This window comes from Mixophyes fleayi, chromosome 12 (assembly GCF_038048845.1).
Source record: "Mixophyes fleayi isolate aMixFle1 chromosome 12, aMixFle1.hap1, whole genome shotgun sequence".
Classification (NCBI taxonomy): Eukaryota; Metazoa; Chordata; class Amphibia; order Anura; family Limnodynastidae; genus Mixophyes; species Mixophyes fleayi.
In genome coordinates this window covers 71,539,735-71,641,644 of record NC_134413.1, presented here as the reverse complement: position 1 = coordinate 71,641,644, position 101,910 = coordinate 71,539,735, and the positions used below count along the sequence as shown (strand labels likewise).

The following is a 101,910-nucleotide window of genomic DNA, read 5'->3' as shown; positions in this document are numbered from 1 at the left end:
GCGTTGCGCGCAAATATATAGTAGTGTCTTTCTCTAATACCATGTATTATGTCTTGAAATTTGTTTTATGTGCATTTTACTCCATGTTGCAGGTTCACGGCAGGATGGGAAGCATTTTTGGCTGGTCGGCCATTCATTTGTTTTTTGGGCCGGTAAGAGTGGTCCTGCTCATGATTTGAGCAAATTTCCCCGGGCAGATTCAGTTAGATGGTTAGGTTTTAGGGGTTTACTTTGGGCGACGCTATTAAAGATTCTAAGGTATAGCGAGATAAAGTTTGGGTGCCCTTCAGTGCTTATAATCAACACTCTAGGCACCCAACCACCATGGCATTACTAGTGTTCTGTATTTAATAAATAGGCCTTCTTACCCCAACCAGAACTAAAATTAAATTAATAGCATTCTCAGCATTAACAGTTAAACAAACCCAACCCCCCCCCCCCACCCAACCAGTCCAAAACAATAAATTAGTACACATTTAATAATTAGGATATTTTACCCCAACCAGCCCGGCATTAAATTAATATACTTAAATACTTAAATAAATACTTAAATTTAATAAATAAGCCTCCTACCCCCCAAACAGCCCCAACCTTAAATTAATAGCTCCCATGTTTAATAATTAGGCCTCCTCCCCCCTAAAAACCCCAACAGTATATTCTTAGTGTTTATGTTTAATAAATAAACTTCCTTCCTCCCAACCTTCCCCAACATTAGATTAATAACATTCCGATTTGATTTTTAAATCAATTTCACCTCCACCAGCCCAAAAATTAAATTAATAGCATTTCCATTTAATAAAAGGTCTATTTCACCCAACCAGCCTCAATATCAAGTTCATAACGTAATATTTTCCACCATATTTAATTGCAGATGTGCTGGAAACAACATACTTTGCATTGCTGGGGAATGGGGTATTTTCTGTGGTAAAGAGCTGGCTAAGTCCTGATGATCTAGCAGCTTCAACCTTTTCTTTTGGGCTGGAAAATGTTGTTGCAGCTCTTGTTGTCTAGTAGCTTGGGTCTTTTCCTCTAGACTGCCACTCCTGTAGCATGTAGTCTGACAGCTTGACTCTGGGTAATGGGGATGACAAAAACCTGTCCACATCCCATGACCAAGATCGTTTCCCAGGAGCACATCTCACATTTATTTGCCAGCTCCCGAATCGAGACGTACCCTCACCGTGGGCACTTCGAGTCCATCTGGAACTGTGACTTTGGCAGTCTAGCCTGGCAATGCTGCAGCTGGTTCAGCAAGGATGGGGGGCTCACCACAGTGATTGAGGTCGCTGAGACTCTCAGGCCTTCTCCCTGCAATGGTCCAACTTGGGTGCTTCCACCTCTTTTTGGGTGTCTTTTTGGCCTCTTCACTGAGTCACTTTTCTCTGTGACATACGCCACTGGACTTTCTGGGGCAAGAACAATCTTTTTAGGCCCACCTCCCTTAGTCGGGTATGCAAGTCAGCCTGTGGGACAGTCTGGCCTTAGGTGACCGGTTTTCCCACAGCCATAACACTTCCTATCCAGTCTAGTCTGATGACTTCCAGGAACAGGGTGGAATTGCAGCTAGCTACAAGCACCTGGGTTAGTGGCTACTGTTAGGATCTGCCTCATGATGCTGCTTTAGCTCCTGCCTCTGGGACTATATTTATTATTATATTGACCCTGCAGTACCTGTGAACCACCAGAGGTGCTGTTATTCTGCCTTCTCTTCTCACTATCAGGGACTACTAGCTGCACTATGTTAATCATTCGCACCTGATTGTCTCCTATATATGCCTGCCTCTCCCAGTTTCCTTTGATGGTCATTAATGTTTCTGTGCCTGTAATGTTTATTTACCCTTGGACTAACTGCCTTGCTTTTTCTCTTTTCCTGTGGAAATCCTTGCTTAGCCAGTTTCTGCTTTTCTGTAAGCATTTAGCATTCATCTCTATCTTGTCACTTGGAGGTAAACCTGATATTTGCCTTATACCTGGAAGTCTGTTTATTCACTGATCTGGCCTGTGATTAACTTGCATCACATGGACTGTGTTTTTCACTACATTAAACAGTTTAATACTTTCAATATATTTCTGGCTCCGTGGCTTTAATTACAAGGACCTAGTTTGTGGAACAGGATTGTAACTACTTGCTTGGCGGAGTGATCAACAGCAGAGGGATGTTCTTCAATTCATAAAATTCTTTGGTGTTGGCTGCTGGACTGGCGCTTCTGCCAGGATGGCCAAACCACTACATTTTGATTTGCCAACTGGTCCGCTACTTCAAATATTATTGTGTTGTGGTCCAGTACCAATGTTTTCACCCTCTGTGTGCACCGGCGAGACAACTGCTCCCTGCAAATTAAACCATTTAAATCCACCCAGGTCTTGACACCAGATCCATTCACACATCTCATCACGAACTGCCACAGCTGGTTAGTAAATTCCTCATGGTTGATGAGAAGGCTTCTGCCAGATCCTCACATTTCTGCCAGTAGGTTCCTGGGGTAATAATGTAGCACTTAAAGAGAACTTTCTTTACCACTTCAGAGTCTGCACAGTCATCTGGGGTCAATACACAATAGGCCTCTAATGCACGCCCTTGCATTGTAAGGACCAAATAATTGACCCACTCCTTTTTGGACAAAGCATGGAGTTTAGAAATCATTCCAAACACCTGCAAGTGTAGATCACTGTCTCCAACACCGTCCTCAAATTCGGTAAAGTGACAGGACCCAAATCATGGTGCAGCAGATAATGACTTTTTACTGTACAATTTTTCTTGCTTTGCACAGGATTTCGAGATCTACCTTGGACATTGCAGTGTAGTTAACCATCTTTTGCATTCCCTTGTGTGGAAGGAGCTCTTCACTTGACTAACTCGGCTCTCCAAAAAAAAAACCCTAGCATTATCAAATTGCTTGCCACCAGTTATAAACTGTGACTGGATAAGCTTACTCTGCTACCCAGTGTTTGGAGAGGGAGATCTTAAACAGTTTAGTTGGGTTTCCTTCTTACTGTCTGTATCTGGCTGTTACTGACCACTTCTACTGGTGTCACCTGTCAGCAGATATTCACCGACTGTGAATGCCAACTGCACATGAGTTGTAGGAGAATAGTGTTGCCACCAGCTGTCCCCAGGCTCTTTGAGCTCCAGTATGGTGCCCTGCAGACTGGGACTCCTGGATTCATGTGTGAATCTAGGAGGCGCCTCTGCAAGTCTCTTCCAGAAGCCACTGAACTACAGCTGCCAGCGGAGTTTACACACAGAGAGCTCCAGGCTCCTACTTTATCCAGGGGCTGCTCCTGCAGCCCCCACTGTACCATCAGAGATTGGAGACCCCTCCGACACTCCAGTCATCCTGTACTTACAAATGGGAACCGGAGTGGAGGAATTAAAGCTCTGGCTGAGCTCCGATCCTCACTGGACCAGCAGTGGGGTGAGAAGCAATTTCTTTTGTTTTATACCCATTTGAAATAACATTTTGTAAACACACATATCACTTTATACATTTCTACTCCTGGGCTAACCCTTTCAGCGCCAATATCTACATTTATATATTTATTAAAATACACTTTAAAATACATTGCACCTCCAGCACATAGCACTGGGGGGTTAACCCAATTGGCACCGCAGCATTGGAAGGGTTAATCTTTACACGGATGGGAAACCAGCCACAGGGTATGGTAAAATCTACTAACTACATCTTATTAAGATCAGAATTATGCAATCACTCTGCCAGTGTGTTAAAATTTAATATAATCCTACTTTGTTGTACAGTATCTGACATTTTCCCAAGAGTCATATATATAAAACTTCCAAGTTCAAATATAATATATATTTTCTATACTTTCCGATGCCTTGTGTTTTATATGATATTATACTTTCTTCACATTCCCTACATTGTACTACCACATAATTAATTATACTTGTATTAAAATAACCAATTGTTTAGTAATTCCCATGATGTTCATTATTCATTTTGTATCTCAGAGACAACAAAATTTAATCTGTAGGAATGAAACATGTTAAATGTTATCTAGATGTAAAATAAATTCCCTGATTAAGTAGATACAGTGTTTCTAGAGTCTTATTCTTTGTCTTAAACTGATTTGGATATTCCAGTCCTCATGTTCTCTCCAATCTATTAACTGCTACAGCTGCTGTACACGTGTATGATGTCAGCCATGCATTATGCACTGTAAATGGTCCCTAAAACAAAGCCCAGAATATTCAGCCTGATTCATCATTTGTCAATTCCAAAGAAAGATTCGGTGACTAATGGGATCAGTAAGGAGACATGTTCTGCATCATACACCTCACTTGATGCGGCCATTCTGTAAGAGGCATCTTCCTGAAGCTTTCACCTCCTTAAAAGAGTGGGTGCTAAGGGCGGAAATGGGAATCAAGTCAGTTATCCACTATTTGGACATTTTTCTTTTCATGTGACGAGACCAGCGTCTTATGAAAACCTATAATGAATGGGGATAGTATTGGGACAGTCATGCTCCTCAGATTTTGATGATCAGTGTCAGGACACCAGGGCATTAGAGTCAAGGCCCACAGAGTAGCCCTGGTACCTTGGTGTTCTTTGGATCACGCAGACAAAGAGGAGTGGTAGCTATAATAGTACCTTTATTAAAGAAGGTGCAAACACAACTGTAACACAATAACTATATTAAATCGCCAGCATCTAAAAACCTCCCCAACACATCCCCAGATAAAGATGTGAGGAACCGTTACATATGTTTAAACAGTATTTCTTTGGCCGGGCTAAGTTGTAAAAAAGTCTCTGGTCCTGATGCTTTTGTCACAATAGCTCAGTACTCAGGTCTTCCAGATTCCTCCGATTTCTACACTTCTAGGCTTGCTGGTCCTGGCCTCTCGGCCTTATGCTCACTACCGAGATGTTAGTAGCCTGGACCCCTGTCACCCTACTCCTGTAGGCACACCAGGGGGTAAATGTATCAAGCTGAGAGTTTTCCGGCGGGTTTGAAAAACCAATCAGATTCTAGCTATCATTTATTTAGTGCATTTTTTGCAAAATGAAAGCTAGAATCTGATTGGTTGCAAAAGGCAACATCTCAACTTTTCAAATGCGCCGGAAAACTCTCAGCTTGATACATTTACCCCCAGATGTGCAGACTCACAAGCAGCTCCCATTGGGGCAGAGTTATACTGTTGCACCATGTTCAGCCAGAGATGTGCCTAGATGTGAAATTGTAATCAGGACACACGTTGGAGCTGGTAGGAGACAGATCTTCAATACCAAGCTCAGGATATCCAATAAACAACCCTTGGTCTCCTTGCAGGCTCTTTTTAAACAGTTCAGAATTCCCACTGGTCAAATCCCGTCCTGTAAGGTTATCCCAAGTCCGTACAGAATGCCATTGGCTCCCAAATCAGGGGTTGGATATGGGAGTGGAGAGAAGTCATCCCCACATGGGTTTCCCCCCAGCTGGTCTAGTGCATAGTAGTCTGACACAGTCCTAGAGAGAACAATAGAGTAGCAAACTGGTTACTGCAGGGCTTAATCCCAGATGATGAATAGCAACTTCCTGTTTCAATCCCTTCTATACATTCATATGAATTGTTAACGAGTAACTACAAGAGAAATTAGCTCTTAAAAGTTTGTCCTCGTATGTACATTTTCTCAAAATAAAAAATAAATGGCTAAACTAATGTTATTATTTTGTTAGGGTGACTTGGAACCAAATTCAAGACACGCTGCCCACATTATACTATCATGTTACTTTGTACTGATACTACCTCAGTGATATAAGACAGTAGTAGTAGACTTACAAGATTTCAATCTTGGATCAATATAAGCCAATATGTATACATGGATATCCTCCTGGAATCTTGTCCTCTTACTGGATCTCCTTATGATAGGTGTTTAAAAGACAAGTGACAACTGATCACGTAGCCAAAGTTTTATTGCACCAAAGAAGCATAAAAGCAATGTATAATACAAATATTGGCTTATATTGATTCAAGATTGAAATCTTGTAAGTGTATATCCGATAGGGGATTGAGAACACCCATCATGTGGTGTTTTTGTCGTAATTATCAACCCCCACTGGATCCTTGGGATATTTAGTGGTTTTCGGTGTAACCACATATTATATGTTACGCTATGATATGATTTTTTTCTTTTCACTTTTTTTATGTGACCACAATCGTGGTGAATGCCAGAAATCTGAAAGTTACTTTGATCACTGCAAATTTCTGGAATTTGTGGAAGACATACATCAAGATGGAAAGAATATATATATATATATATATATATATATATATATATATTATTTCACAGTTGACTCTTTAAAACTGTTAGCGCCAGCTCTGTCACCATTGGTTATTTTTACAGTTTTTTATTTTTGCACATTGTATGTGGATTGTGTGTGTGTGTGTGTGTGAACAGAGGCTGCTTTCAGTTGGCCTGCGCAGATATACCAATCTTTTTATTGTATTATAATTAGAGATGGGCGGGTCCGGTTCTCCGAGAACCGAACCCACCCGAACTTTGGGTATCCGAGTACCGAGCTGAGCAGCTCGGTACTCTCCCGCCCATTCCGAATCCAAATCGAGGCCGAACGTCATTGTGACGTTGTCGGATCTCGGGACTCGGTTCTCGCGATACTTCAACTTTATAAATACACGCCTCCACAGCAATCCATCGCCATTTGACAGAGGGAGAGAGCAGGGTGTAGTCATAGGCTAATTAGAGCAGGGACAGAGAATACAATATTGTTCTTGCAATTGCTCTAACCAAAATCGCTAGTGCAGAGAGGAGGATAGAGGTTTATTATTTTTTCTTCATATTTGGCACTCCCCAGCGCTTTTGGGGTGTCCCCCATAATTGTGCATTAATATTTCTGGCTGTCAAAAGTCATATCTGTCAGCAGTATCTACTAAATAATTTGTAGCACACCTCAGTGCTTTTGGGGTGTCCTCCCTAATTGTGCATTAATATTTCTGGCTGTCAAAAGTCATATCTGTCAGCAGTATCTACTAAATAATTTTTAGCACTCCTCAGTGCTTTTGGGGTGTCCTCCCTAATTGTGCATTAATATTTCTGGCTGTCAAAAGTCATATCTGTCAGCAGTATCTACTAAATAATTTGTAGCACACCTCAGTGCTTTTGGGGTGTCCTCCCTAATTGTGCATTAATATTTCTGGCTGTCAAAAGTCATATCTGTCAGCAGTATCTACTAAATAATTTTTAGCACTCCTCAGTGTTTTTGGGGTGTCCTCCCTAATTGTGCATTAATATTTCTGGCTGTCAAAAGTCATATCTGTCAGCAGAATCTACTAAATAATTTTTAGCACTCCCCAGTGGTTTGCGCTCAGAATGGATTCAAAGCAGTCCACATATGATCTAAATGAGCAACCAGGTTCTGTCACCAGTCCTGATGTTAGTGTTCCCAGTACGTCATCTGGCCAAGGCGATGTCAAACAACAGAGTGTTTTCAAATTAGTGCAAAAAACAAAAACCAAAAAAAAATTTACTGTATTGAAGCGAAAAAGAAGTGTAACTGAGCAAAAGTTAAGTGACGATAAAAAAAAAATTGCAAGCATGCCATTCTACACACGCAGTGGCAAAGAGAGAATGAGGCCTTCACCTTTGGCTATTAGTGGCAGATCCCAAAAAGTTACCCAGCCTACAATTGGTGCACAACTACTGTTACGCGTCAAAGCCGAGCTGCAAGATAACAGTGAGGCATTACAGGAGAATATTTGCTCTGATTCACAAATGACAACAATCCCTGTGGAGAGTCCATCCAACAGTGGGATGTCTAATAGTGAGCATTCTGCTGATGTGTGCCTTAATAGCCCGAGTGTAGCCGGTGATACCCAAATTGAGGATGCCACTTTGGAATTAGAAGAGGATGAGGGGGAGATTTGTGTAGGCGACGAGGGCGCTAATGAGGATGTTGATGAGGATGAGGTTGTTTGTGTAAGTCCTGCACCAGTGGCAGCAGTTCTGGCACGTGACAAGAAAAAGGCCATTGTCATGCCTGGGCATAAAACAAAAAAATCCACTTCTTATGTGTGGAATTATTTCTACCCAAATCCAGACAACAATTGTATAGCCATTTGTAGTGTATGTCAAGCCACAGTCAGTCGAGGGAGGGACCTTAACCATCTTGGAACCTCGTCTATGTTACGCCATTTAACGAGAGTTCATGGCAAAGTGTTGGGAAAAGCTGAAAGTTCTTCCCAAAAGAATACAAGCACTCCCTCATCAGCTAAGACCCTCCGCTCACCGACATACCGACGGCTACAAAATACACCCACCACACCATCCTCATCAATATCCTCAGTAGCGCTCGGAGTTAGCCCGGCATCCCACTTAAGGCTGGATGACTCCGGCACTATTATTGATTCCTCTGAAGAAAGCGTTAGTCCTGCTGCTGCTGCTGTTGCTGCTGCTGGGGGTGAATCGTCATCCCAGAGGCAGGTGAATAAAATGAGCAGTCCTACATTTCAGCAATTAACTGTGAAACAATCATTTGCGAGGGGAAGCAAATATGACAGCAGTCACCCAGTCGCCAAGCGAATCACAGACGCCATGGCTGCAATGTTAGTGTTAGATCTGCGTCCAATCTCCACAATAAACGCAGCTGGTTTTTCACAGTTAATTGAGGTTTTGTGTCTGCGTTACAGAATTCCATCGCGACACCATTTCTCCCGTAAAGCTATTCCACAACTATACCAAAAAGTGTGTAAAAATGTAGAGATTGCGCTGAAAAATGCCATTCTGCCCTCTGTTCACTTAACCACAGATATGTGGACAAGTGGAAGTGGCCAAACCAAAGACTATATGACTGTGACAGCCCACTGGGTTGGTCATTCACCTTCACCAGCAGGAACAGCAGCAGCATGTACACCACTACGTAACATTTGTCACAGGCAGGCCATTCTTTGTATCACCGGCTTCACTAACAGGCATACGGCTGACAATTTGTTACGCAAACTGAGAGATGTGATTGATGCATGGCTTATACCACTCGGACTCTCCCCAGGGTATGTCATTTCAGATAACGCCAACAATATAGTGCGAGCATTACAGCTGGGTGATTTCCAACATATTCCCTGTTTTGCTCACACCATCAACTTGGTGGTGCAGAGCTTCCTACGAAATAACCGTGAGGTGCAGGAGATGCTTTCGGTGGCCCGTAAAATTTCAGGCCATTTCAGGCATTCAGCCACAGCATGTAGGAGATTACAGCAGCTCCAAGAGCAGTTTAACTTGCCCTGCCACCAACTTAAGCAAGAGGTGGTAACTCGGTGGAATTCCACCCTGTACATGCTTCAGAGGATGGAGGAACAGCGCAAAGCCATCCAAGCATATTGCACAAGTCATGACATTGGGAAAGGAGGGGGGATGTATTTCACTCTTGCACAGTGGGGAATCCTTTCAGTGCTGTGCAAGGTGCTGAAACCATTTGAAGTTGTGACATGTGAGGTCAGTGCTGACTCTGCTAGTTTGAGCCAAGTCATTCCTTTAATTAGACTATTGGAAAAGCAGCTTGAGAAAATGAAGGAGGAGCTGAAAGCAAGCAATTCAGCAAAGTATGTTGGCCTTGTCGATCAAGTACTTAATTCGCTTCACAATGATCCTCGAGTTATTAAGATCTTGAACTCGGATCAGTACGTTTTGGCCACTGTGCTTGATCCAAGGTTTAAAACCTACATTGAGTCTTTACTTGTAAATGAGCGAGATGTGAACTTTTGCAAGGAGCTATTGCTCAGCAAGTTGGCCGCTGAACTGGGCCTCGGCTTGACGACGTGTCCTCCTTCACTTTCTCAAGCTGTTGCTCGTAAAAAATTAAATTTCCAAAAAAGAAGCAGGGAAGACACAGGGGGCAGACCAGAACAATTTAACATCTGGGCTGGTTTGAAGGATTTTTCAAAAAAATTTGTCACTTTGCCCATAACTCCATCCAATATGAGTATAAACATGCAAAGGATGGTGGAGGATTACTTTCAAGAGGTAGTTGATATGGAAATGTCAGACAGTCCCTTTCCTTACTGGGAAGAAAAGCAGGCCATTTGGAAACCCATGTACAAACTTGCTTTGCAATACCTAAGCTGCCCACCCTCCAGTGTGTACTCTGAACGAGTGTTCAGCACAGCAGGGAACTTAGTCAGTGATCGCCGTAGAAGGTTACTTCCCAAAAATGTGGAGAAAATGATGTTTATAAAAATGAACTACATCTTCCACGAGAAAGGCCTTCACCATCCAAGACATCCAAGCACTGACTGTTCTCTAATGGCGGATTCAAGCGGCGATGAATTGATAGTCTGTGATGATGACGTACACACTGATGAGGGTGAGGATTAAGCTGAAGATGATGCCGATAACATCTTTTTAAAACTTTCTATGTAAGTGTAGGGTGCAATCTACCCCCAAAGAGGAAAGGGACTTGTGGCATTTCCATATCACATACCATCTTGAAAGGCTGCTGTTAGGGCAATTTATCCTTAAGGGTAGGGTGTCATAGACAGAGTGACCCTAAACTGGCTTTGTCCATTTTTCATAATATTGTACAGTCTATAATGGCTGAATTTTTTGGTATTTTATACAAGTGGAGGGGGGCCTAGAGAGACAGAAACCAAACTGTCTTTCTCCATGTCAATTAATATTGTACAGTCTATAATGGCTGAATTTTTTGGTATTTTATACAAGTGGAGGGGGGCCTTGAGAGACAGAAACCAAACTGGCTTTTTCCATTTCTTTACATATTTAACTATAAGTGTAGGGTGTAATATACATTCAAAGACGATGGCTGCATTGCCAATATGCATAGATGGAGAGGAAGACAATCTGTTTTGTGTGTAGAATAGGCCTACCAACGAAGAATTAAACTGTTTTTTTGGATGATTTATTACCTCAACAATTAGATTACTTGTCTCTAAAACAGTTGGAGCACTAAATTGGGTTAATTTAGGCCCAAAAACATGGATTTTCCAAAAAAATAGCAAAACAAAACCAAAACCAAAACCAAAACACGCAATGGCGGTTTTGCAAAACCAAAACCAAAACACGACGGTAATCCAGATCCAAAACCAAAACATGGGGGTCAGTGACCATCTCTATATTAAACACAGGGAGAGTGTACAAACTCCACACAGATAAGGCCATGGTTGGGAATTGAACTCGCAACCCCAGTGTTGTAAGGCAGGAGTGCTAACCACTAGGCCACCATACTGTCCTTGATGCAAGAGCCATGTATGTATCATTTATTGATCTAAAATAAATTTTAGCCTAACCCTAACCCTAATTCTCATGTGCCTGGGAATTAAAGGTAGATCCTACCCCTACCAGACTTGCAGGAATAAGTTTGTGATTTCATTTGGGCTGGGAGGACAGACAAAAGAGAACACACAGAGAATTTTACTAAGTGGAAAATACATAAAATACATAAAATCCTCCGGATTCACTGGAATTTATTTTAGATCAATAAATGATACATACATGGCTCTTGCATCAAGGACAGTATGGTGGCCTAGTGGTTAGCACTCCTGCCTTACAAAACTGGGCTTGTGAGTTCAATTCCTGACCATGGCATTATATGTTTGGAGTTAGTATGCTCTCCCTGTGTTTGATGTATAAATAGCCAATGACAGTTACTGTAATTTAGAAACTTTTTTTCCCCCATTAACAATTAACTGGGCACATCTTTTTCTCTTACGCCGGCCAATGGCCCGATGTCGCAGCGTGTAGCTACGGCTCAAAGTCTCCGCAGTGCGCTGTGTTGTAGCGTTGCCTCGGGTCCAAAGACTGCCCACAGCGAGTGCCCCAGTTTGGATGAATTGCTAAAATTCTTGATTATTTGTGGACAATGAATATCAGAGAGGAGACACAAAGAAGCAGTGGGTATTTTATTGCTCTCGGTTCCCACCAGAAAGAAGCCTGGCTTGGAAAAGCAACACAGAAAACCCCAGTCCTGTTTTTTTCTGGCTATTTTCAAGAATTCACTGAAATCCAGTGAAATCATCCAGATCCAGTGGGACTGTTTTGAAATCAAGGGGTGATTGCAGTGATTTGAAATCAATCTCACTGACTCTGGGTGATTTCAGTTGATTTTCCCTGATTTCAGTGAATTGAAGAAATTTGAAGAAAAAAACCAGGACGGGGTTTTGGCTCATACTTCCAGTCTTATTTGATTGAATGCAAAAACCCAATTATTTGTGAACAATGGATATCAGACATAAGGAAAGGAAGGTGTGCAGAGGTACATTTGTGTAATTCCATCAAAGGAGGACTTTTTAAAGCCAGTCCTGTTTTTATCTGTAATTTTCCTTAATTCACTGAAATCAGGAGAAATCTAGTAAAATCACCCGGGTTCAGTGGCACTGATTTGAAATCAGTGGGTGACAGTAATGATTTTACTTCAGTTTGTCAGAAATCTATAGGACATAACGTTCCTAAGGCTTCTGGGGAGGATTAGTTTGATCAAGATGAACACCCTACTAAAAGTCTTATTCCTCTTCCTACCCCTCCCAGACTTGCAGAAATAAGTTTGTGATTTCATTTGGGCTGGGAGGACACACAAAATAGAACATACAAGCTCCACACAGATAAGGCCATGGTTGGGAATCAAACTCATGACCCCAGTGCTGTAAGGCAGAAGTGCTAACCACTAAGCCACTGTGCTGCCTGTAATTTGTTCTGAGTTTCTTGTCATTTGTCAGGTATAGCCTTGGAACTGCTCTTCCTTCTTCCTCGACATCTGGCAACGGCAGAAACCCACATGCAACTTTTACTTATTGAAATCCGAAGCTTCAGAAATCATTGCTCCATCGATGACTTCCCTGCTATGTCCAAATAAGTTAAAGGGGTTGCATGGCTCCGCCCAGTCAGAGGGTTGGGCCAATGATTCAGCCAATAAGCTCTCAACAGCGCCTATAAGACACCCATCTGCCCCTCCCACAGCAGGTATTTGTCCTAAAAGCTGTTAGGAATTAGTATCTAGCTTCTATTAGTAGGGTTGTTTCTCTAAGAGGCCAAGATCTACCTTTAATTCCCAGGCACATGAGAATTTTACTAAGTGGAAAATACAGAAAATCCTCCGGATTCACTGGAATTTATTTTAGATCAATAAATGATACATACATGGCTCTTGCATTGAGGACAGCACGGTGGCCTAGTGGTTAGCACTCCTGCCTAACAACACTGGGGTTGTGAGTTCAATTCCCGACCATGGCCTTATCTGTGTGGAGTTTGTACGCTCTCCCTGTGTATGCTATATAAATAGCCGATGACAGTTACTGTACTTTAGAAACTTTTTCCTCACAATTAACTGGGCACATCTTTTTCTCTTACGCCTGCCAATGGCCCGATGTCACAGCGTGTAGCCACGGCTCAAAGTCTCCGCAGTGCGCTGTGTTGTAGCGTTGCCTCGGGTCTAAAGACCGCCCACAGCGAGTGCCCGCGTTTGGATGAATTGCTAAAATTCTTGATTATTTGTGGACAATGAATATCAGAGAAGAGACACAAAGAAGCAGTGGGTATTTTATTGTTATTTGTGGACAATGAATATCAGAGAGGAGACACAAAGAAGCAGTGGGTATTTTATTGCTCTCGGTTCCCACCAGAATGAAGCCTGGCTTGGAAAAGCTACACATAAAACCCCAGTCCTGTTTTTTTCTGGCTATTTTCCACAATTCACTGAAATCCAGTGAAATTACCCAGATCCAGTGGGACTGATTTGAAATCAAGGGATGATTGCAGTGATTTGAAATCAATCTCACTGAATCTGGGTGATTTTAGTTGATTTTCCCTGATTTCAGTGAATTGAAGAAATTTGAAGAAAAATACCAGGACGGGGTTTTGGCTCATACTTCCAGTCTTATTTGATTGAATGCAAAAACCCAATTATTTGTGAACAATGGATATCAGACATAAGGAAAGGAAGGTGTGCAGAGGTACATTTGTATAATTCCATCAAAGGAGGACTTTTTAAAGCCAGTCCTGTTTTTATCTGTAATTTTCCTTAATTCACTGAAATCAGGAGAAATCTAGTAAAATCACCCAGGTTCAGTGGCACTGATTTGAAATCAGTGGGTGACAGTAATGATTTTACTTCAGTTTGTCAGAAATCTGGGTGAATTCAGTGGATTGAAGAAGATTCAAGATAAGAAAAACAGGACAGGCTCAAATTTGTTTACGGGGAATTATATTCCACTAATCTTCAAGTTACGCTCTTAATATAGGACATGGTGTTCCTAAGGCTTCTGTGGAGGATTAATATTATCAAGATAAACACCCTACTAAAAGTCTTATTCCTCTTCCTCCTAGACTTGCAGAAATAAGTTTGTGATTTCGTTTGAGCTGGGAGAACAAACACAGAGAAAACACACAAACTCCACACATATAAGGTCATGGTAGGGAATCAAACTCATGACCCCAGTGCTGTGAGGCAGAAGTGCTAACCACTGAGCCACCATTCTGCTATACTCTAAATGTCCCTCTCTATCTCCTCCTTGGCTCATCAGGCTGCCCCACATCCCACAGCTGGCCCTACCCTCCAACGCTGGGCATGTTTGAGGAAACTAAAACACATTTCTTACATATTGTCTCCTCTCACCACACTGACCCACAATCCAAACTTCCCACCAGGACTACAGCCGGGGGTTTTTCAGTGGTTAGCACCTCTGCTTTGCAGTATTGGGGTCTTGAGTACAATTCCCACCCATGACCTTATCTGGGTAGAGGTTGTATGTTGCCCACATTTGCATGGGTTTCATCACACAATCCAAAAACATACTAGTAGGTTGCTTTGCTGCTATTAAATTGACTTTAGTCTGTGTATGTGAGGGAATTTAGACTGTAAGCGCCAATGGTCAAGGACTGATGTGAGTTCTCTGTACAGCGCTGCGGAATTAGTGGCGCTATATAAATAGCTGATGATGATAGTTGCTATAATTTAGAAACCTTTTTTTTTCCTTTCAAAATTAACTGGACGCATACTCTTATGCCGGCCTATGGCCACATGTTGCACCAAGTAGCCACGACTCAAAGTCTCCGCAGTGCGCTGTGTTGTAGACTGACCGCGCCCTGCCCCCTTCCACCACGACCTTCTCAGGATCTCCCGGAATTCACTTTTCAAAGGTTGGTAAGTATGTAAGATATCGAGAACATGGACCAGTTGCCAATGAGAAATTTTGGTCCCTTATTACTAGAGATGGGCGGGTCCGGTTCCCCGAGAACCGAACCCACCCGAACTTTGGCTATCCGAGTACCGAGCTGAGGAGAAGCTCGGTACTCTCCCGTCCGTTCCGAATCCAAATCGAGGCCGAACGTCATCGTGACGTCGTCGGATCTCGGGGCTCGGTTCTCGCGATACTTCAACATTATAAATACACGCCTCTACAGCAATCCATCGCCATTTGACAGAGGGAGAGAGCAGGGTGTAGTCACAGGCTGATTAGAGCAGGGACAGAGAATCAAATATTCTTCTTGCAATTGCTCTAACAAAAATCGCTAGAGAAGAGAGGAGGATAGAGGTTTATTATTTTTTGTTAATATTTGGCACTCCCCAGTGCTTTTAGGGTGTCCCCCATAATTGTGCATAAATATTTCTGGCTGTCAAAAGTCATATCTGTCAGCAGTATCTACCAAATAATTTTTAGCACTCCCCAGTGCTTTTGGGGTGTCCTCCCTAATTGTGCATAAATATTTCTGTCTGTCAAAAGTCATATCTGTCAACAGTCCTGATGTTAGTGTTCCCAGTACGTCATCTGGCCAAGGCGATGTCAAACAACAGAGTGTTTCCAAATCAGTGCAAAAAACAAAAAAAAAAAAAAATTTTACTGTATTGAAGCGAAAAAGAAGTGTTACTGAGCAAAAGTTAAGTGACGATCAAAAAAAAATTGCAAGCATGCCATTCTACACACGCAGTGGCAAAGAGAGAATGAGGCCTTCACCTTTGGCTATTAGTGGCAGATCCCAAAAAGTTACCCAGCCTACAATTGGTGCACAACTACTGTTACGCGTCAAAGCCGAGCTGCAAGATAACAGTGAGGCATTACAGGAGAATGTTTGCTCTGATTCACAAATGACAACAATCCCTGTGGAGAGTCCATCCAACAGTGGGATGTCTAATCGTGAGCATTCTGCTGATGTGTGCCTTAATAGCCCGAGTGTAGCCGGTGATACACAAACTGAGGATGCCACTTTGGAATTAGAAGAGGATGAGGGGGAGATTTGTGTAGGCGATGAGGGCGCTAATGAGGATGTTGATGAGGATGAGGTTGTTTGTGTAAGTCCTGCACCAGTGGCAGCAGTTCTGGCACGTGACAAGAAAAAGGCCATTGTCATGCCTCGGCATAAAACAAAAAAATCCACTTCTTATGTGTGGAATTATTTCTACCCAAATCCAGACAACAATTGTATAGCCATTTGTAGTGTATGTCAAGCCACAGTCAGTCGAGGGAGGGACCTTAACCATCTTGGAACATCGTCTATGTTACGCCATTTAACGAGAGTTCATGGCAAAGTGTTGGGAAAAACTGAAAGTTCTTCCCAAAAAATTACAAGCACTCCATCATCAGCTAAGACCCTCCGCTCACCGACATACCGACGGCTACAAAATACACCCACCACACCATCCTCATCAATATCATCAGTAGCGCTCGGAGTTAGCCTGGCATCCCACTTAAGGCTGGATGACTCCTGCACTATTATTGATTCCTCTGAAGAAAGTGTTAGTCCCACTGCTGCTGCTGTTGCTGCTGCTGGAGGTGAATCGTCATCCCAGAGGCAGGTCAAGAAAATGAGCAGTCCTACATTTCAGCAATTAACTGTGAAACAATCATTTGCGAGGGGAAGCAAATATGACAGCAGTCACCCAGTCGCCAAGCGAATCACAGACGCCATGGCTGCAATGTTAGTGTTAGATCTGCGTCCAATCTCCACAATAAACGCAGCTGGTTTTACACAGTTAATTGAGGTTTTGTGTCCGTGTTACAGAATTCCATCGCGACACCATTTCTCCCGTAAAGCAATTCCACAACTATACCAAAAAGTGTGTAAAAATGTAGAGATTGCGCTGAAAAATGCCATTCTGCCCACTTTCCACTTAACCACAGATATGTGCACAAGTGGAAGTGGCCAAACCAAAGACTATATGACTGTGACAGCCCACTGGGTTGGTCATTCACCTTCACCAGCAGGAACAGCAGCAGCATGTACACCACTACGTAACATTTGTCACAGGCAGGCCACTCTTTGTATCACCGGCTTCACTAACAGGCATACGACTGACAATTTGTTATGCAAACCGAGAGATGTGATTGATGCATGGCTTATACCACTCGTACTCTCCCCAGGGTATGTCATTTCTGATAACGCCAACAATATAGTGCGAGCATTACAGCTGGGTGATTTCCAACATATTTCCTGTTGCGCTCACACCATCAACTTGGTGGTGCAGAGCTTCCTACGAAATAACCGTGAGGTGCAGGAGATGCTTTCGGTGGCCCGTAAAATTTCAGGCCATTTCAGGCATTCAGCCACAGCATGTAGGAGATAACAGCAGCTCCAAGAGCAGTTTAACTTGCCCTGCCACCAACTTAAGCAAGAGGTGGTAACTAGGTGGAATTCCACCCTGTACATGCTTCAGAGGATGGAGGAACAGCGCAAAGCCATCCAAGCATATTGCACAAGCCATGACATTGGGAAAGGAGGGGGGATGTATTTCACTCTTGCACAGTGGGGAATCCTTTCAGTCCTGTGCAAGGTGCTGAAACCATTTGAAGTTGTGACGTGTGAGGTGAGTGCAGACTCTGCTAGTTTGAGCCAAGTCATTCCTTTAATTAGACTATTGGAAAAGCAGCTTGAGAAAATGAAGGAGGAGCTGAAAGCAAGCAATTCAGCAAAGTATGTTGGCCTTGTCGATCAAGTACTTAATTCGCTTCACAATGATCCTCGAGTTATTAAGATCTTGAAATCGGATCAGTACGTTTTGGCCACTGTGCTTGATCCAAGGTTTAAAACCTACATTGAGTCTTTACTTGTAAATGAGCGAGATGTGAACTTTTGCAAGGAGCTATTGCTCAGCAAGTTGGCCGATGAACTGGGCTTTGGATTGACAACGTGTCCTCCTTCACTTTCTCAAGCAGCTGCTGCTCGTAAAAAATTAAATTTCCAAAAAAGAAGCAGTGAAGACGCAGGGGGCAGAGCAGAACAATTTAACATCTGGGTTGGTTTGAAGGATTTTTCAAAAAAATGTGTCACTTTGCCATAACTCCATCCAATAAGAGTATAAACATGCAAAGGATGGTGGAGGATTACTTTCAAGAGGTAGTTGATATGGAAATGTCAGACAGTCCCTTTCCTTACTGGGAAGAAAAGCAGGCCATTTGGAAACCCATGTACAAACTTGCTTTACAATACCTAAGCTGCCCACCCTCCAGTGTGTACTCTGAACGAGTATTTAGTACAGCCGGGAACTTAGTCAGTGATCGCTGTAGAAGGTTACTTCCCAAAAATGTGGAGAAAAAGATGTTTATAAAAATAAACTACATCTTCCACGAGGAAGGTCTTCACCATCAAAGACATCCAAGCACTGACTGTTCTCTAATGGCTGATTCAAGCGGCGATGAATTGATAGTCTGTGATTATGACGTACACACTGATGAGGGTGAGGATGAAGCTAAGGATGATGACGATAACATCTTTTTAAAACTTTCTATGTAAGTGTAGGGTGCAATCTACCTCCAAAGAGGAAAGGGACTTGTGGCATTTCCATATCACGTACCGTCTTGAAAGGCTGCCGTTTGGGCAATTTATCCTTAAGGGTAGGGTGTCATAGACAGAGTGACCCCAAACTGGCTTTCTCCATGTCAATTAATATTGTACAGTCTATAACGGCTGAATTTTTTGGTATTTTATACAAGTGGAGGGGGGCCTAGAGAGCCAGAAACCAAACTGCCTTTTTCCATTTCTTTACATATTTAACTGTAAGTGTAGGGTGTAATATACATCCAAAGACGATGGCTGCATTGCCAATATGCATAGATGGAGAGGAAGACAATCTGTTTTGTGTGTAGAATAGACCTACCAACGAAGAATTAAACTGTTTTTTGGATGATTTATTACCTCTACAATTAGATTACTTATCTCTAAAACAGTTGGAGCACTAAATTGGGTTATTTTAGGCCCAAAAACATTGATTTTTCCAACAAAATAGCAAAACAAAACCAAACAAAACCAAAACTAAAACCAAAACACGCAATGGCTGTTTTGCAAAACCAAAACCAAAACACGACGGTAATCCAGATCCAAAACGAATCCAAAACCAAAACACGGGCGTCAGTGACCATCTCTAATTCTAACCCAAACTCTCTCTCAAATTACTACCCCATCTCCCAGCTCCCATGCCCCTTCAAACTTCACGAGAGAATTGCCTATACTCGCCTCACACGCTTCCTTTCTGCAAACAACCTACTGGATCCCCTTGAGTCAAGCTTTCGTTCCCAACACTCCACAGAGACTGCGCTGACCAAGGTTGTTGTCAATGATCTGATCACAGCTAAAACTAAACATGATTACTCTCTTCTAATTCTCCTGGATCTCTCTGCTGCATTTGACACTGTTGACCACTCTCTCCTCAAACAAATGCTACAATCCCTAGGTCTTGAAGGCACTGTCCTATCCTGGTTCTCATCCTACCTATCTAATCGCTCTTTCAGTGTTAATTTCTCTGGATCCACCTCTGCTCCACTTCCTTTATCAGTTGGAGTACCGCAAGGCTTAGTCCTAGGTCCTCTGCTATTCTCTATCTACACCACTTCTCTTGGAAAACTAATAAGTTCCTTTCAGTATCATCTCTATGCGGATGATACACAAATCTATCTATCCTCTCCTGATCTTTCACCATCTGTGTTGTCTCGCGTTACTGACTGTCTTTCTGCCATTTCATCTTGGATGTCTTCTCGCCAACTCAAACTCGATCTTTCAAAAACAGAATTAATAATATTCCCACCCAACAATAGAAGCTTCCTGCCTGATATTTCTATTTCTGTTGATAACATGACCATAAATCCCACCCTGCAAGCTCGTTGCCTAGGTGTAATCCTTGACTCACAACTATCCTTTGTTCCCCTCATCATGTTACATACATCTAAAAAGCATTTTCAGAATACGTACATATCTCCCACAAGACACTGCAAAAACATTAATTCATGCCCTCATCATCTCCCACATCGACTATTGCAATTCCCTCCTTACTGGTCTTCCCAAAGTCAGACTCAAACCCCTACAATCTATTTTGCACGCAGCGGCTAGATTGATTTTCCTAGAATCGTTCTTCCTCTGCTGAGCCACTCTGTCAGTCTCTACATTGGCTGCCTGTTTTTCACCGAATCCAATATAAATTACTTCTACTAACATACAAGGCCATCATCATTGCACCGACATACATCTCCTCACTTGTCTCAAAGTATCTCCCAACTCGACACCTCCGTTCTGCACAAGATCTGCGTCTCTCTTCCACTCTCATCTCTTCCTCCCATTCCCATTAACAGGACTTTTTTCGGGCTGCACCCACTTTATGGAATTCCCTCCCTGGCACAATAAGACTTTCCTATAGTCTTCAAACTTTCAAGCGTTCTCTGAAAACCCACCTCTTCAGGGAAGCTTATAATATTCCTCAACCCCCATCTTAATCTCCCTAGGTTACCCTAAAACCATAATCTACACAGCTAACACAAGACAGCAACCGTCTGACCAACACTGCTGTGTGACTGATCACACAGCCCACTGAATACTTTTTACCTTCGCAATCTGGCTGGATCAATATGCAATATGTAGCACTTACCCTCATGAATCAAAACTAGCATTGTCCTATAGATTGTAAGCTTGCGAGCAGGGCCCTCTTACTTCTCTGTCTGTATTACCCAGTATTGTTTTATTACTGTGCTTGTTCCCAATTGTACAACGCTACGGATATTGCTGGCGCTATATACAGTGGGTGGATTCAGACAGTTCTCACCGGTTCGCCAGAACCGAAACCTAATTTTAGGGTCAGTTCAGTGAACTGGTGGCTACAGACTGAGTCCACCCTCTTCGTTGGTGGGGGGAGCAGGGTCCTTTAAACAAAATTAAAATACTCACCTGTTCGCTGTGTCGGCACTCCTCCTCCCTGCTCCACCTGCAATGAATGTCGGGCATGATGTCATCACGTCACGCCCGACATTCAGTGAGGAGCGGCACAGAGAGGAGTCAGCAAGAAGACAGAAGAGAAGAAAAGAGAAGAAAGAAGCCGATAGAAAAGGTAAGTGAAGGAACGGAAGCAAAGGGGAGAGAAGGCAGCATGGCAGAGTGTGAAGGGGAGAAAAAGCAGCATGGCAGAGTGTGAAGGGGGAGAAAAAGCAGCATGGCAGAGTGTGAAGGGGGAGAAAAGCAGCATGGCAGAGTGTGAAGGGGGGGGGGGGAAAGCAGCATGGCAGAGTGTGAAGGGGGGGGGAAAAGCAGCATGGCAGAGTGTGAAGGGGGAGAAAAAGCAGCATGGCAGAGAGTGAAGGGGGAGCACAGGCAGCATGGCAGAGTGTGAAGGGGGAGCAAAGGCAGCATGGCAGAGTGTGAAGGGGGAGCACTGGCAGCATGGCAGAGTGTGAAGAGGGAGCACAGGCAGCATGGCAGAGTGTGAAGGGGGAGCACAGACAGCATGGCAGAGTGTGAAGGGGGAGCACAGACAGCATGGCACAGTGTGAAGGGGGAGAAAAAGCAGCATGGCAGAGTGTGAAGGGGGAGAAAAAGCAGCATGGCAGAGAGTGAAGGGGGAGCAAAGGCAGCATGGCAGAGTGTGAAGGGGGAGAAAAAGCAGCATGGCAGAGAGTGAAGGGGGAGCACAGGCAGCATGGCAGAGTGTGAAGAGGGAGCACAGGCAGCATGTGAAGGGGGAGCACAGGCAGCATGGCAGAGTGTGAAGAGGGAGCACAGGCAGCATGGCAGAGTGTGAAGGGGGAGCACAGGCAGCATGGCACAGTGTGAAGAGGGAGCACAGGCAGCATGGCACAGTGTGAAGAGGGAGCACAGGCAGCATGGCAGAGTGTGAAGGGGGAGCACAGGCAGCATGGCAGAGTGTGAAGGGGGAGCACAGGCAGCATGGCAGAGTGTGAAGGGGGAGCACAGGCAGCATGGCAGAGTGTGAAGGGGGAGCACAGGCAGCATGGCACAGTGTGAAGAGGGAGCACAGACAGCATGGCAGAGTGTGAAGGGGGAGCACAGACAGCATGGCAGAGTGTGAAGGGGGAGCACAGGCAGCATGGCAGAGTGTGAAGGGGGAGCACAGGCAGCATGGCAGAGTGTGAAGGGGGAGCACAGGCAGCATGGCACAGTGTGAAGAGGGAGCACAGGCAGCATGGCAGAGTGTGAAGAGGGAGCACAGGCAGCATGGCAGAGTGTGAAGGGGGAGCACAGGCAGCATGGCAGAGTGTGAAGAGGGAGCACAGGCAGCATGGCAGAGTGTAAAGGGGGAGCACAGGCAGTATGGCAGAGTGTGAAGGGGGAGAAAAAGCAGCATGGCAGAGTGTGAAGGGGGAGCACAGGCAGCATGGCAGAGTGTGAAGGGGGAGCACAGGCAGCATGGTAGAGTGTGAAGGGGGAGCACAGGCAGCATGGCAGAGTGTGAAGGGGGAGAAAAGCAGCATGGCAGAGTGTGAAGAGGGAGCACAGACAGCATGGCAGAGTGTGAAGGGGGAGCACAGACAGCATGGCAGAGTGTGAAGAGGGAGCACAGACAGCATGGCAGAGAGTGAAGAGGGAGCACAGACAGCATGGCAGAGTGTGAAGAGGGAGCACAGGCAGCATGGCAGAGTGTAAAGGGGGAGCAGAGGCAGCATAGCAGAGTGTTAAGGGGGAGCAAAGGCAGCATGGCAGAGTGTGAAGAGGGAGCACAGGCAGCATGGCAGAGTGTGAAGAGGGAGCACAGGCAGCATGGCAGAGTGTGAAGGGGGAGCACAGGCAGCATGGCAGAGTGTGAAGGGGGAGCAAAGGCAGCATGGCAGAGTGTGAAGAGGGAGCACAGGCAGCATGGCAGAGTGTGAAGAGGGAGCACAGGCAGCATGGCAGAGTGTGAAGGGGGAGCACAGGCAGCATGGCAGAGTGTGAAGGGGGAGCACAGGCTGCATGGCAGAGTGTGAAGGGGGAGCACAGGCAGCATGGCAGAGTGTGAAGGGGGAGCACAGGCAGCATGGCAGAGTGTGAAGGGGGAGCACAGACAGCATGGCAGAGTGTGAAGGGGGAGCACAGACAGCATGGCAGAGTGTGAAGAGGGAGCACAGACAGCATGGCAGAGAGTGAAGGGGGAGCACAGGCAGCATGGCAGAGTGTGAAGGGGGAGCACAGGCAGCATGGCAGAGTGTGAAGGGGGAGCACAGGCAGCATGGCAGAGAGTGAAGGGGGAGCACAGGCAGCATGGCAGAGTGTGAAGGGGGAGCACAGACAGCATGGCAGAGTGTGAAGGGGGAGCACAGGCAGCATGGCAGAGTGTGAAGGGGGAGCACAGGCAGCATGGCAGAGTGTGAAGGGGGAGCACAGGCAGCATGGCAGAGTGTGAAGGGGGAGCACAGGCAGCATGGCAGAGTGTGAAGGGGGAGCACAGGCAGCATGGCAGAGTGTGAAGGGGGAGCAAAGGCAGCATGGCAGAGTGTGAAGGGGGAAAAAAGCAACATGGCAGAGTGTGAAGGGGGAGCACAGACAGCATGGCAGAGTGTGAAGGGGGAGCACAGGCAGCATGGCAGAGTGTGAAGGGGGAGCACAGGCAGCATGGCAGAGAGTGAAGGGGGAGCACAGGCAGCATGGCAGAGTGTGAAGGGGGAGCACAGACAGCATGGCAGAGTGTGAAGAGGGAGCACAGGCAGCATGGCAGAGTGTGAAGAGGGAGCACAGGCAGCATGGCACAGTGTGAAGGGGGTGCACAGGCAGCATGGCAGAGTGTGAAGGGGAGCAAAGGCAGCATGGCAGAGTGTGAAGGGGGAGCACAGGCAGCATGGCAGAGTGTGAAGGGGGAGCACAGGCAGCATGGCAGAGTGTGAAGGGGGAGCACAGGCAGCATGGCAGAGTGTGAAGGGGGAGCACAGGCAGCATGGTAGAGTGTGAAGGGGGAGCACAGGCAGCATAGCAGAGTGTGAAGGGGGAGCACAGGCAGCATGGCACAGTGTGAAGAGTGAGCACAGGCAGCATGGCAGAGTGTGAAGGGGGAGAAAAGCAGCATGGCACAGTGTGAAGGGGGAGCACAGGCAGCATGGCAGAGTGTGAAGGGGAGCACAGACAACATGGCAGAGTGTGAAGGGGGAGCACAGACAACATGGCAGAGTGTGAAGGGGGAGCACAGACAACATGGCAGAGTGTGAAGGGGGAGCACAGGCAGCATGGCACAGTATGATGAAGAGGGGCATTACTGTGACATAATATGAACTGGGGCATTACTGTGGCATAATTTTAATTGGGGGCACTACTGTGTGGCATAACATGACTCATTACCATTATTATCTTGAGTGACATTAGCAGCATAAAATAAGAAATATTTTATACACGCACACACACCTGGGTTTGACTAGATAACTGTCTCTTGATATTGATATAAATAATTTATCATTATGCAGCTTTTATAACATTTGTTGTTTATTACTTTGCTATTGTCTGTGTAATGTCTAAATAATTTATACTCTCTTATTGCTTATATTTAAAGTTAATTCCTATTGTGATTCAATGTTAAATATTAAACTACCTTTCGGTATATCATCTTTTTGTATACTTAAAACGGTCATTCGGGCAGAGAACCGGTTGTTAATTTATTTGAATCCCACCACTGGCTGTATAAATAAATGTTGATGTACATGGAGCAAACAGTTTTTCAACTCAAATGGACTTGGCGTGTGCAGATTGAGTCTATGTTTGATATTGAATATTTTTTTGTAAACTAACACATACTTGCCTACTTTTCCTCGTTGGCTTCAGGGAGATTCCGGGGGAGGTGGGCGTGCGGGGATGGGGCTTGATGAATTGCATCATTTTGACTCTGCCCCCTAAATGATTGCCACAATTTGGCCAATTACACCAGGGGGGCGTGGCTAAGATGATGCGATATTTGCGTCATTAAGCCCCGCCCCCTGCCACTTATCTATTGCGGGGAGGAGAGCCAGGAGGTTGCCCTGCTCTCCTGGGAGGTCTCCCAGAAATGCGGGAGTCGCCTGGACATTCCGGGAGAGTAGGCAACTATGCGTTAAAGAAAAGCAGCTAATGAATCTCTAGAGACTGAAGTGTCTTTTACATTTCTGTCTCCATTACTGAAGTCATGTTGTCTTACCTGTCAGTCTTTGATTAAATCTTGGTCTCCATGAAAATGGCCACCTCCATAGGCATCAATACATAGACATAGGACACAATTTCTGAACTGTGTCATCATGCCACAGATGGCGAAGCCAACCACGTCTTGTACTGGCTCAGCATCAGGGAGAATGCCAGACTCTTCAGGGAGTGAGGGAGATCACCCCTATTTCAGGGAGTCTCCCTGACATTCAGGGAGAGTTGGCAAGTATGAACTAACACAATCTGCCCTACACATTTGCTGTATTCTATGCTGGGGAAATTAGCATTGCTTCACTCAGATCAGATGCAAGACGTAGGATAGTTGACCAAAGACCCCAAAGAGTAAAAGATAAGAGGTTCCAGTCCAAGTGTCAGACCACTTGTCACCTCCATCTGCTTTAAATGATGGTAGTGGTAGGTTGAACCATCTTGGGATAAATGAGGCTGACAATTGACAGAGATCAAATAAAACATGTGTTTCTGATTCCCAACCAATTGCTTCCCAGACTGATTCCAATCTTTGCCTATTCTTTCAGACCAGTCATTAATTATTCCCCATCACAAGTATTTCATGACACCAGGGGCAAATACAGGGCGGAGGGGTATTCCAAATGTAAATTGTTTAGTAGAATGCAAAAGTATCACAGATAGACAGGATTTTATCAGGCACCATTCCACATTTCTTATGAAATACCACATAACGGGCGTGATTCATTAAGGATCTTAACTTGAGAAACTTCTTATTTCAGTCTCCTGGACAAAACCATGTTACAATGCAAAGGGTGCAAATTAGTAAAGGTGTGCACCGGGCACTTTTAGTGTTTTGGGTTTTGGGTTTTGGGTTCTGATTAGCTTGAGGTTTTGGGTTCTGATTTGTTTTGCCAAAACACCTGACGAAAGATTTTGGTTCTGATTTAGGGTTTTGGGTTCTGATTTATTTTTAAAAAAGCATAAAAAGTGCTAAAATCTAGTTTTTTGTTTGTTTTTCACTCCTATGCTATTATTAACCTCAATAACATTCAATAACAATCATTTCCACTAATTTTCAGTCTATTCTGAACACCTCACACCTCACAATATTGTTTTTAGTCCAAAACGTTGCACAGAGGTAGCTTTCTGGACTGCGTAGTGGAGTGGGCCCGGTACCCAATTTGGTACCGGGGCCACAATACCTCCGCCTTCAAATGGTCTCAATTCCACTGCACAGCTGCCTGCTCCTACATCCTCTGCAGCATATACAGGGTGTAGTTCGAGCGTGTCAATACCTCTTGTTTTAGACGATGACAGGTCATTTTGATTAATTTTGGATTTGGCAGCAACAGTCAACGTTTTTTAATATCTGATACGCCTCTATCTGGACTGCGTAGTGGAGTGGCCCCGGTACCCAATTTGGTACCGGGGCCACAATACCTCCTCCAACCATGGTACAGACCATTCATCATTGAGATCATATAAAGTATGTTAAAGACAGACAGGGTCGAAGTGTTATTTGTTGACTTTGGAAACAAAAAAACTTTCCCTCTTGCAAATCTTCGTGCAATGAAGAGTGACTTTTTCATTTAAAGGCTCAAGCTTTCAAGTGTAGTGTTTATAAGTTATATTATACTTTTGGTTTAATTTGTTTCATTTGTTTTAATTTTGTTTTACTTTGTGCTCATGGCAAACGACTGTTGAACGGTCAATTGTTTGGTAAAAGACGTAGCGGTCTTACGACTTCCCCTCTGGGAAGATGACCGACTACCAGCAGCAACAGCAGCAGTGGCAGTAGTAGGCGTACCGCTGCAGGAGTCCTCGGATGAATCCCGCATTGAGGAGGACTCAGTCTGGCTGGTGACATGGCCTGCAGGACTAAATCTGATGGAGATCGTGGAGGAAGTCGACGAGGAGGGTGTTGGTGGTGTGTATCCAACAGGACCAAGGGATTTAGGTGTCCCTGGACTGATGACGGTCCTAGCCCCAGTTCCTGAACTAACCACTGAACTATGAAGGTTATTCAGGTGACGTATAAGGGAGGATGTCCCTAGGTGGCCAAGATCCTTACCCCTGCTTATTTGAGCTTTACATAAGCTACATATGGCCATACATTTGTTGTCAGGATTTGGATAAAAATAACTCCAGACCGAAAAAGGTGCATTTTTTGGTCTTCTGACCAGGCATGACGATTGGGCTTTTTCATCCCATGGACAACAGCTGTTTCCCCCCCTGGTGCCTCATTTACAATAACCACATCAGCATCCTCATCATCAAGTTCCTCCACAGCGCCAGCTACATCAATAGCCTCCTCCCGGTGTACAACATTGACACCTTCATTATCCAAATCTGGATCTACACTGTGGGTGATCCTTCCAGCATATGCAGAGGGTGTGCTGCAAATGGTGGATGGAGTCACCTCTTCCCGTACAGTGATGGGAAGGTCAGGATTATCAACCACCAACACCCTTGGACTCGCCTTGGGGATTTGTGATGTCATCTGTTTAGAAGACAGAGTTGTTTGCTGTTTTGTTGTTGTTGCTGACAGCATAACTCTCTTCAATTTTTTTGAGAGGGGGGGGGGGGGAGGAGGGCTTAGATCCTTGGGTGAAGCTGAACCAATAGTCCTGAACATGGGCCAGGGCCTAAGCCGTTCCTTGCCACTCCGTGTCGTAAATGGCATATTGGCAACTTTACGTTTCTCCTCAGATGTTTTTAATTTTCTTTTTTTGGAAATTTTAGTCAACTTTGGGTTTTTGGATTTTACATGCCCTGTACTAGGAGATTGGGCATCGGCCTTGGCAGACGACGTTGATGGTATTTCATCGTCTATGTCATGACTAGTGGCAGCAGCTTCAGCATTAGGAGGAAGTGGTTCTTGATCTTTCCCTACTTTATCCTCCAAATTTTGGTACTCCATTATATGCAGCACAAGAGAGCGTACCCCTAAACCACACACACTGGGCAAAGCCTTTACAAATTATCTGCGGCACAGGAGAGTACCACTGGACTGGAGTTATACAGCAGTACCTATTTTTAGTGACAGCTGCAAGAGTGAACGTAGTGTGAATTTGAATTGAAATAGTACTACCTAATTTTTGTGACAGCTGGAAGAGTGAACGTAATGTGACTTTGAATTGAAATAGTACTACATATTTTTTTCAACCTAATTTTTTTTTTTTCGTATAATTTTTTAATTTTTTTTATATTTATTTTTTTATAACTTTTTAATAAATTTTTTATAACTTTGGAATAATTTAGAAATAACAATGCCCTTAGCAGAACAGAGCACAGGACACAGCACCACTGGAATCAGCAGGACACAGCACTGCACAAAGCACCACTGGAATCAGCAGGACAGAGCACAGGACACAGCACCACTGGACTCAGCAGGACAGAGCACAGGACACAGCACCACTGGACTCAGCAGGACAGAGCACAGGACACAGCACCACTGGACTCAGCAGGACAGAGCACAGAACACAGCACCACTGGACTGGACTGAGCACAGGACACAGGACACAGCACCACTGAACTCAGCAGGACAGAGCACAGGACACAGCACCACTGGACTGGACTGAGCACAGGACACAGCACCACTGGACTCAGCAGGACAGAGCACAGGACACAGCACCACTGGACTGGACTGAGCACAGGACACAGGACACAGCACCACTGAACTCAGCAGGACAGAGCACAGGACACAGCACCACTGGACTGGACTGAGCACAGGACACAGCACCACTGGACTCAGCAGGACAGAGCACAGGACACAGCACCACTGGACTCAGCAGGACAGAGCACAGGACACAGCACCACTGGAATCAGCAGGACAGAGCACAGGACACAGCACCACTGGACTCAGCAGGACAGAGCACAGGACACAGCACCACTGGACTGGACTGAGCACAGGACACAGCACCACTGGACTCAGCAGGACAGAGCACAGGACACAGCACCACCGGACTCAGCAGGACAGAGCACAGGACACAGCACCACTGGACTCAGCAGGACAGAGCACAGGACACAGCACCACTGGACTCAGCAGGACAGAGCACAGGACACAGCACCACTGGACTCAGCAGGACAGAGCACAGGACACAGCACCACTGGAATCAGCAGGACACAGCACTGCACAAAGCACCACTGGACTCAGCAGGACAGAGCACAGGACACAGCACCACTGGACTGGACTGAGCAGAACACAGCACAGCACAGCACAGCACGAGATCTACCAGGACAGAGAACCACCTAACACACCCTCCCTCTTCCCTGATCAATGCCCGAGTGAAGATGGCGGCGGCAAGCAGGGAATTTAAAGGATCCGGGTACCGTGAGATCCGACAGCGGGATTATGAGTCAGAGCCTCGTTTTAAGTTTCGGAATCGGCTGGAATACCCGGACATCGCTCGGATCTGACTCGGAATCACACTGTTTGGGTGGGCTCGGATTCCAGACATCCGAGCCCGCTCATCCTTACAAATTAGTATTCTGTTTTGCACATAAGTTAAATACTGACTGTTTTTTCATGTAGCACACAAATACTTGATAGCTTATTTGTACACTGACATTTAAAGTTGATATTTGTGTGCTACATGAAAGATGAAGATGATGATGTAAAATAAATACACTTGGGAATGAAGGGCTCTGTGTCCACACCTTGTGGCCAGTGTATGCACTACAGTGTGGAGCTAAAATGTGACAAAAAGTAAATTTAATGTTTAGGAGAATAGATCACAACAAAACAACAATATCATGCTTATCACTTACATACAAAGTATCCAAACAGATGAAAGGACACAATCATACATTATGTAAACTTTTTTCTGTAAACTTATACTAAAATGGGCAGTAACGTATGCTGATTTTGTAATCACCTTAAAGCTTCCACTTCTAATTTGTTTATAATGTGACTGCCACTAGGGAGTCCATATATTGAACAAATTATGAGCAAATATATAATATAAGCAGTTTGTATTGTGCTTCAAGAGAGAAATATACTTTAAAGTCTCATGCCTATGTTCCAAATACTATTATTTCTATTCCAAAAGCTCCTTGCACTAAGAAAACCCACTGACCACAAACCGACCCCATGAAACATGAGCTGATTAAATAGAAATTGAGAAGAGCATGCCACCTGCTGGCCACAGCAAGTAACTGCATCTAAAATTGTTATAAACTACTTAATAGCTGAATCGATTATCATCAACATTAGAATATTTTTTTTTCCTTTGTATCATCATCATCATCACCATTTATTTATATAGTGCCACTAATTACACAGCGCTGTACAGAGAACTCTCCCCATGTTAGCGTGGGTTTCCTCCAGGTGCTCCAGTTTCCTCCCACACTCCAAAAACATACTAGTAGGTTAATTGGCTGCTATCAAAATTGACCCTAGTCTCTGTCTGTGTCTGTCTGTGTGTGTGTGTGTGTGTGTGTGTGTGTGTGTGTGTGTGTGTGTGTGTGTATGTGTTAGGGAATGTAAACTGTAAGCTCCAATGGGGCAGGGACTGATGTAAATGAGTTCTCTGTGCAGCGCTGTGGAATTAGTGGCGCTATATAAATAAATGGTGATGATGATGATAGATGACTGTAAACTTATATTCGTGTGAGGACATAACACACACAGTAAATGTCCCACAGAATGGATAATACACTCTCACTGTTTTCAGGGATGAAAAAAAACAAAGAAAATACATAAACTTGTGTATATTATTGTAATCAGGATTTGCAGCATCTGCATCAAGATACAGAAGGTTCATAGGTAATGCTGTACTTTTAATAAGCAAACATGTCCCAGCATTCCCTGGGGGAGGGGGGCTGTCACTTTTCACCGGACCTTTATCAACAGATAATGGACAGAGATGGAAACACCTGAATACATGAGGGACACCAAGCATATTGAAAGCAAGAGTTCCACACAGGTATAGCTTATGCATTAATTAAGCAAATAATGTCAGCGGCATATATAACAGTCCTGGACTGCCCTGGTCTGGAATTATGGTTGGAAGAGGGGTAGTTTTTGGGGCTCATTGGGCTGTAGGTTTACTGACCAAGACAGCTCAACTTGCTAATATTTCCTAAGCAAAGTCGTCAAATATGATGTCAGCGTGTGACTTCATCAGCAAAGGGCAGCGGTGGGTGGCGGTTGAGTGACAATTCCAGGCAATGGTAGTCACAAAGCAACACTACAACCTCAATGCTACCTGGTGACCCAACATTCTAAACAAAACAATTTTCACCGCACCAAGCTCAACCCCTTGTGTATCACAGAGATCTATTTGTCTCATCAGATGGGGAGGTGCTCCTACACATTACCAATATATATCTTAAGAAAAGGGAAAAGGGAAAGGGGAAAGGGTAAGAAAATGTGTATATAGGGCACTCTTTTGGTACACTATGTACTATATAATTCTGTTAAGAGTAATATCTTTATTAGAGTAAACACATTATTCGTAAGCGAAATAATTAAAAAACCTATAGTGAATGAAAATATTGACCGAATAAACTTGGTAGAACACTGTTAAAAAGTAGTAAAAAAGACTACTATGCTGTCTCACTATGTTCTGTCAAAAATGTTGAGGAATGAGCTGCACCAATATCATATAAAGTATTGATTCAGTATAGAAAGAATTATGTTGGGTTATCCTTATTGTATATCCAATCCTTTTATCATTTCATAGGTTTATTACAGGACACATAGTTTCCCTTTCATAACTGGATACAAAGCTCCTCTCTTACTAACAGTCCCTTATTATTGCTCCTTGGGGTGGAACTAGGTACTGCACTGTTTATTATAGAGTGGATATTAATAAACTAATAGTGCAGAGGTACATATTCTCACCCCTCTACTGCTAGATAGTAATAATGTAATATTGTGTTCCAGTATATAAATTGAGCAATATAGAGGACTGGGGTTGGGTATCACTGAATATCTAGATACCTGTCTAGCCTCCTCTACCGTTAATCTACCTCCAAATCTGCTAATAGGAGAAGTGCTCTATGGTATGTGTGCTCAAGGTCTAACTAATAAGGGATCAGCTGGTTTAATATACTCTTCTAGATAGCGTGTGCTTTCTAACACAGTAGTATAGTGCCTAGCGTAACCCCGCTAATCTGTAGGAGAGGAGTAAGGTAGTGCAGCTTATTACTTATTTAAATAATATTTAGACATTCACATAGTGAGCTCAGCTAAACGCCAACGCGCGTTTCGCTACGAGCTTTATCAAGGCAACCCGATGACAAGCAGAGATAGGCTATTTAAGCGTGTAATCACGCCCCTTTGTGACGTGGTTTAACTTCTAACTGAGAGTGACATCTCCATCTGGGCCAATGGGAACTATGTCTGCTATCACGTGATCCAGCCCGGAGACACAATCACGGGCCAGCTAAACTGTGTATTGGTTGCTATGGCAGCAGAAGGGGGAGGAGAGAGACACATCCATAGTAATAGTACTCGGGGACAGAATCCTGCCAAAAGACTAGGTCTTATATCTGCCTTCCGCTGTATTGACAGTAGTGACGATTATCCAATCATTCATAACCTTGTATCAGGTAAGTATTATATAAGAAATGTTAACTGTAGAATTCCTTAAAAGTGTTTCAGATAAATCCAATTTATATATAAAAAGAAAGATTAGCCTTGAGTGTACCCTAACATGGGGCTGATAGGACACTGCCCTAGCGTGATGTCAGTGATACCATTTGATAAGTGAACATATAAAGTGAGTAGAAATCATTTTCTCTTTAATAAGGCATATGAATATATGCTATATGGAATATTATTACCAAGAAATATCATCATAAGTGAGCAAAAACAATGTGTCAATATGACATATAAACAAATTATACATCGTGATAAAAACTTAGTGTTTATATGATGGTAATAGAATCCATTCTGATGGTGAAAGGTGTAAACAGGTATTGTATTTATATTGATGTGAATTTTGTGCCTAAGTAAAAAGGGGAAACCATAGTCCCCTTATATTTAAATTTACAATATAGATTCCATTAGGACCAGTGGTGAATATCATCCAGTGTGATTGTGTTGGCTATGTTGTCTCATTTATTACATGGGACAACTATTTCTATATATCAAATCAGGTAATCTGAAATTTGATGTATCCTTCTCCAGGTTATAGCTAAATCTTTTACAAAATGGTCAATGTTGGTCATTGGTATTGTGCATTATAGATTATACTGGTGTCACCTCCATTTGTCATATGGGGTAACCTTACAAGTATATTCAATCAAGTAGTTTTAAAATTCAAGACGTCACTCCTTTATCACTACATTATTCTCTTGTATAGTGACCTATACATACATTGAATAGTGTACATTGTTAGGTGTATATAAATACCTATAACATATTGTTACACTATTAAGTTGTATACTAATATGGCAATTAAGTAAAAACCATATAGTTACTGTTATCATTAAGGCCCTGCGGAATTAGACTCCCCATAAGAAAGATTTTCTTTGTTTCATGTTTAAGAAGTTCTATGTGTATGTCTCCTCCTCTAAGACCCAAAATAACTTGCTCCATAGCAAATGCAGTCAAAAATCTTGGATCACTATTGTGATATTTATAGAAATGTCTGGCTACTGTAGAGAGCGGCCTCATATTGGTCTTGTCCTTGCCAGCATTTTTGATATTGCTGACATGTTCAAGAATCCTCCTTTTAAACGGCCTACTGGTCATCCCTATGTATCGCAATTTGCATGGACAGTTTAGACAGTATACCACATTACATGTGTTGCAATTCAAAAATTGGTCGATCCTCCAAATCTTGGAGAATCTATCCTTGTACTCCTTTGTTTGTACAATGTAATTACAGGCCTTGCATGTTCCACATCTAAAGCATCCCTTTGGTCTATCTGATGTTCGTTCCCGTTGTATTTGGGATGAGCTGTGTACTAAATTGTCTCTCAAATTTTTGGAACGCCTCCATGTGATAGATACTCTGTCTTGTAAGGTTTTTTTCTTTTTTTTTTTTTTCAGTAAAAACCAGAGACAGGGAGTCTCTCATCTACATTCCAACAACAAATAGGAAACGAACAACAAACGTACAAACTAGGATGATAGGCACGTTTTGCACCGAGTGGAAAGACATAAACAAGATCTTTCAAAAACACTGGCATATTCTGTTGCTTGATGAGGATCTGAAAAAAATATCGATCAATCCAATCTGTAGGGAACATTTACTTCCATTTATTGTATGATTCTCACTAACACCAGAGGAATAATATATTGCAATAAATTGGAGATATGAGAGAAGAGACAGAGATTGTCCTGTCTATATTTTTCCCATTAACATTGTTCCATTCTCAAATAGCTCTGAAGCAATAACTAGGAGTTAATTGCTGGATGTCACCTCTCTCCTGATGCAGGGCCGGTGCTAGGGTCCTCGGCGCCCTAGGCAAAATGCCAAAATCCCCCCCTCCCCCCTGCATAATGTAAAAAAATCCGCCCCCCCTGTCTTTCCTTACCTTGGCTCCATAAAGCTGGTCCTCTTCGCCGGGTCCCCGTCCCTCACTGACACTGTAGGGCCGTGATGATGATGTCAGTGAGTGGAGGGGAGGAGACAGAGCGCCCCATCAGCTGTTGGAGGGGAGGGCGGCGGTGGTGATCCATAGCACCCCCCCCCTCCCCTTCCCCGTGGATCTATCTGAAGCTGTGCGGCGGCTGTGGAAGGTATGCTCAGCGGTCGCCGCACAGTTTTAAGCTACACTAATAAATGCTTTTTAATTCTGTGGCGCCCACCAGAGCCCGGCGCCCCAGGCAACTGCCTAACCTTGCCTATTGGGAGCGCCGGGCCTGTCCTGATGATAGTTTTCAGTTTTCCGGTCATTGAAAGAGCAGCGCTTATAAGTCTGCCATAAGAAGATATCCCAACAGCGGCCACAGTGTTTGTGTGTACAACCAACAACTCTATAACGTGACGCGTTTCTCCGCCTCCAAGTGAAATATTTTCAGAAGGATGGAGCCAAAATTCTGCTTGGAAATCTAAAAGTATATTGGCCAATCAGTAAGGGCCATCAATGAATCCAATTAGAACTCAGATCTTACATACATTTATGTATATGTCGTATGTAAGATCTCAGTTTTCTATGTTTATCTAAAGAGACTGCAGCAGCTTTACATACACAAGGATTTATATTTATTATATCTTGTGCACATGTATCCTCTATTTATCTATTTCGGGAAAAAGGCTCTTCTGGGAAACTCTATTTTTATGTCTTGCTATTCAGAATCATCACATGCAAAAATGTATATTTTGGGTATTTTTGCCCTGTGATTTCAGAAGCACACTCCAATGCATGCAATGTGTGCCTTGGCCATGCCCATTACTGGTGCTGAACAGAACCAGTTGCAAACAAAATTGCAATCTGGCAAATCATTTCTCAAGCCCAGTAACAACATGACTGTGAGCTGTCATTTGTGCCAAAACACCTTTAAGGTCATCATACAAAATGGCCTCTCTGAAATGTTACACCGCTCTCTAACACGCCTTGGTGAACTATGAATTACTCGGTGTACTCTCTCTTTTCCTGCTGCTTCTCATCCTGCTCCAAAAATCATCCTTCTTCTCCTTCTACAGGACAAATCCACTGACCACTAGCATAAGGTCAACTAGCTCTCTTATCATTTCCTATCATGTCCATCTTGTACACCTACAACAAACTTGACTTAAACACAGATCTAATATTTAATATCTATTTTTAATATTTTATTAATATTTATTTTATTTAATATTTTTAATATTTTAATATTTATTTTTAAGACATCAGACAACTCACACAGGTGATAAATCATTTACATGTTCTGAGTGTGGGAAATGTTTTGCAGAGAAATCAAATCTTGTTTTACATCAGAGAACTCACACAGGTGAGAAACCGTTTACATGTTCTGAGTGTGGGAAATGTTTTACACAGAAATCAAATCTTGTTAAACATCAGAGAAGTCACACAGGTGAGAAACCGTATACATGTTCTGAATGTGGGAAATGTTTTGCAGAGAAATCAAATCTTGTTTTACATCAGAGAACTCACACAGGTGAGAAACCGTTTACATGTTCTGAGTGTGGGAAATGTTTTACACAGAAATCAAATCTTGTTAAACATCAGAGAAGTCACACAGGTGAGAAACCGTATACATGTTCTGAGTGTGGGAAATGTTTTGCAGAGAAATCAAATCTTGTTAAACATCAGAGAAGTCACACAGGTGAGAAACCGTATACATGTTCTGAGTGTGGGAAATGTTTTGCAGAGAAATCAAATCTTGTTAAACATCAGAGAAGTCACACAGGTGAGAAAATGTTGGAAATGTTTTACACAGAAATTTAAACTTGAACATCAAAAATTTCACACAAGATAAAAGCAATTGGAAATGAAACAAGTTTTCCGCAATTCTCCAAATATTGTGAAATCAGTTAACTGTTAATGTAAATTAAACAATTGATCCATGTGTGTGTGTATATATAATACATATATATAGTCCAGTCGTCCACAATATTAATATCGCTGACAAGTGAAGTGAATAACAGTTATTATCTCATTATAATGGCACCTGTTAAGTGGTGGGATATATTAGACAACAAGTCAACACTTAGTTTTTGAAGTTGATGTGTTGGAAGCAGGAAGAATGGGTATGCGTAAGGATCTGAGCGACTTTGACAAGAGTCAAATTGTGATGGCTAGATGACTGGGTCAGAGCATCTCCAAAACGACAGATCTTGTGGGGTGTTTGCGGTATGCAGTGGTTAGTACCTACCAAAAGTAGTCCAAGAAAGGACAACCGGTGAACCAACGACAGGGTCATGGGCACCCAAGCGCATGAGGAGCATAGGCTAGCCTGGCTGGTCCGATCCCATAGAAGAGCTACTATAGCACAAATTTCTGAAAAAGGTAATGCTGGCTATGATAGCAAGGTGTCAGAACACACAGTGGATCGAAGGTTGCTGCCTATGGGGCTGTGCAGCCACAGAACGGTTAGAGAGCTCATGCTGATCCACCACCAAAATGCCTACAATGGGCAAGTGAGTGCCAGAACTGGACCATGGAGCAATAGAAGAGGGTGGCCTTGTCTGATGAATCGCATTTTCTTTTACATCGTGGACGGCCAGGTGCGTGTGCATCGTTTAATATGGGGAAGAGAAGTCACCAGGATGTACAATGGGAAGAAGGCAAGCCGGTGGAGGCATTGTGATACTCTAGATTATAATCTACTGGGAAACATTGGGTCCTGGCATTCATGTGGGTGTTACTTTGACACATACCTCCTACCTAAGCTTTGTTGCAGACCAAGTACACCCCTCCATGGCAGCGGTATTCCCTGAATGTAGTAGACTGTTTCAACAGGATAATGCACCCTGCCACATTGCAAAAAGTGTTCAGGAATGGTTTGAGGGACATGACAAAGAGTTGAAGGTGTTGACTTGGCCTCCAAATTCCCTAGATCTCAGTCCATTCAAGCATCTGTGGAATATGCTGTAAGAATAAGTCCAAGCCTTGGAAGCCCCACCTTACAACTTACAGTACTTAAAGGATCTGCTAACGTCTTGGTGCCACATCCCACAGGACACCTTCACAGGTCTTGTGGAGTCCATGCCTCGCATGGTCAAAACAGTTTTGTTGGCACAAGGGGAGGGGGACCTACATAATATTAGGCAGGTGGTTTTAATGTTGTGGCTGTGTATATGGGTTATGTTGCCCTTATCTAATTTGCGAACGAGACAGGTGTGCACCACAATAAGCTAACTGGTGCCGTGCACGGAATTGTTATGGCTGCCACTTGTAAGAAATTGTTAAGCCACATATATGAGGTCTCTTAGATCCTCTGCCTCTGTTTCTGATATATTTTACAGGTAATGTGAGGCATTCCTAGGTGTTTACTTGGTGCAATCACGAACGATCTGCACTTAATTCTCAAGCCGCGCATGCGCACTGATGAATATGAACTGTGCATGTGCAAAATGGCCACCAGCTATAGTATAAGTAATAAATGCACATATAGGTGAATTTGTTCTCCTGATAAAGTCTCTAGTAGACGAAACGTGTTGAGGTCATTACATGTGATATATTTCTCAAACTTTCTCTGTATCCAATATTGGAATTGAACCACCAGTAATTCAATCTTTTGTTTTCTGACTCCACTGAGTGGTGATCAGGGGTGGGGTGGCAAATTTTAGCCCTGGGGGGAAACCTCGATTCAACAGCCTATTAGGACCATTTTAAAGGGAAAAAAAGGCTAGTGGCTAAGTGATCCAGCCCAAGGTAGCCCATTATGTGACAGGCCCGGTGGGCAGATGGCCCCCAGCCTGCCCCTGGTGGTGACTAATGACAGTGAGTACTGGTATAATTACACCTTGATTACAGATAAGACTTTGATTCTTTTATTTTTTGTGAATGTGCAATTTTTATATTCAATAAATTTGTTTTTATGAAAAGATACTATATGGGATTTCTCATACCTGCTTGGAACAATATATCATCTCTCAGTCCCAGCAGCAGGAACTGAGAGATGATATATTGTTCCAAGCAGGTAACCTATGGGATAGCCAAGGGTGGCTGAAGATTGAATACATCCTCACAGCCTACGTGACATCCTGCAGATAAGCCATTAAACCATTGGCTTCTGGTACGAGTACATCTATATTGGTGTGACCTGTTTTTCTACCTTCTGAATGCCATTTGGCCGTGTGTGACTCTCTAGTCTATGAGTTTTATTTATCCATCTCAGTTATTGGCGATACCCACTTGGTGGGAAGCTTTCACTCATTTCTGGTGGTTTAGTTCTTTTTTCTGGTTTGGTTCACCTGGCTCCATTGACTTGCCATATTACACTATTGTGCGCCTCCTCTCATTTACTTTTAGATATATATATATATATATAATTATTATAGTCATGTATAAAATACATTTTAAGTAACATGCAATAACTTAGTTCTTCAGTTCTGGTATCTTTAAGTCAAACAATATATATAATATAGATATTTAGAAGTCAAATAATATAAATAATTATATATATATATATATATATATATATATATATATATATATATAATTGTTATATATTATATACGTGCTTGGGTGCTCACAAGTATATGTAGGTTAAGAGACCAGTGGAAGTCTTTAAAAAGCAACACTTCCCAGCTGGATAATATATAACACATAGTGTAGTATGTTAACACTTAAATATCCTCTACCCAGAAGAGCATTAAAGTCCAAAGACTAACGATTTTTCTTGTACAATAACTGGTGTTCAGTTCCTAGTGGTGCAGTTGTCTCTGGAAACCAGTGAACCACGTGTAGGTGAATGGGGTAACCCCCTTATATAATGTGCTTCCTTAAAAGCTTCTTGTATTATTGCGTTGTATTCTCTACATTGATCTTCACAGAGTCTTCTTTCAGTATATAGCTCCCAATATGGAAATGTGAAAAAAGACCTAAAAATATCTACTGCAAATTTCTTTATTACACCGATACCAAATATTTAAAAATACACTCACATTCCATATAGATAAAAACTGGTGCACAAATAGGTACCATCTACATAAATATAGGGTGGATGACCCTACCACAAAGCTCACACGAAGACACGGAGGAAGGTAAAGCTGAAATTAGTCCCGGAATTCTCCTTCCAATCACCAACCAAGTGAACGTCCTGGTCAGCGAGGAATCACCACAGTGACCAACGCGTTTTGACTCCTCAGATTTGAGTCTTTCTCAATGTTACTAATTGTCTGACTTTTTAAAGTGTATAGCAGCCAATAAAGTGCCGCCGTGGAGACAAAGATCCTGTACGGAAGTCGTCGCTTAACTCGCAATGAGGCTTGAAGGAAATTCAATGTGAGGCTGCATTCTTTTAGATGGAGTAAAAAATGAGGTTTGGATTTAGAAACAGATTTAATGCATATAAATACCAAAACGAGGCTTGGATTTAAATAAAAGAAAACTAATACACGCAAACACATTCAGCTCCAAACCGAGGCTTGGACTTAGATGGAAACAGGGCTAAAACATAAAGACCTCAAGCACTAAAACGAGACGTGGGCTGGAATATGGCAGAGCTAATACTTACAGCTATGTTGAGCTCCAAAACGAGGCTTGAACTCAATATTAAACGGATTTGTTTATGATACTATAAAAACTAAAATAAGGCATAAATCTAAATAAAACTTTTCTATAATAAAAAAAAAATTTACTTCTGAAATGAAGTTTTGGCTTGAATTTAAACAGAACTATACATGATATGAATTTTGAGAGTTTTGATCCAAATATAAACATAGCTCTCTAAACATTCTTATTTATCCCAAAAACAAGACTTGAGAAGCTAATACAAAAATGATGTATCGGACATGTACAGGAATAAAACACACATTCATCAACACTATTTCCAGCGATACAATAGAGTCACAATATAAATATTTTTACTTTGTCACAAGTCACCCTACCAGTTAAGTTACCAGAACCTGTCGTTGATGAGAGCTTCATCTTTAGCAACCTCCTTTCCTATAGAACCAGATGTGTTTGCCGGTGCTCGGTTGTCCCCAAGGCTTAATCTCGAGTAGTGGTAACTTAATTCAGGTAAGTGGGCACCACAGAGGACTACGCAATGAGATGTTGAGGTGAGATCTCTATGGCAACTGGGATGCAGGATGCACCAGGACCAAATTTAGCAGGTATATGGAGTTTGCAACAGGATGCAGTACCAACCTTCACCAGTATAACAGATTTACAGTGCAGAGTAGAGGATGGTATAATATCAGATGTGGACTGTGTAGAGTTGGAGCTAGAGAGCAACACAGTACAAGGGAAGGTGCTGGAGCAAGATCGAGCTGTAAATCAGGACTGTGAAACACTGCTGACACAGATGAGTTCAATGGAGTGGATAGCAAAAATAAAATGCAATAAAACCCCAAAAATGAAAGTGCATAAGTTGTGTAAAAAATGAGAACACAATGATATGTGGAGTTTATAATTACCTATATGTAATGCCAAATGATGCCATTAGTAAATATCTATTATACATTCTAATCTATTAGTTTGCAAGTAACTACCTTTCTGTATAACAATTGCTTTCCATATCTAGCGATCACCTTTGATAAATGAAACAGTTTTTATTAGTGTATTCATATGAATTATAAGAATGTCAAATGTTTATCGTGATTATATCATAACTGAGTTGCCCTGTATCAGATAAGAGCTAAACAATCCATAAGGAGAATTCTCTTTGATTCCCTCTTGAGCTCCTGATGGAGATCTCCTCCTCTCAAACCCATCTTGATCTGTTCCATGACAAAGGCCTGTAGTGATCTTGGATCACAGTCATGGCACTTCATAAAGTGCCTTTCAACATATGTTAGTTGTTTAAATTATCTTTGTTTCTCTTGACTCTCTTTATGTTGCCTACATGCTCCAAAATTCTATATTTGAGTGACCTGCCTGTCATGCCACCATAGTTTAAGTTACAGGGGCAGGTTAAGCAGTAAATAATATTCGGAGAGCTACAATTTATGAATCCTTTGATTTAACTCTCAAGAACCGATCTTTATACTCCTTTGTTTGTATCATAAATTGGCATGCCCGGCACACGCCATATTTGAAAAAACCCATTGGTCTATTAGAAATTCTCTTTTCAAATGGTGAGACACTGTGGACTAAATGAAACCCCAAATTCTTAGATCTACACCATGTCATAGAGATCCTATCCTCTAACACTTCTTAGAGGTCATCATCAGACTTTAGGATGTTCCAATGTTTCTGGAAGATATTGGCTATTTGCTGTTCACTGACCTTTCTGCTTTTCGTACAAGCCTAGATTTCAGTTCATTTGATCTTTGAGCATAGATGTTATCATCAGAACAATTTTGTCCCTAATTAATTCTCCCTTGGGTATCGCCTGAATTACTGCTGGAAAATTAGAATTTATAAAATGTAAGAAGCTGTTGATGTCTCTGCTATGTGTACTGTCAGTGGCTTCACTAGGCAGGCACAAGATGGCTGATTATCTTCTGCTTAGTTATTTTATGTATAGAGGAAGTGAATCTGCATGATACAGGGGGTTGGGTAGTGTTATGTGGCTGCGGGGGCTCACTGTACCATTATTAACCCTGGCACATCACTCATTTAAAATTTTCACTTGTGCAGTGTCAGAGGCTGGGAGACACTGTGACAAATGGAGCCCATCACTGACCAGGCTTGTAGAACAATCCCTGCACTAGTCTGACTTACTATAACCGGATCACTCTGAACAAGTCTTATTGCAAAGGTGAAATGAAAAGAGTCAATACTACTGAACTTTTATATTTCAGATCCCCATAAGATGGAGCAAAGTTTTGCACCCCTGTAGACACATCTTGACCCACTTAGCCATGGGCATACAATATAAATGAGAGCTTTTGTACAAAAATGACATCACAATATTGCATTTAGACCGTGGGACACATTTTTCAAGATTCATAATCAATCCCCAATGGCAAAGTATTACAGATTACAGGATTATTATATGAACTCACACCTTCAATTAGAGAGTATGAACAAACATACTGTAACAGTGTCTCAGATCCCACATTATATCTCCAACCCATTGCCAGAATTATATATTACTCAGTACCCAATATATCAAGGTAATCTTGTTTTAACTGTGTACAGTGTGGACGATATCTGGTAGATAAAATAGTTCCACACATGAGTGATCAAATTTTGTGTATAAACTATGTAAATATATTATGCTTAGTTTAATTTACATTAATAAAATCAACTGTTTTTACAATATAAAGAGTACTGCAGCTCCTTGTTTCATGTCCAATTGCTTTTCTCCTATGTGATATTCAAGACCTGATTTGTTTGTAAACCATTTTCATTACTCAGAACATGGATATGGTTTGTTATCTGATGCTCAAAAGGATTTGATTTGTATCCGAAACATTTCCCAAACTCAGAACATGGGAATGTTTTCTCATCTGCATGGGTTCTCTGATGTTTGATAAGTTTTGAGTTCCGTGGAAAACATTTTCCACACTCAGAACATGGAAATGGTTTCTCACCTGTGTAAGTTCTGTGATGTTTGACAAGGTTTGACTTCTGTGCAAAACCCTTCCCACACTCAGAACACGGAAACGGTTTTTCCCGTGTGAATTCTCTGATGTTTGACAAGTTTTAATTTCTGTGAAAAACATTTCCCACACTCAGAACATGGAAATGGTTTCTCACCTGTGAGTTCACTGATGTCTAATAAGTTTTGATTTTACGGCAAAACATTTCTCACATTTAGAACATGGAAATGGTTTCTCATCTGTGTGAGTTTTCTGATGTTCAACAAGATTTGATTTGTATACAAAACATTTCCCACACTCAGAACATGGGAATGGTTTCTCGCCTGTGTGAGTTCTCTGATGTTCAACAAGTTTTGATTTCTGTGTAAAACATTTCCCACATTCAGAACATGGAAACGGTTTTTCACCTGTGTAAGTTCTCTGATGTCTAATAAGTTTTGATTTCTGTAGAAAACATTTCTCACACTCAGAACATGGAAATTGTGTCTCATCTGTGTGAGATCTCCGATGTTCAACAAGATTTGATTTATATACAAAACATTTCCCACACTCAGAACATGTAAAAGGGTTCTCAGCTATGTGACTTTTCTGATGTTTATGAAGAGATAATTTAACTGTACAGCTTTTCCCACCCTCAGAACATGGAAATAATGTATCATCTGTATGAGCTGTACGATGTGTAACAATATCTATGTTATCAGGATTACATTCCTCATGATTAGAGAGTTCAGATAATTTATCTCCACTGTAAAGTATTGGATATATATTTAGGGTAATTGGGTTCTCTCCTGTAGAATCTTGAGTAATGTTGTTATCTTCCATTTCAAAATCTGTAGATAAAATCAGTTGCTCCCCCAAGATATTCTTGCGTTTACATCCATCTGCTGAAAGTAAAATAAATGTAAGGAAGGACATTGAGCTGCAGATTACAATACCCAAAATTTTCAAACTATGAGCGAGTTGTTCAGTTGTTTAATTTCAATTTGCAATTGACGAACACTTCATTACAACTATAAAAGCGCATTATCAAGCACATTGCTTAGATGCAGTCATAATTGGAATTCTTGTAATGACTCAATAAACAAAATATATGACTCTTTACTGTAATACATTTTATTACTCACCTGTGCCGATATTTGTAGGGATTTCCTCCTCCTTACACTGCTGATCACCCCTCACATACGTCTCTTCCTCTCCCTCTATAATTTTTATTTTAATATCAGTCAGGATGTCATCCTAAATAGCCCACAAAAGAATGATCATTTTTTAGTCAAGTTTTTTTATTGGTATTTCAAAACAGAACATAAAGAAAATAATTATTTCTGAATAAACGTGATAGATATAAATCACCGGGTGTGACACATTACATCAAAGATTAGTAAATTTCCAACACTTATGCAGGTATACAAAAACATACAGAATAATATCAAGACTGACAATAATACAGTATATATCAGATGACATGGGTCCCCATGGACTCATGGGCACCCCTGATCATCATCATCATCTATTTCTTTATATTACGCCACTAATTCCACAGCGCTGCACAGAGAACTCACTCACATCAGTCCCTGCCCCATTGGAGCTTACAATCTAAATTCCCTAACATACACACACAGACCAAGAGAGACTAAGGGCAATTTAATAGCAGCCAATTAACCTACCAGTATGTTTATGGAGTGTGGGAGGAAACCAGAGCACCCGGCGGAAACCCACGCAAACACGGGGAGAACATACAAACTCCACACAGATAAGGTCATGGTTGGGAATCAAACTCATGACCCCAGTGCTGTGAGGCAGAAGTGCTAACTGTTAGGAACCCCTCCAGCCAGTACAGCAAAACCCGGAGTCTGCTCCGAAAGTCCGGTGTTCACTGTTGGGACAGACTTGGCTGCAGACAGAGGGTTGTGAGATGTCCACTGGCTGGGGAGAACCCAGGAATAGAGTTACATAGGGCGTAGAGTAGGAAGTGCAGGAGCGAGTCCAGTGAGACACCGAGTGGATGGTGTCAAGACTGATATATCACTCATTGCCACTGGAATAAATAAGGAACAGTTGATAGAGAAGTCCCCTGATCCACAATGGTTTCTGTACCGGTACTTGTCCGGAAAGGAACGGAACTTACAGTGATAGGTAAAGATGATGAAACTGAACGTAGGCAGTAGCCAAGGGTAACTACAACCCACAGTACCGGTGAGAGTCTAGAGATTTTAGGGAAATAGTTCTTAGGCGATTGCCAGGGGTAACTGCAACCCTCAGTACCGGTGAGAGTACGGAGATTTAGAGGTACAGTTCTTAGGCAGTTGCCAAAGGCAAGAGGGGGCTGGACTGTTTCTGCATTATCCACAAAGAACTCTTCCCACAAGGCAACCAGATCAGGTCCCTTGCCCATTAAAGGTAACTAAAAGAGTTCAGGTTCCAGAAAGATTGAACCCCTGGTAATGGCAAAGTCTACAGACAATATAAGAGGGGAATGGTCGGAGAGATGTATCAGTCTTTCTAATGTAAGATTTTGGCTATGAAGGCACAGGGAGGTGCCCCGGGTGGAGCCGCCTAAGAAGGGATGCGATGAGCTTGCTCCACTGCGAACTGAGCCGTAAAGGAATCCTTCCCAAAAGCTTGAATTAACCATTTCTCCAAGAAACATTCAGTAGCAGGCCCCTCCACTTATTCAGGTAGCCCCACAAAACAGGTATTATTGCATCAGAGACTCCCCTCACTAAAAGAAAGCGTCTGCTTACATGCCAACATCTGAGCTTCCAAATTATCAATTTGACCCTTCATAGGTGCTGTAGCATCTTCTAGAGTCTCCGCTTCAGCCCCTCACTATTGGATTTGTTGCATATCATGTCTAAAAAGGGAAAGGTCGGCCAGCTGTAGAAGCTGCTGCAATGTGACCTCAGGGTAAGTAGGTGAGGTTGGTGCATTAGGAACAGTGGTAGTTTGGGAGGGCACACATAATGGAATTTCTCCAGAACTGTCAGTGGGTGTAGAGGAATAGGCAAACCGGTCAAGCCATCCGGCCAGAGCAGCATGATCATATAACAAGGAAAATACATCCCAATATAGAGGAATGGGTATAATAATAGTATTGTATTTCATTGATAAACACTTGTATGAAAGTCTTACCATGAAAGTACCCAAGGCAGGATCATAGAACAGAGTCAAGATAGTATAGACACCACTTCTAAAAGGCAAACTGGATAATCCAGATATGGGAATGAGGTTCAATAAAAAAGCTAATGACTGTCCCAGAGGAGTAATATATATTAGATGTCAAGTGCCAGGATGTTATCACAGCACAAACAGGCAAGATAGCATAAGTCAAATTACAGCCACTGTGTGAGGTACCTGCATGCACTCAGAGCCTGAGGCCCAGCTGTTGGGGATCCAATCTGTATCTCAGGATGGAAGGCTGACTTGGAGCAACAGAACTGTGCAGCATGAGGACAAATCGCCGCTCTCTATGGTGGAAAATAGGGCACCACCAAGACGTCAGCCCAGATTACAGGACAGGAACAGAAAATGTCCGTCCCCAGCTCCCAGGGCAGAGGGGTATAGTCTACAGCATTGTCATGTACTCGAGTCGCACACAGTAAAGGGAAGAGCCTGAGCAAGTGTCGGCACCCGACGACCTGACAGTGATGGGTAAGTATGGTGATCTGTCTCACCACAGCAGGGGTCCCTGGGGTGTCCGCACCAACAGTCAGCGCCGGCAGCACGGAGAGGCAGAAGCGCTGTCCACCAAGGAGTCAGGCTGCAGCGGGTCCGCTCAGATAGCAGCCTCCGCACACCAGGCTGGGGTCTCGAAGAGCAGCGCGGCAGCCGCGGATCAGGAGAAGTACCCCAGAGGATGCCAAGAGGGGTAAGTAAGCTCCAGGACTAGACAGAGTCCAAATAAACCAGCAAACTCAAAATGGAGGATAAATGCAGGAATTTTAGGATGGAGAACGTAGCAAGCATACTTGTGCTCCATGTATGTCCAGGACACGAACCCTTTAAGAATATTATAATAAATAATATCTGATTTAATAATGTGAGATGAAACAGAAGAATATGAGAGTATAAGATCCACGCTGTTTTTTTACAGATAATATAATAAAATCACTTTGGCATTTAGGTATTTGGCAAGACCCTAAAATGTCATCTACCTGAAACTCCTGTGAATAAAGAGTACGGAGATATCTCTCTGGGGTATTTCTGTTACTGGATCCATCTGTAGGAAACACACAGTGACTGATTACATTGTTTATACAAGGAGAATATGTGACTCTTGTCTGTAATAAGTGTTTATTACTCACCTATGCTGATTTCCTCCTCCTTACACTGCTGATCACCCCTCACATACGTCTCTTTCCTTCCCTCTATAAATTCTAATTTAATACCAGTCATGACGTCATCCTAAACAGCCCACAAAACAATACAAATATATTTAATAATAACTGATTTAATAATTTATGATGAGACAGAGGAATGTCAGTGTATATGATCCACACAAGTATTTTTTTTACAGATCATATATTGGGAAATTCACTTAGGTATTTGGCGAGACCCTAAAATGTCACCTACCTGTGGAATACTGTGATTTTCCTCTGTACAATCCTGTGAATAAAGAGGACACGGACATCTCTCTGTGGTATTTGTGTTACTGGATCCATCTGTAGGAAACATACACTGAGTGAATACATTGTTTATATGTGATTCTCAGATGATGTGTATCTAGGTGGCCTTCAAAACTGTTCTCTCCCCTACAATAAATGAAAATCTCCTCTTACCCAGTGATTTGAGAATCCAGTGATTCTCCATCATTACGTCTTTGAAAAGACTCTTCTGCAATCTTAAATACGTCCACTCCTGCATGGATAAATAGACAGTGACATCCCAACGCTTTATAGGAACCTAATACACCCAATGATACAGTCATCACGCAGACACATCCCCTGGTGTTACTGTATTATGTCACATTCCCAGCAGTCACCTCTCCAGTCACCAGCGGAATGATCTTGTTGATCAGTTCCAGGATCTTCTAGTCATTGTTTCCCTCATATATCAGTGAGTGAGGTGGAGGAACCGTGATGGGACTCTGGGTCCTGCTCAATACTCCTGACACACTTGAGGGTGGCCCACCAAATCTCTTTATTACTACGGTGTAATCCTGTGAAATGAATTGGATAAAAAGATAAATGAAGCTCCATGTATTTGGAATTTTTAGGAGTTAACTACAATACAATAATAGTATATTTTACAAATACAACCAATATCCTATATGTAACTGTTTCATATATACATGAAAGTAGAGTGTATATAGCATTTACATATACTGCAGCTCAGTGGGCTCACCTATCACCCAAACCTTCAGTGGGTTCACCTTTAAAGACAAGTTTAAAGTGGGTTCTTGTAGTAGACAGAGGACTCAGAATGGCCAACCTACGGAAGATAATAGGAGAAGTAAGTGCTAGATACATTCTACTAGACAGTCCATATAGGAAACACTTACATGTAGGACAGGGGTTGGATTTGTAAAACTAGCCCTTCTTGTCCATTTTGCACATTTAAAAAGTCCAGGAAAGTGGAAACATTCTATAATCGTAAAACTTACAACTAAAAATATAGCAAAATCTGTAACTCATTTTAATCAGAGTTGGTATTTCAGCAGTTTGAACAGTGTAGTAAATCGTACAACTCCAGTGAGTAAAACATAACCTAGCACAGACCCGTTGGGGTTGCACTAATTTAAAAATCAAAATCCATTCCTAATTTTAATAAAGCATTCACTACGCTAATATTGAAACTGAGGAAAAGACGCACAATCCATGGCCTCCTATGGCCCTATCACACTACTTAATTTGGATATTAAGCTGCTGGCTAAAATCATGGCCACTCGTTTACAGTCCATTTTCCCATCACTCGGTGATTGAAATATGTATAAGCCATCGCGGCGGTGGCCTCCTCGTCCTTACAATATCCTTCCAAGAATATACTACTTAGCCTGGACGCCAATAAGGCGTTTGATGCAGTATCCTGGCCCTATATGTATGAGGTACACAAACGTGGGGCATTCAGAGAGGATTTCACTACTCTGATAGGGCCTGAGTCATTAAGGAACGTATCTCTGTTATTTGTGTGTATCATACGCATTTCCCTTCTGCGCATGCCCAGAACGAGGACACTCGGCCGTCAACGAAAGCAAGTCCGCTGCGTATGCCAACGCAAATGACAGTTACGACGGTCTACGGTTCTTTTGAGATTTCATATTCCACATATATATTGTACGCATCCTGCAGTGTCTGGTCTAGTACAGCAGAGTGACCCTACGCCCATAGTCATCACCACACGTATCCTGAGATCCGCTCCTTGCCGACTCCAGGAGTACGCAGAGATGATTTACGTAACGTTGAGAACAACTGCACGATGCGCTCTGTATGCTGCCTTAATGACTCAGGCCCATAAGCTTTTTCTATTCTTGCCCAACCACCTCTCTACTAATCAATGGCCTGATTGGAGAGGCGGCACCCATGACGAGGGGTACACGTTAGGGCTGCCCCATGTCACCCTTACTCTTCAACCTAGTACTTGATCCTATGCTTGAGACCTACATACTGTATTTCGGGGCGTCCGTGTTGTATTTATCAAGCTGTCCGTTTGATAAATCCCTGGCATTATACCTGATCCTTGCTTTACCTGACGCTACTTGGCTAGAAACATAGCAATTAAATTGGCGTAAAGCACTATCCCATATCTAGGTATAGAACTTTCTAAGAACCTTGGTCTCTTCTATCAACATCATATCTCGAAAGTTGTTGGGAACCTAGTAACGAGGTTGAGGGCTGGGGTCATCTTTGTCTTTACTTAATGGGTAGAGCAAATTTACTTAAGATGAAATCCTCCCCTAGACTTGTAGAGTATTTCAAAACTTCATTTGGGGGGAAAAAAAATCAAGAATTGGCCTATTGAAACTTTAACAACCCAGGACTAATGCTGGATTTCATTTGGCCAATATAGAACTCTATAATCAGGCTGCTCAACTTCAGTACCGGAGGGATTTGATACAAGGGTCTGACACCTATGCGGATACCTCACCAGAACAAAATTTCCTCCCTGGCCTAAAATTGACTGCTTTCCTACATCTACATGACCACAAGGTATCAGCGACAGTTCTTGACAACCACCATTTTATGTCCACTAGAAAATTGTGGCACATCATACATACATTGAAACTAAAACCTTACTTATCTATCCATCTTCCTCTATTTGGGAACCCTAGTTTTTAGAATGGAGAGGCTGCCTAGCTATTCACTATCTAGAATGACGCGGGGGTTAGAACGGTGGGGCAGTTCCTTACTCAATCTAAGAAACCCTTGACTTTCCAACAAACAGGGAACCTGCACGACGTGATTAGACCGTGCAACCTAGACTTTTACAGACTCACATTATGCAAGTATAGTGACCAGACCATTTTCTCAACAGGATTGGGACCCACCCGCTCTACTATGATACATTGAAAACGGGATTGGATGGGACGCTTTGTACCTACTAATTTTTTACTTCTTTACAGCTCACAGTGTGTGTGATGGGACCTGTTTTATTCCTTGTTATATATCACTATATAGATTATTATCCTTTCTATAATATTCATCCATTATAAACAGTGCGTGTGCTGGGAACTGTCTTATTACTCTTTATATATCACTATATAGATTATTATCCTTTATATAATAATAATAATAATAATAATAATAATAATAATAATAATAATAATAATAATAATCACCCATTATAAACAGTGTGTGTGCTGGGAGCTGTCACATCCCTCTGCATATATAGTAATTACAACATCCCTCTCCTCTATATAATAATAATAATCTCCCATTATAAACAGCATTTTATATGAGCTGTAATGTCTCCCTATACAGACTCCTCTGTATAATAATCCTTCATATCTCTGCTCTCAGCATAATAATAATATATTGTTAGAAGATATTACCTCAGCCTTGTACAGGTCCTGGATGTTGTTGTTATATATGAATGAGTTAAAGCTGCTCTCCAGGTTGTAAAATGGCTCCTGCAAGAGTATGTGACCACGCCCCCTCTGGAACGTCACTGGTACATAACTGTATCAGCTGTATTATGTCTGGGAGACTAAGGGAAAATGGCCGCCGCTGTTCTACATTAAGGACAAAGCAGTAATACAGTATTTTACTCTAGTGATAACATTGCTGCTAATCAGCTATATGCTACGTTCATTACTAGCCGTTAGAAGCTAAATCCCTTTCAGATAATTCTGTGACATCACGAGGTCATGTGACTGCTGTAGTCACATGGTACACAGTGCAGGAGCTGCTGCTGGATAACTTCCTGTTCCTGTGTAGTGGAGGAAAGGTAAGAAGTAGTGATGTGATGGGGAGGGGACATGTGTGACTAAAGGTGCTGGGCAGAGAGGGAACATGTGTGACTAAAGGTGCTGGGCAGAGAGGGGGCATGTGTGACTAAAGGTGCTGGGCAGAGGGGACATGTGTGACTAAAGGTGCTGGGCAGAGAGGGGACATGTGTGACTAGAGGTGCTGGGCAGAGAGGGGACATGTGTGACTAAAGGTGCTGGGCAGAGAGGGGGCATGTGTGACTAAAGGTGCTGGGCAGAGAGGGGACATGTGTGACTAAAGGTGATGTGGAGGGGACATGTGTGACTAAAGGTGCTGGGCAGAGAGGGGACATGTGTGACTAAAGGTGCTGGGCAGAGAGGGGACATGTGTGACTAAAGGTGCTGGGCAGAGAGGGGACATGTGTGACTAAAGGTGCTGGGCAGAGAGGGGACATGTGTGACTAAAGGTGCTGGGCAGAGAGGGGACATGTGTGACTAAAGGTGCTGGGCAGAGGGGACATGTGTGACTAAAGGTGCTGGGCAGAGAGGGGACATGTGTGACTAAAGGTGCTGGGCAGAGAGGGGACATGTGTGACTAAAGGTGCTGGGCAGAGAGGGGACATGTGTGACTAAAGGTGCTGGGCAGAGAGGGGACATGTGTGACTAAAGGTGCTGGGCAGAGAGGGGACATGTGTGACTAAAGGTGCTGGGCAGAGAGGGGACATGTGTGACTAAAGGTGCTGGGCAGAGAGGGGACATGTGTGACTAAAGGTGCTGGGCAGAGAGGGGACATGTGTGACTAAAGGTGCTGGGCAGAGAGGGGACATGTGTGACTAAAGGTGCTGGGCAGAGAGGGGACATGTGTGACTAAAGCATGTGGGCAGAGGGGGCATGTGAAGGAGAAGTCTCTTCCCCACACGGCCCCTCCTCAAACAACAATAACCTGACAACACTTGCTAACTTTTCTCAGATATTCCCCATGACACGTATTACATGATCTTTTCCCTGACAGGCCTCCTGCCCACAATCGTGTCTCACTGCTGCCCACCAGCTTTTACCTCACAGGCCCCGCTGCCTCAATCCTGACACCTCTCTTACTTCAAAATGAAAGAGGCGCCTTTTATTTGAAAGAGGAGTAGATCCTTAGCAGTGAATGAGATAATAATACAGAGATCATTGTTGCCATAGATGTTGGGGTTTTCTTTTTTTAACTGTATCTAGTCAGAGTTTAGTTAGATGATATTATCATTACAGGCCATTAATATAATTGCTTTTGTCACAAACTGTACATAAGACACCTCAATTATCTCACAAAAATAACAATACATCCAGATTTCAATGCACTGTTTTTAGGTGGCGTACTTCAGCCTTCTCACTTATCCATAACTTTAAGTTTTGGTATACTTCAGGCATTAATTGGGGATACCAGGAACCACTGTAGTATATTGTAGGGAACAGGTGAAAGGGCCATTTAAGACATCCTAGAAGTTCACCGACACTCCTCCTGCTCTATACTCTTCTCTCCTGTTAGGCCTTCAGTTTAGATTAAGTGCCCCCCCCCCCCTTCACAATGCTGGGTAACTCTGCGGGACCTAGGTATAGACGCTACAGATGTTCCCAGGTAGTGATTGCAGGAATGGCCGTCACTGCTTCACAGTGCTCTGTAGTGCACAGTGCTGGAAGATAGGTTTAGCAAGTTGGAATGGCTACTTGTTAGTGTTGGGGCAGCTTCATGTTTCCTTAAGGGGCCTGGGTCAGGTGGGGGTTACTGGGTATATATAAGCCCCCACTGGGCACTGGATGTGTGGACGGTGAGTCCTTTTGTACAGCTACAAATGCATTTTTTCTTGTACTACAAAGCAATTTTTGTTACATACCATCCAGACTGCTGCAACCTCCATCTTGCTGTAATGATATCTTGGTACCCTACAGTCCATTCAAATAGTCGCTGCAGGAATAACCTCCCTACTCTCCATCATTAATTACTGTTCTGCTACTGAAATCATCTTGTTTTCCATTTTAATTATCTTTTCATTGCAAAAGTATTTAGAGCTGGCCAATCCATTTCCACCTGTTATATCTATTATCACAATCTGTACGTACCCACCCTCTGCTCACGTTGACGCTTTATTTTTCCTAGGTTACCTCTGCTCTCAGGACTGCGACCCTTCTTGAATGCTGCCCCTGGAAATCTTCACAGAATGTCTGTCTGTCATGTATGGTCTCTAACTGCAGGACCCTGCTGAAAGCTCATCTGTTTACCGGACAGTTCACATAGTGCTTGTGACTTACTTCTCCCAGAGCTGCGCTCCAGAGGGTAAAAGGACACGTTCTGGTGCGGACTGTTATGTGTTTTCTTCTTTAAAGTATCCGTTCATCAAGCGATATTAACGAAGGAGTACACAAGAAACATAATAAAAACAGTTTAATTATTTTATTTCTACTCCTGAACTTCATGTTATTATCCCACCTGATGAATTTAACGCGAAGAGTGATAGTTGTGTTGTCACTTGTTATGATGAGGACCAGCAAGTGGAATATATAACCTGATATTGTAAATGGACGTTATCAGACATTTGTGTGCGCTGTTACATACTACAGACAGCTGAGCTTTGTAATATATATTTGAATATTTTATAACCAATACATAATGTGATGTAAACAACATACTGAAAGCAGATTTTTTTTTTTGTATATTTGAGAGTGAAGGGTTGTTATAAAGAAGTTATTTCTTTCACCATTAATATTACAGCATCTTTATTATTTTGCCTGCTATACTTTCTCCAAAACATCTCAATCTTTAGTATATCAAGTCTGTATTTTACCTGTAATTTCTATGCCAGCCAAGGTTCTCCCCCAGCAGTGGAGGACCCAGGAGGGGGTGAGTGATCCAGGGGCTGGCGGGACCACCACACTCATTGGGGTATATTTACTAAACTGTGGGTTAGAAAAGGTGGAGATGTTTGAAAGTAACACGGCCTGTGCACTATTACTGTTACTACGGTAATACTGCACATTATTACCGCTAGTGCGGTAAGTTTTAACGCTGTTTGTTTTGCTCAGGGAGCAGCGAGCAGACGTCCGGGTTCAAATTACTGTTATCAACGGTGATAGTGCAGAAGCCGATTGAATTCCCCCCTAGGATGATCTTGTTGTTAGATGTGTACACATTCATATGAATTGTTAACGAGTAACCACAAGAGAAATTAGCTCTTAAAAGTTTGTCCTCGTATGTACATTTTATCAAAATAAAAAATAAATGGCTAAACTAATGTTATTATTTTGTTAGGGTGACTTGGAACCAAATTCAAGACACGCTGCCCACATTATACTATCATGTTACTTTGTACTGATACTACCTCAGTGATATAAGACAGTAGTAGACTTACAAGATTTCAATCTTGAATCAATATAAGCCAATATGTATACATGGATATCCTCCTGGAATCTTGTCCTCTTACTGGATCTCCTTTATGATAGGTGCTCAAAAGACAAGTGACAACTGACCTGACAAGGCACCAAAGAAGCATAAAAGCAATGTATAATACAAATATTGGCTTATATTGATTCAAGGTTGAAATCTTGTAAGTGTATATCCAATAGGGGATTGAGAACACCCATCACGTGGTGTTTTTGTCGTAATTATCAACCCCCACTGGATCCTTGGGATATTTAGTGGTTTTCGGTGTAACCACATATTATATGTTACGCTATGATATGATTTTATCTTTTCACTTTTTTTTATGTGACCATAATCGTGGTGAATGCCAGAAATCTGAAAGTTACTTTGATCACTGCAAACTTCTGGAATTTGTGGAAGACATACATCAAGATGGAAAGAATATATATATATTATTTCACAGTTGACTCTTTAAAACTGTTATTTTAGCACATTGTATGTGGATTGTGTGTGTGTGTGTGTGTGTGTGTGTGTGTGTGAGAACAGAGGCTGCTTTCAGTTGGCCTGCGCAAATATACCAATCTTTTTATTGTATTATAATCAACAATTGTCTGAGACGCAAGAGGAACCAAGTATGACAGCCAGCATCCTGCTGCACAGCGGATCACTAAAGCCATGACAGCTATGTTATCACTGGATGTGAGTCCAATTTCCCCATCAATGCATCAGGTTATAACCGATTAGTTGAGATCATGTGTCCACGTTACCAAATTCCATCACAATCTTATTTCTTCTTAACAGCAATTGCTGTACTGTGAGGTTAAACAAAAAGTCCTTCAGTCACTAGAAAATGTCATTGTACCGACTGTCCACTTAGCTACAGATATGTGACAAGCGGTACTGGTCAAACAAAAGACTATATAACTGTGACAGCCCACTGGGTTGTGTATAATACACAGTGTCAGGTCATTCACCGCACCCTGCCATATAGCCGCTCACTAGGACAGATGTGATGCTGCCCCTCACACACAATTACCTTCACAGACAAACATTTAGATTGTAAAAGCAACATATATAAATATATATATATAATATATATATATAATATATATATATATACAGTATATGCATTTTGCTTGTGGGGGGAGGGGGGGTGCTGCTCACAATCAAACAGTTCCCTATTTTTCCCCACTAAATATTTCAGATGTCGCTGATACTGCCCCTGGCACTACTGTCATCAGATTTAAACATCTTTGATTTTAAAATTAAGAAAGAATAGTTTTTGTTAACTCTTAAATAGTTTAATAATATACCCATCTGCTATCACTTCTAAATGGCAGCTGAGAACATTGAAGATATCGATCCAATACTCACGAGATCTGACATTTTACATGAAATGACATTTTGCCTCATTTTCAGATCGGAATTTGGAGCAAGACACTGAGTCATGTCTCAATTCGACTCTGTACCCTAAAATTCCTGTCTATCTAATTCTATCTCCGTACCGCTCATCTCTAGTAAAACATAAAAAAACAAAATGTGGGGGAAAAGTAAAAATTCTTCTTGTTTCACACACAACAATGAGAAATACCCCACTAAGTAGTCTTATGCCAATATATAGATAGTTTTTTTATAACATAACCATTCAGGTCATGGCTTCACTTCCCTATAATTCACACAGTTCATCCATGTTACACATATGTACATAACTAAGACATAGGGCTGTCATACATATGGCCATTTACAGTTACACGGCTCTCAACCAATGGCTGATCAGGGATTACTGGGCACTGAGCTACCTGGGTTGGTGATGTCACAGAATTCTCTTCAATCTGATTGGTTGGAAACAGCTGTTTACACTTGAATTTCAAACAGAGCGTCTGTCATCTCCACAGGTAATGTAACAAGACTGGGACGGGGATTATATTATAAATGGGATATATTCAGGGGGTGAGAATAATTTACAGTCTGTGTATTCCTGGTTTACCCATCTCTAAGCCCTGTGTTAATGGCTTTAACCTGGTAACAATATTTACAGTACAGTATAAGTATAAAAAGAATGTGGACCTGATTTTAAACCCAAATACATGTAAAAATCCAATTAAAAAGTAATGTGGAAAATAGATATTTGAGTAATGTCAAATACTTTACATGAAGCATATCTTCATGTAGCTACTTCTGCCATTGATTTAATTTCCTATGACAGTAATTAACAAGCTTAGTGGGAAACAGTCACTATCATATTTTTACAAGAACTATATTTAATGCTGCAGTTTACATTAGAACGTTACACATGAGAATGTTTGATTTTGGCACACTGGGTAAGCACTTGCCAAGGTGATTATTGTAGTCTGGTGTAAAGTCCTAATGCAGGTTACCCATAGACTGGTCATTAGGATACCTCCTACCTGCCATCAGAATCGTTAAGAGGTACAGAATTCAAGATAACTGGGGGAGATTACTTTGTGGTTTGCCTATGAGTAGTGACTAACGAGATTGTGTTTGACCTAATAGATTGGCAGATTCACAAGTAATTCCCCATGATTCACACAGTTCATCCATGTTACACATATGTACATAACTAAGACATAGGGCTGTCATACATATGGCCATTTACAGTTACACAGCTCTCAACCAATGGCTGATCAGGGATTACTGGGCACTGAGCTACCTGGGTTGGTGATGTCACAGAATTCTCTTCAATCTGATTGGTTGGAAACAGCTGTTTACACTTGAATTTCAAACAGAGCGTCTGTCATCTCCACAGGTAATGTAACAAGACTGGGACGGGGATTATATTATAAATGGGATATATTCAGGGGGTGAGAATAATTTACAGTCTGTGTATTCCTGGTTTACCCATCTCTAAGCCCTGTGTTAATGGCTTTAGCCTGGTAACAATATTTACAGTACAGTATAAGTATGAAAACTTGGACCTGATTTTAAACCCAAATATCTCTAAGAATTGAAAGGTGAACACAAAGGGGAACATTTTCTAAAATGGTTTTACAGAAAATGTGTATTATTATTATTATTATTATTATTATTATTATAAATTTTTAAGGCCAACTGTGCTTTACAGATTAGTGAGTAAAACATGTCATACATGAAACAGGTACATACAATATAGATAAAATAAAAGCCAATATAAAAACCAAGGGTAGGGAGAGCGCTTACAATCTAATGAGAACAATCAAAGTGCAGCAAATAATGTATAAGCCAAAAATGCCCCATAGCTAATAAAAAATGCCCCAGTAGTGCCTTGTGCATTTCCTACACCAGGTCTGACGTTCTATGGGCCCTAGTGATAGTCTCCAGCCCTTTATTCAGGTAAGCCCACTTGTGGGGTCACAGGGGGAGCAGCAGATTAACCTGTATATAATAAAAGAGTGAATCTACAGGACTGTAATGGTGCCCATGTGCATTAGCCCCAATGTGAACTAAACTAATCCAGAACTAACAAAATGATTTTAGTCCATCTTGAGCCCCCCGTGATAGAGAACCAAAGATGGATGGAGAGAAAGGGGGTGAGTGGAAAGTAACAGAGATTTGAAAGGATGAGGAAGTAATGGGGTGAGGGGAGAAGGATGAGCGAGGGGAGACAAGACAAGGTTGGGGGTAAAGTGTAGAATACATTTAAACACAGTGGGCCTGATTCATTAAGGAGAACAAAGCAATAAAGGACTATATTTGATCCTAGACAAAACCAGGTTAAAATGCAAGGGGTGCAAATGAGTTTATTATTTTGCATATAAGTTAAATACTGGCTGTTTTTTCATGTATCAAACAAATACTTGATAGCTTTATTTTTACACCGAATTTTAAAGCTGAACTAGGACATGCCCTACCCCTAAATTTACCTCACTCTCCAATGCAACATGGTTTTGCCAAGGTGCAAAGTTACTCATTTATTTTGCTTTTCTTTCCTTAATGAATTAGACCCAGTACCTTTGGGACACATTTTTTGAGACCTGCTTTTAGTAACTTTTTTTATTAAATAATGAAGAGCTCTGAAAGTAACCATGTTTTTAATAATTTTCCTAACAACAGATTGATCGCTAAGTCTGACAAGAGACAGAAAAATGATTGAAGACAAACCTGTCATCCGCAGTTCTTCCAGATGTAAGAAAAATATAAATGTGTTCGTTAGGGCGGGGAACCCAGTGGTAATATCAAACAAGAATTTAATACGGACATTTAGGGCACCCAGTGTTACACCCAGCACCCCCCATCCCCCATCTTTCATGTAAGTCCGATGTAACTTGTTGAGTCCTGAAGCCGCTGTCAGCATGTTCTGTTACAGACAGATAGCGCTCACCTTCCGGTCCTGCCCTGGTCTCTGGCTGTAGGAGAGCAAACTGCCAGTTAGGGGTAAGAGAAGAACTGCTCCGGGCCCTGACAGCAGAGTTTGCAGGGTAGTTTGTTTTCTATGATTGTCAGCAAATTATGGCTCCATTTGTGTGTTTATTAACAGATTATGGCCCCGTTTTCTATGACTGATGCTATAATCCGGTGACAATTTTTTAACGTTATCACTAAATATTATATGGGAGCTGCTTTACATATATAAAATAGCAGATTTCCTCCAACTGGATATGGGCTTTTTCTGGTAAGATATATTTTCCTCCCTATATCATGTTTGCGCCAATGCCTCTCAGTATGTGTTTTTTCCTTGTTTATGGTATAGTTTCACCACAATTGATAAGCAGTATGGTAGTTACCTCCCAAATGTCCCAATTTCAGCAGAAGAGTCCACTATCCTGCCCGGGGACATATTTGTCCAGCTTGTGGGAATGTTGGGATAAGGGCGATAGCTAATGACCACGCCCTCACTGTGCCTTGACCACGCCCCATCAAGATGTGGTCATGTTTGTCTACTTTGTATGTCCCTGTATTTTGTATACTCTGTTTTTCCCAATACCTGTTCTGCCGATCACTGTGTCATATTACATATCAACTACGATAGTAATAATAATTAATGGGACTCATGTACTAGCCAAGGTCCACGGTTATGCCGCGGTAGCTAGCTTTTCCATGTAGATCAGTTATGGACTCTCTATCGGCATAGGCCACATTCTAATCGGAAAATTTCACAGAAGCGATGTTCAAATTGAAAGTCCCTTATCCCACCTGAGTGTCAGACGGTGCAGACTGGATCTACACACAAGAGGGAGCTATTGCACACAAAGGAACGCACATAAGAGACAACTGGGGAGGAACTAAGGGTGAAAGGCACAAAACAGGGATAATGAACAAACACATGGATGAAGATCAGACACATAAGGAACATGTTTAACAGATTTTATATTGCTAATACCATGGGTAAATTAATGATAATTTATAGTAAAACAAAGTCACCCATCATTGAGAATATATTAGCTGATAATGAATATTCTTGTCTCCCCAGTGCCAGAAGCTGTAATGGAGACCCTCGTTGGAGATCCCAATGACACCTCCCGGAGGAATAAGGAAAACATCGCTGGACATTCCATCGCTGAGGTAAAATGTCTTGTCTACTATATTATATATGGAAGATCGTTGTTCAATTCTAAATTGAGGCACAGGTTAAGCTTCAACACATGTGACAATGCGCTTATGTTGTAATATTGTTACATTTTAGTTATATTATAAGTAATATTCAGTCTTTATTCCATGCCTCCCAACTTTTGCAATCCCCGAATCAAAACAAAACACAGTTTGCAGCAGTGCGTCCATAAATGGAGGTGTGGTCACATCACAATGGGTGCGTGGCCACACCCTCATGGGCACCCTTTACCATCCTCCCCTAACAACGCCAAAGATTTTAGTCTCTTCTATGTATAAAGATGTACATGTAATATTATGGGCCAGATTCATGTTCAGACTTATCTTGCGTGAAATAGACCTGCGCTTGCTCCAAAACGGACTTTACTCCAATTAACGCAATTGCATGTAATTCATGTCCAAAGCAAATGACACTTACGACTGCCTACAACACATAAGGGAACAATGGTGGCAAGGTTTTTCTCCTGGACAAAACCATGTTACAATGCAAGGGGTGAAAATAGGGTTATTATTTAGCACATAAGATAAATACTGGCTGTTTTTCATGTAACACACAAATACTTGATAGCTTTAATTTTACACTGAAATTTAAAGTTGATCTAGGACATGCCCAACCCCAACTATAAATCTACCATGACATTTTAAATTTGCCTCCCACTCCAAGGCAACATGGTTTTGCCAAGATGCAATGTTACTCCTTTTTTTACTTATTTTCTTTTCCTTAACGAATCAGGCCCATTGTATGTACAATATGCATTAAGGAGATCTTGATTTATGTATTTAATGTAAAAAAAATATAAATATGATTATACTGTTTAGAGTTGTTCATCATTTTTTTTCTAGGCTTTATTTAAATACCTTATATTGCACATACGCTTGTGTGTATACTGCGCTGTGCTCTGTTAATGTACAAATTGTAACGTTTAGGCAGATTGCACTTACACCCAGATTCAAACTGAAACACATCTTGATGTCCGCTTGGATTTGAATATGGGTTCCGTGATCTTTTCTTAAGAGCAAGTTAGGTGCAAGTTGCGTTCGGACTTGAATCAGGCCCTATATGAGCCTCCTCTTCAAGGTTCTCATGTTTCCCTAACATGATCCTCACCAGGTAGTGGTCCAGGTACCAGTTATTCCCACCAATGGTTCTTTAACATCCATCTTGCAAAGAGCCTGTGGTATGAATCAGCAGTCATTTTTATACCAGTATCATGTAAATTTCATCACTTAAATTCAAAGTTGAAATGTATTAATAGTCTCTAGTAACCTCTGTCCTTGTTATTCCAATTCACTGGCTTTCCTTTGTATTGAGAGTCATTCATTTGTTTCCCTCCTACAGTATGTTTGTAATGACATTTACTTTTTATTTTCCCGGTTGTCTTAGGAGAGTGTATCAAGCCCGAAGTCACCACCACAGGGATTTTATGTGGGCTCCAGCTCGGAGGTATTTTCTACATATATAACTTTCTAAAGATATAAGTCTTTCCATCAGTGGACTCTTCATTTTATATTTACTTATTTTACACCAATGGTATATGGTTGAGGTTGAAGCCATAGGTCCTGGTGGTGATGTGATGGTGGGTGGTCTACAGCAACATCAAACTGTGTGGTGTGGTAAGACAAAAAATGAAATCCAGTCCCCTGGATAAGTGTAATTAAAATGATTGCCCCCTTGTTGTTCATAATTAATCCCTAAATGATATTAATTATTATTAGTGCCCCCTTGATGATTATAAATTATAATAGTGCCCCCTTAATGATATAATTATTTTAGGGTTTCTCTCTTTTTTCGTCTCTCTTGTGTCCAGCACCTGTTCACGCAGTGTGTGCAGGGAGGCCCCTGGACGTGACGTAATAACGCTGTCATACTTAGGGGAGCCGGGGGCCCCTGCATACAGTCACATCTGGGACTAGGTGCTGCTGGCAATTAAGATGGCAATTTTTAAAGGAGAACCCCGGCGTGATCTGTGTATCTGCTAAAATGTAACATTCTCAACTTGTATAAGTTAATGGTAGATGCAACTTATTTAGGAAATAGGACAGACTGTATAGGCGAGCATCACATATCTGGGGTTAACCATATTTACTTTTTATGTTCCCGGTTGTCTTAGGAGAGTGTATCAAGACCGCAGTCACCACCGCGGGTATTTTATATGGGCTCCAGCTCGGAGGTATTTTCTACATATATAACTTTCTACAGATATAAGTCTTCCCATCAGCGGACTCTTCATTTTATATTTATTTATTTTACACCAATGGTATATGTTTGAGGTTGAAGCCATGTGTTGAGAGACTTTCATTTTTAAAACCCATATACTTCCTCCTACAATATGTTTGTAATGACAATTACTTTTACTGCCCCCGATTGTCTTAGGAAGATGTACCAAGCGCCGGATCAGCACCTCCAGGAGTACATTTGGATTCCAGCTTGGCGGTAAGTATTGTCTAGGTATACAGCTTTCTAAACATATAAATCTTCCCATCAGCGGACTCTTCACAGATTGAATATGGTTGAGGTTGATGGGGCTTGTTAGCGGTGGGTGGTCTACACCAACAGCGAGCTGGGTGGAGGGAGGGCTGGAGCAAAGATGAAATCCAGTACTTCTCAGGTACCAGATGCAAACATCCGATCTCTATTATCTGTCTGCTAATATGGGTCATTTCTATATCTGACCTTGAGAAAACTATCCTGTTCAGTCGTCACAATGACCGAAATATACTGTCTCCCGTTTTCTTTCTTTTCCTGGATTCATAGAACTCCCTTCCACTTACTTGTATACGTATGAATGGAAGAGGTGTAACATAATCTACAAGAGTAGATCAGTTAGATATGAATATTCCCAACGGTCTGTGAGGTCATTTTGGTGAATGATGTTTGAGAACAGAGATGTCTCATGTTTATAATGACATTTACTTTTTCTGCATCCTGTTTTCTTAGTGTTGTGCACCAACACCGGATACAGCTTTAGAAAAATATCTTCTGAATTACACCTTTAAGGTATGTTCTAGATATACAACTTTTTAAAATATAAGTCTTCCCATCAGTAGACTCTCCATATTATATTTATTTAACACAGATGGAATATGGTTGAGGTCATGGGCCTTGCTGGTTGGTGATGGTTTGGTGGTGGGTGGTCTACAGCAATGTGTACATATCAGATATCTATTATGCTCCTGTTAATATGAATAATTTCTATATCTGCACCTGATAAAACTATGCTGCCCAGTCATCACAATGTATAAAATATTCTGTCTTCTTCTTACTCACCCACTTGTATGAGTATGAAAGGATGAGGTGTAAAGTAATCTCCTTCAGTAGATCATTTCGACCTGAATAGATCTGACAGTTCATAAGGCCACTATGGGGAAAGATGTTTGAGAACAGAGATCTCACATCTATAATAGAGTTCTCTGGAATCAAATTGAATAAGAAAAGGTTCCGTACAGAGAGTGCTTGTTATGTGGCCATGGTGCACTGCTGGATGACTGACAGTGATGCCTCAATCCCTGACCATGGTGATAGTATGGTGATGGTGATAGTATGATGTTTAAGGGCAAGTTACTCCGCCCAGTGCAGAAACACAGGGCCAGGCCAGTGCCTCCTATAGAGAAGCACATGGCAGCAATCTGCACCCAGGAACTTCTAAGATAAGAGAATTATACAGGTCACTCTTTCTTGCTTTAAAGACATAAGAAGTTGGGCAGTCAGGTGACATTTTTTGGACTTTGAGGTCATTACTCATAAGATCTGGTTGACCTGCTGTCATCATATTGTGAATGTAGCAAAGGAGGCAGAGTTAGATTAAGGATTTGGGGGGCCCAGGGTACTTAAGAGAGGGGGGCCCTATGGTCTAACGTTAACAGCACAGTGCCATCATTCAGGGAGAGAGTTACTAAGTCACATAGTTCTAAACCTACTACAATAATACACTATTAAATGTCATGTGTGTATGTATATATATATATATATATATATATATATATAAAATCATATATATATATATATATATATATATATATATAATAATAATGTAGTAATGTAGTAATCTATGTATGAAATGTAAAATTTACATAAATTCAAATTTGCAATATCATCCTAGACCCTAGTAACTCCTACTCTTGTTATAACAATTCACTGGATTTTCTCTGTATTCATTTTAAAAACCCATATTCTCTCTCTGTAATAACATTTACTTTTTCTGCTCCTTGTTGTCCTATTAGTGCGCACCAAGACTGGAGTCACCGCCCCCAGGATTTTATCTGGATAACAGCTCGGAGGTATTTACTAAGATACAACTTTCTAAAAATATAAGTCTTCCCATCAGTGACCAACTTCACATTATATTAATTTTACACAGATGGAACATAATTGAAGTTGAGGCCATTGGGCCTTGGTGGTGGTGGCGGTGGGAGGTCTAAAGCAACAGCAAGCTGGGTGGAGGGGTGGAGGGGTGGGGCAGAAAAATGGAATCCAGATCAGATACCAGGTACAGCAGAGGATATGTGGAAAAATCAGATTTCTATTATGCTTCTGCTTATATTAGTAATTTTTATATCTGGGCTTGCAAAACATTTAGATTTCTGTTGAGAACATGACAAAATATCCTACCCCACACTTGCTGCCTAGGTGTGATCTTTGGCTCAAAACTATCCTTTATTCCCCACATCCCATCTCTATCTCTCTGACCCCCTGACCAACATTGCTGTGTGACTGGATCATATAGCCCACTGAGCACTTTTTACAGTTGCAATCTGACCAATATACAATATATAGCACTTAACCTCATGTATCAAACTTACATTGTCCCATAGGTTGTAAGCTTGTGAGCAGGGTCCTCTTACTTCTCTGTCTGTCTGTATTACCCAGTACTGTTTTATTACTGTGTTTGTATCCATTTGTAAAGCACTATGGAATATGCTGGCGCTATATAAATAAATGATGATGATGATAGTACCAGAGGTAGCAAAAGTCAACACAAAGCCCAGGAGTAGAGCTGGACATCGGGAAATCTTCTACCTCCTGATAAAATTGATCTCTTTAGGATCGAGTGTTTGATTCCTGAGGGTTTCCCATTTCATGCAATGTTTGTAAATATCTGCTAAATTACACTATCAGCTACTATGATATCCTACTATTAGTCTGGGGATGGTCTTCTCATTTGTTTGGTTCACGTGAAGTGCTATCCTGTTTTACGAGTACTAGGAATGTATCTTAGGCTGTAGCTCCTAAAATTTCAGTCCATTATTGGTATTTGGCTTCCGCATGTAGATTAATATAACAGACGCAACACAAATATAATCTGCCTTGTTTGTTAAACCATGCGCATGTCCTTTTGGCTTTGTCTACCTGTTTCTTTTATTAAGCTGACATTCTGCTATCTATATGTCCTCTTTTTAATTTCTGTCCAATGCCGTCTACTTCTACTACTGGGAATGTCTTGTTATGATTGGTTACTGCAAGTTACAGCTCATCTGTGATATCTCCATCAGCTTAAAAAAACAAAACAACTTAATGCACATGCAGCCCCAGGAGTGAATTGCGTAAAACTAATGGTTGCTTCATGGTTAGGATATTGTACCTGTGTACATGGTTTACCCCATTGTGTAGTCATTCTTTTCATATGCATACATTTTATCAACAGTCAGAATTCTCAGCATCTGATGAAGTGAAGACAACTGAAGATGCTGGATGTGAAGTTCCCATCAATGAGGTATGGTGGCTTTTTGACTTCATATTTAGATGGATTCTATTATCCTCTGCAAAAGGTCTGATTGGCGGAAACAGATAGATCAGGGGGCGGCTTTGCTAAGTGCAGATAAGGCGCACAACTGTGTCTAGTTTTGCACTGTTATTTTAATGAGCTAGTTTGGGAGGAGAAGCTGCTTTTAGGGAAGAAACTGAATGTTTTGATGTTTGTATATGAGCCTTAGAGCTTCTGTAGTTCATCACATGACTTTATTAGGACACATAATGGTGAAGGAAGCTGGTAAAATTCATTATGTCCGCACAATTTGTGCTCTTTAATTAAGTTACATTCAGAGGAGGGAATTCAATTGACAGCATTACTCGTGAGAATAACGCGTTCCTTGCACTATTAATGTTACTACGGTAATAGTGCACATTATTACCGTTAGTACGGTAATCTCAACATTGATTTTTGCTTGCAGCTCTGAAAGCCTTGAGTAGAGAGCCGCGTTAAAATTATCGTACTAACGATAATAGGGCGTGGGCTGCGTTATTCTCACGAGTAACGCTGCCAATTAAATTCCCCCATAGAACATCCAGGCCTGCGATAATAACTAATCCTTGTTACATTTACTAAGATCAGTATCAGTTTTCTTAGCAGGCTTGGACTCAAACTTTTTTCCCCTACAGAATACACATGAGAAACAGACAGCAACAGAACGTCTTCATGCTCTATGCAGCTTGGTCTCAGACTGTACACCATCCCCACCAGAAAGACCGCATGCCTCAATTGACAACATCCCTTCTTCCGTTCCCGTGGTCATCACTACATCACCGCAGGTGGACACAAGAGAGATCACCATCGAGAATGATGCACAAGCAGATTTTTCATTCTTCTGTTTGTGCTCATGGTGCTGCCTTCCAGCAGACCAGCAGCAGCGGAGGCAACAGCAAACATCTGGCCCCCGGAGATCTCGTCTTCAGTCCCTGTGGAGGTGGATTCGTAAAAGATGTGGAAGGGTGGTTTCTGCGAGCAACATCAGTGGAAACCAAGACAATGGCAGCGCTGGGAACTGAGACATACCATCATGCGGCATACAGGGTGAGCTCATGTCTTGCACTGAAGGGTTAAGTTGTTACATAGTCTGATTCTACACATACTAACCTAGGAAACACCTATATTGTACTGATGCACTATCCACAATGTTCTACACATATATACACCAAGAAAATAATAATCAGATTCTGTTGGCTGAATCCCAAGGATTCAACTGAACACAAATCTTCCTAAACCTGCTAGGAATTATCCACATTTTAATCCAAATTCAGGATTCTGTACATCAATATATTTTACATATAATACATTTTCCACATTTAGAAATATAGCTGTAACATAAGTCTTCTAGTTTTACTCTTTCCTTCACCATCAGCCATCTAAAGATACAATATATTTACATAAATTAGTGGTCTTAAGTATGGATTTAACCAAATCTACCAGAGATCTTTAATTCTTCATATAAAACCTGCACATACTACAAATGTATTAGAAACATGAAATTATCTGATAGAAGAGGACTGGTGACTGTATCCGTCAGTGCAAGACATTTCCCCTGTTCATGAGCATGGAAAGATGGACACTGTTGCTGATTTAACACCAGATGTTTCATATAGATATATAGATATATAAATATATAGATCTATTTGTTTCATTTAGATATACAGATATAGATGTTTATGTATTATGCTTAAAATATTGGTAGTTACAAAAAAACAAAAAAAACAAAAAAATTATTATAAGAGTAAGAGAGGGCTGGGATTAGAAGTGATATAAACACTGAGGGTGCATGTAGATGAAAAGGATAAGGTGACTGGCGGGTCAGGTTCAGGGCAGGATCATGCGTCCTCCCTGGCAGGTCATCGAGTGTCCCCTGCATGATTGCCTCAAATTTAGTTGACCCAGGTCAGCGAGCAGGTCCAGTCGCGGTCGGCTGACCGTAGTTTGTTTACTTTAGCACTGTTGGTGGATGCAGGGACTGCGGCTCCTGGGCCGGGGAGCTCTCTATCTGTTTCTCCCTCTGCAGGTTCGGCTGGTTGTGTGACATCAGGTCAGAGGTCTGGGCGTGCTTCTTATGCGGAAGCCGCATCTACGGCCCTGGTGGGCCCGTCATCACGTGTGGAAGGTGGTAGTCGTGGATCAGTTGGTGAGCATGCCAGTAGGGTGTCTGGTTCTAGCTCTGATTCCAGCTCTTCTACCTCTGGGAGTGAGGTTCCGGACAGGTCTGGGAGGGCAGACACAAGATTGATGAAGCTCCTGAAGAGGAAGTTGTGTAGTACCTGCCATAGGGCGGGGTTGGAAGGTGTTGGTTCCAATGAAGGAAGCAGGATATTGAGGGACGATGTGGTGCGCTGTTCCAATACAGCCGTCAGGGGGATATTAGGTGCCGGGTGTGTGGTAAGATAGGCACAGGTTGTTTTGTGGATATGTTTGCCATCACTAATAAGGCTACAGATGATTTGGCAGCATCAAGGTCACGCTCTGGCGTGTTGACGAGGCATATGGAGAAATTGTCATACCTGGTTATTGAAATTGACACTGTTGCAGGGTGTTGTAAGCTTCCAATGGAGGAAGTAGCTAAGTTGAGGGGTGTGATTGATTCGTTTCAGGGTGAGTGTAAGGTGCAGTAAAAACAGGTGCAGTCACTGCTTGGCCTGCTTAATTTTGCTTGTAGAGTGATACCCATGGGTAGGGTTTTTTGCCAGAAGTTAGAGAGGGCTACGGTTGGGATTACAAAAGCAAGGCATTTTGTGAGGATATCCAAGGAAATTAGAGATTATATGGCTATGTGGTGCATGTTCTTGGAAAATTTTAAATGAGTTTGAAGCTGCTTTGTTTCGGCTTGAGTGTGTAAAGGCTTTTTTCATGGCTTTCAGAAATACAACAGAGGGATTGAATGAGACCGAGGTGATATAAACACTGAGGGGGCAGGCAGAGGAAAAAGTACAGGCATACCAGGAGTTAACTTATCTGGGTTGTGGTAGAAATCTGAGTTATCCAATCAGTGGAGCCGGAAGGGGAGGGGTTTGCTTTCCTGAGGAGGCTTATAACATATAGGAAAAGGATGTGACTTCCTCTTGCCGGATAGATTTGTTAAGTGAGTATGGGCTCTCTGCTGTCCTGGTAAGTATTGCTACATAAACTGTTTTTTCACTGTGTTTTTTAACTGTGTTATACTGTTTTTGGTATTGCATTTATTGCTGTGATCGTGTTTATTTAAGTTGTATTTTCAGTGTTCTTTTCTTTTCACATTTCTTCCCAATCCATTCTCCTCCTTGTTTTCTCCACCTTATCTTTTTCCCCTAGTTCTTGTCCCTGCCCCCCCCCCTTTCCCCTCTCTCTTTTTCTTGTTTGTTTTTTGTTACCTTTTCCTTCCCCCATTATGCTCCGGGCCAAGAGAGTTAGGGTTCCACCCCACCGCCTCCCTGAGGCTTGTTCCCCCTCCCTCGGCCCTTAGTAAGCGGCGAGCCCAGATCCAGGCCTCGCCGACGGGTGTTTCCTCTTCCCCCCTCTCGGGTAGTGGGGTGGGTGTCCCCGGCGGTTCCGCTGCGGCCGCGGCGGCTAGAAAAGTTTATGCGCATGCGCGACGACACGCACGCACGCAGACGCGCGCGCATGCGAGTCAGTCCATCCCGATTCCGGCGGCCATGTAAGATGCGGGCGCTCCAGGAGCGCCCGTGGATGCCCCTGCAGCCCAGTAGAATTGACAAGGTTGTATAGGGATATGTCTCCTGCTCCCGGTGGTTATTGGCTTAGACATAGTAATGGTTTTCCCCTTACAAAGTTTCAATTTTCAGCGGTATTCAAAATATGCGTGATTAAGCTTGGTTTGAGTGCAGCGGACTATGGGACGCATTCCTTTAGGATAGGGGCAGCTACGGTAGCGGCAGAAGAAGGTGTGTCTGAGCAGAGCATTATGGCTTTGGGTAGATGGAAGTCTAAGTGTTTTAAGCGGTATGTCAGGCCAGCTGTGGCGCTCTAGCCTTAGACAGGGCGATGTAATAAGGCTGACCTATGACGTTGCGTTGCTTACCTTGTTGAAAGGGAGCGCGGAGGGTTTTGCCATTTCTTTTCTCCGGGGGCCTGATTGGCGGTGGCACCCCGGGGTTTCCGGTTTTACCTCCGCATGGGTCACCCTGCGTTATGCGCGAATGTGGCAGTTTTTTGTTTTCAGTATTAATTATGTTTTACGTTTTGCCATTTAATTTACTACTAATAAATTACTCCATGTTGCAGGTGTACGTCAGGATGGGAGGATGGGAGGAGTATTTGACTGGTAGGCCATTCATTTGTTTTTTGGGCCGGTAAGAGCGGCCCTGCTCATGATGTGAGCAAATTTTCCAGGGCGGAGTCAATAAGATGGATAGGTGTTAGGGGTATGCGTTGGGAATCTCTGTTGAAGATACTAAAAGACACAGAGAGTAGGTTTGGGCGCCCTTTAGAACTTGTAATTCACCTTGGGGGGAATGACCTGGGTAAGTGGTCCAGTTTAGAGCTCATTGAACATATAAGATCTGATGTCGGGGCCATTAAGTTACATTGGCCAACAGTTCACCTTACATGGTCCGATATTATCCCTAGGCGCAATTGGAGAGGGGCGGATAAACCAGCACGGATTGAGAAAGCTTGTGGGAAGGTAAATAGGGCGGTTTGGAAGACCTTTCAGGAAGTAGGTGGTGGCTGCATTAGTTATCCGTCCATAAGGGCTGTGTTGACGCAGTACTATAGGCCCGGTGGTGTACATTTGTCTGATTTGGGTATGGCATACTTTATAGAGCAGATATTTGGTTTTCTTGTTTGGCTATGAGAGGTCGGTTGGTGGCGGGCTGCGGTTCCTGGTGGGAAACCTTAGCTGTGGCAGTAAGCAGCCCAATCAGCGGCCATTTTGTTACATTGAAGGCGTAGTAGGCACTCTCCTCTTAAAGGGATTGGGCAATTAGCAGAATAGCACTTCGGGTTTAAGGGGCTCCGCTTAGGCGGGCGGGCCTCAGCTAATATGCCAAATGGGGGAGTTTGGCATTTTACGCCTAGTCGAGTCCAAATTAGTTTGGACGGAATTTACAACTAGTAGGAGTAGCCTGGATGCTGATTGGTCTGTTTATGTTGGCCACCAATTTTTCCCCAGCAGGTTTCGCCTATAATAAATTCCTGACCTTTCAAACGCCAATTCAAGTCTCTGTGTCGTTATTTTAGTTGTTAAGTTAACTCTGGTAAAGGTTAAAGATGGTATAGAAGGTTGTCCACCATAAGCGGTTTACAGGTGAGTTGTTAGCTTCATCTAGATCGGCAATCGGTTCAGGGTTACTTCACAGAAATGTTGTGGTTAAGAATGATAACATAGCTTGTAAGATCCATAGATTGAAGACTGATCCTTTGGGTAGGGGGCGGTGGATTACCTAGCATCGTAATCAGGATATTGCAGTTTGCCCGCTTGAGTTTACAAGATTGTATAGAGATATGTCCCCTGCTCCTGGTGGTAATTGGCTTAGGCACCATGATAGGTACCCCCTTACGAAGGTCCAGTTTTCCGCGGTCTTTAAGAATTGTATTGCTAAACTTGGATTGGATACAGCAGACTATGGGACTCATTCTTTTAGAATAGGAGCGGCTACAGTAGCGGCGGAGGAGGGTGTGTCGGAACAGAGTATCGTGGCTTCGGGTAGGTGAAGGTCTAAGTGTTTCAAACAGTATGTTAGGCCAGCTGTTGCGCTTTAGGCTTAATAATGCAATGTGGTAAGGCTGACCCATGACATGCGTTGCTTGTCTTGTTAAAAGGAGGCGTGGAGGGATTTGCCATTTCTTTTCCCCGGGGGCCTGATTGGCTTGTGGCACCCCGGGGTTTCCGGTTTTAGCTCCGCATGCGTCACCCTGCGTTGCGCGCAAATATATAGTAGTTTCTTTCTCTAATACCATGTATTATGTCTTGAAATTTGTTTTATGTGCATTTTACTCCATGTTGCAGGTTTACGGCAGGATGGGAAGCATTTTTGGCTGGTCGGCCATTCATTTGTTTTTTGGGCCGGTAAGAGTGGTCCTGCTCATGATTTGAGCAAATTTCCCCTGGCAGATTCAGTTAGATGGTTAGGTTTTAGGGGTTTACGTTGGGCGACGCTATTAAAGATTCTAAGGGATAGCGAGTGTTCTGTATTTAATAAATAGGCCTTCTTACCCCAACCAGAACTAAAATTAAATTAATAGCATTCTCAGCATTAACAGTTAAACAAACCCAACCCCCCCCCCCCACCCAACCAGTCCAAAACAATAAATTAGTACACATTTAATAATTAGGATATTTTACCCCAACCAGCCCGGCATTAAATTAATATACTTAAATACTTAAATAAATACTTAAATTTAATAAATAAGCCTCCTACCCCCCAAACAGCCCCAACCTTAAATTAATAGCTCCCATGTTTAATAATTAGGCCTCCTCCCCCCTAAAAACCCCAACAGTATATTCTTAGTGTTTATGTTTAATAAATAAACTTCCTTCCTCCCAACCTTCCCCAACATTAGATTAATAACATTCCGATTTGATTTTTAAATCAATTTCACCCCCACCAGCCCAAAAATTAAATTAATAGCATTTCCATTTAATAAAAGGTCTATTTCACCCAACCAGCCTCAATATCAAGTTCATAACGTAATATTTTCCACCATATTTAATTGCAGATGTGCTGGAAACAACATACTTTGCATTGCTGGGGAATGGGGTATTTTCTGTGGTAAAGAGCTGGCTAAGTCCTGATGATCTAGCAGCTTCAACCTTTTCTTTTGGGCTGGAAAATGTTGTTGCAGCTCTTGTTGTCTAGTAGCTTGGGTCTTTTCCTCTAGACTGCCACTCCTGTAGCATGTAGTCTGACAGCTTGACTCTGGGTAATGGGGATGACAAAAACCTGTCCACATCCCATGACCAAGATCGTTTCCCAGGAGCACATCTCACATTTATTTGCCAGCTCCCCAATCGAGACGTACCCTCACCGTGGGCACTTCGAGTCCATCTGGAACTGTGACTTTGGCAGTCTAGCCTGGCAATGCTGCAGCAGGTTCAGCAAGGATGGGGGGCTCACCACAGTGATTGAGGTCCCTGAGACTCTCAGGCCTTCTCCCTGCAATGGTCCAACTTGGGTGCTTCCACCTCTTTTTGGGTGTCTTTTTGGCCTCTTCACTGAGTCACTTTTCTCTGTGACATACGCCACTGGACTTTCTGGGGCAAGAACAATCTTTTTAGGCCCACCTCCCTTAGTCGGGTATGCAAGTCAGCCTGTAGGACAGTCTGGCCTTAGGTGACCGGTTTTCCCACAGCCATAACACTTCCTATCCAGTCTAGTCTGATGACTTCCAGGAACAGGGTGGAATTGCAGCTAGCTACAAGCACCTGGGTTAGTGCCTACTGTTAGGATCTGCCTCATGATGCTGCTTTAGCTCCTGCCTCTGGGACTATATTTATTATTATATTGACCCTGCAGTACCTGTGAACCACCAGAGGTGCTGTTATTCTGCCTTCTCTTCTCACTATCAGGGACTACTAGCTGCACTATGTTAATCATTCGCACCTGATTGTCTCCTATATATGCCTGCCTCTCCCAGTTTCCTTTGATGGTCATTAATGTTTCTGTGCCTGTAATGTTTATTTACCCTTGGACTAACTGCCTTGCTTTTTCTCTTTTCCTGTGGAAATCCTTGCTTAGCCAGTTTCTGCTTTTCTGTAAGCATTTAGCATTCATCTCTATCTTGTCACTTGGAGGTAAACCTGATATTTGCCTTATACCTGGAAGTCTGTTTATTCACTGATCTGGCCTGTGTTTAACTTGCATCACATGGACTGTGTTTTTCACTACATTAAACAGTTTAATACTTTCAATATATTTCTGGCTCCGTGGCTTTAATTACAAGGACCTAGTTTGTGGAACAGGATTGTAACTACTTGCTTGGCGGAGTGATCAACAGCAGAGGGATGTTCTTCAATTCATAAAATTCTTTGGTTTTGGCTGCTAGACTGGCGCTTCTGCCAGGGTGGCCACACCACTACATTTTGATTTGCCAACTGGTCCGCTACTTCAAATATTATTGTGTTGTGGTCCAGTACCAATTTTTTCACCCTCTGTGTGCACCGGCGAGACAACTGCTCCCTGCAAATTAAACCATTTAAATCCACCCAGGTCTTGACACCAGATCCATTCACACATCTCATCACGAACTGCCACAGCTGGTTAGCAAATTCCTCATGGTTGATGAGAAGGCTTCTGCCAGATCCTCACATTTCTGCCAGTAGGTTCCTGGGGTAATAATGTAGCACTTAAAGAGAACTTTCTTTACCACTTCAGAGTCTGCACAGTCATCTGGGGTCAATACACAATAGGCCTCTAATGCACGCCCTTGCATTGTAAGGACCAAATAATTGACCCACTCCTTTTTGGACAAAGCATGGAGTTTAGAAATCATTCCAAACACCTGCAAGTGTAGATCACTGTCTCCAACACCGTCCTCAAATTCGGTAAAGTGACAGGACCCAAATCATGGTGCAGCAGATAATGACTTTTTACTGTACAATTTTTCTTGCTTTGCACAGGATTTCGAGATCTACCTTGGACATTGCGGTGTAGTTAACCATCTTTTGCATTCCCTTGTGTGGAAGGAGCTCTTCACTTGAGTAACTCGGCTCTCCAAAAAAAAAAACCCTAGCATTATCAAATTGCTTGCCACCAGTTATAAACTGTGACTGGATGGGCTTACTCTGCTACCCAGTGTTTGGAGAGGGAGATCTTAAACAGTTTAGTTGGGTTTCCTTCTTACTGTCTGTATCTGGCTGTTACTGACCACTTCTACTGGTGTCACCTGTCAGCAGATATTCACCGACTGTGAATGCCAACTGCACATGAGTTGTAGGAGAATAGTGTTGCCACCAGCTGTCCCCAGGCTCTTTGAGCTCCAGTATGGTGCCCTGCAGACTGGGACTCCTGGATTCATGTGTGAATCTAGGAGGCGCCTCTGCAAGTCTCTTCCAGAAGCCACTGAACTACAGCTGCCAGCGGAGTTTACACACAGAGAGCTCCAGGCTCCTACTTTATCCAGGGGCTGCTCCTGCAGCCCCCACTGTACCATCAGGGACTGGAGACCCCTCCGACACTCCAGTCATCCTGTACTTACAAATGGGAACCGGAGTGGAGGAATTAAAGCTCTGGCTGAGCTCCGATCCTCACTGGACCAGCAGTGGGGTGAGAAGCAATTTCTTTTGTTTTATACACATTTGAAATAACATTTTATAAACACACATATCACTTTATACATTTCTACTCCTGGGCTAACCCTTTCATCGCAAATATCTACATTTATATATTTATTAAAATACACTTTAAAATACATTGCACCTCCAGCACATAGCACTGGGGGGTTAACCCAATTGGCACCGCAGCATTGGAAGGGTTAATCTTTACATGGATGGGAAACCAGCCACAGGGTATGGTAAAATCTACTAACTACATCTTATTAAGATCAGAATTATGCAATCACTCTGCCAGTGTGTTAAAATTGAATATAATCCTACTTTGTTGTACAGTATCTGACAGTTCGCATTTTCCCAAGAGTCATATATATAAAACTTCCAAGTTCAAATATAATATATATTTTCTATACTTTCCGATGCCTTGTTTTTTATATGATATTATACTTTCTTCACATTCCTTACATTGTACTACCACATAATTAATTATACTTTTATTAAAATAACCAATTGTTTAGTAATTCCCATGATGTTCATTATTCATTTTGTACCTCAGAGACAACAAAATTTAATCTGTAGGAATGAAACATGTTAAATGTTATCTAAATGTAAAATAAATTCCCTGATTAAGTAGATACAGTGTTTCTAGAGTCTTATTCTTTGTCTTAAACTGATTTGGATATTCCAGTCCTCATGTTCTCTCCAATCTATTAACTGCTACAGCTGCTGTACACGTGTATGCTGGTGCCCTATCATGTATATATATTCTTTAAAAGTCCCTTTCTGTTGAATATTGTGATGCCAAGACAATATACTGTCATGATAGTGATATGCTGCAGCAGAGGAGCACCTAAATCTGCATTACCACCTAATTGTTGCATGTTATCATGTTACTCACCTGCTTCTCCTCTCTCTGGAGCCCCGGGGCCTGCTCCATGCACAAGTGTTTCCCGTGGTTCCGTGGTTCATCTCACAATTCTGACTAAATTGACATTTTGGCGCAGGGCCAAATTAAGCGATCGACTCACCCCGCCCCCTTTTGATCTCCCCGAGGTAGAAGTATGAGTAAGCAGGATGATCAATCAGGAGTTGCAGTCATGGAGATTGTGGCTTCTGATTGGACCTCCTGCTCACAAGCCACTGCCACAGCCATATGTACACGGAGGAGCCAGAAACGAAGGTGTCCCGGGAAAAGCGGCTGCATAGAGCAGACCCTGGAGCTGGAAAGGGGCAAATAAGTAACATGTAACAATTATTTGATAATGCAACTTTAATCTCAATTATGTCAAGGCTTTTTAGGTGGTTTCACTATACCCAATGTATTGTTTTTAGTGACAAAGCCCTGTATAAAATAAAATCCTTTCAGAAGCATAATTAAAGGGGTGTCCAACCATCACATGTATTTAATGGCTTGTATAGGCTTTACTCCAAGTTTTAGTAAATACACAATTTTTACGTCCTGGTTTCCCTCTGTACGTTTAACCCGTGTGGTGATACCACGGGGCAGAGCTGTGTGTTTGTGTTGCTCTGCTCTGCTTTCTGTATAATTGTACCCAGTGAGCAGCTTTATGTTGTATCCTGGGGTAAGAAAATAATCCACTCTCCCGGATGTTATAAATACATGGCTAAAATCACGGAAGGAGGCTACTAAGAAAATAAATGCTTGTAGTAACATTTTCAGGATGGTGTGTACAAGATAAAATAAAGCAATCTGAAGGTGGAACAAACAAGCAAAACATCGCACAGCTGGTATTTCAGTACATAGACATCAAACTAGGTGGAGCTTGATCTGCTCTAGTGGGGAATGCAAAATATCTTTACCATCGTTGTATAAAGGAAATGTATATATTGGGGCTCATTTAGAGTTAGACGTAGGTCATTGTTTGCATAAGATGTGTATTTTCATACTGCAACGATTCCAAAATCCAGAAAGTATATGTCCATATATAGAGTTATTTATATCGCTGACATCCGTCCGCCTTTGTCTGGAAAAGCAGAATAAGGATGTGCAGGGACTAGCATGCATGGGCTGAGCACAGTATGGGTGGGTTCATGTAATTGTAACATAACATCTGCAAATACGCCTTTTAGGGCTCGATCCTCATGCAGGTATTAGATTTTTGGTGCAGGTATATGATGATGACTATCAGCCCTATTTAGCTGTTTCTGATTTGCTGATTGAGTATTGCGTAATTGACATTTCCATTTTTAATTACATTTTATATCTGCACCCCACTGTATCGGGGGGGGGGGGGGATGGGGGCAGACTTACACTGGTCACAAAGAAACTGTTTTTGAGCTGCAGGCGCCTTGAGACTCAACATCAATGAGTAAATCCACTTTTTTGTGTACGTTATTTCCAACGTACGTTTGGTGCGCAAATGCGTCCAACTCTGAATAAGCCCCATTATGTCTTTACTGTACTAGTTATGATTTTGTTGTATATGTTGTTATGTGTACACTGTGCATGTGGTTATTTTACCATTTCCATGCAATACATTTTCTAATGAAAGAATTGTGTCTGTGTTTTTCTTCTTACTGTAGCAATAACTAGATATTTATGTGGATAAGAAATTTCCTTGCTATGGGCATATTTCAAAAGAGCTTTATTAACTACACAGAGAGAGAGGGGTATGCAACACTTTTTATTGTAGCTATTTGTTTGACTGTACAAGTCAGCTTCCCTTAGGCAAAATAGATGTACACTGGGACCAGTACCTGTGCAATACCTGTCATCAATACCAATTGCAAAATCAGGACAATTTAAGCCAATTGCCAATCCATTCAAACCATGCACAGTTTGCCAGGAGTTCCCCCCGATCAGCCCAAACACCTTTCCTAGTAGGTTCAGCCTATTTGACCAACACAAATTGTGACTGTTCAAGGAAAGGTAGGTGAGGTCTAAGGTTAAGGCAGCTCAGGGGTTATGGCTGCCCTACCACCTCCTCCAGGTAAATCTTGGTCCTGCTCAGAATGTGGGAAATGTTTTTCTAAAATATTATTTCTTAAGTATCAGAGAAGTCATACCGTAAAGAAACCATATTACAGAATGTTGGAAATATTTAGCACATAATTCACTTCTTGTTGCGCACCATACAAGAGAAAGACCATGTCATACAGGAGAGATATTCTTGCTCTGAATGTGGTAAATGTTTTACACATATTCCAAATTGTTAAATATCAGAGAAATCACTTAGGGAACAGCCAAATTCATGTGCTGATGTGGGAAAGGGTTTCAAAGTAATTCAGAAAGGTATTGTATGTCAGAGAAGTAATGAAGGGGAGAAACGTTATTTTATGCCCTGAATATGGGCATGTTTTACAAGTTCTTGCTGTCTGGATGTCCCATGTGGCTATAAATGAGGTTGGGATTTCCTGCAATGGGTTGGCAGTGGTCTTCTCCTGTGCCTGCTGTGGTGTTGGTAGGAGCAAGAAAGGGAACATGCTGGCAGTTTATTGATGGCCAATGTATGTGGCCCCATGCATACTCAGACATGAATGTTCAGCTGTGGTGGAGGGCAGCCGCTTGCTAAGTGTTTTTAAGATCGGAAGACAGTTCAGGCATGGGAAACCTGCTTGAAAAAGACATAAATTAAATATAGATACAAAGCATCCCTGACTTAGGAGACATCCAGACAGGGAGGCAGCATTATTATTGGAGAATGGGTTTTAGAATGTTTTTAGAGTTCCTTATAGGGAGTCCAAAGAGTTGAAACTGTACGGATATTTGATGTCAGCCATGCATTATGCACTGTAAATGGTAGCTAAAACAAAGCCCAGAATATTCAGCCTGATTCATCATTTGTCAATTCCAAAGAAAGATTCGCTGACTAATGGGATCAGTAAGGAGACATGTTCTGCATCATACACCTCACTTGATGCGGCCATTCTGTAAGAGGCATCTTCCTGAAGCTTTCACCTCCTTAAAAGAGTGGGTGCTAAGGGGGGAAATGGGAATCAAGTCAGTTATCCACTATCTGGACATTTTTCTTTTCATGTGACGAGACCAGCGTCTTATGAAAACCTATAATGAATGGGGATAGTATTGGGACAGTCATGCTCCTCAGATTTTGATGATCAGTGTCAGGACACCAGGGCATTAGAGTCAAGGCCCACAGAGTAGCCCTGGTACCTTGGTGTTCTTTGGATCACGCAGACAAAGAGGAGTGGTAGCTATAATAGTACCTTTATTACAGAAGGTGCAAACACAACTGTAACACAAAAACTATATTAAATCGCCAACATCTAAAAACCTCCCCAACACATCCCCAGATAAAGATATGAGGAACCGTTACATATGTTTAAACAGTATTTCTTTGGCCGGGCTAAGTTGTAAAAAAGTCTCTGGTCCTGATGCTTTTGTCACAATAGGTCAGTACTCGTGTCTTCCAGATTCCTCCGATTTCTACACTTCTAGGCTTGCTGGTCCTGGCCTCTCGGCCTTATGCTCACTACCGAGATGTTAGCAGCCTGGACCCCTGTCACCCTACTCCTGTAGGCACACCAGGGGGTAAATGTATCAAGCTGAGAGTTTTCCGGCGGGTTTGAAAAACCAATCAGATTCTAGCTATCATTTATTTAGTGCATTTTACAAAATGAAAGCTAGAATCTGATTGGTTGCAATAGGCAACATCTCCACTTTTCAAACCCGCCGGAAAACTCTCAGCTTGATACATTTACCCCCAGATGTGCAGACTCACAAGCAGCTCCCATTGGGGCAGAGTTATACTGTTGCACGATGTTCAGCCAGAGATGTGCCGAGATGTGAAATTGTAATCAGGACACACGTTGGAGCTGGTAGGAGACAGATCTTCAATACCAAGCTCAGGATATCCAATAAACAACCCTTGGTCTCCTTGCAGGCTCTTTTTAAACAGTTCAGAATTCCCACTGGTCAAATCCCGTCCTGTAAGGTTATCCCAAGTCCGTACAGAATGCCATTGGCTCCCAAATCAGGGGTTAGATATGGGAGTGGAGAGAAGTCATCACCACATGCGTTTCCCCCCAGCTGGTCTAGTGCATAGTAGTCTGACACAGTCCTAGAGAGAACAATAGAGTAGCAAACTGGTTACTGCAGGGCTTAATCCCAGATGATGAATAGCAACTTCCTGTTTCAATCCCTTCTATACATTCATATGAATTGTTAACGAGTAACTACAAGAGAAATTAGCTCTTAAAAGTTTGTCCTCGTATGTACATTTTCTCAAAATAAAAAATAAATGGCTAAACTAATGTTATTATTTTGTTAGGGTGACTTGGAACCAAATTCAAGACACGCTGCCCACATTATACTATCATGTTACTTTGTACTGATACTACCTCAGTGATATAAGACAGTAGTAGTAGACTTACAAGATTTCAATCTTGGATCAATATAAGCCAATATGTATACATGGATATCCTCCTGGAATCTTGTCCTCTTACTGGATCTCCTTATGATAGGTGTTTAAAAGACAAGTGACAACTGATAGTGCATTATCTCACGTAGCCAAAGTTTTATTGCACCAAAGAAGCATAAAAGCAATGTATAATACAAATATTGGCTTATATTGATTCAAGATTGAAATCTTGTAAGTGTATATCCGATAGGGGATTGAGAACACCCATCATGTGGTGTTTTTGTCGTAATTATCAACCCCCACTGGATCCTTGGGATATTTAGTGGTTTTCGGTGTAACCACATATTATATGTTACGCTATGATACGATTTTTTTCTTTTCACTTTTTTTATGTGACCATAATCGTGGTGAATGCCAGAAATCTGAAAGTTACTTTGATCACTGCAAATTTCTGGAATTTGTGGAAGACATACATCAAGATGGAAAGAATATATATATATATATATATATATATATATATATATATATATATATATATATATATATATATATATATATATATATTATTTCACAGTTGACTCTTTAAAACTGTTAGCGCCAGCTCTGTCACCATTGGTTATTTTTACAGTTTTTTATTTTTGCACATTGTATGTGGATTGTGTGTGTGTGTGTGTGTGAACAGAGGCTGCTTTCAGTTGGCCTGCGCAGATATACCAATCTTTTTATTGTATTATAATTAGAGATGGGCGGGTCCGGTTCTCCGAGAACCGAACCCACCCGAACTTTGGGTATCCGAGTACCGAGCTGAGCAGCTCGGTACTCTCCCGCCCATTCCGAATCCAAATCGAGGCCGAACGTCATTGTGACGTTGTCGGATCTCGGGACTCGGTTCTCGCGATACTTCAACTTTATAAATACACGCCTCCACAGCAATCCATCGCCATTTGACAGAGGGAGAGAGCAGGGTGTAGTCATAGGCTAATTAGAGCAGGGACAGAGAATACAATATTGTTCTTGCAATTGCTCTAACCAAAATCGCTAGTGCAGAGAGGAGGATAGAGGTTTATTATTTTTTCTTCATATTTGGCACTCCCCAGCGCTTTTGGGGTGTCCCCCATAATTGTGCATTAATATTTCTGGCTGTCAAAAGTCATATCTGTCAGCAGTATCTACTAAATAATTTGTAGCACACCTCAGTGCTTTTGGGGTGTCCTCCCTAATTGTGCATTAATATTTCTGGCTGTCAAAAGTCATATCTGTCAGCAGTATCTACTAAATAATTTTTAGCACTCCTCAGTGCTTTTGGGGTGTCCTCCCTAATTGTGCATTAATATTTCTGGCTGTCAAAAGTCATATCTGTCAGCAGTATCTACTAAATAATTTGTAGCACACCTCAGTGCTTTTGGGGTGTCCTCCCTAATTGTGCATTAATATTTCTGGCTGTCAAAAGTCATATCTGTCAGCAGTATCTACTAAATAATTTTTAGCACTCCTCAGTGTTTTTGGGGTGTCCTCCCTAATTGTGCATTAATATTTCTGGCTGTCAAAAGTCATATCTGTCAGCAGAATCTACTAAATAATTTTTAGCACTCCCCAGTGGTTTGCGCTCAGAATGGATTCAAAGCAGTCCACATATGATCTAAATGAGCAACCAGGTTCTGTCACCAGTCCTGATGTTAGTGTTCCCAGTACGTCATCTGGCCAAGGCGATGTCAAACAACAGAGTGTTTTCAAATTAGTGCAAAAAACAAAAACCAAAAAAAATTTTACTGTATTGAAGCGAAAAAGAAGTGTAACTGAGCAAAAGTTAAGTGACGATAAAAAAAAAATTGCAAGCATGCCATTCTACACACGCAGTGGCAAAGAGAGAATGAGGCCTTCACCTTTGGCTATTAGTGGCAGATCCCAAAAAGTTACCCAGCCTACAATTGGTGCACAACTACTGTTACGCGTCAAAGCCGAGCTGCAAGATAACAGTGAGGCATTACAGGAGAATATTTGCTCTGATTCACAAATGACAACAATCCCTGTGGAGAGTCCATCCAACAGTGGGATGTCTAATCATGAGCATTCTGCTGATGTGTGCCTTAATAGCCCGAGTGTAGCCGGTGATACCCAAATTGAGGATGCCACTTTGGAATTAGAAGAGGATGAGGGGGAGATTTGTGTAGGCGACGAGGGCGCTAATGAGGATGTTGATGAGGATGAGGTTGTTTGTGTAAGTCCTGCACCAGTGGCAGCAGTTCTGGCACGTGACAAGAAAAAGGCCATTGTCATGCCTGGGCATAAAACAAAAAAATCCACTTCTTATGTGTGGAATTATTTCTACCCAAATCCAGACAACAATTGTATAGCCATTTGTAGTGTATGTCAAGCCACAGTCAGTCGAGGGAGGGACCTTAACCATCTTGGAACCTCGTCTATGTTACGCCATTTAACGAGAGTTCATGGCAAAGTGTTGGGAAAAGCTGAAAGTTCTTCCCAAAAGAATACAAGCACTCCCTCATCAGCTAAGACCCTCCGCTCACCGACATACCGACGGCTACAAAATACACCCACCACACCATCCTCATCAATATCCTCAGTAGCGCTCGGAGTTAGCCCGGCATCCCACTTAAGGCTGGATGACTCCGGCACTATTATTGATTCCTCTGAAGAAAGCGTTAGTCCTGCTGCTGCTGTTGCTGCTGCTGGGGGTGAATCGTCATCCCAGAGGCAGGTGAATAAAATGAGCAGTCCTACATTTCAGCAATTAACTGTGAAACAATCATTTGCGAGGGGAAGCAAATATGACAGCAGTCACCCAGTCGCCAAGCGAATCACAGACGCCATGGCTGCAATGTTAGTGTTAGATCTGCGTCCAATCTCCACAATAAACGCAGCTGGTTTTTCACAGTTAATTGAGGTTTTGTGTCTGCGTTACAGAATTCCATCGCGACACCATTTCTCCCGTAAAGCTATTCCACAACTATACCAAAAAGTGTGTAAAAATGTAGAGATTGCGCTGAAAAATGCCATTCTGCCCTCTGTTCACTTAACCACAGATATGTGGACAAGTGGAAGTGGCCAAACCAAAGACTATATGACTGTGACAGCCCACTGGGTTGGTCATTCACCTTCACCAGCAGGAACAGCAGCAGCATGTACACCACTACGTAACATTTGTCACAGGCAGGCCACTCTTTGTATCACCGGCTTCACTAACAGGCATACGGCTGACAATTTGTTACGCAAACTGAGAGATGTGATTGATGCATGGCTTATACCACTCGGACTCTCCCCAGGGTATGTCATTTCAGATAACGCCAACAATATAGTGCGAGCATTACAGCTGGGTGATTTCCAACATATTCCCTGTTTTGCTCACACCATCAACTTGGTGGTGCAGAGCTTCCTACGAAATAACCGTGAGGTGCAGGAGATGCTTTCGGTGGCCCGTAAAATTTCAGGCCATTTCAGGCATTCAGCCACAGCATGTAGGAGATTACAGCAGCTCCAAGAGCAGTTTAACTTGCCCTGCCACCAACTTAAGCAAGAGGTGGTAACTCGGTGGAATTCCACCCTGTACATGCTTCAGAGGATGGAGGAACAGCGCAAAGCCATCCAAGCATATTGCACAAGTCATGACATTGGGAAAGGAGGGGGGATGTATTTCACTCTTGCACAGTGGGGAATCCTTTCAGTGCTGTGCAAGGTGCTGAAACCATTTGAAGTTGTGACATGTGAGGTCAGTGCTGACTCTGCTAGTTTGAGCCAAGTCATTCCTTTAATTAGACTATTGGAAAAGCAGCTTGAGAAAATGAAGGAGGAGCTGAAAGCAAGCAATTCAGCAAAGTATGTTGGCCTTGTCGATCAAGTACTTAATTCGCTTCACAATGATCCTCGAGTTATTAAGATCTTGAACTCGGATCAGTACGTTTTGGCCACTGTGCTTGATCCAAGGTTTAAAACCTACATTGAGTCTTTACTTGTAAATGAGCGAGATGTGAACTTTTGCAAGGAGCTATTGCTCAGCAAGTTGGCCGCTGAACTGGGCCTCGGCTTGACGACGTGTCCTCCTTCACTTTCTCAAGCTGTTGCTCGTAAAAAATTAAATTTCCAAAAAAGAAGCAGGGAAGACACAGGGGGCAGACCAGAACAATTTAACATCTGGGCTGGTTTGAAGGATTTTTCAACAAAATGTGTCACTTTGCCCATAACTCCATCCAATATGAGTATAAACATGCAAAGGATGGTGGAGGATTACTTTCAAGAGGTAGTTGATATGGAAATGTCAGACAGTCCCTTTCCTTACTGGGAAGAAAAGCAGGCCATTTGGAAACCCATGTACAAACTTGCTTTGCAATACCTAAGCTGCCCACCCTCCAGTGTGTACTCTGAACGAGTGTTCAGCACAGCAGGGAACTTAGTCAGTGATCGCCGTAGAAGGTTACTTCCCAAAAATGTGGAGAAAATTATGTTTATAAAAATGAACTACATCTTCCACGAGGAAGGCCTTCACCATCCAAGACATCCAAGCACTGACTGTTCTCTAATGGCGGATTCAAGCGGCGATGAATTGATAGTCTGTGATGATGACGTACACACTGATGAGGGTGAGGATTAAGCTGAAGATGATGCCGATAACATCTTTTTAAAACTTTCTATGTAAGTGTAGGGTGCAATCTACCCCCAAAGAGGAAAGGGACTTGTGGAATTTCCATATCACATACCATCTTGAAAGGCTGCTGTTAGGGCAATTTATCCTTAAGGGTAGGGTGTCATAGACAGAGTGACCCTAAACTGGCTTTGTCCATTTTTCATAATATTGTACAGTCTATAATGGCTGAATTTTTGGGTATTTTATACAAGTGGAGGGGGGCCTAGAGAGACAGAAACCAAACTGGCTTTTTCCATGTCAATTAATATTGTACAGTCTATAATGGCTGAATTTTTTGGTATTTTATACAAGTGGAGGGGGGCCTAGAGAGACAGAGAGACCCCAAACTGTCTTTCTCCATGTCAATTAATATTGTACAGTCTATAATGGCTGAATTTTTTGGTATTTTATACAAGTGGAGGGGGGCCTTGAGAGACAGAAACCAAACTGGCTTTCTCCATGTCAATTAATATTGTACAGTCTATAATGGCTGAATTTTTTGGTATTTTATACAAGTGGAGGGGGGCCTTGAGAGACAGAAACCAAACTGGCTTTTTCCATTTCTTTACATATTTAACTATAAGTGTAGGGTGTAATATACATTCAAAGACGATGGCTGCATTGCCAATATGCATAGATGGAGAGGAAGACAATCTGTTTTGTGTGTAGAATAGGCCTACCAACGAAGAATTAAACTGTTTTTTTGGATGATTTATTACCTCAACAATTAGATTACTTGTCTCTAAAACAGTTGGAGCACTAAATTGGGTTAATTTAGGCCCAAAAACATGGATTTTCCCAAAAAATAGCAAAACAAAACCAAAACCAAAACCAAAACACGCAATGGCGGTTTTGCAAAACCAAAACCAAAACCAAAACACGACGGTAATCCAGATCCAAAACCGAATCCAAAACCAAAACACGGGGGTCAGTGACCATCTCTAATTATAATCAACAATTGTCTGAGACGCAAAAGAGGAACCAAGTATGACAGCCAGCATCCTGCTGCACAGCGGATCACTAAAGCCATGACAGCTATGTTATCACTGGATGTGAGTCCAATTTCCCCATCAATGCATCAGGTTATAACCGATTAGTTGAGATCATGTGTCCACGTTACCAAATTCCATCACAATCTTATTTCTTCTTAACTGCAATTGCTGTACTGTGAGGTTAAACAAAAAGTCCTTCAGTCCCTAGAAAATGTCATTGTACCGACTGTCCACTTAGCTACAGATATGTGACAAGCGGTACTGGTCAAACAAAAGACTATATAACTGTGACAGCCCACTGGGTTGTGTATAATACACAGTGTCAGGTCATTCACCGCACCCTGCCATATAGCCGCTCACTAGGACAGATGTGATGCTGCCCCTCACACACAATTACCTTCACAGACAAACATTTAGATTGTAAAAGCAACATATATATATATATATATATATATATATATATATACAGTATATGCATTTTGTTTGTGGGGGGAGGGGGGGTGCTGCTCACAATCAAACAGTTCCCTATTTTTCCCCACTAAATATTTCAGATGTCGCTGATACTGCCCCTGGCACTACTGTCATCAGATTTAAACATCTTTGATTTTAAAAGCAAGAAAGAATAGTTTTTGTTAACTCTTAAATAGTTTAATAATATACCCATCTGCTTCCACTTCTAAATGGCAGCTGAGAACAGGAAGGACGGCTATACATGGAAGATATCGATCCAATACTCACGAGATCTGACATTTTACATGAAATGACATTTTGCCTCATTTTCAGATCGGAATTTGGAGCAAGACACTGAGTCATGTCTCAATTCGACTCTGTACCCTAAAATTCCTGTCTATCTAATTCTATCTCCGTACTGCTCATCTCTAGTGAAACATAAAAAAACAAAATGTGGGGGAAAAGTAAAAATTCTTCTTGTTTCACACACAACAATGGGAAATACCCCACTAAGTAGTCTTATGCCAATATATAGATAGTTTTTTTTATAACATAACCATTCAGGTCATGGCTTCACTTCCCTATAATTCACACAGTTCATCCATGTTACACATATGTACATAACTAAGACATAGGGCTGTCATACATATGCCCATTTACAGTTACACAGCTCTCAACCAATGGCTGATCAGGGATTACTGGGCACTGAGCTACCTGGGTTGGTGATGTCACAGAATTCTCTTCAGTCTGATTGGTTGGAAACAGCTGTTTACACTTGAATTTCAAACAGAGCGTCAGTCATCTCCACAGGTAATGTAACAAGACTGGGACGGGGATTATATTATAAATGGGATATATTCAGGGGGTGAGAATAATTTACAGTCTGTGTATTCCTGGTTTACCCATCTCTAAGCCCTGTGTTAATGGCTTTAACCTGGTAACAATATTTACAGTACAGTATAAGTATAAAAAGAATGTGGACCTGATTTTAAACCCAAATACATGTAAAAATCCAATTAAAAAGTAATGTGGAAAATAGATATTTGAGTAATGTCAAATACTTTACATGAAGCTTATCTTCATGTAGCTACTTCTGCCATTGATTTAATTTCCTATGACAGTAAGTAACAAGCTTAGTGGGAAACAGTCACTATCATATTTTACAAGAACTATATTTAATGCTGCAGTTTACATTAGAACGTTACACATGAGAACGTTTGATTTTGGCACACTGGGTAAGCACTTGCCAAGGTGATTATTGTAGTCTGGTGTAAGGTCCTAATGCAGGTTACCCATAGACTGGTCATTAGGATACCTCCTACCTGCCATCAGAATCGTTAAGAGGTACAGAATTCAAGATAACTGGGGGAGATTACTTTGTGGTTTGCCTATGAGTAGTGACTAACGAGATTGTGTTTGACCTAATAGATTGGCAGATTCACAAGTAATTCCCCATGATTCACACAGTTCATCCATGTTACACATATGTACATAACTAAGACATAGGGCTGTCATACATATGGCCATTTACAGTTACACAGCTCTCAACCAATGGCTGATCAGGGATTACTGGGCACTGAGCTACCTGGGTTGGTGATGTCACAGAATTCTCTTCAATCTGATTGGTTGGAAACAGCTGTTTACACTTGAATTTCAAACAGAGCATCAGTCATCTCCACAGGTAATGTAACAAGACTGGGACGGGGATTATATTATAAATGGGATATATTCAGGGGGTGAGAATAATTTACAGTCTGTGTATTCCTGGTTTACCCATCTCTAAGCCCTGTGTTAATGGCTTTAGCCTGGTAACAATATTTACAGTACAGTATAAGTATGAAAACTTGGACCTGATTTTAAACCCAAATATCTCTAAGAATTGAAAGGTGAACACAAAGGGGAACATTTTCTAAAATGGTTTTACAGAAAATGTGTATTATTATTATTATTATTATTATTATTATAAATTTTTAAGGCCAACTGTGCTTTACAGATTAGTGAGTAAAACATGTCATACATGAAACAGGTACATACAATATAGATAAAATAAAAGCCAATATAAAAACCAAGGGTAGGGAGAGAGCTTACAATCTAATGAGAACAATCAAAGTGCAGCAAATAATGTATAAGCCAAAAATGCCCCATAGCTAATAAAAAAATGCCCCAGTTAGTGCCTTGTGCATTTCCTACACCAGGTCTGACGTTCTATGGGCCCTAGTGATAGTCTCCAGCCCTTTATTCAGGTAAGCCCACTTGTGGGGTCACAGGGGGAGCAGCAGATTAACCTGTATATAATAAAAGAGTGAATCTACAGGACTGTAATGGTGCCCATGTGCATTAGCCCCAATGTGAACTAAACTAATCCAGAACTAACAAAATGATTTTAGTCCATCTTGAGCCCCCCGTGATAGAGAACCAAAGATGGATGGAGAGAAAGGGGGTGAGTGGAAAGTAACAGAGATTTGAAAGGATGAGGAAGTAATGGGGTGAGGGGAGAAGGATGAGCGAGGGGAGACAAGACAAGGTTGGGGGTAAAGTGTAGAATACATTTAAACACAGTGGGCCTGATTCATTAAGGAGAACAAAGCAATAAAGGACTATATTTGATCCTAGACAAAACCAGGTTAAAATGCAAGGGGTGCAAATGAGTTTATTATTTTGCATATAAGTTAAATACTGGCTGTTTTTTCATGTAGCAAACAAATACTTGATAGCTTTATTTTTACACCGAATTTTAAAGCTGAACTAGGACATGCCCTACCCCTAAATTTACCTCACTCTCCAATGCAACATGGTTTTGCCAAGGTGCAAAGTTACTCATTTATTTTGCTTTTCTTTCCTTAATGAATTAGACCCAGTACCTTTGGGACACATTTTTTGAGACCTGCTTTTAGTAACTTTTTTTATTAAATAATGAAGAGCTCTGAAAGTAACCATGTTTTTAATAATTTTCCTAACAACAGATTGATCGCTAAGTCTGACAAGAGACAGAAAAATGAGTGAAGACAAACCTGTCATCCGCAGTTCTTCCAGATGTAAGAAAAATATAAATGTGTTCGTTAGGGCGGGGAACCCAGTGGTAATATCAAACAAGAATTTAATACGGACATTTAGGGCACCCAGTGGTACACCCAGCACCCCCCATCCCCCATCTTTCATGTAAGTCCGATGTAACTTGTTGAGTCCTGAAGCCGCTGTCATCATGTTCTGTTACAGACAGATAGCGCTCACCTTCCGGTCCTGCCCTGGTCTCTGGCTGTAGGAGAGCAAACTGCCAGTTAGGGGTAAGAGAAGAACTGCTCCGGGCCCTGACAGCAGAGTTTGCAGGGTAGTTTGTTTTCTATGATTGTCAGCAAATTATGGCTCCATTTGTGTGTTTATTAACAGATTATGGCCCCGTTTTCTATGACTGATGCTATAATCCGGTGACAATTTTTTAACGTTATCACTAAATATTATATGGGAGCTGCTTTACATATATAAAATAGCAGATTTCCTCCAACTGGATATGGGCTTTTTCTGGTAAGATATATTTTGGTTCCTCCCTATATCATGTTTGCGCCAATGCCTCTCAGTATGTGTTTTTTCCTTGTTTATGGTATAGTTTCACCACAATTGATAAGCAGTATGGTAGTTACCTCCCAAATGTCCCAATTTCAGCAGAAGAGTCCACTATCCTGCCCGGGGACATATTTGTCCAGCTAGTGGGAATGTTGGGATAAGGGCGATAGCTAATGACCACACCCTCACTGTGCCTTGACCACGCCCCATCAAGATGTGGTCATGTTTGTCTACTTTGTATGTCCCTGTATTTTGTATACTCTGTTTTTCCCAATACCTGTTCTGCCGATCACTGTGTTATATTACATATCAACTACGATAGTAATAATAATTAATGGGACTCATGTACTAGCCAAGGTACACGGTTATGCCGCGGTAGCTAGCTTTTCCATGTAGATCAGTTATGGACTCTCTATCGGCATAGGCCACATTCTAATCGGAAAACTTCACAGAAGCGATGTTCAAATTGAAAGTCCCTTATCCCACCTGAGTGTCAGACGGTGCAGACTGGATCTACACACAAGAGGGAGCTATTGCACACAAAGGAACGCACATAAGAGACAACTGGGGAGGAACTAAGGGTGAAAGGCACAAAACAGGGATAATGAACAAACACATGGATGAAGATCAGACACATAAGGAACATGTTTAACAGATTTTATATTGCTAATACCATGGGTAAATTAATGATAATTTATAGTAAAACAAAGTCACCCATCATTGAGAATATATTAGCTGATAATGAATATTCTTGTCTCCCCAGTGCCAGAAGCTGTAATGGAGACCCTCGTTGGAGATCCCAATGACACCTCCCGGAGGAATAAGGAAAACATCGCTGGACATTCCATCGCTGAGGTAAAATGTCTTGTCTACTATATTATATATGGAAGATCGTTGTTCAATTCTAAATTGAGGCACAGGTTAAGCTTCAACACATGTGACAATGCGCTTATGTTGTAATATTGTTACATTTTAGTTATATTATAAGTAATATTCAGTCTTTATTCCATGCCTCCCAACTTTTGCAATCCCCGAATCAAAACAAAACACAGTTTGCAGCAGTGCGTCCATAAATGGAGGTGTGGTCACATCACAATGGGTGCGTGGCCACACCCTCATGGGCACCCTTTACCATCCTCCCCTAACAACGCCAAAGATTTTAGTCTCTTCTATGTATAAAGATGTACATGTAATATTATGGGCCAGATTCATGTTCAGACTTATCTTGCGTGAAATAGACCTGCGCTTGCTCCAAAACGGACTTTACTCCAATTAACGCAATTGCATGTAATTCATGTCCAAAGCAAATGACACTTACGACTGCCTACAACACATAAGGGAACAATGGTGGCAAGGTTTTTCTCCTGGACAAAACCATGTTACAATGCAAGGGGTGAAAATAGGGTTATTATTTAGCACATAAGATAAATACTGGCTGTTTTTCATGTAACACACAAATACTTGATAGCTTTAATTTTACACTGAAATTTAAAGTTGATCTAGGACATGCCCAACCCCAACTATAAATTTACCATGACATTTTAAATTTGCCTCCCACTCCAAGGCAACATGGTTTTGCCAAGATGCAATGTTACTCCTTTTTTTACTTATTTTCTTTTCCTTAACGAATCAGGCCCATTGTATGTACAATATGCATTAAGGAGATCTTGATTTATGTATTTAATGTAAAAAAAATATAAATATGATTATACTGTTTAGAGTTGTTCATCATTTTTTTTCTAGGCTTTATTTAAATACCTTATATTGCACATACGCTTGTGTGTATACTGCGCTGTGCTCTGTTAATGTACAACATGTAACGTTTAGGCAGATTGCACTTACACCCAGATTCAAACTGAAACACATCTTGATGTCCGCTTGGATTTGAATATGGGTTCCGTGATCTTTTCTTAAGAGCAAGTTAGGTGCAAGTTGCGTTCGGACTTGAATCAGGCCCTATATGAGCCTCCTCTTCAAGGTTCTCATGTTTCCCTAACATGATCCTCACCAGGTAGTGGTCCAGGTACCAGTTATTCCCACCAATGGTTCTTTAACATCCATCTTGCAAAGAGCCTGTGGTATGAATCAGCAGTCATTTTTATACCAGTATCATGTAAATTTCATCACTTAAATTCAAAGTTGAAATGTATTAATAGTCTCTAGTAACCTCTGTCCTTGTTATTCCAATTCACTGGCTTTCCTTTGTATTGAGAGTCATTCATTTGTTTCCCTCCTACAGTATGTTTGTAATGACATTTACTTTTTATTTTCCCGGTTGTCTTAGGAGAGTGTATCAAGCCCGAAGTCACCACCACAGGGATTTTATGTGGGCTCCAGCTCGGAGGTATTTTCTACATATATAACTTTCTAAAGATATAAGTCTTTCCATCAGTGGACTCTTCATTTTATATTTACTTATTTTACACCAATGGTATATGGTTGAGGTTGAAGCCATAGGTCCTGGTGGTGATGTGATGGTGGGTGGTCTACAGCAACATCAAACTGTGTGGTGTGGTAAGACAAAAAATGAAATCCAGTCCCCTGGATAAGTGTAATTAAAATGATTGCCCCCTTGTTGTTCATAATTAATCCCTAAATGATATTAATTATTATTAGTGCCCCCTTGATGATTATAAATTATAATAGTGCCCCCTTAATGATATAATTATTTTAGGGTTTCTCTCTTTTTTCGTCTCTCTTGTGTCCAGCACCTGTTCACGCAGTGTGTGCAGGGAGGCCCCTGGACGTGACGTAATAACGCTGTCATACTTAGGGGAGCCGGGGGCCCCTGCGTACAGTCACATCTGGGACTAGGTGCTGCTGGCAATTAAGATGGCAATTTTTAAAGGAGAACCCCGGCGTGATCTGTGTATCTGCTAAAATGTAACATTCTCAACTTGTATAAGTTAATGGTAGATGCAACTTATTTAGGAAATAGGACAGACTGTATAGGCGAGCATCACATATCTGGGGTTAACCATATTTACTTTTTATGTTCCCGGTTGTCTTAGGAGAGTGTATCAAGACCGCAGTCACCACCGCGGGTATTTTATATGGGCTCCAGCTCGGAGGTATTTTCTACATATATAACTTTCTAAAGATATAAGTCTTCCCATCAGCGGACTCTTCATTTTATATTTATTTATTTTACACCAATGGCATATGTTTGAGGTTGAAGCCATGTGTTGAGAGACTTTCATTTTTAAAACCCATATACTTCCTCCTACAATATGTTTGTAATGACAATTACTTTTACTGCCCCCGATTGTCTTAGGAAGATGTACCAAGCGCCGGATCAGCACCTCCAGGAGTACATTTGGATTCCAGCTTGGCGGTAAGTATTGTCTAGGTATACAGCTTTCTAAACATATAAATCTTCCCATCAGCGGACTCTTCACAGATTGAATATGGTTGAGGTTGATGGGGCTTGTTAGCGGTGGGTGGTCTACACCAACAGCGAGCTGGGTGGAGGGAGGGCTGGAGCAAAGATGAAATCCAGTACTTCTCAGGTACCAGATGCAAACATCCGATCTCTATTATCTGTCTGCTAATATGGGTCATTTCTATATCTGACCTTGAGAAAACTATCCTGTTCATTCGTCACAATGACCGAAATATACTGTCTCCCGTTTTCTTTCTTTTCCTGGATTCATAGAACTCCCTTCCACTTACTTGTATACGTATGAATGGAAGAGGTGTAACATAATCTACAAGAGTAGATCAGTTAGATATGAATATTCCCAACGGTCTGTGAGGTCATTTTGGTGAATGATGTTTGAGAACAGAGATGTCTCATGTTTATAATGACATTTACTTTTTCTGCATCCTGTTTTCTTAGTGTTGTGCACCAACACCGGATACAGCTTTAGAAAAATATCTTCTGAATTACACCTTTAAGGTATGTTCTAGATATACAACTTTTTAAAATATAAGTCTTCCCATCAGTAGACTCTCCATATTATATTTATTTAACACAGATGGAATATGGTTGAGGTCATGGGCCTTGCTGGTTGGTGATGGTTTGGTGGTGGGTGGTCTACAGCAATGTGTACATATCAGATATCTATTATGCTCCTGTTAATATGAATAATTTCTATATCTGCACCTGATAAAACTATGCTGCCCAGTCATCACAATGTATAAAATATTCTGTCTTCTTCTTACTCACCCACTTGTATGAGTATGAGTGGATGAGGTGTAAAGTAATCTCCTTTAGTAGATCATTTCGACCTGAATAGATCTGACAGTTCATAAGGCCACTATGGGGAAAGATGTTTGAGAACAGAGATCTCACATCTATAATAGAGTTCTCTGGAATCAAATTGAATAAGAAAAGGTTCCGTACAGAGAGTGCTTGTTATGTGGCCATGGTGCACTGCTGGATGACTGACAGTGATGCCTCAATCCCTGACCGTGGTGATAGTATGGTGATGGTGATAGTATGATGTTTAAGGGCAAGTTACTCCACCCAGTGCAGAAACACAGGGCCAGGCCAGTGCCTCCTATAGAGAAGCACATGGCAGCAATCTGCACCCAGGAACTTCTAAGATAAGAGAATTATACAGGTCACTCTTTCTTGCTTTAAAGACATAAGAAGTTGGGCAGTCAGGTGACATTTTTCGGACTTTGAGGTCATTACTCATAAGATCTGGTTGACCTGCTGTCATCATATTGTGAATGTAGCAAAGGAGGCAGAGTTAGATTAAGGATTTGGGGGGCCCAGGGTACTTAAGAGAGGGGGGCCCTATGGTCTAACGTTAACAGCACAGTGCCATCATTCAGGGAGAGAGTTACTAAGTTACATAGTTCTAAACCTACTACAATAATACACTATTAAATGTCATGTGTGTATGTATATATATATATATATATATATATATATATATATATATATAATCATATATATATATATATATATATATATATATATATATATAATAATGTAGTAATGTAGTAATCTATGTATGAAATGTAAAATTTACATAAATTCAAATTTGCAATATCATCCTAGACCCTAGTAACTCCTACTCTTGTTATAACAATTCACTGGATTTTCTCTGTATTCATTTTAAAAACCCATATTCTCTCTCTGTAATAACATTTACTTTTTCTGCTCCTTGTTGTCCTATTAGTGCGCACCAAGACTGGAGTCACCGCCCCCAGGATTTTATCTGGATAACAGCTCGGAGGTATTTACTAAGATACAACTTTCTAAAAATATAAGTCTTCCCATCAGTGACCACTTCACATTATATTAATTTTACACAGATGGAACATAATTGAAGTTGAGGCCATTGGGCCTTGGTGGTGGTGGCGGTGGGAGTCTAAAGCAACAGCAAGCTGGGTGGAGGGGTGGAGGGGTGGGGCAGAAAAATGGAATCCAGATCAGATACCAGGTACAGCAGAGGATATGTGGAAAAATCAGATTTCTATTATGCTTCTGCTTATATTAGTAATTTTTATATCTGGGCTTGCAAAACATTTAGATTTCTGTTGAGAACATGACAAAATATCCTACCCCACACTTGCTGCCTAGGTGTGATCTTTGGCTCAAAACTATCCTTTATTCCCCACATCCCATCTCTATCTCTCTGACCCCCTGACCAACATTGCTGTGTGACTGGATCATATAGCCCACTGAGCACTTTTTACAGTTGCAATCTGACCAATATACAATATATAGCACTTAACCTCATGTATCAAACTTACATTGTCCCATAGGTTGTAAGCTTGTGAGCAGGGTCCTCTTACTTCTCTGTCTGTTTGTATTACCCAGTACTGTTTTATTACTGTGTTTGTATCCATTTGTAAAGCACTATGGAATATGCTGGCGCTATATAAATAAATGATGATGATGATAGTACCAGAGGTAGCAAAAGTCAACACAAAGCCCAGGAGTAGAGCTGGACATCGGGAAATCTTCTACCTCATGATAAAATTGATCTCTTTAGGATCGAGTGTTTGATTCCTGAGGGTTTCCCATTTCATGCAATGTTTGTAAATATCTGCTAAATTACACTATCAGCTACTATGATATCCTACTATTAGTCTGGGGATGGTCTTCTCATTTGTTTGGTTCACGTGAAGTGCTATCCTGTTTTACGAGTACTAGGAATGTATCTTTGGCTGTAGCTCCTAAAATTTCAGTCCATTATTGGTATTTGGCTTCCGCATGTAGATTAATATAACAGACGCAACACAAATATAATCTGCCTTGTTTGTTAAACCATGCGCATGTCCTTTTGGCTTTGTCTACCTGTTTCTTTTATTAAGCTGACATTCTGCTATCTATATGTCCTCTTTTTAATTTCTGTCCAATGCCGTCTACTTCTACTACTGGGAATGTCTTGTTATGATTGGTTACTGCAAGTTACAGCTCATCTGTGATATCTCCATCAGCTTAAAAAAACAAAACAACTTAATGCACATGCAGCCCCAGGAGTGAATTGCGTAAAACTAATGGTTGCTTCATGGTTAGGATATTGTACCTGTGTACATGGTTTACCCCATTGTGTAGTCATTCTTTTCATATGCATACATTTTATCAACAGTCAGAATTCTCAGCATCTGATGAAGTGAAGACAACTGAAGATGCTGGATGTGAAGTTCCCATCAATGAGGTATGCTGGCTTTTTGACTTCATATTTAGATGGATTCTATTATACTCTGCAAAAGGTCTGATTGGCGGAAACAGATAGATCAGGGGGCGGCTTTGCTAAGTGCAGATAAGGCGCATAACTGTGTCTAGTTTTGCACTGTTATTTTAATGAGTTAGTTTGGGAGGAGAAGCTGCTTTTAGGGAAGCAACTGAATGTTTTGATGTTTGTATATGAGCCTTAGAGCTTCTGTAGTTCATCACATGACTTTATTAGAACACATAATGGTGAAGGAAGCTGGTAAAATTCATTATGTCCGCACAATTTGTGTTCTTTAATTAAGTTACATTCAGAGGAGGGAATTCAATTGACAGCATTACTCGTGAGAATAACGCGTTCCTTGCACTATTAATGTTACTACGGTAATAGTGCACATTATTACCGTTAGTACGGTAATCTCAACATTGATTTTCGCCTGCAGCTCTGAAAGCCTTGAGTAGAGAGCCGCGTTAAAATTATCGTACTAACGATAATAGGGCGTGGGCTGCGTTATTCTCACGAGTAACGCTGCCAATTGAATTCCCCCATAGAACATCCAGGCCTGCGATAATAACTAATCCTTGTTACATTTACTAAGATCAGTATCAGTTTTCTTAGCAGGCTTGGACTCAAACTTTTTTCCCCTACAGAATACACATGAGAAACAGACAGCAACAGAACGTCTTCATGCTCTATGCAGCTTGGTCTCAGACTGTACACCATCCCCACCAGAAAGACCGCATGCCTCAATTGACAACATCCCTTCTTCCGTTCCCGTGGTCATCACTACATCACCGCAGGTGGACACAAGAGAGATCACCATCGAGAATGATGCACAAGCAGATTTTTCATTCTTCTGTTTGTGCTCATGGTGCTGCCTTCCAGCAGACCAGCAGCAGCGGAGGCAACAGCAAACATCTGGCCCCCGGAGATCTCGTCTTCAGTCCCTGTGGAGGTGGATTCGTAAAAGATGTGGAAGGGTGGTTTCTGCGAGCAACATCAGTGGAAACCAAGACAATGGCAGCGCTGGGAACTGAGACATACCATCATGCGGCATACAGGGTGAGCTCATGTCTTGCACTGAAGGGTTAAGTTGTTACATAGTCTGATTCTACACATACTAACCTAGGAAACACCTTTATTGTACTGATGCACTATCCACAATGTTCTACACATATATACACCAAGAAAATAATAATCAGATTCTGTTGGCTGAATCCCAAGGATTCAACTGAACACAAATCTTCCTAAACCTGCTAGGAATTATCCACATTTTAATCCAAATTCAGGATTCTGTACATCAATATATTTTACATATAATACATTTTCCACATTTAGAAATATAGCTGTAACATAAGTCTTCTAGTTTTACTCTTTCCTTCACCATCAGCCTTCTAAAGATACAATATATTTACATAAATTAGTGGTCTTAAGTATGGATTTAACCAAATCTACCAGAGATCTTTAATTCTTCATATAAAACCTGCACATACTACAAATGTATTAGAAACATGAAATTATCTGATAGAAGAGGACTGGTGACTGTATCCGTCAGTGCAAGACATTTCCCCTGTTCATGAGCACGGAAAGATGGACACTGTTGCTGATTTAACACCAGATGTTTCATATAGATATATAGATATATAAATATATAGATCTATTTGTTTTATTTAGATATACAGATATAGATGTTTATGTATTATGCTTAAAATATTGGTAGTTACAAAAAAACAAAAAAAACAAAAAAATTATTATAAGAGTAAGAGAGGGCTGGGATTAGAAGTGATATAAACACTGAGGGTGCATGTAGATGAAAAGGTTAAGGTGACTGGCGGGTCAGGTTCAGGGCAGGATCATGCGTCCTCCCTGGCAGGTCATCGAGTGTCCCCTGCATGATTGCCTCAAATTTAGTTGACCCAGGTCAGCGAGCAGGTCCAGTCGCGGTCGGCTGACCGTAGTTTGTTTACTTTAGCACTGTTGGTGGATGCGGGGACTGCGGCTCCTGGGCCGGGGAGCTCTCTTTCTGTTTCTCCCTCTGCAGGTTCGGCTGGTTGTGTGACATCAGGTCAGAGGTCTGGACGTGCTTCTTATGCGGAAGCCGCATCTACGGCCATGGTGGGCCCGTCATCACGTGTGGAAGGTGGTAGTCGTGGATCAGTTGGTGAGCATGCCAGTAGGGTGTCTGGTTCTAGCTCTGATTCCAGCTCTTCTACCTCTGGGAGTGAGGTTCCGGACAGGTCTGGGAGGGCAGACACAAGATTGATGAAGCTCCTGGAGAGGAAGTTGTGTAGTACCTGCCATAGGGCGGGGTTGGAAGGTGTTGGTTCCAATGAAGGAAGCAGGATATTGAGGGACGATGTGGTGCGCTGTTCCAATACAGCCGTCAGGGGGATATTAGGTGCCGGGTGTGTGGTAAAATAGGCACAGGTTGTTTTGTGGATATGTTTGCCATCACTAATAAGGCTACAGATGATTTGGCAGCATCAAGGTCACGCTCTGGCGTGTTGACGAGGCATATCGAGAAATTGTCATACCTGGTTATTGAAATTGACACTGTTGCAGGGTGTTGTAAGCTTCCAATGGAGGAAGTAGCTAAGTTGAGGGGTGTGATTGATTCGTTTCAGGGTGAGTGTAAGGTGCAGTAAAAACAGGTGCAGTCACTGCTTGGCCTGCTTAATTTTGCTTGTAGAGTGATACCCATGGGTAGGGTTTTTTGCCAGAAGTTAGAGAGGGCTACGGTTGGGATTACAAAAGCAAGGCATTTTGTGAGGATATCCAAGGAAATTAGAGATTATATGGCTATGTGGTGCATGTTCTTGGAAAATTTTAAATGAGTTTGAAGCTGCTTTGTTTCGGCTTGAGTGTGTAAAGGCTTTTTTCATGGCTTTCAGAAATACAACAGAGGGATTGAATGAGACCGAGGTGATATAAACACTGAGGGGGCAGGCAGAGGAAAAAGTACAGGCATACCAGGAGTTAACTTATCTGGGTTGTGGTAGAAATCTGAGTTATCCAATCAGTGGAGCCGGAAGGGGAGGGGTTTGCTTTCCTGAGGAGGCTTATAACATATAGGAAAAGGATGTGACTTCCTCTTGCCGGATAGATTTGTTAAGTGAGTATGGGCTCTCTGCTGTCCTGGTAAGTATTGCTACATAAATTGTTTTTTCACTGTGTTTTTTAACTGTGTTATACTGTTTTTGGTATTGCATTTATTGCTGTGATCGTGTTTATTTAAGTTGTATTTTCAGTGTTCTTTTCTTTTCACATTTCTTCCCAATCCATTCTCCTCCTTGTTTTCTCCACCTTATCTTTTTCCCCTAGTTCTTGTCCCTGCCCCCCCCCCTTTCCCCTCTCTCTTTTTCTTGTTTGTTTTTTGTTACCTTTTCCTTCCCCCATTATGCTCCGGGCCAAGAGAGTTAGGGTTCCACCCCACCGCCTCCCTGAGGCTTGTTCCCCCCCCCTCGGCCCTTAGTAAGCGGCGAGCCCAGATCCGGGCCTCGCCGACGGGTGTTTCCTCTTCCCCCCTCTCGGGTAGTGGGGTGGGTGTCCCCGGCGGTTCCGCTGCGGCCGCGGCGGCTAGAAAAGTTTATGCGCATGCGCGACGACGCGCACGCACGCAGACGCGCGCGCATGCGCGTCAGTCCATCCCGATTCCGGCGGCCATGTTAGATGCGGGCGCTCCAGGAGCGCCCGTGGATGCTCCTGCAGCCCAGTAGAATTGACAAGGTTGTATAGGGATATGTCTCCTGCTCCCGGTGGTTATTGGCTTAGACATAGTAATGGTTTTCCCCTTACAAAGTTTCAATTTTCAGCGGTATTCAAAATATGCGTGGTTAAGCTTGGTTTGAGTGCAGCGGACTATGGGACGCATTCCTTTAGGATAGGGGCAGCTACGGTAGCGGCAGAAGAAGGTGTGTCTGAGCAGAGCATTATGGCTTTGGGTAGATGGAAGTCTAAGTGTTTTAAGCGGTATGTCAGGCCAGCTGTGGCGCTCTAGCCTTAGACAGGGCGATGTAATAAGGCTGACCTATGACGTTGCGTTGCTTACCTTGTTGAAAGGGAGCGCGGAGGGTTTTGCCATTTCTTTTCTCCGGGGGCCTGATTGGCGGTGGCACCCCGGGGTTTCCGGTTTTACCTCCGCATGGGTCACCCTGTGTTATGCGCGAATGTGGCATTTTTTTGTTTTCAGTATTAATTATGTTTTACGTTTTGCCATTTAATTTACTACTAATAAATTACTCCATGTTGCAGGTGTACGTCAGGATGGGAGGAGTATTTGACTGGTAGGCCATTCATTTGTTTTTTGGGCCGGTAAGAGCGGCCCTGCTCATGATGTGAGCAAATTTTCCAGGGCGGAGTCAATAAGATGGATAGGTGTTAGGGGTATGCGTTGGGAATCTCTGTTGAAGATACTAAAAGACACAGAGAGTAGGTTTGGGCGCCCTTTAGAACTTGTAATTCACCTTGGGGGGAATGACCTGGGTAAGTGGTCCAGTTTAGAGCTCATTGAACATATAAGATCTGATGTCGGGGCCATTAAGTTACATTGGCCAACAGTTCACCTTACATGGTCCGATATTATCCCTAGGCGCAATTGGAGAGGGGCGGATAAACCAGCACGGATTGAGAAAGCTTGTGGGAAGGTAAATAGGGCGGTTCGGAAGACCTTTCAGGAAGTAGGTGGTGGCTGC

General features: G+C 42.0%; 1 protein-coding gene and 1 pseudogene across 1 annotated transcript; one reads left to right on the top strand and one right to left on the bottom strand.

Moving 5' to 3' along the window:
• The first annotated feature begins 3,134 nt into the window (after positions 1–3,134).
• Positions 3,135–78,780, top strand: LOC142108362 (uncharacterized). Its single transcript, XM_075191988.1, has 4 exons — positions 3,135–3,416; positions 5,290–5,354; positions 36,062–36,595; positions 78,729–78,780. The coding sequence occupies exons 1-4, from the start codon at positions 3,135–3,137 to the stop codon at positions 78,778–78,780; spliced, it is 933 nt and encodes a 310-aa protein (XP_075048089.1).
• Positions 41,659–44,217, bottom strand: LOC142108692 (uncharacterized; annotated as a pseudogene).
• Positions 78,781–101,910: the final 23,130 nt, after the last annotated feature.

Excerpts from the sequence above, each read along its gene's own strand:
- LOC142108362 (XM_075191988.1), top strand. The coding sequence starts at position 3,135 with ATGGTGCCCTGCAGACTGGGACTCCTGGATTCATGTGTGAATCTAGGA. Across the intron at positions 3,417-5,289 it reads CTCACTGGACCAGCAGTGGG|GCTCTTTTTAAACAGTTCAG; the intron begins GTGAGAAGCAAT and ends GTCTCCTTGCAG. Across the intron at positions 36,596-78,728 it reads AGTCACACAGGTGAGAAAAT|ATATTCTTGCTCTGAATGTG; the intron begins GTTGGAAATGTT and ends CATACAGGAGAG.